We start from the raw sequence: 139,040 nt of genomic DNA on the forward strand, positions 1-139,040 counted from the left end.
TTAAAAAGGTACAATCATGGCTTTTGTGTAATCTTACGTGAAAGACATTACATCACAGGACCCATACCTGTAACACTGTGATTTCAGAGTTCATCATCTCATTCTGCCCATGTACTGTGACCCTTAAGGCCAATCGTCCCATCCTACCCATGGCCATCTGTTTCCAAATTGTATTGAGTACCTATGAGAGGAATTCAATAGGGAATCTGAAGCATCATTGATTGTGCGCTTCATCATGGATTCCAAGAGCTCTCACGAAACCTCTGTGCAAAGGTCCACAAGATGCTGTTGACCAGATGGAACAAGTGTGTCAAGCTGTGGGGATTATTAAAAAGACTGACGAGTAGGTAGCCTCTCAAAAACAGCATTATTCATTTATGAGTTGTTATTTTTGGTATGCCCTTGAACCAATTTATTGCATTAGTTACAAAGTGAGTGTTGGCCAACAAAAAACTTTTCTAAGTTATTTAGTTCCTTCTTTCTTTTAGATATTTATTTTAAAGCTTTTTAAAACAGTGTATGTACATGGATGTGGCTGCTGATCACTCTGTTTCTTAAAGCAATTTAGAAGGTACTGATACAAATGCTTTTAAAAAAAAAAAAGAATCTGCATTGGGATTATTATTAGTATTATTATTATTATTATTATTATTATTATTATTATTACACGTAGATTTGACTTTAGATTTCAGGTTACCTGTTTCCTGCATATAAAGTATTTATTAAGGTCTTAACTTTCTAACAGTTCTCAAAAGTTCCTCCTCTTTTTGTTTGTTTTTTATTGTACATGTAGAACACCATGTCGGAAGCTGTGTAAGAGTATTTTAAGTATTTCTTTTTGCACACAGGCAAACATTTTAGGTTTAGGTTTAAAAAATGTTTTTTATTTGATTTGTTTTTTCTTTCTACATGACCATGCCAAAATAATATTCTGCAGGCTGGTGGAAAACAAAGGACTGTTCTTGGGACTGAAACTTGATTGCGCTTGTAGTATAAAAATAAACTCACAGAGACATTGTTTCGTAAGTGTTATAAGCACTGGATATAAATGGTATTTTTTATCACTTCTGACTAATGTGAAGCTGTTGTACGAAAAAACGACATGAACAAAAGTCATCAGTTTCGACTCGCGTGGGCTTGTCTCACAGTTGCCAGATTTGAGTCATTTTTCTGTCTAGTTATTTCGTTTATTTATGCAAAATACATTGTATGTATGAACACTTTGTTTTAGCTCCAGCCCTGCTTAGGTGTTGAAGTTCTGTGACTCAGCCACATGCTCACATAGTGATTGGCTACCTGAGACTCACCAGACTCCAAAAGCCCTTTTTCTAGGTCACATACGTTTGTATTGTATATTGTATTTGAAGCTATAGCGTGCATATAGACATTCTATTGTATTTATTAGCCAATATTGGCTCTAAAAAAAAAAAGTGTCAGTGCAAAATAATAAAAGGACAATCAGATTAATAGTAAAAAAAAAAAGATGAAATCATTTGAACCCTAATTGGAGCTCAAAACAAAGTTTTTATTAAATTCACCATCTCATTTTCTTTTTTTTTTTTAATTGTAAATATAACATAGGAAAATAGAATTCTATTTTTGTTCATGAATACTTAGTGAAGTATAAGTTATGTATTTTACTGTTTTTATGTTTATATCAGTGTATGTTGGTCCACATTAAAACAAAAAGCTGACAAGTCACTGTACCTCATGTAGATGCTGAATGAGAGCAGTATTGGGTCTGCAGCTGAGACAGCAAGGCACCTCACTTGTTTGCATTTCAATGAGTTATTCATTCAGGGATCCAACCAACCCATATAATATCATATATGTCTTTCTAATACCTGCATTACTGAGGTATGTATAGGGTTACAAAAATGTATTCCTCTTGATCAAATCATGAAGTTGGCCTATATAGAAAAACAAGGTATTTGGAAAACAGCTGTGAAGTTCAAACTAGAACAAATTATATAATGAACTGTTAACACATTTTTTTTTTTTTTTTTTTAACGCTGTGCATTCGGTGTGTTTTACAAATTCAGTACATTTAGGTTTGAGCTTATCATGTAATACATCAAATGTTATTATTATTAATGTTAATGTATAACATATAACAGTATAACATCGTAGTTATTTTGCCAGGAATACTGGCGTGGAGTTTGTCTGATTCTCACAGCATATTTTAATTAGTATGGAAACAATGATGGTACTGTATCGTAGTGTGGGTTTCCCCAAGAAAGACACCAAGTGTATATAACAACTTACCAGATGTAATGAAAAAGACTGGTACAAGGTACAAAATATTGTATTAAAAGAAAATCATACAGGAAGTATGAAGATGATAGCCATTGGTCTGGCCAGTGTTTAAGGTTGTTAATAGGAACATGCAGTTATAGTTTATTTTTTATTCAGTCAATGGGGTCTATTTTATTTCTCTAGACAATGGCATATCTAAATACATCTGCTGTTTAATTTAATAATCCTTAATAATCCCCCCTTTGAAAATTACAACCCCCCCCCCCCCCCCCCTTGAAAATTACGACGTAACATCAAAATATGGTCAATTGAGGTATGTCAAAAATCAGGTCTAAACATTTTAGAGCGCCAGTATTAAGATCCTCCACTGTTTGGATCATTAAAAATAGACCTCTATGTTTACTATTACTTTTTTAATGAAAAAAGAATTTACATAAATACAGCATTTTAAACAGTAAATATATAACCCATTGATATAAATGTGTGTGCCAAATCAGGTGGGGAGCCACAAACGGGGAAAAAGGACACAAATATCCAACTTGTGTATAAAATGTGGCATTTTTAAATCGTGTAATTACAAGCAAAGGAAACAAAACTGGTGAATGGGTTGTTTATGGATATTTTGTTGAGAAACACAAGTGAGGGCCCTGGTGCTCTTAGAGTATGGGAAACGTGCAAATATTTAATAGTTTGAATGCTGCACATTGCAGAGGCGCTAGTGTGCATTGTTTGTCTGCCCTTTGTCCTTGTGTTTCGCTTTTTAAAAAGCAATGTCTAAAAGTTAGTCTGTCCAGCTTGTGACAAATTTAGTACGCTTTGCATTTTTTTTTTATCTTAACTCATTATTGTCTTTGCCATGTAAAAGCAAGTTTATTAACTACAAGACAAGCTTAGAAGCTGGTATTGCATAACGTATCTTACTGTAACTCTTTTCTGACATTGGAATTTGTTTGTGATGTACATTGTGAGACTATTCTCTATGTTAATTTAATCAGCACAATTCACTGACATGCTGGACTGACATGCTAGCTGCTGTTCTGTAAAGTGTAAAGTTTGCTGTTGGGGACAACCGAGACTGTTGTTATGGTACTTTGCTTTTTTTTGTTTCTATAGCAACTTGGTGGATGTGGCTCTTGGTACGCTAGGGCTGCTATTTTGACACCCGCTAGCAAACTCTTACTTGCAAGTTCTTTGCATGGAGCATTCAGTGCAGGTACCTTGGCCAGGGACAGGTATTGTTTGGGCGTTTATAGAAAAAATAATAGTGTCTGTTGCTGCTTTGAAAAAATGTTATAAGTCTGAAAATGTAAATAGTTTATCAAAATATCTTGTACAGTCCAGTGTAAAGTTTTTAATTGAACTTAAGGTTGCCATCACATTTGTCTTCACGCTCTCTTCTTTATACAGTACAAAAGACAGCTATTTACTAAGGATATTATTGTAAAAAAAAAAAAAAAAAAAAAGAAAAAAAAACATAAAGAAAAAAATCTTTTTTTGCTTGGCTTCATGATGTAAACCTGCCTTTCATCGGTTTTCATGTGCAGTATTGACGTGAGGTAAACTAAAGGTTAAATAATCTTACAGTGGTACATTAAGGAGTCTCGCCTCCTCTGTCTTGGTAGTAATTAATTAATTAATATTAAAACAGTGGTAATATACCAGCCAAGAGACACATCCTGGTGTGTATAGGCACCTTGGGTATGTGTACAAAACTTTTCAATCTGTTTATTTTGTTCGTTGTTTTTTGTTTTGCACAAAGCATTTTTGGCATATTGTAATGTAACACCATCTTTAGATATATTTAATCAGTCGTTGCAACTTGACAGGGGTTTGGGATCCCTCCTGGGGAGTGACTGCCTGTTTTAAGCTCATTTACCTCAAGAGTGTCCTCCTTTTCCTAAAAAAAAGTTTCACCATCACTCCATCTTTTGTACTGCTGTTGACACTTACAAATTAAAGAGAATTTTTGTTTTAAGATATTCCTGTTTTTTGGTTGTTTCTGTTCCGTTACTGTTCACAGAACACAAGATGGTGGGTCTCAGACACTCAGTTTGTCTGCCATTGAACCACCAGTAGATGCAGACTAATGTTTGAACATCACTGTAACTGTTTTAATTCCAAATAGTATGACATGGATGCATTACATAGATAAATGGACCTGGAGGCGACATGGATTGACAATTACTGACCTGAATTCCCAAATAACAATCATTGGAAAATACTTGCCAAAAGAAGGCCAACACTAATGATTGTTTATCTTTTTCTGATAACCCTTAGAAAAAAAAAAAATCAATATTCATTACATTTGGGCAAAGTTATATACAGCGGGGGTTCTCTCACATATAACAACATGTTTTACAACTATCATCAGACAGTAGCGTAGCCTATTTAATGTGTATAGTGCAGGATAAAAAAAAAATATGGTCGCACTGGAATGGACTACATCTAGATTATGCATATAAAATGGTGTAATTGAATGTCCAAAAGTTGCCTCTCCATGTGTTGGCGGCATTTTGTATAAATCAACACATTTTACTCTGCTTCAAGAATTTATAAACAGCCAACAGTCAATGGACTCAAAGTCTGGGTTTTCTGAAAACATAGGACAGCTAACCTTTAATTGTTTCTGCACAAAGATGGTGTGGAGCATTGTCTTGATTTGCTATACCCTCAGGGTTTGTTCATTTGTTCTGCTTTAGAAACAGGAGAAAAATTAGTTAATTAGTGGTCACATTTAAATTTAAATCTTCAACCAACTATAAATATCTTTACTCTTTTGGTACCGTCTACACTCTTCCTAAAATAAAACAAAACACTTTCAATACTAGTATCAACAATACTGGTGCAGTGTTTGGAACCAAATCATGCGTTTAATGCTACAAATTCCTAACGTTGAACTTCGAGTTAATTGCGCAAAAATCTTCACCTGATGTCGAATTGGGTCTGAAAAAAGAAACAGGACCAGGGGTCACAAATGGAGATTAGATAAAGGGGCATTCAGAATGGAAAATAGGAGGCACTTTTTTACAGAATTGTGAGGGTCTGGAACCAACTCCCCAGCAATATTGCTGAAGCCGACACACTGGGATCCTTCAAGAAGCTGCTTTTTGAGATTCTGGGATCAATAAGCTACTAACAACCAAACGAGGAAGATGGGCTGAATGGCCTCTTCTTGTTTGTAAACTTTCTTATGTACTTCAATCTGTGCACTTTAGCTTTGGTTTTCCGTTGTTTTTGAAGAAGGCAGGTTTAAAAAGTCAAAAACGTTGGGATGTGTGGAAAAAGGAAAATTAATATGTACTGGTAAGCAAAATCATTAAAAAAAAAAAAAAATGATCCGACTATGAAAAAGGAATAGAAAATTATTATATTAATCTTAGATTTTTATTTTTTTTTTGGTTTAAATACGTAATGTTTGTAAAATAAACATACACTATTACTTGGTGTTATATGTTGTTACATTGTTACATGCGCTTAGCAAATAATATTGTCATCATGTCACAACTGCAACATTATTCTGTAGCAATATATTTTGAATTACATCATTTTTACGTATTGTACAGTCTGTTGCAGTCTATTTCAGTGCTGCACTGACACATATTTTTGAACATTAGATATTAAGTCCTGTTGATATGCATGAATATATATTTTGCATTTGTGCAGGAAATTGTATCTATTATGGTCATAGTGTACTGTGAAGCTGTGCTTTCGCCAGTACATTTCAAAAATAGTGTGTAGTTTTATGGGAGAGTTAAACTGTAACTGTAGTGGTATCTATATATATATATATATATATATATATATATATATATATATATATATATATATATATATATATATATATATATTTTTACTTTTCAGGTATACAAGTGGGATGCTAATCTGGAAACCGAAGGCTATTTTATGGGCCCATGCAGATTCATTTTCACGTGTCACAGGTAAGAAGGGATGTTTAGTACATGAAATTACTTTGTGCCAAAACTTTTCAATGGGATAACTTTTTGCTAACTGAACTTATATAGTTTAGTGTGGAATTAAATATGCAGTGATTCCATTTAGTACAGTATATCAGTATTAAACTGTCCTTGTCAAAGGTTTACAAGACTGATAGAACTTTGTACCTATTTGTTTATTAGGGTCCCAACTTGGAGTGAACTGGTCTCATATTTTAATATATGGTACACATACTGTACATTGTGTTGGATGATGGATAGGGTATATAGATAACCACAACAATTTTAATGATCAGAGTTAAACTATAGGCACGTTTCATTCATTCCAATACCACATTGATTCACTGCCTATCTTGTAGGTGACATGAAATAAGCATTCTGATTTTGTGTGTTTCCTATTGGGGTTGCACATTTCAAGGTTAGCAATACCATTTTTGTGGTTTCCTTCAAACAATACATTATTATTAGTATTATTATTTATTCGTTTATTTATTTGGCAAACGCCTTTGTCCAAGTCGACTTACAGGTGGTAAAGGGCACTACAGTGTTTCATGCAAGATTAATATTTAAGTACAGTAATTGACAGTAAGTGCAAATAATACTACTAAAATACAATATCAGCTAGGATGCAGCAAGGCTATATCTACAATGACATATTAGTTGTGCAATAGTGCAAGTATAGTGCATTAGCTGAGAATTCAGTAACGTGGTGCTTAGGTTAGGCAAGTCCCGTGCATAGTAGGAGGGGCAGATCAAGAGATCTTTATTAATAAATCAGTCTATTAATAAGGGAAGCTATCTCTATTCAATGCTAGTAGGTATTGCTAGCAAGATTTTAAATTCTGTATGCAAAAGAAGTTTAAATAATCCAGTTTTATGTAAAGGGCGATACAAATATTATGCACACAGCTATGAAAATTTCAATCATGATTTTCTTGAAAACGGTTAGTCCTACACAAAAATTGTAAATATCGTAAAATATTAAACTTTACAAGATCTTCAACTTTTGTTCATAGCATTTTCTGGTGATTTAGGTGTTAGAAAAGCGTGTTGATTTTATTTTTTGGTCATAAAAATAAAAACTATTAAAGGTTTATTATACTAGTCGTTAACTTTTAACATAAAGATTCAAAAATCTTAAAATAAACATAATAAAAACATGGGAATTTACCTTGCTTTCCGAAGAATCGATTCATCTGGCCACAAGGTTCCAAAATTATGATTACAAATATGGTTAAATAAAATCTTTAGAATGTAAAATGTCTATAGCACTATGTATAACGAAGCAAGCAAATGTGATCGCTAAAATAAAGGAAATAAAAACACAGACATTGAAACTCAAGATTGAAACAGCTTGAAAAATGTGTTGCTGCCGCAGAGTGTTCAACTAGTGAAGGCTGAAGACTAAGTGAGTAGTTTGCTACAATTCGGGTCACTAATGTCGTCAATTTGTACAAGGCAATATCTAATGAGACAAAAAAATTCAGATGGCCGCGCTATCGTCCCTCAGCTGTTACTTCAATGAAATGGAGGGCCTAAAGAAGGCCTACAAATATGAGGGCCTAAGGCTATAGCCTTATTAGCCTATTGGGTTAATCTGGCCCTGGCGGTAGGCAAGAAGTCTTGAATTGAATGTGAGCCGAGATAGATAGCCAATGGAGGGTGCAAAGCAGAGGGGTAGCATGAAAGTAGTGAGGTTGGGAGAATACAAGACGAGCAGCAAAATTTTGCATGAGCAGAAGAGGGCGGATAGCTGCAGCAGGGAGCTCAGCAAGGAGAGCGTTACAGTGGTCTAATCTGGAGAGTACAAGAGCTTGGGCCAGGAGTTGGGTGGAATAAGTGTTGAGAAAAGGACGGATTTGGTAGATGTTGCTAAGAAATGTGCATGTCAGGGAAGAGATGTGTTGAGAAAGGGAGGTGTCAAGAATATCACCTTGGTTTTTAGCAAAAGGAGATGGAGAGAGTGATACTGAGATGGAGAGGTCAGAGGAGGGAGAGGAAGCAGAAGGAAAGTAGAGGAGGTCAGCTTTGGAGAGGTTGTTTGAGGTGGTGAGAATGCTTGCAGTGGAAGAGAAAAGAGAGGAAGATCTTGGCATCATCTGCGTAAAGGTGGTAGGAGAAGCCAAAATAGGAGATGAGAGTACCTAATGAGTGGGTGTAGAGTGAGAAGAGGAGGGCTCCCAGGACATATCCTCAAGGAACACCTGTAGAGAGGGGACAAGGAGAAAAGAGAGAGCCACGCCAGGAAACCTGGAAAGAACAGTTGGAAAGATAGAAAGAAAAACCAGACAAGAGCAGTGCCTTAGATCCCCAGGTCAGAGAGAGAGGAGCGGAGAATAGCATGATCGACAGTTGCGAAGGCAGAGGAGAGGTAAAGGAGAATTAGAATGGAGCAGAGGGGAGGCAGAGAGAGTCAGTTACAGAGAGAAGTGTGGTTTATGTGGAATGTGCAGGACGGAACCCTTATTAAAGAGGGTCAAGCAGAGAGTGCTCAGTGAGAAAGGATGCCAGCTGTTGGTGGACAGCTTGCTGAAGAATTTTAGAGATTAACGAGAGGAGAGAGACAGGGTGATAGTTCTGGGCAGAAGAAGGGTCAATAGAAGGTTTCTTAAGAATGGGTGTGGCGCGAGCAGTTTTGAAGGCTGAGGGAGAAGAGCCAGAGAGTAGAAAGGTGTTAATGAGGGAGGAGATAAAAAGAAGAGCGGCGGGCAATGGATTGTAAGAAACGAGTAGGAAAGGGATCCAGGGCACAAGTAATTGTCCTGGAGTCCAGGAGTAAGGAGCTAAGGTCTGAGTCAGGTAGAGATGTGGAACTTGAGAATGGGAGGGGGGCAGGAAAGGGGGATGCATTCAGGTGGGGAGGAGGAAGGAGAAGATGGTCTGCATAATAGCTTTATACATTACTAATAGGCATTTCAGTGTTACAGTAAGTTCAGTCTTTTGGACTTCATTCAGTCCCAATGTGTCTGTAACTGCTCTAATAAAAAAGTCTGGTTTTATGTATGATGAAGGTATTAGATGGAACATTTGTCTTTGTGCATATTTTTGTTTTTATGTATCTTATACATACAATTGTGAAACTTACCCAGAAGTTATGTGATAGTAATTAGCTTGCAGATCTTATGGGCCAACTAGTTAACTTTGACTCTGATAATGCACACTTGGTCCTTACATGGCTGCAGAATTGAAATGTCAGTGAAAAGAACTGGCATCCTTGGCAGTGAACAGCCTGATGGTGATTCCCTGCTTATAATTGCAATAAGGGTTCAGTTTGGCTGATAATGACATGACAACCGCTGTTGAAATGTTATTGATTAAAACCACACATTTTCATTTGATTACTGTAGTTGTTTGACTGTGACATTGTAATGCAACAGGTGTAAAGTAGTTTTTGTAAACGTACTGTAAACAAAATCAGAAAGAACAAAAAGGTCAGTGAATTTTCTGTTTGGTTGGAGCAATGTGTGGATACCTGCTACTTTAGAACTGACAGAAATGGAGTAAAGCTTAGCATGGGGAGGCGTGGTGCCAAAGAATTTCCTGCTGCTCTGCCAGTTTGCCTTGAACCTGACTGGGAAGGACTTCTCTCTAGGTCATGCTTACTGAAGTATAAAGAACTATAGAACTAACGCTGCTAATTATGATGAATACATGCCAATTCTGAGGTTTTGTGACATGAACTGATGAACTTCATGTTGTGTGCTTAACAATAACTGTACATTATTTTTGTATTTTTTAAAGATGGTAAAGATATGGATTGCCCCTAAAATAATGAGAGTTTGGTAGATATTCCTTAGAGACAGTCTACCTTAGTATTTAAAAAATAGTGGCATTTGGCTTATTATATTATAAAAAAAACTCTACTATACTACTACTACTACTACTAATACTAATAATAATAATAATAAAAATAATAAATATATATATATATATATATATATATATATATATATATATATATATATATATATATTATGGAACATTGATCGACCCTACTAAAAAAGGTCAGTCATCAGATGATTTAAAATAGATGAAAACAGCCCAAAGTTGACAGGCATTCTATTTTGACTTCAAACTTCTGTTTACCACACAAAAGCTTTCTGGAACAGGATCCCTGAAACATTTTGGAAAGCCATTTAAATGTGCCTTTTGTTCTTTTCATCAATCATTTTCCTTTTCTTGCCAGCATGTGCAATAAGTTCCTTCCCCGAAGAGCGTGCACAAAAACCACATTGTAACTGTGGTGTGTATAATAGGCGCCTATGTTAGCTCCATCCAGCTGAAGCTCCCAGCAGTAAATGGAAAACTAGACATACACCACTGCACAATAAATCTTATTGTAATTCACCAAGCTCCCATTGCCACTATAAGGGCCTGAGAAACGTGTCGTGTATATGTGTGCTTGGAATCATACTTGTGCTGTTGCCATTTTTTTTTTTTGTTAGAAATTACTTTCTGCTGTTGCCAGCTGGAAAGGAAAAGATCTAGTAAGATCTTCAAATTATGAGGTAACTTTAAGTGGTCTGTTTGGGTTAACTGCCACAATGTTAGTACAAAGGGGTAGGTGTTTGTGCTGCAGATAATAACTAATGTTCAGTTGGTCAAGAAAGGCTGCTGCACTGTTGTTATTGTACCGACCTTATGACTTAACACTGGAGTGAGGCGCGGTGGAACCATATTTTACTGTGCTGGAATACTAGACTGTCACAACTCAAACGCAGTGCCAGAATCTAATGAATCAGTCAGAGGGTGCTGTCTTCATGAGCGTCTATTTATCTGATTTTCTCATTATACTTCACAAAAGACTTTGCTGCTCCTGCCAAATGTGTTCATACACTTAAGAGCAGACCGTTGAGCAGCCCAAGCAAGCAGATAATGTTAGTATTATGTTCCTGAGGCATGTCAAACAATGTACTAATCTCATATTCATTGTGGTGTGACTGTAATCACTTGTTTAATGCAAGGTGTACAGTATATAGGTGCAGATACATGTAACATATAGTGTGTCAGTAAATCTTTACTGAACTGCAGCTGTTCAGTTTCACATTTACAGCAGTTAAACTGGCCATAATTTAATAGGACCATGTGAATGTATTATGTTTTGTTATGTCCTATGTCCCTTGATGTTAGCATGATGCTATGTGTCTGTCTTCGGGGGGGGAAACAAGTCTTAATCTGTTAGTATCCTATGTTATACTTGCTAGTAAATAAATAAATAAAACCGTACATACTTTATGTTAATGGTGTATACTATGAGAAATGTTAAGAATATGAAGAAATGGGTGCAATGCAGGTAAAGGACTTAAGATATATTGCTACTTAAACAGATGGCTTAAAATAATTAGTGAGGAGTAGTGGAAGATCTGTTGGCACAACAGGCAAACCTCTTAACCTGCCAAACATATCCATTTCAGGGATCCTGGCCCACAGAAACCACAGTGTGGACCTTGAGGGCTCCTTCATTTATTAAGGGATTTATTCAGAAGCACCTCATTCACATGATACGCCTGGATCAACCATGTGGGGGCGCTGTGCAGGACTATGGCAAATGTGATCACCCCACAAACCATCCATACTTGATACATAACATGTCAAACTGAGGCACGGAACATCACTGGGGGAATGCCTGCAACCAGATGCAGAAAGAGGTCCTTGATTGGTAGGTGCTGACTGATAGACTCAGGCCCGTATTCAGAGACTTCACTCACACTCACCCTACACTCTCTGAGGGGCCACTTGCTGAGCGAAGGTTGTGTTTCTGTTTCAAAGACATACACCCGTACTCGGAGATGTGAGTCACACATGTGGCCTTAAAGGCTAGTAGAACGATCCAGTCACATACAATGGTATGGGTATCAGAAGTTGCAGTTCAGCAGGTTCTGTATTTAATTACTTTGATCCAAATCAGATGGAATCATTGCTAACATTTCTGGACAGTCTGTAGGGGCCCTCCACTGCTCTTTGCCATACCTGTTGTAGTTGAAATAACCATATCTCTTGCATGTAGTAGGCCTGGACTGGATATTCAATTAATACGTACATGTATAGAAAACTGGGTATAATTAAGCTCAATGGGGCAACTTTGTCCCATTTTGAAAAAAATAAATAAAAATCTTTGCAATAAGTTATAATCATATTGTTATTTTTACTGTGTATACTTAAGTCTCTGAAATATTGCTCTATTAATATTTTTTTAATCTTAGTAGCATAACTGGAATGTGTCCATATTTGACAGCGCCTGGAGAAAAGTTAAAAATTTTTTTTTCTTTTTCACTGAACAATATAATATTCTGAACAAATAAAACCCATATTGGTAGAAGCTGGAACAAAGACAGCACTGCATTCATATTATTTAAAGAGCTGTGGATTCATAATAAAAATTCTTAGCAAATGATTCCATTTGTGGTTTTGTTTCAGAATCCTGTAAGAAACGTAACTACTAATGTCAGGGAAAATGGCTCAGTTGTTTCCTGTGTTAGATTTTGTTCTTTTTCTTCGTCTTCTCTATATTAAACACTTTCCCAGTAACTTAAATATGAACTTATTGTAAGCGTAATAGTCAGGTAGAAGATATGCAATTTACAATTTGTAGTGGAGTTACGCTAAACCTTAAGCCATTATCTGATAAAAAAATATATCCTGCATTAAAGGATTACAGTACATCTCATAAAAAGTTACAGTGTGTACCTGTTGATAACTAGTACAGTAATAACTGGAATCAACAAGTCTGTTTATTGCAATTAGTATTTTGGGTATTTAAGACGCAGTCACAGTTGGTTTCCTGGATCAGTAACTTTTCTCTGTGTTTTATTGATATACACTGCCAATTAAATTGAACTTCATATGCAATTAGTATTTTGGACACTTGCTTATGATTGTGGAGTTGTACCAAAAGACACATCCCAGTGAACATCCAGTTAACACGTTGTCTGTTCAAGTCATGCATATGCTGTTTTAAATACAAATTCAACCTTTTAAGGACCTGGTAACTCCACAAACCATTATACGATTGTGCACCCTGTAAATTGTTTCAGCACTGTGTAAAGCCACTTTTTAATCCTTCTGGAACACCCAGCAGTAATGACCTTGGTGGAGCTCTATTCTAGCTCCTCAGGCTCTGGCACATTGTCCTGATCGGAACCCTTTTGCCTCTCTGATACCAGAACATTACTTAACATTATAAACAGTATTAGACAGTATTATAGTAACAGGCTACGGTGTTATACAAACGTGTAACTAAGCCATTTATAACAAACTTTATAACATGACAACAAGGGCCCTGGTAATCTGACCCCTGTGTGTTGGTGGAGAGAGCTGGGCAGGGACATTAAGAGAGAAACATCTAGGCATAATAGAGACTGGTTTTAGCTCTGAGCACATCAGCAAAGGAATTGTAGGGAATCTGGCCTGTGCTGAGTTTTTTATCCTGTAATAAAATGAATGGACTGGACTTGAATGGGGAAAATGAATTGTGTTTTGGTGTGCACAACCCCCCTCTCTAAGCCTATAGGGTGGACAGCTGTAACTGTACTTGTGATGGCAAGACTGTAGGTTGTGTGAATCAGTATTATTGTTTCTATTAATAGATCAGTTTAGGCTAGATCTCTGTCTTATTTAATCCTTTATGAACTCTTCAGCTTGTAACATTGCTCCTTAAATATCAAAGCTTTAAACCAAATTTTTTCAGTGCCACACACACATACACCTCATTTTACACGATGTTGCACGACAGTGACCCTTCCACTAAGCACTACTGACAGCATATTAATATTGTCTTGATTTTGAAATAAAATGTACATTAAAACAAACCAGATGCACATATGAGTTAGCTTAAATAAAATGTATATGCAAGGAACCAAAGGTCCTCGCTAAGTTCATTTTTACACGCCGTTCTGTAATCGGATTAGTTTCACTAGTTTTCTTGCTTTTAATATTAAAGTGTCTGATACTGTGGCTCCTGCTGACTTTTTAAATCTGAAACAAGTTATAAAGCCTTAGGTTATCTTAATGTGTTGAGGTGGTGTTGTCAAACCCTGAAGAAGTGAATGGCATCTTATTTTGGCAGAACACATTTGTTCCCAGTCTTGGAAGTTCCTTGCTAATTTATAGTAACTTTTATTACTTTGAAAACATTAACTAGATATACAGTAGCTACAGTTACAGTTACAGATTGATACATCTCAAGCACTTTTTTACAGAGATCTTTTTTTTCGTTTTTTTCAGGTAGCAGCTCGAAATATTATTAGAAGATCCAGTGATCAAACCCAGCGTTCCCTCTCCTATGCCATTTTCAAACATTACGATATGAAAGCGTGTTCATGTGACAAAGAAGTTGCATTGTTGAAGCACTTTCTGATTTCTTCATTTGCCATAGTCCTTTCTTTTGAAAATGTAACTAAAAGTAAAAATATATATATTTCACATCAAATGTAATCCATTGCCACATTTTGTTACCAGTCTGAGAAAAAGAAACGGAGAAAAGTAATGCGTTTCTACCTTTCGCTGTTTGTTCCTGTAGGTAATGAATGTAATCCTTTAAAACATTTTGTTGCCAACCTAAACAGTGCACTAGTGCTGCTGTGTCACAGTAAAATTAGCTGTTTTACACTATTCTGTAAATATCTTTGTTTAGGCATTTTACAACCACATAAAATGAAAGAAAAAAAATCTGTATCTCAGAAACAGTAGTGTTTGATAACTTTTATCTTCAGTTTCAAAAACATCAATTTTAAAACCGCAATCACTTACAAATAAGCCTATAACAAACTACATTGTAAAAAAGTTATGAACTGGGCTTCATATATTTTATACATGTATACCAGATGGTGGAGTGGGGCCTGGGAGCTGCTACAGAGCTTATCCACTCATCTGGCACTTCAGGCATTTGCACATACCAACCATATTCCAACAGTTTGAGGAGCCTCTTGTCAGTCATGTCCTGCCTGAGATGCTCAACCTGGACAGCTGAGCCAGTAAATGACAGTACATAACAGCTGGTTCGTGCATTTGTATTTCCACCACAAAGGATGAAACTGTATCACATGTGGGACCTCCCGTGCTGATATTTATAACATACATACTTGCATATCATTTATCTTTTACAGTTCCATTAATGAAACATTTTGGGTTAACAACATGAATGCCAATTTTTTTTCAGTAAGCTAAGATCTACCTAAAAAAGCGTTAAAGTTAAAAGGATTTCCTTGTTGGCGAGCGTTTCTCATGTCTGTAAAACTCATGTGTAGCAAAGTACTGTATGGATTTTTAATTCTTGCTATTAAATCAAAAGTATTTCCAGGATCAGAACTCTGTAAGATGTCTGCTTCAGAGAATGTGGCGTACTGGGTGCTGCACATGCCAGAACCATGAATTTAACATGAAAATCGATGCAGACAAGTGCATTTGGGATGTCATCCTTCCCAGGGGGGTGAGCACATTCCCTTCTGGATGAAACCACTTTGTTACTGCTGTCCTATTTGCTTAGGAATATATTCATGTCAATTGTACTGGGATGCTTTTGATAATCATGAGTGTCCTCCGAGGAGCAGCAGTCTGGGGCTCAGGGAGATGTAAATATAAGAGAAGAAACAGAGAGTCATAATAATAGAAAACTACTTTATAATTCAAAAATGACAACGAACATTAAATCATTCAGCTAAAAGATTTTAGTTTTAAATAAAGGACCGCAGATTCAGTTTATTTATTTAAATAAATACATTAGAAATTCAGGAAAACTAGAACACCTTAAAAGAAATGCCATTATATTGTACACGGTATTAGTAAGGCACATATATTTCAAATGGGAGGGAGTTTCATATAGGGATTCTTGTGCCAAGATAGGTATAGCTAATTATAATTGTTTTTTTAGAACAGCGCTGTAGTAATTTGATCGATGATCTCTATAGATTAAGTGTCATCTGGGTGTAGAGATTGTTTCTGTTATAAATGTAAAGGATCATGGAATTGCTCGCCAATTATATTGTGTGTAAGCCTTTCAACTCTAGTATTGTTGACCCAGGTGGTACGTATGTAACATTATGTTCTTACCTGTAAAGTTGTACTCTGTTTAAGAATAAATGATGGTCAAGGATGGATTATCTTGGACAGTGCAATGCTGCAGGCTATACAGAATTCATGCTATCCTCACCAACATTTTACGCAACATTTCCACATAAATGCCTTACCTAGTTGCATACCTTGTTGTTTTTACTTGTTTTTAGTTTTAGATTTTATGTTCATCTATTCCTGTAATTTATCAAACGTGGCCTAAAAATGTAAGGCAGGTTACATTTTGCTATGGGAAAAGAATAAACATGTATACAGTAGTTATGTCCTTCTTGTTATATACTTTCATTACTCTTTCATTAGAATATAGTTTTCCTAGTTCCTTTAAAATCCTTGAGCTGAGGATGACTCAAACTACAGCATTCATTATTAGCAAGCAGAAAAAAGTGTGGTGAAGCGTCCCAGGCTAGGCAGGTCTGCATCCTTTGAAATATGAAACCCAGACACAGAACTGCAGTTTACACATATTTTTGCGCACTTTTAATAAATCACAAATAATAAAACAAACAAAACACAGGATCAAAAGGTTTGAACAAAAAGTTACAAATAAAACTCTTCAAAATAAACACCATACCACACCAAAGCTATGGCTCTCTGATACACTATTTCTTGCTTCATTTTTTCCACTTTTTATCTCCACTTTGCACTCACACTCTTACACACCCTCTCCTCTCTCATACCCGCTCTTCACAAACAAACCTCTTGTTCCCTTTTATACCATGTGGCCAGGGGCTGGCTTGATTAAATCAATCATCCATTCACCACCTGGCCACATTCCACACTTTTCCATTCACTTTCAATCAAACAATTAATCTAAATGGTTATTTTAAAATATTGTAAAAAAAAAAAAAAAAAAAAAAAATGCTTGAATTACAAATCAACCCAACCTTCTGTGTGTTGGTACACAGAATAGACTATCCAAGGTACTGGGCAGATACAGGATCAGGGTATAGTGGCCAAGCTATACGGGTGCCATTTACATGTAGATGACACCCACACATTTATAAATACCATGACCTAAATATAACCGCAAGAAGGATGTCAGGAACATGCATCCCCTTGCCTTGGCTGTACATTTGAAATGAGAACTATCAGTATGATGAAAAACGAGATGACCATGATTAGTATGAATAGCTTCATTAAAATTAGAGATGATTAGATAAGCAAATAGGAAGGTAGTTATCATTGTACTTCAGAAATTCTTGAGTCATTATTTGTATTAACAGCCATGTTTGTTTAAATAGGAAAACTGAGTCACCAGCATCCTTATCAAACCTTTTCTGTACCGTACTTATTCCTGTGCATATTCACACGTGATCGTTATGAAATTGATCAGACATGCTTGCCAGTTAACAGACAGATTTTGGTAATCACAACTTAATGATACAGTATTATTTAATTTATCTTTAATTTTTTTTTTCACTGAGCCCAAAATAAACCATTTACTTTATATTTTCTGTTTTTTTTAATTGAAGATACATGTCAAAAAGGCTTTGTGTGTTAGAAAAGACTTAAGAACAGGATGCCTTTGTGTCACATTTGCACCATGACTTGTTTCGTAACTAAAGGATATAAAGGCAGTATTTCACTTTTTTCTTTTTTAAATCAGTTAAAAAGATTGACATACTAATAAACTGATGTTAATTAGCCACACTTTGAAATTCTGAATTCCGTGCTCTCTATCTCCACATCCTGGAACTAGTGGCTTATTAAATCATTTGCTGCTCCTGGGTGATCTGCTTTTGAAACAGAATCTGACCCTCCAGGCACAATTTATTTTTATTTCAAAAATGATTTTTACCAGCAAATTTTGCTTTAGTTCAAGAGAATTATAAATCATTATTACACAGGCACACTTCAAACATTTTGTAAAAAGCTTTCTGCTCGATGAAGCTTCAAAGGAAATGCGCAGCTTCATGATTGTAACACTGGCACACATCCATTCATTAATACATTAAAGTTTGGGATGGTAATATTATTAACATGCCCCTTTGTTACAACCAAAAGGAGGTACACTATTTGTATCATATCACAGGAAACACCAAAGGCTTTTTGTGAACAGAATTACAGCTATGATACTAAAGATCAAAAGCAAGTTTCTTTAGCTTATGTGACATAAAAGTAATTGTAAAGATGTACTGTAGTTCCCCACTAATAAAACTGTTGCACACATAAAACAGGTGCAACTATTTACCTGTTGTATTCATATGTATTACCTGAATGTCTTTTCATGGTAGTAACCACAAATAATACCTGGATATTACCAGTATTCAATAAATAATTTGTGTCCAATGCAATACTTTTAAAATGTTTTAAATTAAGTAATTATGAGTGTCTTCTCTGATGGTATTTCAACATATATGGCATATAAATATATAAATCATACATACCAGCCTTATCCAGTTCCTTCGAAATGGACTCCCGTATATTGTCTTTCAAATCTGTATCTTTACAATTGCGATGATCTTTGTCATAAAACTCTGGGTATTTTTCCACTGCAAGTATTATTTTTTCCTCTGTTATTTTGGATACTGCTTCATACTGCTTTTTATGATGTCTATACAAGATGTAGTTTGATACATGTGTAAAAAGTGCCCAGTGAAGATGTGGTGTTCTAGAGCAGTGGTACTCAACTCTGGCCCTTGAGATCTATTCCAGTCCTGGTCTTTATTCCAACCAGGTCCTAAATTAGTTAACTGCCTCTTAGCAGCTTCAATTAACTACATTAAAGCCTGCTTGGATAAAAACCAGGAATGGATTAGATCTCGAGGGCCAGAGCGGCATACCACTGTTCTAGAGGCATAGACTCATGTCTAGGTAGCTTTATTTGAATACACTTCCATCCAACAGAAACTTGAATAACAGCAGAGTCAGTTTCATGTATAGGAATATAGTTTGCATTTATTTAATATTTCTTAAATATAATTTAATTTCAGAGGAAGACACAGGCACATCAATGGTTAAATGCAAATAAACCCTTTTAAAGTCTATTGGCTTTGCAGTTAATGCACTTAAAGAAAAATTGGAAACTGTACAATTTGTGGGTTTTTCAGATTAGACACAAGGGCTTCTGTAAATCAAAAACAAAAGCAACTATTTGCAGATGTAAATTGCATCATGTAGTGTAAAATGAATGCCTATCATAATAATTAAAATCAGATAATTTACTCCAATAAATGTAACCATCTGTTATTAATATTATTAAATATAGATTAATAATAAAAAAAAAAAAAAAAAAAAAAACACTAACACATAATCTTGAATCAAGTTATTAGATGTTTTGCTTCTGGAAGTTACACTAGTAAAACAAACAGTATAATCTGCGCTTTTGACTTAAAAGCTTTCAAGTATTCCATTAAGCAGTAATGCAATTTTTCCAAAGTCTTTTTTTTCCAGCTTGTGCTAAATCCCACTTTCGTTGATGTTTATATGGTCTGATATGTGAAAAAACTTGCATTAGCTCCTTCACTAACGTTTTGGAAGCAATATTCCATAACGGTAGGGCTTCCGGGTAACGAGTAGCATTGTCAACAATTACTAATATGTACTCATGGCCCCTGGCCGGTTTTATTAAAGGTCCCACCAAGTCCATGGCGATTCGTTCGAATGGAACGTCAATGATTGGCATTGGTTCTAGAGGGGCTTGTAAATGAGGACGGGGACTAGCCAATTGACAAGTTGGACAATACTTGCAAAATTGTTCCACCCTTTTCCTAACCCCTATCCAGTAAAATTGTTGTAAGATCCTACTAAGTGTTTTCTCCACCCCTAAATGGGCCCCAAGCAAATGGCTATGTGCCAGTTTTAGCACATGATTCTGGAAAGAAGGGGGTACTAATAATTGTTCAACGGGGTTACCGTTTATTACTGTTGTTCTATACACCAAATCATTTTTTTACCAAAAAGTGCTTGTGAGGGTTAACTACTGTGTTTTCGACTGGTACATTAATCGAAACTACTCTTTGACGAACGTTCACGAATGAGGGATCTTGTTCCTGTTTCCTTGCAAAGTGTTCATTTACAGGGAGGAACCCTTCACACCATTCTCTCATTGTTCGTTTCTATTTCGGTCGGACACTCCCCTGTCTCAGGTTCCCCTTTTCTTATCCATTTGTCATTGCCAACAAGTTTGTTTTTTTTATTTTCTTTAAACCAGAATTTAAAAACAAATCAGGATCAGTAAAGGGACATAACGTGACAAGGCTCTCTGGTGGCCCCACTCAGGCCTTACTTTGAATTCAGGGTTTGTCCAATTCCCCTTCAATTTGTACCAGGTTCGAAAACTCTGTATAGTCTCAGCCGAGAATTACCCGGTGAGGTAATCTGGAGACAACGCCCACTTTCATTTCATGTTCCGCTCCTTATATGTTTTTTTAACTGATTTGAGCGGTGGGGTAGTATTTTACGTCTATATGAATACAGGTAATTCCCATCTTCAAGCTATAATCCAATATGCTGGTGGTACAATATTCTGGCGTCACCAAAGTAATAGCACTACCTGAATCTATGAGAGCCTCTGTCTGTATTCCATTTACTTGTTTTTTTTAACAAATTTGAGGTAATAAAGTCAAACATCTGTGACCGAGGAGCCAATGATGGGTTGAAAGTCCAGGCATGATATTTCTGTGCCCGGACAGCTGTGGTAACTTCTGCCTGAGCTTTTTGTGCATCCCCTTTTAAGAAAGGGGCTAGGATCCCAGCCCACTTGTCCTTGGACAATGCCCCCTGGCTTGCCGTCCTTTCAGAGGTTATCAATATCATCAGAGCTAGTCATTTTGTTCAAGACTTGGGTTGAACGGACCGCACTCGGAGCAGGAGTCCTGATACTCACTTGCTCCAGACGCTTCATGATTGCCAGGCATTCCTCTCTGACTTCCTGGAGTAATGCTTCCTGTTGCCGGTTGGTTTCTTGTTGCACTGGTGACTGAGCTGCCATAGCATTCACCAGTGCACTTGCGATCTCTGGTTGTATGACTCACCCTGCACGATGCGAGGCAGTGCTTTTACCAGGTGAGCCATTCAGGGACCCAGAAGGCCTCCTTGTTTGTACAAATAATGAAAAATGGCCAGGCTTTGGTGGAAGGAAACTAAGACACACTCATGTTCAAGATCATCCACTTGGCGACAGTTGGATCCTTAAGGGATAGCTGCATTGTTCTGAAGTGCGCCACCCAAAAAGCCTAGTTCTGCATGTGCACACACCTCTTCTACCAAGCTGGTGTCCAAATACAACACAAAAGGCAGAAAGAAATTGCCTTAATATCCCACCAGTAGATACTCCTAAGCTTAGAATCTTGAAAGTGAACACAAACTACAACTGCATACACCTTGTATCAGAATACAGTACAGTTGTTTGAAAGTATTGCCGCTTCGCTTCATGTACAGTAACTTTAAAACAGGAGGATGAACTATAATTAACTATAATAAGCACCCCAGTAATTCTGCCTGTCTGCCTCCCCACATTACTGGAAACTCTCGATATTGCATGCTGAAAAGTATCCTGAAAAAAACAATGTAGCTAACATTATCCCCCCCCCAAAAAAAAAACTTGGAAGAAATCAAGTAATGGATTTACCTTCTGTTCATGAAAAACTTAATTGCGGGTTATTTTAAAATGAATACAAAGCTAAACTCAATAGATTTTTCCATTGACTTTAATTCTGTGCTCATTTGAAAATAACCCTCTTAACTTTTTATGATAGCTCTTTATTATTGCGGCTTTGAGCTGCCAGGCCAAAATAAGGAAACAATTACAGGATGTTGGCTTAAAAAGCGGTTGAATTTGCCAAATAAGTTTATCTTTTTTATTTATTTTTTTTTTATTGTGGCTAAAAACATTCTAAACATTTAGCCAAGCCATTAAGCAAAAACGTATGTCAAATTCAACTTTGCATTCATACAACTGATATGATTTCCATTGAAAAATGCAAAATTATAATGATGTTTATTTATTTATTTATTTATTTATTTATAACACATAAAAGCTTGGGAATATATATAAAAGAAGACGTACAACTTACCATTAAGAAATGTATCTTATTAGGTTGAACAATTGAACATTTCCTCCATTACCACCCAGTTTTGTAGGAAACATAGTAATTGTCATGCACTTCAATTTTGTATTGGTAGATATTATATCTGGTAATGCATGGTTAAAGAACTTTCACCTGTAAAGTGCAGTTCTCCTGCAAATTCAACGCCTTCTTACTGGATAATGTGTAGTGTAGTGTAGTGTAGTGTTTCACTTCCTTGGTCATTTTACTGGGTGATTTGAGTTTCCCCACGCATTCCAAGCCTTTTCTATCATTAAAGAAACAGCAACTTCCCCTAATGACTGACATGCTCTGCAGCCAGTGAAAGACTGACCCTAAAGAAAGGGGAAATGAGGTGAAGTGAAACAGTACCAGAGTGCTTTCTTTTACCTAGCTGGGTACCAAATATAATTTGTTATAATGTGTTACTCTCAAAGTAGAACTTACAAAACCTACATAGAGAATGGAATGCAAAATGGGTATGATTTATGTAACCATTTAATTTGCTATACCCCTCTTGAATAGGGCAAGCCAGGTCATTTACAGTGGTGAACTAATCAGTCATGTTATTGCTGATGATGCTTAACCCTTCTACCTGGTCTGCACGCTTCATTTATGACAAACCACACCAGCGAGCCAACAAGCACATTAAATTTGGCTTTGGTAAATTCTTATTAAAAGTTTTAAACACATCTACACAAATACTTGTCTTTTGGACTTGAAAGTTTTACCTTAATTCAGACATTAAAAAGGAATGTTTCATTAACCTTCATTTTCCTTATGAATATAATACAGAAGTGTGCACTGCTTTGTGAAATAGCAAGAAAATACTACCAGAAATAAAAAAAAAACAGCAGGATAAAACAGGTGCATGTTTCGTAATAGAGGAAATATGATATTTATGAAACACATTTGGATATTACCATATACACATTGAATAATAATAGTTAGTAATATTAAGTGCACCTCCTCATTTAAAGGAACCATTCTTTGTGATTTCAAATTAATTGCTTTTCATCTGAAGTTACATCTGATTTACTTACATTACTTTGATAATGTAAATGTTATGCCTGCTGAAAACCTCCTGGGAAAGTTTGATTTAGAAAAGATTATTTATATCCTTCTCAAAACATCTAAATATACATGTATTCGCTTGTTTTCCTGTGGGTACTCAGGGTATAGCAATGGAATTTTAAGGTGGTGGGGTGTAAGGCCAAATAATATTGAGCATGGTAGCACCTACATGGAAATAAAATACAAATAAATCAAATAATTAAATAAGAAAACACTTTCTACCAAATGCGTGTTGGGTTTATTGTTGGCATTTATTAAAATGTGTAAACTCTAAATTTAATAAAGAATAGTTCTTGCATTAAGTGAATAATGCTAACTGTGTACAATCGGATGGACTGTTAGGAGTCTGGAAATCTTTGGAGACCAAAACTTTGACTCCGGGCTATCTCTTCTAGCTTGAGCTTTAAAACCTTGATCTCATTTGACAACTCCTCCTTTTTAGAAATAGATAAATCAAGGGCTGATGGCTCGGGCTTCGAACAATAATCGTGACACTGCACTGCAGAAGTACATGTTGTATTTAATTATATCTTGATGTAACTATCACTGACACTGTTATCTACTCCGATATTGAATCGTATTTTGTCATATACTTGTACTTGCTAGAACCAAAGTCATCGTATTTTATCTTGCTCTTAATTGTATTGATACTTGTACTGTGATTCTTGAAATGTATTTTTGTTTACGACTGTAAGTCGCCCTGGATAAGGGAGTCTGCTAATAAATAAATAATAATAATTAAAAACATGACTTAATTTGATCCATTAACACAGTTATATCTTTTATCCTCCTGTAATATGAAGGAGGATGTATTCAGCGTTGCAGCCATTGATCAGGGCAGGGACTCCTAAGTCTCTTGAACTGTCACAATAGATAGAAATTAAATGACTTAGATGAGGCTTTTAAACTCAGCCAGACATGTCTTTGAATATTTTGTGCAGCTGAACTGTAGCTTTGGCTGATTTTAAAAGTTTCTCATTACCAGAGATTTGGCACCACTGTAACACTGAAAAAGAAAAGGAAGTGAAAGATTAAGGTAGGATTAGGTAAAATGTCAGTAATGAAAGAGAAGATAAGACTTAGCACGAGTAGAAAGATTAAACCAAAAGATGAGAAAAGCCTAGAGGAAACAGATGGTTATACAACAAACATTTAAAAACATCAGCATGTGTATTTTCTTAAACATATATACTTGTGAAAAACACATTTAAAAAGTTAATAAAAGACATAGGTAAGAAAAAAGCTTGTAGCTTGCAGCAAAATGTTGAAATCGCCCTAAATAAAGCCAACTGTGCTGTTGAATATCAAAATTGTCAGAAACTATATATATATATATATATATATATATATATATATATATATATATATATATACAGTATATATATATATATATATATATATATATATATATATATATATATATATATATATATATATATATATATTACCCAGATTGCCTGGGCGATTCCTGAATTGCCCACTGACTTTGGGCAAAGCTCGAAATAAAAATGAAAATAACTAGTTTCGGGCTTTTCGCGGTCTGCCTACTGCTTCTCGGGTAGTCTGAATCACTCCCTCTGTTCTTTCATTCGTGTTCTGAGTACCAGGCAGACCTTCCCTCTGTTCTTGCCGATGGTACTACGCATGTGTCAATGGGGTTTCTCATGTACATTTTTGTTCCGACCGCAACTTTAAATGCAAGTATAACATCGGAAACAAAAATTAACATGAGAAACCCCATTGACACTTGCGTATTAATAACACACTAACAACCAATAATAATAAGGAGTTGTATTGAACCGTCCAATCAGAGATGGATGCAGTTAAAACCCAGAATAAAAGATCTTTGTGATTCATTTTGGACTTTGACCGGGCAATTCGTGGTTTGCCTACACCTGGTTTGCCTACACGCACACACACACGCACGCACGCACGCACGCACGCACGCACGCACACATACACACTCAAGTCCTGCATTTATTTATTTATATATAAAGTGCTAGTGCAAGAGTTCCTATCATTAAGCTTCCCTCTGAGCTTGTATATTTTTTTAATAAAGCTACTCTCGGAACTGCTTCAACTTCTATTATCTCAAAAACTTCTTGATTTCTGGAAGCTAACACTTTGAGCTATATTGCCTTCATACTTGGTACAAACCTGCGATTCTCTTGATCAAGTAAAAAATCTTCAAAACATGTCTCATTAATTGCAAAAGGCTTATAACCTACAACGAATGAGCTAATCATACTATGAACTCGTTTTTTCCACACCTAAAATATATTTACTATTTAGCAGTTTGTTAGAGTTTGTGATAGAAATAATCTAAATAATGAATGCATAGACCACACTGCAATCCATGATAACTACATTGCAATGTCCAAGTACGTTAAAAGTGATGTGGACATCTGTTCAATAGGAATTGGGCTACAGCCACCAGACTAAAATGATTTTCTATCACAGCCGACCTTGACTGGTACTGACCCAATTACTGAGAGGTCAAGAGGCTTCTGATCTCATTGTCAGTTCACTGAACCTTCTTAAACTTATTTAGCTTTTGCCAGGATCTGGCTTCTGTTTAGGAACTCCTGAGGCGTACTTCACATTTGTATTTTATGGTGTGTATTGACTTGTTGATTGCATTGTTTTAGAGTTTGTTTTTCAAGGAATATAGCTCTATGTGTATGTATGACATTGCTGTGAAGTGAAATGCCCTTTTTAATTACTCAATCACAATCTTATTCTACTTGATTTAAATGTAGATGTTTTAAATGCATAAGTAGCCAAGAGGGAAAGCTACACTGATCCTCTAGAAAGTGAGAATGGTTTCCATAAATACAACGTGCACATTTGAGGAAATTCCTATTTTTCACCTCCTAGTGGGGGTGGATTCAATCTGTCAGTGACCATTTCAATTTTCGGTCAGTCATCAATGGGCAAAAAAAAAACAGGCACTCATGAGTGAAAATGTTAGACCACTTTGTGCTTTAATTAGGCATCTTAAACAACTTTGTCTCATGAATTTTCCCATGTGTGGCTATCTTATCTCTTACTGTTTTTTAATTAACTGAAAGTGTGGCCTATTAAAAAATCATCAATTCAATTAGACAATTACTAATTTGCCTATTGACAATTTTTCCAAGATTTTCTGTAACAGTGGTTTGATTTCATATGCACAACAAATCAAAACTACAGAAGCAATGGGGTGTTCTAATACATTTGCATGCTGCTATATATCTGGGAAATTAATTGAATGACACCAATACAAACCAGTGCAATATGTTTTGGTTGAATCCACCCGCAGGTTCTAGCTGAAATGTTTGTTTTAGAAAATGGTTTTTGAAATGATGTGCATGTCTGGTGGGGATGTAATATACTGTATAGCTGAACAGGTACTGTATCTGCAGTGTCCATATTTAAGTATTTTTTATTTCCCATTAGCAGTCTTCTCTTCAGGAGCCTGATTTTAATCTAAAACTAATTAAGTGACTTGGTAGAAAAAAGTGTTTTGTATACAATAGTTCTAAATTAACTTGTAAAACTGCTTAAGAACTAAACTGTATTGCATATTTAAATTTCTTTAACTACATAAATAAATAAGCTTTAATTCAATTAAAATGATTATTTAATTGTACGTATATATTTATTTATGTATTTATTTGGTGTTTGAATAAGTAATAATATTATTAAAAGCAAAAACATTTACATTTACTGAAATTCATGTTTAGAAAGATGACGTTAATCTTGTAAAGTCAAGACAATAAAGACTGTCTGATCATCAGTTGTGGCATTCCATTGATCGCATCAGACTGTTCCGACTGTTTCCAAGCATTAATGCAAAAACATTAATTATCCCAATTACAGCCATAATCCAATATAGATGATGAATGTGTAATACAATAATTAATTTATTTGTCATGTTTTAAGGTTCAGTCACTCATTCAATTGGCTTTGTCATAATTCAATCCTTTTTAATAGAATTATATGTGTGCACAGTGTTCCAACGGCAAAAATAGATGTACTTTCCTTATGAGAGACATTGAAGATCATCAATAAAATTCATGAGATAAGTACTATGTGTTAATACATTTTACTGACTACAGTATGTTGCTCTATAAAGTATTGATCTATTATATATGAGCAATAATGAATTGTTTGTTGGGTGTGTTGATATACCAAAACAGATTAAAACAAATCTGTTGACATACACTGAATGGAAAATGATGTTATTCAGAATAAATGTACTGCTGAACTAAAGGTTTTCATCAGGGAAAATACAAGGGGTACTGCTGCTGGTTAAAGAAGGTTTAGAAATCTGACATTAGCAACATATTGGAAACAAAGTGATGTTTTTTATTTATTTTTTCCTGCACCAAAATATGATCTAGTACAATATTCTGACACTACAGCATTACAAGCCATATGTCAGATTTTAGTACTGTATGTTTTTTTTAAATATATTATTTTTTCTTTTTTACTTGTAAAAACATGACGTCATGTCACGTATACATTTTAAATAATAAAAAAAAGGTTTTACTTTATTTTATTTTTTTTGGACACTTCTCGTGCCCCCCCCCAGTTGAGAACCACTGGGTACATGTAATGGATTAGCTACTACAACACTTCATATTAGCTGCTCATGTACAGTTTAATTTGAGTTGTTGTGATCACAAGCTTTTGAAGATTCTGATCAATGTGAACTAAAGATCGTGTTTAACTAACCTGCTTGATGTTTTTGAGGATGCAACATCGACAATGGATAATTGCAAAGCATATGACATGGTTTATTTAGATTTCCAGAAAGCTTTTGACAAAGTCCAGCATAAAAGATTAATTCTCAAACTGATCAGTACTAGGTCCTCTGCTTTTCCTAATCTACATTAATGACTTAGATTCTGGTATAGTAAGCAAACTTGTTAAATTTGCAGACAACACAAAAATAGGAGGAGTGGCAAACACTGTTGCAGCAGTAAAGGTCATTCAAAATGATCTAGACAGCATTCAGAACTGGGCAGACAAATGGCAAATTACATTTAAGTTGAAGCTGACACCCTGGGATTCTTCAAGAAGCTGCTTGATGAGATTCTGGGATCAATAAGCTACTAGCAACCAAATGAGCAAGATGGTCCGAATGGCCTGTCATTTGTAAACTCATGTTCGTATGTTCTTATTTATTTTCATTTTGGAGATAGTGACATATGTATGGAAAGTGCATGTGCTTATATGTAGTATACAAGGAAAGACTATTCTACAGTGAAAGGCTTTCATATGGCCTTGCCATGCAGTTGTTTAGCTCATGGTAGCAGCACCATATGTACAGGGAGATGGATACAGATACCACAGCGGCTTTTGGAGCGGACAGAGGCAGCCACTTGTTGCAGTTTTATTTTGCAACACAGTTGGATAGGATTAGAACACACTGACTGGTTAAACTGGTTATGCAAAAACATAGCAGATATATTAGTAAGATATGTACAAAAGTTGCAATAACAATAAAGTTAACAGAACTGTAAGCCACCACACACCTCAAAACACGCCCAGACCAATCTTGAGTGGCTGCTTCTGTTTGAAGGGCGGTGACCAACTCCTCTTATCTTGATTGATGGGGTGAGACACTGGTACATCAGACAAATAACTATAACCTTGCAATTGAAACGAATGTATTTTACGGCAGATGGGCTAAGAATTGTGGTTGTATTTTGGTAACGTATATCACTGTCTTTTTTTCTTTTTTAAATTAATTTATTCTTCTTATTATTTTTATGAAAATTCCCCGCGTATATAACACAGAGTACACTTTAAACATGACTTCTGTAAATGCTTCTACTAGAAAAGTCCAGAATCTTGCAAACACAGGGTATAAATGCAATACTAGATGGGTGTGTTACATTAAAAGAATGCATTTTGAAACTTGATTTCCAAATTGTAGTTTAGCTGGAAAAAAATTGATTAAATGAAATGTATCATGCTTTAGAGGAGTTGACAAAAGGCTGCATTTTAACAATGTTCTTTTGTTTCTTAAAAATTGAGAATAACCGTATGCTGGATTTTATGACCTCATTGACCATATTTCATGTTCCTAATTGAACTGTGGTTCTGGTAATCTTTTACTCAACTTATTCCAAACCTTCAAACAGTAAAAAAATAAAATAAATTGCAAAGCAGTTAAAGAGCCAGTATCACTTTATATCAGATCCATTACCAGGGCTCATGAACACCACAAATTCAATGCTATTTGCAGATTACAGAGAATTTCCTTTTAGTTTAAAAAGGCTTAAAATACCAAGGGAAACAATTAAGTCACTTTCCTAGACAAATGTACAAAACTATTTTAGTATAACTTCTAAACAGCTTTCAATGTCAGATAATGTTTCCTGCGGGACTGACGGCAACATTTCAGATTACAAATGAAGCTTATGTTACTATAATGTCATATTCTAATTGACATGTGCATTATACAAATTAATCCAGTGCTAGTCACGAAGCATTTTATTTCAGTATTTCAGTATTACTGTAGATTTTTTGGGCTCCAAAAAAGTACACATACTTTTATGCTGCCGGGAAACAGTGCTTTCTAAATGCAAAGTAATTGGACATTTAACTGAATAAGGATGAGCATAAAGAGTTTTGAAAAGGCCAGTCATAGTTGATAGTTTGTGCACACTGTGCATTACATTTCTAATATTTATCTTGTGTGTTGAACATCCCAAATTGGAACCTTTTTAAAAGTTTTTGATTATAGGCAAACAAAATAAGCAGTCATAATATTCAAACATGAATATAGCTGACGAGTGCATATTCCCCACATTTTAATTCAGAAATATTTAACATGGCTTAAGATATCTGATAGTCTTCCCATATAATTCTGTTAAAATAATGGGTTTGTCACACAAGTCTGGAACTGTAAAATAATGATTGCCTTGCCAAATAGATTATATTATACTTTTTCTATTTTATTTTCGTTTTTTATAAATCAAATGAAATACTGTAGGAATCCTCTATTCCTCGATCCCACTATTGTCACTCACATTTGGCTTCCATTACGTGCTTGCCCTAGGCGCCTCCAGTCCTGTAACGGAGCCAGCAGTAATTTGGTTTATATAGATCATATGGCAGGGAAACAGGGCTTGAAAGACAGAACTCCAACAACCATATTTGATGAATTGCCTATGATTTGAGCCTGGCTTTATTCTTTCCTGTTGTGGAACAGACACCCTACAGCACACGCGCCGGGTTGGGGATGAGCAACAGTGAGGGCCAATTAAACTACAATATACACACTGTTTTCACACATCTCGGATTGCATTTCCTATCAGGGAAAAGGCTCTGTAAACGATCCAGATGTGTGCAGGAAACCACACAGAATGAAGGTTCCCATTGTCATGAACAATTAATGTAACCACTAAGGCTGGAAACTGCTAGTGGTGGAGTGCAGTTTCATTAGCCTGTTAGCACAGAAAAAAAGAGGAAGAGTAATGGCTGGGGCGGAACGCAGACATGGTTTTACATAAGACAACATACAACCCTTATGCTTGAAGAAAAAGCTGTCTGAAATGGTTTTGATGGAATGCTGCGGTGATAAAAGTTGCCTAGAGCTTTAGGTATACCTTAACTGGCTAAACAAAATCAGCACAATAACCATTTCTTGACATTTTTCTTTAGATTGATTTCCCCTTTTTGTTAGCTTATATGCCAGTCTTCATTATTTTGTGACCAAAATGTCATCAAGTTGTTTAATGCCCCTTAATATTGTTGTATCGTTTACATTCTTGAGCGGAGTGGAAATGAATCCCATCTGTGGGTTTTGGAAACACACAAAACAAAACTTGACAGGATTTAGACGTGCTACTTCACTTTGCATTAGCGTGTACAATATCAGTAACAATGAGCCAAAGTGAGGCCTGATTTAAGTTCCCGCTCACTTATCCAGGAGCGACGGATTACTTACCTCAGGAAATCAAAGTCAATTGGAGTATCTGGCCTGGAGAAGAGCCCAGAGGCCCCAGGAAAAGTGTGAAACCTGTACAAAGAAAGAGGAGTCATTAAGAAAATCCGTCACAACACGGGTGCCATTTTACAGTACGAGAGCTTTCTTTGTAAATGAGGTAGCTCCAATCTTGCTAGCCAAATTAATTACTTGACGCTCAACAATGTAGGAGCCGCATTGGAACAGGTTTGGAGAGTTAAAAAAAAACACACGAGTATTGAAAACCCCCAGCGATATTATAACTCACCCGACTTGTTGAATTATTAAGGTGTGTTGATATCAACATTATTTTTTCAATGTATAGTCAACATCTTTGAGCCAATAAATAAATTAAATTGTAAGCTGTTATATAGAATATGGTTGTCCTTTTATATGAGGCATGTAATGAGACCAAGATCTTTTTGTTAAAAATGGATACAATCTGTGTCAATTACCAAGAATAGAACAGATACAATACACTACACCAGTCTATATTTTTCTGTGACAGAGAATTCTAATTAAACGGCATCCCGGTACTGCTTCAGCATATCTTTTAAGGTAATGCTTATTTACTCTGCTGTGTTGTTAAAAATAGAGCAATTAAAAACCTTAACAGTAAATATGCATATGCCTCGATGAACAGATTAATAATCATGTGCAGGAGAACAGAAAACAGAAAGAGTACTTTGGAATTTCTCTTCCCTGTTACCTCAATGCCAGACTCAGACTCAGAAGACTCAGTTTCACTTACAAGTCATCCAGAGAACACTGTAATAACTACACGCTGAAGGGGGATGTTCACTAGACACCCTGTAGTGTTTACAACAAAACACATTACTGTTCTTGTATACTATGTTGTACGTATCACATTCATAGATTTTTCAACATAATCATGAGTGTTTGGATATTTGTATTCACAAGTCCTAGGCCAATCAGTTTGGGAGTGAAACTGAACACATTATCACAAATTATTCTCAGCTCGTAAAGAGACAAAGAAATCACCCTCTGACCGTTGACTGTCTCCATACAGCAAACAACCTTGATTATGTTGAAAAACGTATCACTGCGATACTTACAACACCCTGAATGATTCAAAACAAAGCAACAAAGCATTAAACGTGTGTTTGAAAGCTTGTATTGCGACATGAGGCAAGCACATAGTTTTAATATATTTTTATGTTTATAGAATTTGAAAAATGACACTCCATTCATGATTGGTTGCTGGATACTGTAGAATTGCAACAGGAGACACACAAGCCCTAAAACATCAAATTCAGGTTGGTCTTGCAGATCTACAGTACCTGTGTGTTGCATTTTGCACAACGGAAATTCTCAATTAGCACACAATTAATTACTATTGATTGTGTGATTCTTTGTGCTACATTAAGTCTTGCATCAATGGAAATGTGGAACTATACAATATTTAAACATATTAAAGATAATCTTTACAATTACTTTTCCAAGGGCAAAACATAAAAATATTAGAATTTAAAACTCTTCAAAAGCCAAGGCTGTGGGAGTTCATTTTAATTCTAAATAACCATGAATGGCAGTATGATTTGAATTAAGTTACAGTGTACTTTGGCGTAAATTGGATATGAAACACCAAGTTAGCTAATATGAAAAAAAAATGCATCCCAAGATCAACACAAAAAATAGGCACAGTACTGTGTGTCTTTTTAAGCATTAAAAGACAGGACATTGTAAATCAGAACTTAAAAAAAAAAAATTTGGATAATAAAATCTTTAAAGAAATATCTATTTTAATTTTAAACTTTGTTAAACCTAGGGCACTGTTTAAAAAGAATAATATGACGAGATGCTACTGATATCATACATGTGTTCCACCGCTTTCCTGAAGCTAAAACCAAAAGAATCAGCTGATGATTTCTCTCATTTTTCTCGGCTATAAAGTTGAGCATTTGTTTGCATGTGGCACGAAGGGTTCAAAATACAGCAATGCTGAGTTAAGGTTCAGCATGCTCAAATCACCTTGATAAATACGCACTCGTGTACTAAGGGAGAATAATCCCTTAAGTAACTGTAGTATTCCTTCATCCAAACACATAATGACCGCCGTCTATCTAATAATAAAGAGAACACAGAAGTATTGGATATATTTAGATATTACTGCAAAAAGAAATGGATACATACAATATATGAGACTTGTAACTGCATTAGTTGTTTTCAATATCTACTTTTACAGATCTTGCACAAATAACTGGGACGTGACTTGGCATCAACCTGTAATAGCCGAGTCCTTTGGCTGACTGAACAACGCTGGAGCAGCTAAGATGTTTTTTATTACTATGGAAGCAACAGCTTCCTTTCTGACTCTGGAAGCTGTCTGACTTTTAGGAGACACCACAAATTCCTTTATTTTATTATTATTTTTTTTTTAGTTTTTAAAGCTTACAAAGACTGAAGTAAATATTTTGCTGCAATATATTTAAGTGTTCCATTACCGTTTCAAATTAGACCTCCAATAGTTCGAATATTACGCTTGATGAAAGTGTATTTAGCTAGTGTACTTCATTAATTAGGCAGCATCGTGCAATTTGCCGCAACGGTAGATACACAGATATTTTATAGACTAGGTGCCCGATATCAGTTGCTAAAGTTCCTCAGAGGGATGTTACATACCATTCTGCCTTAGTAACAGACTGTATGCTTTTAATGGGATGTACGCTTGTATCGTTGGGCCTTGATTTATATTGACCATTCAACTGTATGTATCTTAGTATCTACTTAGTATCTACATCTAAACCTTCACTATCAGTCATAAATTTAAAATATATAGCATTTTATTCTTATCTAGGTCATATAAATATTAATTATTTGTGAGATCTTTCCAACTTTTTTCCCCCTTTTTATGAGCACTGATTTAGAACCATGATTGGACTGTTGGAAGCAGACTTGTAACTTTTGACCGAAGCCTCCAGAAGCTTGCTACTTCAATGGATTTCACAAACAAACCTGTACCATCTTTTACTACAGCTGTATTGTGCATCTTGACAAAAATAAAATGTGCCTGCTCTATCATCTCGCACACTTTTACAGTCTTGCATATAGTGTCAGGTCTTTCACAGTGGGATTGAAATTCTGCCCAATAGGACTTTATACTTTTTGAGGATTACACATTGACATACATACAATCAATACATAGGTAGGTAGTTAAACAGTTTTATACCAATTACAGATATAGAAGTTGGGTAACATACAGACACATATTTTGATGGGCAGTCTTTATCAGTGTATGTGACATTATAACATATAGATAAAATATATATTACACATGATAAACATTTGTTTAAATGTATTCCTACATTTTTAGAACTAATATACTGTATATATGTGAGGCTTGAACAATTGTGCCATGAATGCAGTTTCCTTAACGGAAATTCCACAAAAACAATGAATTTATTGACATAATAGCAATTAATAGAAACAATTACTACTTAATGGAAATATTTTATAGTGAACTTCCTAAAGGTAAATACTTTCCCATTCTAGGATAATTGCAGTTAATTTGAGGCAAGTTGATACTTACTGTGTCATGAGTTATGCTTCCTAATAAAGCTGTCAATCAGCTGGCCTTCTGCTATATTAAGCAGTCCCTTATCTCAGTGAAATCAGTCCAGTTAGATCCCTGTCTGTATTTCCTTCATAGGAGAACAGCTGTAGTAGTCCTAAGTATTGTAGATTTAAAAGTCTTGGAATACAGCAATAGATGATGAAATTAAACAAACCAGACATAACACGTAAACATTCTGACATTCTAACAGTAGAATCAACTTACAAGAAATATGACTCTGCATGATGAAAAGTGGAATAATAATGTATAGTAAATACTATACTGACCATCTTAACAGCAGCACTTGGTGTATGTTAGTCAGTTCATGGTGTACAAACATTTTGACTTGATCAATTGTATTAGTTGAAAAAACTTTGAAAATTGTATAATGAACACAATTTAACAATACCAATAGAATGTCAAAGCCATCCTTTATTTGAAATATAGGATTACATTTCTTATTTTGATGACAAAACAAAAATGCTTACAAAGATATCAAAAAATAACATCATTGCCCAGTTGCAAAAAGCTATGGAAATATGTCTTCATTATCTAGTAGGGTCAATGTTCGCCTGCATTGGAGGATAGAGTACTTTATATAATTTACTAGATTGGGAGTTAACTAACAGGTTTTATATAGGGCATGCAAGCTTTAGAAAATTCAAATAACACCCTTATACCTGAGTTGAAACCGAAATTGTAATTAAAATATTGTCAGCATGGGACCTATGTAAACAAATTATTGCTATTTGGTTTCTGCTTATCTGTTTAATTGGATTACTCTTAACACAGCTGAACCTCATTCCCCCCCCCCAAATAATGAAATGAATTTCATAACCGCTAAACTTTCTTTTCCAGACTTTAGGTCATCAGAATAAGAATGTTCAAGGACCTCAACAATAGTGCCTCTCTGACTCCCACCTTTCCATTGGGAAACATTGCACTAATGTAGCTTTTTATCATTACTTTAAAGCCATATTATAAATAACTTTGACTAGATCGTAAAATCAAATAATGACTCCTAAATCTACCATTACGAATAGTATGTTCTGGCGCATGCACTCGTAACAGTGAATCAGTGAAATATAAAACTCTTCTCGGTTAAAGTGTGATACACAATTTGGAACTAACTTTCAACATTTTATTTAGCCTGATCCATGCTGTACTACAGTGAGGGTTTTGTTCAAGCACAAACCCTACACTGTAAGCCTTGAGCTGGCAAGAAAAGGCTAAATACACTCGACCAAATAAAATACTGATGAACTTCTTGAAAACCTGTGTTTCTAATTAAGGAGAACTTCTTTACCAGTCTACAACGGGTATAGCCATATGCACTACCATTATGATCCCTGTGTTTTCGTTAACTGTAAATCATTTGATAACATTTTAAGGCAGACCTGTGTCTCCCCCTTTCATCTGCAACAGCTTAACAAACAGACCACTCGGTGGATCTTAGTTCAGATATCAGCTGGATATTTCATAATGTTGGTGTAATTTCTGCAGCTTTGAAACCATAAACAGTGCCAACCAATTCTTTAACGCTCATACATTTCTTGAGATAAACTAGTAACAATGCTGCATCACTTTTAAGATGCAGTCTGTTGAACTTGCAAGTAGGCTCTGGCACAGTAAAGCAATGTACTGTAAGCAAGAGGTCCCTTAGCTCATCTGAAACAATGGTCTTTAACCAAAAAGAATCAGGATTTTTTTTGTTGCGATAGTCACCAAAATGCATCTGGGCCCTGGTGTTTTTATCTCCAGGATGCTTTGAAGTGTAATAGAGGATGAATGTTTTCTTTTTTCCTGGGGTTGGGGGGAGGTTAGAATGTTGTCATCAAGTCTTTTAACTCATTGGGCCAGATTTTATTTTGATTTATTTGATCTATTTTTGTTCCTGGAGCAAATGCACAAATCACAAAACAAATCAATATTTGCTCTTCACAAATTGACCTTCTCTAGCAAAAGTATTTGACTTTTAAATAGAGTATTAAAAAAATTATATATATATATATATATATATATATATATATATATATATATATACAGTATATAGCATAAAAATATGCCTGCAACTATTATTAAAAACACAGTATGGTATGTAAGTATGGGGAGTCGGTGGCAGCCATCTACACCAGTGGTTTAAGAGTTTGAATCTCAGCCCAGCTCAGTTGCCTGTTGTGGTTGAAACACCTCCTGAAACTGTAACACAAAAAATGAGCTGAGATGCAAAGACAAGGGATTATCCAAGACATTCAGAGCTGGGAGATGATTTGGACACCGATTTTAAAGAGCATCTCCTAAATGTGATTTAGGCAAATTAAACTTATTTGCTTGTGTTTCAGAAGTCCCTCCACAGTATAAATCTGCAAGATATTACTGGCTTCCTTTTCAGAGACTGTTCCTGGGTTTTGGCTGCAGCTGGGTTCTTTCAAAAGAAAACACTTTATCATCATTTATTTGTAATTCAGAGACACTGCCACACCACTCTAAAATCTCTTAGACAATTCAATTCATTGTGTACTGGGTAATAAAAGCACTTTTGGAATGGACCAACATGACATAGGCTTTCAAGGAATGAAAATTGTTCTTCAAACCACATGAAAACTTGGCAGGTAACCATAGCTTCTCTTGCAAGGGTTTCCAAATCACTTTACATCAAAACTTGATTCCCCCCCTCAAAAGTATATACTGTATACAAAAAATATATAGCAGTAAATGAAATCAGCACATATTATTTATAGAAATGGAATTCAAAGAGAAATAAAACAAATTTATGTTGCTCAATAGTTTATGGATGCACTGCTGTCAATATATCTGTTTCTACTTACCTCCATGTCTTTAGAATACTTATTGTACAACCACAACCCCTTTGGCTATACATGCTTGTATATTTGACTGGCACCAAAAGTGTGAATTTGCAGCCCCCAAATAAAGTATTAATAGAAACAAATGCAATGTTTAGTAATTAGTGTGGTCATGCTTAGAGGATGCAATAACTTAAAAGCTGCAGCGCCATCCATTAGTATGAATCATGCCAATATTGCATATCGCAGAATGCACCGGAAATATTCCACTGCACCACACTCCACAATGATGTCATGTGTGCACAACCAGCAGCGTTTTAATTAGTAAAACAACTTTTCAAGAAACCTGAAGAATGGACAAAAAAGGCCTGTTAGCCTGAAATGTATTGAAATACATTTTCAAAATGAGGACTAAACTTTTTATGGAGCGTGACCTTTTTATTTCGTAGAATAAATATCCAATTATGTCTCTGCAAGAAATTCTAATTTGTGTCTCTGGTTTCTGATGATTGTGTTTGTGAGTTTAATATACAGTGATGCCTACTGGAGAAATCTGAGCAAAGCTATAATTTGTAAGCAACCCAAATATGAAGCCAAAAATCTGAATTTTTGAAGCAGATGGCATCCATATTTACAAAGCCATCCCAAAAACACTAAAGAAAGCCACAACTCCAGTTTTATGGCAACGCCTGAAAGAAATGGTTTCCTACATATTATTTTCACAGTAATATATATATATATATATATATATATATATATATATATATATATATATATATATACTGTTCCTTCAATTTTATATGTCATGAATACAAGTGCTACAGTTAAAATAATTTAACAATTCAATTACCAGTTTTAAACCATTGCATTACTGCATTGGTCTGTATGTTAAAACCATGCAAGAAAGTTGTCAAACTGTGACACTACACACATGCTTTCTATGCATTGAATAATACGGTTTGGATATTTGCTTGTGTTTGATAACAAAAACAAAGCATCCCCTGTGTGCATAATCAAAGAGGAATGCCACATATAGATTTTGCCTGAAGCATTTCCGTAACACTAGAAATATGAAGTTGCTCGCTGAAATGGTATATGAAATTAGTGGTGGCAAAAACTTTCCTCAGTGGAAAAGTTTAATAACATTAATTGCATGCTATACATAGACAAAATGGCAAAGTTACGGTTATGTCATCACTGGAATACTAGGTGTAATTCATGGAAATTGTAGCAGAATTGTATGGAATCTGTCAATTAAGCCCTCCCACAGGGAGTGGATGGCTTTGAGTGGTATCCCTAACAACAGCATACAGGCAATAGGATTGGCATTCGGGGGTCACTGAAGAGACTTTACTTCAGTCAGTAGAAGGTGGCTGCAAGGAAAAAATGGGGAAGCTAATGTATACTAGGATAGGAGGGAGCTTGTAACTGGGAATTCATGAACTATTCAATTACAACTGTGACAGAGCCAGAAGCTGGAGGGTGCCAGGGCTGTGTACTGCACTGTGTTCAGAAATCTTCAATAACTATACTTGCTGCTCCTTGTGTTTAAGATACACTAGCCTCCAGTGTTTTTCTTGGAATCCGCTATCTGTAAATTCATTATAGTGTTTAAGCAATCCGCAAATAGTGTATTAAGTTAATGGTTCTTGAAGAGGACGTCTACAATAATTTCATTATTTTATTAATAAAATTGTGAAAACATTTCTAAGGCAGCACCTGTATTAAAAAAGGGAACGTTTAGGGAAAACACACAAAAAAGGCATTGTCGTTGTGTTCAGTCGATCTGTGCCAGCCTGCAGCCACAGTGCATTCCGTGGTGTCACATAATACCATGTCAGCTTCCTGTTAAAAATGCCAGCCCAGAAAGAGTGAGCCGTCTTAGAGAGGGGGGTTGCTTTGCTGCTTAACCTGAACAGAACTCTGTTTGAAATGTTAAATATTATTCAGTAGTTAACTAAAAAAAACAGAAGTTAGGCAATAAACTAAATGTGTGAAAAACATGTTTGTTGTAAAACCAGTTATTATTATTATTTATTTCTTAGCAGACGCCCTTATCCAGGACAACTTACAATTGTTACAAGATATCACATTATACATTGTTTCACATTATACAGATATCACATTATTTTACATACAATTACCCACATATATACAGTTGGATTTTTACTGGAGCAATCTAGGTAAAGTACCTTGCTCAAGGGTACAACAGCAGTGTCCCCCACTGGGGATTGAACCCACAACCCTCTGGTCCAAAGTCCAGAGCCCTAACCACTACTCCACACTGCTTAATGTGATCTTATTTTCTATGAAATATTTCAAGCAAAAATCTGTCGATTAACACCGGTGTCATATAGTATTCTATTAAATAGAATTAGACTTTTATTGTGAGAACAGTTACCAATGAAATAACCCACCTATCCTCGGCATGGGGGGTTTATATTAAATGCTACTGAGAAGGCTGGCGGGCAGTTCATAAAATGGGAGAAATCCAACTTGGAAATTATCGCCTTGGGGTTAGATATTAATGAGCAGATTTATTAAGGCTTTACGCTTAAGTGCAATTTGCACTGTTTAATGTAAAAGAAAATACAAACAATTTTTGACCCCGTGATGGCTGTTGCTCAATAGGGGGCACTCTCCTATCTGGGCTAGAACTCAAGACACTGTTGTTGGGTAATTTGAAACTTGAATTAAGAACTTATCAATGAATGGAGTGCACTTACAATCATCTGCTGATAATGACAAACTTCAGTTTTTGACATTACTCAAACAGTTTAGTCCACTTTCTACATTCATATGCTTATTCAGACTCTCGTCTTGTGCTGCACACTGAGGCCGGGAACCAGCCAAGATTGACCTTAAATTGAATCTGACATATAAGTTTTATTTACATTTTCTGTCGTGGGTCTGCAGGTTTTAATGTCAATTTGCGGGTCTGACCCACACAATGCGGGCCACTTGGGTGGTTTCAAAAGCAGTATTAAAGGCAAGAAATTAATTGACAATTAAAGTCTTGAATTTCATAATCCCAACAAATAAAATCAGCATCTCCACAGATCTGACCGTTTTTAAATAACTTCAAATAATACACATTACCAAAGTTGTTTGTAACCATGTTTACTGGAGCACTGGCCATGTTTGAGAGAGGTGAAACTTGGAAAAACTGAATTTGTTTAATCTTGTGTAAACTTCCTGAGAGGTGCCACAGTATGTTTATGTACTCCATGTTCACAAAACGTTTTTTTTTTTTTCAAGTTGTTGCAGTATAAACAGGATAATACATCATTGTCAAACGCTTTCAGGGTTTGCTAAAAGTAGACCAGTGTTGTCTAGCTTCTGGATGCCAACAAGACCCTCCCATGGTTTTACTGGCAATTGTAAGCTCCTATATATATACAAATACTACAATGTACCTGTATTAATCAGTTACTACAAATGGGTACTAAAGAAACTCTGTTTCTTATTTTAAATGTTTACGTCACAGCAGCTTCAAATTGGAAACAGGATGACTATCATCATTTATCCCAGTATTGAATTCCCTTTTCTAATACCATACAGTCCCTAAGCTTTTCAAACAGGGACCTAGTTTAACATTTCCACCTCAATATTTCTAAAGTCCAGGTTTTCTTAAAATGCCTGTACAGTATATGTGGTGTGCTGGTTTAGGATGAGGTTGTGAAAGTTGTACATTACAAATATGCACCACTAAAGTGGTCATTTTGATGCTTGCTTTTAGAGCCCTGAAAGTTGTACTGTCAATTGCTGTCTTTGAGAAAATAGCTTTTATTAAAAATCTGTCCCTTATCAATGTGTAATCTGTTGTGGAAGGGTATATCAATAGGACTTTTTTCCTGTGCTGTTTCAAAGAGCAGATCTGAGTTATCTCAAAAATAACTTAAAGCCAATTTGCAAAAAATAATCCTCTCGTGTGTCATATTGCAGCTATAGGGGAGATCACAGAGTCTTGGAATCTATTACCTTTTGCAATTTGCAGAGGCTTAACTTTGTTTAAGGTATTGCTGAGGTGGGCAGATAAAGATGAATACCTTTTAATTAGCAGGTTAAGGCTGCTAACATGCATTTCCTGAGAAGCACTGGATTGATTGCTGTTCTCAGTTGACACTCAAATTGTACTGGGTTGAATTCTAGCTGTCTCGCAGTCACCTACACTTCAAATTGGAGAGTGATAGCCAGGGGAGGAGTGCAGATATCTTATTTTCTTTTGTCTTTCTTTCTCAAAAGAAAGGGCTGCTTGGAGTGTTAAATACTGTAGTCTGACATGGCAAGGTAAACAGTTATTCTAGAATAATATTGCAGGTGTGATAACCACAGTTTGACTAAGGTGAAGTCAGTGTATCACAACTGCCACAACACAATATATTTACATCCTGTGCAGCAGATTTTAGAACCCCACTGGTAGGTGAACTGGTGACACATAACACCTCAGATCAACCAGCTCTTTCTGTACCATCAAGCCATGGGTTGGTTTTTGAATGGGACAATCTACATTTTTCTGTTGATTATAAAAATTAAATACATGTACCACATTTGAATCTTGGGTTAACCTGCATTGTGAAAAGTCTTTTGCAACAGTCTCATACTGTAAATTATTACCTATGAACTTATTAAAAACCACCTTATGTTGAATTTTGTTTAGAGTGAGGATAATGGTATTTAAAAAGGAAAAGAAGCACTCCTGCTGTCTTTCTGCTAGAAGTACAGTATTTACCTTCACAACCTGCTATAAGTCAAATTGAAACTGAAGAAAAAACTAAGTTGACCCCTGGAAAAAAAACACTGAATCCATTTAACACCAGAGTTCATTGTTGCCCTGTCAGCACTTTAATTTCTGCTGGAAAAATCATAAAACAACATAAACCTGCACCTGTTCTTTATTAAGAGGGTAAACTTTCCAAGTCCCTGCACGAGGCTGAGCAAAGGGAGCGATTTATCTTGAGAATAGAAGCTCTGAAAAAAGCATTCTCTTGCAGTGGAAGTGTGCCAGGCTCTAAGCAAATCTTACAATAACAAATCAATTATAAAGGAGAAAAACAGACTGTTTCAATACAATCCCATTCATGTACTTAGACAAGAAACATATTGCTGGTTATGTTAATAAACAGGAATCTATATACCACTTAAATATTATGCCTAAAGGTACAATCGTGTGAATTGAATTTCTAGAATGTGGTGTGAAGTTGTGAAAGTGTTGTTTTAAGGATTTGTAATGAAATGCATTGTTTTAGGGGGGGTGTGACAGGGGATTGTATGAAATAACTACTTTTTAGTTCCTTGGGGCAGAAGCAGATTTTAAAGGTTAAACCAAAGTCGCCATAAATATTTTAGTTTTCTTTACATGATCAACATCTGACTCAAGATTAGCCCCCCCCCCCCCCCCCTTATATTTCTTTCTCCTTTACGTCTTTTATAAAATAATTAGTGAGGAACGGACCTCTCTAACATTTACTGTGGTGTAAATTTGAAAATGTGCTTGGCACCATACCAACACCCTGCCTGTGTGTAAACCCGACATTAATGATCTCTAAGAGATTACATGATTTTGAAGAAAAGCACTCGGTGCGACAAAATCAAATAATAGATCTCTAGGCTATAATTAAGAGAATTGGGATTCAACAATGAAGTCATAATAATGTAATTTAGCTATAACTAACACAGCCACAGAGCCACATTAAGAGGTGCGATCACATCTTTCAGTACAGCTCCCCATAAAGCCTTATTACTGCTCAGTTAAGTCTGGTTAGCAGCAACCTGTTGTCACCAATGAATAGCCTGACAGCCTCTTGTTCTCCGCTGACTGCATGGCACGGTGCCACCAGTGCCAGAGGGTCTGTTGAACACGCCACAGACTTCACCTTTCCTAATTGCACACCTGAGATTTATTAGTCAGTGTAATACAATTACAGTCATTGTGTCACAGCTCATTTTGGTAACAAAATAAATAAAACCTAACACAGTGTGGCATTGATAACTACATATTCATTAGGAACAACTAGAGGTTTCAACTGCATTCAAATAAAATTAAAAAATGACAGTGTTATAGTTTTGCTGGGATTGAAATATGGCTCAGACAATCCATGTTGTGTGATCACACTTTTAAAATGAATATGCATCTGTGACAGGGTGGACGAGTGGTCTGACGTCACGGCAGAAGCAGGAAGGCTAACTGACACCAGGCAAGTACTGCAGTTCAAAAGAATCGGCTGGCTGCCGTCTTTATTAACAAAAACAAAAATAAAAAAAATAAATGTTTTTAACCAAAATAAACTGCGCTCACAGAGCAAAATAAAAGGGTTGACAAAAACAAATCTCGCACACAAGTAATAACAAACCTCAGGTCAGGCTGGGCAGTCGCCGTCACTGTTCCTGTATGGTTTTTTAAATAAAGTTTTTTTTTTTTGTCTCTCTGTCTCTCTGTCTCTGTTCTCGTTCACTCTCTCCTTCCAACACCACCCCGAGTGCCGAGAGCTGCAGGCTTTTTATATCATGGCCGAGGGGTTTAACTAATTAGTAAATCATCCTATTACCCCTCAGCCACAATCTGCACAGGTTTATTAATTATGTTGTGGATGGGGCTACCCATCCACACTAAACAAAACAATCGGCTACGTCGTCATTTCAACAAAAGAATAACAAAACATACGGCGCTTCGCCGACATAAAAATAAACAAACACAAAACAATCTGCACAGAGGCGGTGGGGGAGACCCCGATCTAAAAATAAATAAACAAAATAATGTACAGGGCACCTCGCCCTGTTACAGCATCTTAGCCTTTTCGTACTTGCTGATGTGCTGTAACATTTTGATTTGATTTGTCCACTCGACCAGGTGAAACTGTTCACTGGTATTTATGGCTTGCTTTTCTACATACAACCTAGCCATTTATATATATATATATATATATATATATATATATATATATATATATATATATATATATATATATATATATATATATATACCCAAATGCATTTACATATACATTAGGTAGTTTGGCTGTATATATAATATACAGCATTAACAGAAATTACCACTTTTCCTCGAAGAAGCTTTTTTCTTAGTAATATTACTTCCACTGAAATAATCTAATGCAAATCACCTACATCACAATCGGCACAATTCACTATTATTGGCACCAACATATTGAGTCATAACAGAGGATGTGTTTATATTTAGAGCCCATTTATATGAGTTGTGCCTACAAAACTTTGAAAAAGGTGGATGTCATAATATGAATGCAACAAATACAAAACAACAAAGAACCAGATTATCAGTATGATATAACATTCTGCCACATTTAACCTTTTAAAGAGTGTTTTTTTTTACATCTGTAATGTATGGAATTCATTATATAGTTGTGCAATGAAATTATCACACTGCTGCTGGAACATCTGCACCCTGTCATACATCATCCAATTCATTTCTACCTAATTTGATCCCAATATCTGCTTACATGATAAGCCAGATGTTCAATTAGACTAGCATCTAAAGTTTTGTTTTAAGAGTTTGCAGTTTGTAGAATTGTCACCCAGTGCTAATTATCTGTTTGGGTTTAATGTCAGTCATTAATATGTATGATAGTGTCATAATTTTCCTTTTTTTTTTTTTCTTTACTCACAAAATCATCTATAGTCATCACATTTTGACAAGTCTCTGTGGACGTCCCTAACGATATTTTAATTTATCCCTTGTTAACATAATGATCTCATCCTGCATACTACAGAATATATGCTCACATAAAGAGTTTTGCAGGACTACAAAAAGTACAGGTATTTAAAATATGTATTTCTACATTTACATTCAAGATCCCTAACTGTCTTGCACACCCAATAGGTCATTCTAAGGTAGACTCTAAAAGATAACGGAGGACCCGAGTTATCAACGACTAACACTACCAAAGCATTGGGTGGTTTGTGACACTGTTTGAATAAATGCTGGTCACATTTAAATGTGTATCTAGTTTCAGTTCATATTGGATACTTGAAATCTTTTATCAGCTTTTTAACTCACCAAAGCATATTTGCACACTTGCACATAGAGTTTATTCACTTCTAGGTCAGTCACGGTAAGTTCCATGCTATTGCATTGCTTGTAGGTCTCTAAGTAGGTAGCCAGCCAGTCTCTCTGCAGGTCATGACTTGCATAAAGGTTGTAGTTTACATCACTCACACCTAGGGACAGAGATACAGTATATGTAAATCAGATTGTATTTGTACTGCAGTTATTTCTTAATTCATACGTTGGTTGCTGTAGCTAAATTCTTGCAGTAATTTAATAAACAGATGGTAAGTTTTAAAGCATATTTTTATATTCAGTTTCTGATCATCTCTACAATATTTTTTTAAAGCATTTGTGTTATGTCAATTAACACAATATCAATACATGTTAAAGTACAGTAAGTGATAATGAGTACTTTACATTTTCCAGTGCTGCAATGTGAGTGATTTGATATTTCTTTTGGCTTGATATGCGATAGAATACCATATTTGTGACAGAAATGCTGAGGTAAAATAGCAAGAGAAATAGGATGAAAGACTAAACAGAAATATTTGCAATAATGGTGAAACACTTTGTCAGTCACATCCATTCCTTGTTAACAACAGTGGAGATGTCATGTATTGGATGCCAAACATTAAAAAGAGTCTTCTGCGTTCAGGTGGAGGTCAGTTTTCTTACAGGGCAAAATCTTTTCATGATCTGCTCCATATGCCCAGGAAAAGGCCATATCAAAGGGTGCTTAAACATGTGTCTTGTGACATGCACTAGATCAGATAACCTAACCTGAACTAATTAGAAAAGTGTCTAAAGGTAAAAGTAACGTTCACAATGGGAAACGAAATGTTATAGTCAGATTAAGACACATGACATGTGTCCCGGGCACACGGCCTTTCAACCTGTCATCACATCACAGGATTTGAGATGCAAGAGTACTGGGTTAGAAGCTAATGCTCCATAAGACTGTCTGCTGTAAAATATATATGGCATTGACATCTTGAAAAAGAACAGGGATAACATACAAATAAAAACCTACAGAATACTTATATGTATTATAAAAACAAACTTGAACCTATATTTTATTTGTTAAAAAACAAAAATGTTTTATCCAGTTAGCTACCACATCTGCATAATTAAGGTTATACAGCCCTTCAGAGCTTTACAGTTTTACTACTGTATATTGAAAATAGGGTCTATGGGGAAGCAGTTTAATTTGTTTTTAAACATACTGTCATCTTTAGTTGCAAACTACAAAATATGAAGAATATTGGAACCTATTTTCTACTGCGCTGAAATGATAAGACATAACTTGTTAATTTAGTAAGTTCCAAAAATGAACAACTTACAAAGGAAAGTGGAAAACCCAGCCTATTATTCCCAAGGTGTGGTTCAGCAGCAGGTTCAAGGTATGTACATTTGCTAAATGGGTAAAAACTAAAGTGGTGGAGAAAACAGGATGTAAATAAATTATCACCGACTAGAATATTTCAGATACGAGTAGTGACAGTGATCAGAGGTTTAAGTAAACAGCTGCTTGCTTCCAGGGGGAAAGTAAGACGAGTGTTTGATGTTTGTTTGAAATCTTGGCTGCATATAGGCTTCAATCATTAAGTGTTCAGTAGGTGATATTAGGGGGTCACCATTCAACTGATGTTATCACTAGTTTTTAATAACACAGTCTGATTCTAGCAATTTGTTTTAATGCCTCCTAATTGGAGTATATTCCCTGTTACTAAACCCAACATACAAAAGGAATTCTTCCAAAACAGAACGTTATTGTTCCAATCTTCTCAACAGACACCCACCTGCAAATTCATTGAAGTGATTGCCAATGTCGTAAGCCTGGTAGTTACATCCAGAGTATTCATAGTCAATGCACTTTACAAAAGCTGAAAAGCAGACAAACATCATGGTTTACCATTTATACAGTAAATGCAACACACAGATTCAGAATTAGTTCAATAATACATTCTATATTGTATACTGATTTTAAAGTAGAACAAGACCAGTGTATTCATTCTTAGAAACCATTACACAGAATTTTGTGTAATTTATTAATTTTTTTGTAGTTTATATAAGCTTCTTTGGTAAATGTGTTATGCCTTTTATCTCTACTTTTACCACCCTTCCTTTGTTCTGGATGATCATTGTTATATGATGATACAGTTCAGCTGGCCTTTAGCACAATATAAAGTCTGTGATAGTGGACCTAAAATGTACCAGAAATGTGTCCAAACTCCTCCACCACAGCAACTGAACCTTACTACTGTGTGTAATGCCAGGTATCTTAGTGCCTGAAGCTGGCTATTGTATCAATTGAGCAAAACCCATTTGTTATCTCATGAATAGGAAATGCAGTATGTGAATGAAGGTTTACTGCACTTCTTCATAGTTTACACAGATGTTTTGTTAACGGAACTGTAATTGGATCATCTACATTCCTGTCATTGCTAATGCAAATTGATGTGGTATACAGTAGAAGCCTTTTATTTATTTATTTATTTATTTTTAATTTACAGCCTGCACACATTTGTATCAGTCTTTTCTAAATCCATGTTATTTAAAGCATCTTTTTGTACCACAAAAAGGAAATCACTTATTTTCTTTGATCTAGAAAATATTTGTGGAAAAAAATAATGCATGTAGTACGTTATTTTCTGCATGTATAATGGTTAATTAATGCTGTACATTAAACATGTATACATTAATTTCTAGTACAGCAAATTAAGTCAATTAAATAATATTCTGAAGAAAATGAATATTGCAGCTTTTTACTTGGTTCCTTCAGTGCATCTAATTGTATGTCCATACGTTTAATTTAGATATGTATTTTTTTTTTTTTTAAACCAGGTAATACAATTTGATTTTGTACTGTAGAATCTGCAATAGACTTAAATAAGATGGCAGCATTGGGGTACATTGACAACATTTAAACGCTGAAAGTAACATTTCCATGTCTGAAGTCCAGACAGACATATATATATATATATATATATATATATATATATATATATATATATATATATATATACTGAAGCTTATAGTCATTTTAAAGTCATTTAAATGACTATTAGTTTCAGTATTTTACACAGCAGCAGAAGTAGATAGAATGTCTGTTCTTTAGCAAGATGATTGTACAGTATTATACAAACTGCATGATTTAAAAAAAAAAATACATATATCAAATACATTTTAAATAATACCATCTGTAGTTACCTAACTTTCTATAATGAAAATCGTCCAATCAGCTGAAAGTAAAGTTACAACTTTATAAAAGTATATAGTACCATAATACTGTCATTATTTTGGAGATAACTGGTTTATATCTGGAATAGATTTGGTCAAGTTGTAGTTAGAGAATATCATTTTATTCTTTACCATTATTTAAAATCACTGATAATAATACTTATTACCCATCATTTTTGTCATCTGTAAAAATATCAAATGAAGACCCTGTTTCCATTTTACTGTTTCAGAATTTTTCCAGCATCACAATCATTCTCTACAAAACTGTACTTATGGGAACAACTGTCATTCTATTCAATAAAATATCTTTATAATGGATCTAGTTATATTTTCTGTCCAATAACATTGTACATTAATGATACACTCTGGCTACCTCTTGAAATAAATTATTCACATTAAAATCCAGTTTAATAAAACACCCTCACAAGAAACTGGTTATTGTCTAGGCTATATTCAATATGACTCCACACCAACCTTTAGCTTCATTGTAGATTATGTTTTTACACACAAGATCATTATGTCACAGGACCGCTGGGGATTTGATTTGAGAAAGTTGCTCTTCGAGCGCTTCAATTTCACTAGCAATGATGTCGAAGCGGAGAACTTCTGTCTGAAACCTGGAACAGGAGGAACAAATATTAAATGGAGAGACAGCAAGACACACAGCAATATGAATGTCTTAAATGTTCATATAAATGCCTTTTCTTTGCTTAATGTAAGCTGCAACACCAGTACTAGTGCTGTGTATGTCAGGGGAAAGCCAAGGGACCATAGATGATTTAATTGGAGGAAGAGAGCGTATGTTAAAACCACACATATGCAACAGCTAGCAGTAAACAGTAAATATGTGGTAAACTGTTGGCAGTACATTGCACTTTGTGGAGAACACTTGGCCAATTACTATAAAACCAAAAAAGGTTAGAGCTGGTTTTTTTTTTGTTTTGTTTTTTTTTCATTTCATTTACACTGCAGAGACTTGGGATTAAAAAAATCCTGTATGGTTTTTAGTTTCTGGTCTTTCAAAAAAAAAAAAAATAAAAAAAAAAGCAACAGAATATTAGTATGCAAAATATCTGTTTTACCTTTAATAAAAACACTGGAAAACAATATCGCTAAAGAGGAAATTCTAGAAATAAAACAAATAAGGAAAGTTTATTAGACAGATTGTATCCAATAATGAATCAGCTGCTGCTGCCAGGCGACTCCTATACAAACACCATTCATTTGAATCCCAGCTTTTCTGAGAGTGCAGAATTATGAGCAGTTCCAGCTCTAGTACAAATAGAGGTAGTCAGAACATTTCAATGTTTGGTTTTTAACCCGAATGTTGTTGCTCCCCCCCCCCAACACTATGTTAATTATTGTGTTCCACATGTGGTATTTTTAGGATTAAAACTACTAGAATTATTGCGATGCAGCCATAATTTAAGATTTCTGTTACTTTATTTTAATGTGAATGTATTTGTAAAATTACTCAAATTGCTATAAATATCTATGATTTAAAAAGTCTTCTAAGGAAAAACAAGAGCAGTATTTTCTTTTCTTTTTCTTCCTTATTTATAATCACCTCTAGAAGTGCTTGTAACGGCATGTTAGCAGCAATAGCTGTCAAGAATCACTGTAAAGTATGTATGACCTGTGATTGTCTTACAATAATACCTTAATAAGGTCTAGGGTGAAGTCAATTACCCTAAAATGTATTGGTAGCCATCTCTTTTAGGCAATTGTGTAGTTGCTCAAAGTTCATCCAATTGATACAGTAGTTTACTGGCTTAGGCTGTGCTTTTACCCTGAAATATTTTATTTTGGTATTTTTTTTAATACCAAATATATGCATCCATGATGTTGTCTGCTGATATCAATGCATTTGTGAACACAGTGTATGCTCCATGCACTGTAAGTTTCCATTGCATAAATAATATGAGAAATGTTAAAATAACTCACATAAATTAAATCAAGCCCTGTGTGTTTTTTGCATAAATAGTTTTGGCTTCTCTACCCAAACAGAGCTTGCAGGGACAGCTAAGGTCGAATACAGTCTAACAGTAGCACTTTAGAAAATAGCTGCAATTTGCTTTACATTACGCTGGTCAGTAATAGTAACCTACTGTACAGTACGTTTGAATCTGAGCCAGCCAGTTAGTGTTGTTTTGCAATGATGCCAAATATTTTAGATCCTAGGGCAAAATGCAGTAAACATGTTTCATACTGTTTCTCTATTCTGAGGCAGCAATGCTACTGGGGATTTTATTTTTATTTTCCTCGGCACAAATAAGATTTTAAAACATTACTATAATCCACACAGACATTCCACTATACTGTTTTTTAATGTCCTAGTCCTATAAAGAAATGACATGTCTAACAATTCATGCCCATTATGTTTCGCAGGTTTTAACAGTACTGTACCACTAGTGCCGTAACTGCAAATAACAGATCAGACCATGGCATCCAACACATGTGGGAAATACCAAAATGAGTATTTTTTGTATCCCGTTTCTCACTAGGAGGTAGAGGAACTCTACAGCATTCACAGCGTTTGGCTGAGTTGCATGTTGAGTTTTGTGGAGCTCTTCTGGCAATGCCATCTCCTCTCCAGCAGGGGAGCTGCAGGGCTGAGTAGTCATCTCCACATGCTGCAGTGGAGGGCTTTCTTTTTCCTATTAAAATGTACACATCTCCCTGTGGACCGGTGCCCTGCCTATCCCTCAGTAATTAAAGATTCTTTGTCTGTTTTAGCAGGTTTTTTGTTTTTTTTGGCTTCATTTGGAAATTATACAGTAATTGGATTTTATAAAAGTATTGTCATGTTGTCTAAATATATGGTTTACAAATTTCCATTTTTTTCTACCTCTCAGATAATGCCAATATGCAATAAATCACAGTGTTTATTTAATAGTGCCAAAATATGTAATTACAGCTTAACAGACATACTGTATCACACTTTAAAGAAATACAATTGAGGGGTTTTAGGCTTATGACATACACCCTGCTGTACTTTCCATGGAGTTTAAAACTAGTTTTCTCTGGATGCAGGGGAATATTTTGAGTGTTTCCTCCAGTCCTTAATGCAAAATGGGAAACAAACATCTTGAGTGAGCTTCAGAGACATTGGATTTTATAGCCTAGTTGTTTGGATCTAGTATTGTAAAATTAACAGGTTTTTCTCCTTTCAAAGAATGAGAGTAAACTACAGACTAGAGCAAAGGCACAAAAGTCTAGTTTGCAGTGTTTTTAACCTGTTACAGTATCTCTGCAATATTGTGTTTTTAATTCTACACATTTTGGCTAGTGCCATCAGTCTCTTGTTACGTTTGACCTTACAATTAATATATATATATATATATATATATATATATATATATATATATATATATATATATATATATATATACCATGTAAGGCCTTATAGGTAAAAAGAATAACATTTAAAATAATAACAATAATAATAATAGTTATAATAATTATAATAATAATAATAAAAATAATAATAGGATCAGTAATACAACAAACAAATTAGATGGATGCAGTAATTGTATCAAATAAATATGTAATTAAAACCGAGATTAACTAAGATTACAATTTTCGTGATTAATTTTTTTAATTGCTTGACAGCCCTATTTATTATATATGCAGGCTTTAAACACTTTATCTGCTACATTACACAAGACTTGGGCCAGCTACACGTTCTTGTTTGCTAACATTGCAGCAAAAGACAAAATAAATAAGTGTAGTGTTCTATGCACTGTATACAATATAGGTTCAGTTGGAATGCACAATGTAAAACATTATCACATGCACATGTACTGTACATTTACTAATTGGTAGGCTGCTTCTTCTTTTATTTAGAAAAAAAAACTAATGGCATTCTATTTGTCCTAAGAGAATGATTCTGATTCACTGGGTGTTGCCCTTGGATATTTATGTAGGTGTTTATTTATTAACCTGAGATGAACAGCAGCCATCTCGTGTGTATCTAAACTGAGCATTAATTACACTTGGACAATTTTAGTGCAAGAACCATATGTAAATAACCCATATATCTCCTATATACTGTATGACATGTGGTTTGGGGGTATTTGTTTTGAAAGAGTTAAATTGCTTCAGTCTGTTTTTACATTTTTCTTTTTTCTTTTTGTGAGACCCACAAATCCAGGAACTCTGGTGTTGACTTAGAAGACACAATAAAAACAGCTGAAATGCCGTGTAAGCACTGTTTCTGGCCCCAGCTATCCTAATTAATTTGTATGCCTTTCAACTAAAAAACAAACAAACAAACAAAAAAAAAAAAATAAGACAGCAATTTAAACACTGTATTACCTATTTACACTGTGGAATAAACAGTTCGACAAGTGTTATACACAGATGTCCAGATAATTTAAGAGTGCCTATTTAGAGCACAATAAAATTGACTAGATAGATTTCCTGTTTACAAGATACACACAGACAAGCAGCCTTACAAATACATTCGTTTGATAAAAACTAATTAAACGGTACCTGTAAGTGATGCCTGTGGTGTCTGTACCCTACATTTTACAGCTATTCTTTAGTATCTGTATCCACTAAGAATTGGAAGTTCAATTATGATTGACTGCAGTTAATTGTGGCAAACCTTCCGTTAGCACTGTTTTAATCTATTAGTTTTATTTACGTGTTCGGTCTAAAATTAATAAGGAGGCGAGTTGGAGTCATATTACATATTCCACTTGGGATTACTACTGATTGAAGCGTAGGTATGCATAAAAATAAACAGGAGGCTTACTCCTAGATTACTAGATGTCGAGCAGGTCTAACATTTATTAAGAGCAAAAACATCTATTTCAGATAAGTAACACGGTTAAACATTGTCACCATTTGACAACCATAAAACTAGTTTTCCCTTTTGAAATCTGAAATCACAGTTATGTGATTTCCAGGTGCAAAAGCAATCGTTTTGTGATCGATGTTGAAAAGAAACTCAGAAGGGCAAATTAAAGCCCTGGCATGTTGCCAGGATAGAGCACGAGAGGAAGCACATTTCTGGTTCAAGTGATTAGTGAGAGGAGGGAGAGTGAGGTGGAGGGGCTGCCACCCACTACTTGGCATCAACAAATAAAAGCAAAAATCCAAGGCCCCAGGAGGCATTCAAGATTTTTCTGGAAACCTTTCCTTTTCCTGATTGACTTTTCAGAGAGCGGTATTTGCTTCACAGTTGAAGGGTTTGATGTCTGTTGGTACAGCAAGCCTCTGTAACAGGTTGTATTATTTTAACCACAGTAGATGAGAAAGAGAAAGCACAGAGGATGTGATGATGTGTACTTATTTTACTCAAATCCAAAAAACAGATACAGAGACGTTAAACTAAAATCGACAGCATGTGTTAAGAAAGGGCTGACATTGACGTGAACTCTTATTGGCTTATTGGTTTCTGCCAGTCTGCAAGTCTTACCTGTCCTGATTCAAATAGGTTTCATTTTGTTCTGCTGCTGATGTAATCAAATGGGACTCTCTTTCAAATCAGTCCAGGTTTCAAACAAGACATTTCTTAATGTTACTTTTTGGTAGCATTTCTGTTTCCAAAACAGTAAAAATTAACTTAAAGGCACAATAGCAAAAAGGTCACTTTGACAAAACGATGAAATACTTTACATGACCAAATGCAGCACCTTGTTTTTGCTGGGCACAAAATAAGGTAACTTGGCCTTTTTAAGATTTTACCTTCTCAACAGTCAACAGTGAAAGACTATATATCTATACATATATGGTAAACTGTGAACAATTGTAAATACAAAATTAACAGCCACTTATTTTTAGGTAAGCTATATAATATCTATTGTCCTTGCCTACCATTACTATGAAAACCTGTAGTTCTTGAAAGTGTGAAGTGTATATTATTGATTTTTACTCCCATGTGAAAAAAAAAAAAAAAAATCTGCTTGACATTAAACTTAGTTATTTGATTTTATACCAGAAAATAGGACACAATGTTAAATTAATCATCTGATATTATTGAAAAATTTCTTACAAGGATTGTGCTTATAATTTTGTGTTCTATAGTAATTATTAATTTCAGCTTTTTGCTTCTCCCAAAGGAAATAACTTTCATTGAAAATGCAGTATAAGATGATACACATAGCACATTTTCTGTGCTACATACTAATGGCTTGTGTCCTTGGCTTACAGGAGATTAAAAAGGAAATCCCTTTGTTGAAACAAAAAAATAACGAAATGCAGTTCCCTTCAGTAGGTAAATATTTGATAAGTGAACATTTCTATTTACCAAATGAAGAAATTAAAACCACTTCTACCATTCATTGTGTTAAAGCAGTCTAGTTCTAGCTTGTGCAGTGCTGTTTAGCGCCAGATCACATATTTTACCATGCATGTAGCCAGACTTAGCAAGGATGAACTGTACAGTACAATATTTTCTGCATCAAAGCACACTGCATTAATATAGAAATGTTACTTGCATACTATGATTATTTGTCCACATTTTTTTTATTTGCAAAATAAAACTTCTCCTGTAGTAATCACTCTGCATATTTCATACAAAAATAATTTACCATGAAAACTTGAATGGCTGTTTTCATAGAACCAGATTGGCCCTAATAGTGGTTTAGCTTTATGCCTAAAAAAGGTAAATAGTCCAAGATTAATGTTAATCAGTGTCTTTTAAACCAGCTATACAGGTCCCTTTCTCTTTTACTAATTAAAATGTAAATGCTAGATTTAGTTACCTGTGAAAGTAATAAAATGCACCCATTTCATAAATACTCTATATAATACATCTGATGTCTACAATATATTACGTTTTTGCATCCAGTAGTGTCATTTTCATATAATACTGTACATGGTAATATGTGCTGTTTACTTATTTATGTTTGCCTTCATTATTAATGGATAAATAACTGATATGGTAACTACAATTATGGATAAATGTCAACTGCCTCCAGAGCCCACTCCTTCTCCACCCTCACTCCGCAGTGGTGGAACGACCTTCCTACAGATGTCAGGACTGCCCAGTCCCTGACCACCTTCCGGTGCCTCCTCAAGACACACCTCTTCAGACAACACCTGTAAAACTCAACTCTTCCCTTCTGGATAATATAGCACTCTGCCTTTAATGCACTTTAACTTGCACTTACCTGCTCCCTATTTTACTGTATTTAATCCTGCACTTAACCCAATATGTAGTATTTTGTATTTCATTTGCCCTCATATCTAACCCTGATGTAACTATCAACACTGTTATCTGCTCTTGAACTGCCCCGATATCAAATCATACTGTGTTTTGTATTTGCTCTTATTGGGACTGAAGTCATTATATTTTGTATTTTGCTTTTAATTGCACTGTAATTCTTGATATGTATTTTTTGTAATGTTTTTAATATACCATGCACCCTTTGCACATTTTTAAGAGCATCTATAAAGGCTGAGTTATGTGCAGAATACTTGGGTAAAGGCAGTCTATATATTATAAGTGGTGCATATTTTACAAGCGGTACATGTTAACCCAGGACCGCTCCATCATGCCTTTTATACACAGGATGCGCATTATACACATGTTCTGCATTATATACAGTGTGCATATTATATACTGACAATTAAGGTACATACAAATGTGTATATACATGCAGAAATATATATCAAGCCACTGAGTTTGTGATGTTTATTTTGCATGAAAATTTTACAGTTTACAATTATTTTGCATACATTTTCAATGCATTTTTTACCCCAGAACTTCTGTGATAATTGTGCTGAAAAGCTTAGACACATTCCACACAATACCATCATTTTGTGATTTAAAAACATTTTGTTTTAAGTTTCAGCTTGAGAAATCTGTTCTATTTCAAGAAGCTTTGTATCTGTATAATGTGAAATAATGTATAATGTGTATAATGTGAAATAATAATGTGATATCTTGTAACAATTGTAAGTCACCCTGGATAAGGGCGTCTGCTAAGAAATAAATAATAATAATAATAATAATAATAATAATAATAATAATAATAATAATAATAATAATAATAATAATAATTTAGTACAGTAGTGTACTCATGACTATAAAATGGTCTTGTTTTATAAAATCCTACTAAACACGCCTGCAGGGCTGTAGTGATATAGGCTTACCATAGACACACTAGGCCAAGCATAGTTTCTGTACTCTATCCCATTCACTGGAAGTCTGATTTATCAGAATAAACATTTGGGGGGGCAGACCATTCATAATATTGAGCAATTTACTATGTTTTTTGCCATTAGTTTGAAGTGGCCCACTGTAAGTGTGGCATTGTTCTAAAATAGCTAATAATCAAACATTTCCCAGAATGCACCAAAGCCACACACACACACACACACACACACGCACACTGCCAGTCTTCCTGCCAAACCCTTACTATCAAATCTTGCTGCAGTTCTTTGTTGTTCAACCAAATATAGTGTTGCATTGTCCATCTTTATGCACAATACAACTGCATATAGCCTCCGATTCCCTAGTCTGAATGCTAACTGTTCTCTGCCCTGGGCTTTGAATGCTATCTCGGTGCAACAGCACACACAGAATGCACGCTATTCCCACACCCACCAACACCGCTCTGGGGATAAGAACAACACAATTGATAGAAAGTGTATTATTTTCCATAGGTTCCCACCAGCATGTCGCTAACAATTTCCGGGGCCTTATCAAAGAACAAACGCCTTTGAAAACTGGAAACAAAGCACCAGGCTACATTGTTGCTGTACTTTGACTGAAATAATCTGTGTTTTCCATCACTCTACATGTGGAGCCTACAAACTCCACCTAATGCATACACTTTGGATCCAACAGTTTTCTGTAGCCGTTTTACTGTTCTGTATCTGCCCAGTATCGGAAAATGTTAATATTCTTTTCAAACAAATCTTTCATGTCTGACCAAAGATGATTTGCTCCATATGCACCCAGAGTTCAGATTTTCCATGCAACCTATTTAAACCTTTATGTGAGAGTGCTGAGTTAACTGCATAATTTTATTTTACTTACTGTCTGTCCTCACAGAAAAGCCTGATTCCAACTTTGACTGAAACTGACTTGCATTATTTAAGATTTATATAAGATATGCTAAATTTAAAATGCATTACTAAAATATATTTTTTGGGATAGCATTTGTTACAGTGGTAAATTATCTGTAAATAAAATACATGATGTAACAAAACAATGTGAGAACATTACACAATTTTACACAATTAATACATATTGCACCAGTATTATTAATATAGAAGTAAACTTATGCAAGTATAATATGTGTGTATATGCAAATCTAATATGGGAATAAGGGTGGATGTGAAATGCCACACTGACAATACAGGACCCATCATTAAGAATTAATATGGATTGATTGTCTTAAGGATTGATCTATAAAAGCACATGCTCCTTTTGTCTTTCTCAGCATATCCTTGTACATGTGTTTTAATGAGGATGAAAACTGCATCAATTTCGTTAGGAATATTTTTTCCACATCAGCAGTGCAGTGGCCCAGTAACTTTATAACTCACCCAGTAGAGTCTTAATTGTGAACCTGGATATCTCTTGTCAACAGGTACAACAAATATTGGATAACAGCAGGCATTGTATCATTTTCAAATTGTGTAAATCAGGTGTAAATGTATAACTTTGACCCATCCTAAATGTATTTATGTATTTACTCCGATAGATACTCTGCACACCTGCAACAAGCAGTGATTAGTCAGGATGCTTTCCCTGCTTTTTCTTCTGTTGCTGTTGTTTTGATAAAGAAAAAAGAAAATAAATGCATGCAACAGCTTAAACAGAGCATCCAGCAAGCTTTAGCTGTTACAGAGTAATTAGAGACATTTCCTACCCTGCAATTGCTTATTAATTTACGATTCATGACTTGTATGGTTTATTTGCATAGATTTGCAACTACAATAAAGCAACAATGATTTTCTAATAATGCTGAGTTGTCTCAGTTTAAATTGCAAATTAATATCCTTTCTATTCCTGAAGCCGTACCCATACACTGCACTCTTATAATAGGCTTATGTTTTAATTACATAACTTTTTTTAATGCTTTATTTCATTATTTTACTAGCAGTGTTAGAAAAAAAAGTCTGAGAACAGCTAGGTGATATGAAAAAGAACCATTTTTTTTAACCCATTTGCTTATTATGATTGTGAAATTCAACAAGCTTGTATTTTGGGTTGCATTTACACAACAAATTAATGACGTGAGATACTGTCCATTTACAAAAAGCATGTTATACAATGTCATGTTTTTTAAATGTTCATTTCTATCCCTGTATATATTCATTCCCACCCAGTTCTCAGAATTGTCACATTTTAATTTGTTTTATTTTTCCTACAGATTGGGTTATCTTTCTGTCTATACATGAGTGAAGGACTGCAGTATTTTTCAAGGTAACATCATTAAAACAGTATAAATCCATCTAATCGCCAAGAATGACAGGGTTATATTGGAGTGGGTCAAGGCGAAGCAAGTATTTTTAATATATTAAACAGCTATAGAAGTTATATTCCATCATATAGCTGGTTTATTAGTTAAACATATACTTTAATGTTTCTGTGGTTTTACATATTCATTTGTAAACTATAACATGAAACATACGTCAACCGGACAAAAGAAAATAGAGAATAGCCCTAACAGCTAATACTGTTTTGATAGAAAGGCTGGACATGGAGACATTTAAGATGATCCTAAATGGTCACTGAAGCCCCTCAACCTGGACAAACAACTATCGTAGACAACTTTAGAAGTTCAAGAGCATCTGGAGACCCAATGGTGCCAGGGAAACACTGGTGTTGGTATCTCTTGTTCTTGCTATGTTCTTGTGATCTTTGGAGTGTCACAAGAAGTAAGACAAATTAGCTTTTTGCTAAACGCCCCCCAGATCTTTTTTTTTTTTTTTTTTTTGCGATGGTCGCAGTTACAGGAGAAGTCTCTAACTGTTGCTGTAAAAAGTAGTTAAGACCTCTTGCTCTTCTTAATAGTCAGCTCAAAGCTTATTTTCATTAGTCTAGCATGGAATATGGCTTTGTTTTTATGGCGGTGCAAAGGGTTAATCTTTTGCTGCCTGTTTCCAAGAAAAACATGGAGCAAGAGTTTACATAAAGTCCTATCAAGTGCAAAGGCAGTATCACTAAAACCTATTTTGAAGATTTTGCTCTGAAGAAGTACCACAATCTAGTGCCATCTGCTGAACAATCTAGTTTACTGCAACACCACTGGTATACCATTCAAGCTACTGTAAATCGGAAAACATCAGTTAATGTCTTGTACATGGACAGTATTGATTAAGAATTCAATAACTGGCTTTGGGCAAGTACAATCCTGCCTCCTATAATTTAGACATATGTGTGAGGTGCAATTGTGACTATTCTTGAGCATTTAGTACTGAATGGAAGAGGGTTTTCATATTAAAACAGGGATCTAAGATAGATCACACTTAAGTACTTATTTTCAGTATATCTTTGTTGAGTACACATGCTTGTCTTAATGCCAATAGCTTGTCAGTTAGCATGTGTGTATTCTGCTTTGCCAAGTCTTGTTCACCTCTGTTGTACACTCAAGCACCACTTTGCAGAACTGCAAAATAATCTTTACATTTCACACCATCACAAACACGGAATTAAATGTACAATAACATTACATAACTTCGAGAATACCAGCTGTACCACACAGTTAACCGGCACAGGACTGACAATGACATTCAGGTTAATTGAATCCCTTGTCATATTTAATATATTTCCGTAAACGCTGTTAGACCAAATTGCATTAACTTCAGAAAATAAAAGGAATATTGCACACACACAAAAAATAAATAAATAAAACAATTGCCTTACCCTTAAAAACTATGCAGCAATTACATAGTTTGTTGCAAAGAAGCCTTTACAATATTATTATTATTATTTATTAGCAGACGCCCTTATCCAGGGCAACTTGTTACAAGATATCACATTATTTTTACATACAGTTACCCATTTATACAGTTGGGTTTTTACTGGAGCAATCTAGGTAAAGTACCTTGCTCAAGGGTACAGCAATGGGTAGCCACTATCTGTATTAGAGCACTGGCACGGCCAGTGGCACACAGAAGTTTAAAAATGTGATGCCCAAGATTTTGCCAAATATAGCGAGACAATTTATATTGCTTGCATTCACTCGTATTGCTTGAAGAGGTAGAAATCTAGCACACATGGTAGCAAGGGAAAACAAAATACGGATATGTACACAAAGCCACAAAGAAACTAACAAAAACAACATCAACAAAAACAATGCTGGTTTAGATCTGCAATCTTTTTAATGCAACTGTATAATATATACAATATAAATGGAAACTCAAGAGTGGTATACAAAGCACAATTTCAGAAAGTAGCCCTTTGACTGCTCTGCTGCCAGGTTTCTATGTGAATATAAACTGTAAAGTGATGCGAATCAAACACCGTCCTTTATATGAGTGGTTTTACTACTGAGGCATCATATTTACAAATTCATGTCAATAAAACTTTTTTTTTTTTTTATCTTGTCTTGTAAACAGCTCTATTTGATGCTATTGTTTGGCCATGCACTTTTACATGGTACATGGATTTGATTTTAAGGCATTTGGTTTGCCTATAGAACTATATCACTGAGTATTGTAATGTAAAATATTATAAGGAGCCAGCTTTATGTAGGAGACAAGTATAAAAACACTTCAGCTGGTGTCTTACACAGATGAAGGCAATGGCACTAGCTGAAACACCTCTCTAGTTAATATTATAGTTTATTATAGTGTGTTTTTTGAGGTTATGCAAAACACTCTCTTGCACTAATAAGTGATGTACAAGGTATGATTTGATAAAGCATCAATGCATTGTCAAAGAAATCTAAAAACTATAAAGTGTTACATCAATTCAAAGTGGTGATACTGTACTGTGATCACAGTAGAGGGAGGCACCAAAGGATCTATCCATAAGAGCCCATGTAAATAAAACATTTGTTATAACCCTCCACATTTTTCCCAGTGAAAAATCAAAACAATACTATGTTTGAATTTGTGGGGTGATTTCTTTGATCTAGATAAATAAGCAAGCCCAAATATTCTGCTGTGTGTGTCCTGAATATCCCAGGATGGTCTATTTGATCTGAGGCGCCACTGGCATTTTGTAGTCAGATCTTGAGTTGAGTCAGATTCTCATCTCTGAACTGGAAAATAATTTTGACAAAGTAAAGGTCAAGTGCAGCCTTTAAATATAAAATACAATTTTTTTATTTATTTATTTATTTTTTTTATTTGTTTCCAGGGCAACTTTGTAAATGAGACGGTACATCTCTGTATTCCAGTTAAAAAACTCACCCTTCATTCCAAAAGTAGAAATGTTACAATTCTGATAAATGTTTAACATATAAAAATAGAGACCAATTCCTATGTACGTCATAGCCCCAAATTAAACTATAAATATAGTTTTAAATCAAACAAACACATTAATAAATAAATACATCTGATGTCTATATATATATATATATATATATATATATATATATATATATATATATATATATATATATATATATATATTATTTTTATGGTTTTTTTTTTGTTTGCAGTAAAGCAAAAAAGACCCTATATGCAGCATGTAGTTATTTACATAGTATTAAACTATTGCACAGAACTAAATATTAAAACTGGTTTACATCCTGAAATGGTTAAAGCATTTTGAAATCAGTGGTACAATAAAAGCAGGAAAGAATCTTTGCTACAGGACTTCACTTAAATTAAAGCGATTATTTTAGTGTTATTCAATAAAGAATTTCCTTGCTACACCCAAAACCCACGTTTACTCCACATTTTTGTTGTTGTTGTTGTTTTTGGACAAAAAAGACAAGACAAAAAACCTTGTATTTAAAAACAAAAAAGAAACCTGACCATTGTGTTCTTGATGTCGTGATGGGATACAGGGCCCAGGGAGTATTATAAAGGGCTACTCTTATAAAGGGCATTCTTGCTGCCCTAAGGCTGTTTTGATAACATTTATGAGCATGGATGCAAGAAAATATGCTTCAGAAACATGTTTTAAGAAGAAGCAAACACAGTATTTACACTGTACCTATACTCCTCATGTGGCCTTGATCAAGGTACATAAACCCCAAGGCTGATATTGATCAGCCTTGAAACCCCGTTTTCAACTTTGTTACATACTCATTACAAGTTAGTTGTTATTAGAAAGCTTGTGCGGTTTCAGGCAGGAAATCTACAGTCTACACAAACACCTTCTATATTCATTAAACTAAGGGGTATATATACCTATTACACAAACACAGCCTAGCCGTGCTTTCGAATTACCACCTCCTCCCCAACCACCACCACCTCACTCCCCAACCACCACCACCTCACTCCCCAACCACCACCACCTCTTCCACAAGCACCACCACCTCACTGCCCAACCACCACCACCTCACTCCCCAACCACTACCACCTCACTCCCCAACCACCACCACCTCATTCCCCAACCACCACCACCTCACTCCCCAACCACCACCACCTCACTGCCCAACCACCACCACCTCATTCCCCAACCACCACCACCTCACTGCCCAACCACCACCACCTCATTCCCCAACCACCACCACCTCTCTCCCCAACCACCACCACCACCTCACTCCCCAACCACTACCACGTCTTCCCCAAGCACCACCACCTCTCTCCCCAAGCACCACCACCTCACTCCCCAACCACCACCACCTCACTGCCCAACCACCACCACCTCATTCCCCAACCACCACCACCTCTCTCCCCAACCACCACCACCTCTCTCCCCAACCACCACCACCTCACTCCCCAACCACTACCACGTCTTCCCCAAGCACCACCACCTCTCTCCCCAACCACCACCACCTCACTCCCCAACCACCACCACCTCACTCCCCAACCACCACCACCTCACTGCCCAACCACCACCACCTCATTCCCCAACCACCACCACCTCACTCCCCAACTACCACCTCCTCACTCCCCAACCACCACCACCTACCCTCCAACCACCACCACCTCACTCCCCAACCACCACCACCTCACTCCCCAACCACCACCACCTACCCTCCAACCACCACCACCTCACTCCCCAACCACCACCTCCTCACTGCCCAACCACCACCACCTCACTCCCCAACCACCACAGCCTCACTCCCCAACCACCACCACCTCCCCTCCAACCACCACCACCACCTCACTCCCCAACCACCACCTCTGCTTAATCATTTTTGTGCAACAGGATGAACACGTCGCATAGATTTTTATTTTATTTTATTGTTTGTTTTTTAGTAGGCGGCACTGGAAAACCACTTTTTCTTTTTATTTTTATACACCCATTGTTCGGGTTCAATGTTTTTGGAAATCTATTAGATTTTGTATTAAAATAAAGGTGGTTATGTAACGCAAGATTGTCCTGACTGAAACATCTTACAGTTGGTTCAATGAATTATTTCACCATTATTCATTTTTTTGTATTTTAAAACAAACTATTTACATTTACTGTACAAGGTGAAAAGCTAAACCACTTATTTCTGCCCTCTGGTGTGGTGATTTGCTTCTATACAGGCAAACACATGTTATGCAATGAAATCTGAATTAACCGGTTGCCAGAGGGACTTAATATTTAGAACAGCTAAAGACAGGTGGTTGCTTACTCAAGACACCTCTGCCATTTGGTTGTATTGGAAAAATGGCAAGAACTTGCGTATAAGAAAGTGTGACCGTGTAGTTGAGATGGCTGGTGGTTACAGTATTCAATATTATGTATATCTATGTCCTTGACATAATGGAGTCTAATTTTATAATCTAAATACTGTCACCCTTTAACTATATATTAATCCAGCTGGGACTTTTTAGATCCACTTATTAACATTATTACATACCATTACAAGTAATAAACTGTGAAAAAATCAGTTTTATCAATTATAAGGGAGACCATATATATTGTGAATGTTGAAGCCTAGTCTCAAGCCATAGAGACAACCGCACTGGCTGCATCTTAAACATAATTTAGGATCGAAGCCAGTGATGAATCTCCTCTTACAACTCAGGACCTTAATGAATGCATTTTGTTTTCGTGCAATATATTACTCAACTCAGTCAACTGCTGTAGTTCATTACAATTACATTAGATAACAGGCTTATGTGTGTGGAAGTCCAGTTAAGGTCCGGTATGGCTTTAAAGGATTGGTCCTTGGTCATTGATTTTCCAGTGACAGTGGGGTCTGTCAGTCTGCCTTCATGACAGATTGGGTAGATGTAAAGGTTTAAATTGGGTTACGATATTTCAAATGGTAAAGGTTAAAGTCACCATATTACAATGTTAAACATAATTACATTTTAATTAAAGATAATAATCCTTATAGGAGCCCATACAATTCCAGTATGTATCTTAGGCTTCTTTGAATTTTACAGCTGTAACCATTGTGACAACACACAGCCATGTTATTTTAATAGCAGTGCCGCTATATCAGTGCCACTGTTCCCTGGATCATACAATGCAAATTCATCACAGCTATGGGGACACTTACTAAGAACCTGCCTTTGGGCTAAAATTCAAAGAACCGTGGGGCTCCTAAGTGGCGCATCCAGTAAAGGCGCTCCACGTGGAGTGCAGGATGTGCTGTATAGTCTGGACGTTGCGAGTTCGAGTTCGAGTCCAGGCTATTCCACAGCCGACCGTAGATGGGAGCTCCCATGGGGCGGCGCACAATTGGCCGAGCGTCCCCCGGGGGGGGGGGGGGGTTAGGTCGGCCAGGGTGTCCTCGGCTCACTGCGCACCAGCGACCCCTGTAGTCTGGCCGGGCGCCTGCGGGCTTGCCTGTAAGCTGCCCGAGAGCTGCGTTGTCCTCCAACGCTGTAGCTCTTGGGTGGCTGCATGGTGAGTCCGCAGTGTGAAAAAAGCTGTCGGCTGATGGCACACGCTTTGGAGGACAGCATGTGTTTGTCTTCGCCCTCCCGAGTCAGCGCAGGGGTGGTAGCAGTGAGCTGAGCTTAAAAAAATAATAGGCCATTCTAAATTGGGAGAAAATAATAAAAAAATAATTGGCAACGACTACATTTATAAATTTTTTTTTTAAAAAATCAAAGAACCGCAGGGAAGCACCCTGAGCCACAATCTAAAATATTACCTGATAGACCAACTTTCTAAATGTTCTTTTGGAAGAAGATATAATAGGGACCACCAGATCACAATTCTACAGTCTGTTGTCATTAATGCATATTAAAGTTTTGTAAAGAAGTTTTTTTTTTGGTTAGAATTAGTAGTCTTTTGAAACAGAATAGTCCTAAAACTACTACTGTATCCCAATGTTTAATAGTGCCCAAGACTTGAAAACCTCCCTGGTCTGGTTTTCAGGTAATTGATGGCACTCTGTTAGTTAATTGCAACAGCTTTTTAGAACACAAAGAAAATATGAAATAGTTTTATGTCTCTGTTAGTTAATGAGCTAAAACAGAACTTTCTTCTGGTGCGACTTGACTTCAGATGCAGGCATTAATATTTTAGAGACGCAGCTAAAGTAAATAAAAGTGAACGTTTGACTGATAAGGCAATCATCTCAGCAAGCTTTGAAAACATTTTTCTTTGTACTGCCTAGAAGACCCCTTTAACTTGTGACCCTGCACATGGAAAGCAAGCTGTAATTACTCTTTATTCCATCAAGATGCCCACTGCTAATTTTCATATTTGTTTTCTGCTTTATTGAACATGTCATCGGATTTCAAAACATATGTTGACTTGAATCCAGCTTTCTTCTAAGTTCTGGTCCCAGAATATCCTTTGAGCAGCTACTTACAGTATTTGTTCAAAAAACATGCAAGCACTTCACTTCTGAAATTGTGCCTTTTATGCATCTTATTTTAAGAATAAAGTATTTTATTTAGTATTCTTTAAGATAAGAAATTATGCATATTTGTGAATTATATACTCAGATGAGAATCCATTATAATATTCAGTGTGCTTTTGATTTTCCATAAAGTTTAAGCATATATAATTCAAAAGGCTAAGTATTCTGTTTTTAAAATGTGGGAAAGAAAACTTCCAGTAAATATTAAAGTATCAGAAATTCCTTGCTCTCTTTTTAATAGCTTTTTTTTTTTACATTGAGCAGGAGAAATATTATTATTTTGTACTTACTGTGTTTATGAAATTATAAAGGATTTATTGGACCTCAATGTCAACCTGTAAAGAGGAATCAATTCTAGTCCCTTTACAGTGTACAGAACCTCTATTTCATTAGTTCATTCAGTCTTTACTTTTCAGACTCTGACTGGCAGGTCATTCCACTATTGCATACATTGAAATGTTATACAGTATTTATTATTATTTATGTCTTAGCAGACGCCCTTATCCAGGGCGACTGAGTCGTAAACAAAAATACATTTCAAGAATCACAGTACAAGTATTAATACAATTAAGAGCTAGATAAAATACAATGACTTCAGTTCTAGCAAGTACAGGTATGACAAAATACGATTCAATAACGGAGCATATAACAGTGTCAGTGATAGTTACATCATTTACAGGAGGCTCTGTCCAGTAAGCCCCAGGTGAAAGATCCATGCCAGATTTTAAAAAAGACAAAACAGGTAGCACATCAGAGGGAAAACTAACCTTTGTTTGCAAGCGTAGCTGGAAACCCTATAATTGTGTGCTGGAGTTCAGACTTACCAGAAGCTCAACATACAGCAATCCATTACATTGTGTGGACTCGACTGTCTTGATTAGATTTTTTTTATAAGCTACGACACCATTACTCTACATGTAGAGCTTATGGAAAAGCAAACTAACCTCTACCCACTTGCTGTATATTGGTTTTTGATAGTTCCTTCAGCTAACTAAATTGGTCACAGAGAATAATATGTTTCCAGATGCATGTTTTAGACCTGCAGCCTACTGTATATCATATTTGTGCTTCATGCCATCCTCTATAGAGTTAATGGCAAGCTTTTCAAAACCAGAAAACTGACTTCACTTTGACTGCACTTTCACTGGAAGCCTCTACCCACCACAGCCTATTTGAGATAGAAGACAACAGACCCTGCATTAGGAGGGTATGGCACCAGAAGCACAATGGAACATAATGTTGTTCAAGAAAGGCCAGGAGGTGTACTGTACAGCATTATTGTTTAATACAACATGTTAAAGGTATATTAATTGTTGTTGTCAAAAGTGACACTACGTTTAGGCCTAAATTAGCTTCGACAGGACATAAAACAAGCTTTGTCTGTTTTATATATTTTAATTGAACAAAATCATCAGTGTAAATAACTTTCTGTTCTCTGTTCATCCGTCCGCCCCTCCCCCCCAAGTCTCTAAATTAAATTTCTGATTTTTTTATTTATTTTTTCTGTTTAGGCACGTTTATTTGATCTGGCCCAATGACTAACATACACGCTGTCTTTGGTCATACAGCTTCATTATTTATTGCAGGACCTTAAGCTCAGCCTGGAGCTTTTTAAACCAGTCAGGTATGATGGACCACAAGTACAGCAAAGAAAGTTTCATTTGAGGGGAGTGGAACAATGACCATGGGTGTAGGTATCGATAATGGAAAGAATACACCGTCAGATTAAATATCCTGCCATTTAATTTGAGTACCAGACAAACTCCCCCCCCCTGCTATTGAAGATAAAAATTCGGAAACAGGCTGCATGATTGGTAAACCTGATCCCTGCCCGACAGGACTGACGTGACCTTTTAATGAAGAGGGTCAGCATACTAAAACATAGAAGTGTGGAGCCTAAACACTGGCTTCTGGCTTTTATTTTTAAACTATTCATTTCTGTTTATGGTCCCTTTTTTTTACATAAACCAAACTCAGGAGGATACATCTGAACCATTTTTTTTTTTGCCTGGTATTAAATAAATGTCTTTGGTATTTCCTATATAAACCAGATACTTTCTGTAATGAAACTAAACATCATTGAATCCTTTATATCACCCCAGGATAGTTAACAATTGAGCAGACAAATATATAATCAGCCTTTCTGTAAAGCGTGGTCATGCAGCAGAATTTAAGACTCCTGAACTAAACAGGGTATTCATGTGATAAATAAATTAAAAGAAAAAAGAAGGAACCTTTTTGTATGTATTTGGTTCATCATGGTTATCCAGAACTTATTTTTGACCTACTATATAATAGATTTAGTTAGCCATTTGAAGTTTTTATATTTCATGCAAGGCAGGTCTCCCAATAATGACCTATCAATTCTACCCATAGTTCTTGTATTGTTCCTCTGCAGATGTTTCTTTTATACTGCATGGATAGGGATAAGTCCCCCATTATTGTCTATAATGTATCTCCAGTATTTATTTATTTTTGTTATTTTACCCTTCCTGACCATTTTCATAGTTTCATCCTCTCGTTGTCATTGGAATGGATGACCACCTCACCGTTGTTTTGAGTGATCAAGAATGATAGTTAAAAATACCCCAAAAAGACAAAAACTAAATAGTTTACAATTACTTCATGATCGTCATGGCATTTCTGCTAGTGCCAATTGGTATCCTAATTGTTTTGCATTATTGCTGTGATAGAGGTCCAGAACAGTTTCTACTGGTCCAATGAACAATGTGCTTCAAGCAGAAGCCAGTCTTTGATGGAATCTCTTACAGTACATGTGAATGCAGCCCAGACCAGCTGGCCAGATGATGTCATAAATAAATTGCCTGTCCAAATACATTGGCACAGGTTCCCTGCAGTGTGCCAGTGAACACAGAGTAATTTAAACAAGGGTAGCAGAGAAGATGACACTATGTCATGGAGAGAATGCGTCAAACTGTGTAGCAAACCATTTCTCTGAGTCTTGTGTTGTCATCACCATTACACTTCTCTCTTGGGGAATTTTATTTATTCTGCTTATATCACTTTCTCACAGTTACATCATCAAACAACATAAGTCCTTTAACACTTAATTACCATTGCTATCAAATAAAAAGTGTTTCCTTGTTCCTTCCAATAGTTTTTTTTTTTTTTTTTTGTAATTGAGTAGATTTTATAAGGATTCTGGAACTATACAGTATTTCTTCTTGGGGAAACTGTGTAGCTGTGTAGATTTAGTTTATAATAACTTACCACTCACTTACTCTTGAATCAATCATACTGGCATTAATTAAACTCAGGTATGTGGAGAGCTTCTTCCATAGAACTGGTTTGACAGGATATCCATTTTCAGGTTTAATAGAATGGATTATTGCCATTTCCATTGCAACTAATCTACAAGGAACAAGAAAAAAGAGTGTTCATGTAAAACATTTAAATAAGATGGACGTGAGTTTAAAAAAAATGTTTTATTGGTTTATAAATGGACTGCACTTGCAACGTACCTTATCAGATGAAAAACACCCCTCACATACCTTATTTTGAGTACTGTAGACTGAAATAGCTGTTTGTTGTTATTATTATTATTATTATTATTTATTTCTTAGCAGACGCCCTTATCCAGGGCGACTTACAATCGTAAGCAAAAACATTTCAAGCGTTACAATACAAGTAATACAATAAGAGCAAGAAATACAATAACTTTTGTTCAAGTAAAGTACAAGTTTGACAAACCACAATTCAATAATACAGCAGGTAATAGTGATAGTTACATCAGGATATGATTAAATAGTGATAGTTACATCAGGATATGATTAAATGCAAAGTACTACAGGTTAAAAACTTAGCAGATTACAGTATTCTGAAGTACAGGATTAAATATTGTATATTTATATATTGGTTATATATTGTGTTATGCCACATGTGTGTATCATTGTATCCTACTCACACACATTGCATTGAAACTTGGATTCTGTCTAAAAATTGAGAAATTACATAGCTAAAAAAAAAAAAAAGAAAAAAACATCAGCTGCTGTAGGTCAGGATGTGTTGAGACAGAATGCTTGACAAGCTCTCTAGTCCCTGATGCACTGTTTTTATGCTCAGAGCTTGAAGACACTTCCAGATTTTGCTTGAAAACAGTATAATGTTGTTTCATCTCAAACATAAAAGCGCTGCCAGATCTTTTTAGTTTAAATATACATTTCTAAGCTTAATTCTAATGGGGAATTGTGGTATTATGTTCAACGTTTCATTGATGACATAACACATCCAAGTTATATTGTATTTATCCATTAGTCCCTTTTGAGCTTTAGCTATTAACTAGTGCCTGAAACGTGACAGGCTGTATACATTTCCTGTCCACTGAGATGCTGTAATAAAAGCTACACGGTGATCTGTAGATAGTATGTTACATGGTCTGTTTAAATGATAATACAGGTTTTAAATGCTGTGCTCAGGAATTATGCAGTATCTCTGTCTGTCACTTATATTGTAATTTCAATTCTGTCTTCATAAACGTCATACTCTGCAGCTCAGAAAGTAATACTTTTTGTTTTAATGGGATTTGATTAATGACCAGAGAAAGTCAATGGTTGACAATCATCACATAATGGTGTCTAAAAGTGTAATTGCAAAAGTTTAACCTTTTCAGTGCCAGGGACTGGAACTGTCATTTTATTCCAGTGACGAGATCTTCAAATATCTATACAAATATTATTAGAAATATAGCTTGTGTTACCTCAGGGACTCAACACATCTGAATGCGGTCAAGTGCCTTTATAGCAGTCTTGTGTTTTCATGGTAAGCCTCATAGAAATTTTATATCTAATAATTCAAAAGTGCAAATGTTCTAGGACACAGTTTGTTCTGTTAAAATAAAATGCTGCATAATGGTTACTGTCTTAGTCAAAGGCATTCAGTGAGGCAACAGGGATGTAATCTGTAGGTTGCCCTACACAGTCTGTAATTGGTTTTACATCCTTAAGAGTAATTGCATGTGAATGTATCCCTGTGCATGGCTAAAGGATAATGACCGGAAACAACCGCGACCTTGTCTGAAAAATAAGTCACCTCTTCTTGAGAACATTCTTTACTCAATGCTTTCACAGAGTTCTGTTCTATATCATACTACAAATCCACACACAATACAGAAATAGAAAAAGCAAATGAAATACTTTCGTAACACCAGACACCAAGGTTTTATTCCCATGGTCTTTGGTCACAGTGTACTTCATTATCATAAGTATCTTGGAATAATACCAACATCACTTATGTTAAATGTTCTTTTTATATATATATAAAAACAATTCCCTGCAAGAAGAATTGATTAGACTACAAAGCTTGTTAGATTTATTTATTTATTTATTTATTTATTTATTTATTTATTTATTGGGGGGAGGGGGGGGGGGGCACTGAGGTAATCAAATCATACTGGAAGATGAGGAGTAAATAGGGTCACTAAGCAAAGTACTGTAAACTATTAGGACTGTGTCTTTTCTGTTTTCCCATTTCTGGATGGCTCCTTACTGTATGTGTACATGTTGCCAACTACACTTCAGAAATCCTATTAAGCTTATGCTGACCTGATGCTACATAGTAAACGAATAAACATTTGGGAAAGAAAATGTCAGTCCCTTTCTATCTCTGATCTTTTTTAATTTGTCATTGTGAGATTGGATAATTGCCATTTAGGTGGAGTTATGATCAATTCAAAGGCTGTGCAAATTAAGCAGTATGGGTTCTTTCATTTTTTAAGCTTATCAACTAAGAATAGAAACAGCTTTGAACCAGGCCATCACATTTTGGAGTTCAATGACTAGATCTGCTGGTAACAACGCCAACCTTAAAAATTGTAAAAATAACCAGACCATTTTGAAAGAAGACACACTGCAGATATGTACTGTATGTTGTCCAGTTGGATTGCAGTCTTGGGGCTGTAATCGTATATTTTTATTATAAGATTAATTAGCCACTGTTGGTTTACTTATTAAATGCAGGTTGCAATTAGGAAGTGCTACAGTATATTGTCTGTTTTCTATATTGAATATACACTATCTGGTATAACAGAAAAGCAGTTGTACATTTTAAGTTATTTATACCATACTTTGTAGCTGCAGATAGATAAGGGTGGAAACATACTGTAGTACAAAATAAACACATACTGTACCGGTACCTGTATATGGTTGGCTCTCTCACCAGCCATTTGTCCAGGACAGTGCCCTTCACGAATTCATAGCAAATGCCATTCTGAAAAGTACAGTAGAGCTCTGGCCCACAGCTGTGTGAATGAAGAATTTGGAAACTTCTCACTTCATTTTCTCGATCTACAAAGAGTTCAGTCTTTTTGCCATACACCCGGACCAGGATAACGCCTTCCATTGATTCGTCTGTGTAGCAGCCTATGAGCATTTTTGTGATGCCTTCAGTAAAAAACTTTAGGAAATAAAACTAAAAAGTAAACCAGCATTTGAAAATAGTTTATTACTGTAGTTGATATCTTAGTAGTTTGACAAAAATTGAATTGAGAGAAATGAATAATATATAAATCAGATGACTCAATGACTTCCAACATAGTATCTGTTATACCTAACTGGAATTCATTATAAACACTGCCATTATTTTAACAACTAATTTGGGTCTTTTTGAATGTTCTAAGCAATGGCAGATCTTAATAATCCTGCCTTACACGATCACTGATCTCAATAATAAGGGTGTCAACTCCCCTAGAGGGAATATACACATGGTATTAATGTAGTCTATAAAATAGACACCATCAAAAGAATATAATTTATTTTCATTTTGAGTGTAAAAATCCAGTGTTGTGGAATATGAGCCTTTTTTCCACATGAGTCAAGCATGGGTTTGATTGCAGATTATCAGAGGACCCCCCCCCCCCCCCCCCCCCCCAGAACATCCCTGCATTAGGACAAATCTGAGACTCACATTAACATGCATTCAACTGTAGATTGAATGCAAACATACTACTTTACCTTAAAAGTTATATTACTGGCCAGTTTTAAAATGTGATGTGTGTTAGTGAGATTGAATCGCCTCCTGTGACTAATTTACCTTAAACCAGATTTACACATCCTTTGGGTTATCGGGAGCCTCTTTGAGGTGGCATATTTTAATACCCAAAAGTGACGGCCAGATATTTCCTACGTTCAAATAACTATCAAAGGATTTATCTGTATTGGATGTGAAAGCCTAAACTGGGTCATGAGTTCCATCTACTGTAATGTAACAGTAAATATTCACCAGTTTATGATTATTTAATCGTGTTTTAATGGAAAAGGTCCCCACCCCAAATATTGGCCTGAATTATTCTCTAATATGTTAATAGCTGTAATTGTACACAGTGTTTTGCATCTTGTGCAATTAATTAATTAATAATTATATAAACTAAAATTCCCAACAATAAATCTAGTTACTGTAAATTATGACCAAATTAAAATGTTTTATCTTAAAGCTGCTCAATCCTACAGACCAACAGAGTGGCATACAGTGCTGGACAAGTCTGGCAAAAATTATCTGTACTGTCTGTATTTTACCTATTATGGATGCGTGGCTAGGTATTCGAAAACCTATGTGAGGGTAGGGTGTTGTGGACACATTGTGGGTGATAAATGCATGGACAGGTGTAAAGTAGTAATACATTCGATTCCTTTAGATGGGGGCAAATGGTGTTCTAACAAGAAATGAACAGACTTGTGTTGTTTTCAAAATATGTTATATACTGTAGTCACCTGGACACTTTACGTTGACGGATATCACCTGTGAAGTGGTGTGTTCTTGTAGAATTCAGCATAATTCTGCCCAACTGCCCCCTCCCAGAGGTAGAGGAGGAAGAGGAACAGCTGCTGGCCCAGTAGAGGAAGAAGGGGAGAAGCGTTCATCCCCGGAGGTGAGCGAAAAAACTGGTGCCAGCTCCAGAGCCACAGGGAGAGGCCAGCGATGTCTCTAGTGCCAGCATTGCCACGGCTGCAGTATCCAGCACCGCTGTCAGCATTGCAGCTGCCAGTGTTGCCCCAGTGGAGCCAGTCTTTCCGCTGTCAGCATTGCCGTTTCCAGGGCTGGAGTGTGCCGTACCGCTGTCAGCATTGCCGCTGCCAGCGTTGGCACTGCTGGCCACAGGTCCGGAGGAGGCAGTATTTCCGCTGCTGGAGTGCCCCGCACAGCCTGGCAGAAGGATGAGGAGGAGAGTCCTCCACCACAGCCCCATTCACCAACCCACCCTCAAGGATCCACATGGGGAAAGACGGACATGAGAGGAGGGTGTGTGTTTTAGAGGGGAGGGGGCCGATGGCAGGTATGTATACTACGCACATAGGGGGGAGGTGTGTGGCAAGGTGAAAGCTGTGAGAATGTGGCAAGGTGAAAGCTGTGAGAATGTGGCTGGAGCCATGAATTTTATAAATGATAAATACAGGTGTATAAATGATCACGAGTGTGAGGATTAGTGTTGGAGTTAATGTCTGTGAAGGTGTTTCGTGTTGCTGTGTCTGTGTCCTGTGTGCTTACGTCCATGAGTTTTTTGTATAGAACTTTTGTCTCTTTCATTCTGTTTTCCCATATCTACATTTCATCGAAACTCAACCTTAAAAACGCAAACTGTCTTTAGACCAGCAACAAAATCCTTATCATAGACTTTTTTACCTTCTCATTGGAATATGAAATGAAACAAAACATGTTTTAGTTGCTATAACGTGGGTCGTTACTGAATAATAATGAGTCCGACACAGAGCATTGGGTGTTAACACGCTACACAGGTGCGTAGATTTAATAAACACACAAGTGCTGCTACTAGGGTAATGGTAGCGAATGCTCTCCTTCTCGATGTAAATAAAGCATCTGTCTGTGTTGAATTTTTGAAAATATAACTGAAAAAAAAGGTTTTGAAATACATTAAGCCTAACATTTATCCAGGATGTTTTGGTCTATCACTGCTATTCACCATTCGTAAAAACAAAAACAAACAAAAAAAACAACTGTACTGAGAACCTCTGTAGTAGACTGAAAAAAATATGTTTGGTTTACCCTCTGATTATTAACTACAACTACTAGATCACAGTAACAGTACACTTTCTATAAGGGGTTAAAACTGTCTAGAATGATGTACACATGAGGGCAATTTAATGTAATTTTCCATACATTTTACATGCACATAAGCACATTCCTCTAAATCCCCTGTAAGATATCTGTGAAATCAATTTTGTATGGCCATGCACAGGACAATCTTAATACAGTTAGGAGGGTGGAACAGCTACACTAGGAAAGCAACAAAACATTACAGCAGATGAGAGCCTACATTTTTACATGAGGGACACGAAAGGAACCTTTCAGGTGAGGCAAATCACATATGTAAATAATAATGATCAATAATTGGAGAAATAGCATATATACTCCATGGGTCCAATCAGTATATTTTAAATACATCAATAAACTTGCAAACTGGACCCCGTGAAGTCATAATAAAAAATACAAAATAAAGAAGGTCTAATGCACTATCTAACATGAGCCGCGCTTTTTGGCTTTTAGATATCTAGAGATCCCAGACATCAAAATGGCAATCTACAAGAGTACCATTTGGGTGTTGCATATCCTTCATATCTTTGCATTAAATACAGCCTTTCATTGTGATGTTTTCTACTGTACATTTACATCACATACAAAAAAATGGAGCAAGCATTGTTAGATTTTTTTTTTATGTAAAAACTGCATAGCCATTTCCGACTCTTACTGAGGAATGTAAGTTTTTTTTACCTTTAAAATCTATTGGGTATTAAAACATCATTTGTATCTGCTGAGTGCAGTGTAGCACTTTCTTACTTTGATTTTTGTTGTATTAACTTTACAAAGGAAGGGTTGGCAGACACCCATGAACATCCTGTACTGTAACATGTTGTTATAAATTACACGTTCCTTCCAATAACATCTGAAAAAAAGAGTATATAATTTATATTTCAAAACCACTTGGCATACCTACTGCACAGCTCTGTACTTAAAGTGAAGGGAGGATCTGGAGAGACTCGAACAAAGAGTAAAATTAAAAAGACATCCTTAGCTGAATGCTGCTGATGAAGACAATTCCTTTCCAGCTGGACAGGGATCAAGTGTTTGCTTGTCAAATCATCCAATGCCTGTTCAATCAGGGAGTTTTACTTTAAAGCAAACGGGAAGGACAACGTATACAGCTGATGCTTGCAGAACAACACTATATCTCACACACATTGCGGTGATTAATATCCACAAATATAACTTTCCTGGATGGTGCTACATTAAAGATAAAGAATGAATTTGCCATTTTTGGCATTTGACCAATAGCCTGTGTTCGTCTAATAAAGACACTAATTGTATTTTTTAACAGTATTGCACTTACAAAAAGTGTATTTTAACAGCAATTATTCTTTGTTATGACATGTTTATAATCTAGTACTAATATTTTAAGAAATACATTTGTATCCAATTCCCTTCAAAGCATTGGAAAAAAGTAATTGTCCATGTTTTAAAAACAAAAACCCACAACCTCAATAATTAGCAGGCAGGCCCATATATTTTATAAGCTGATTTTATGCTTGTATTTTTAGCCAAACGCAAAGCTAGCCAAGACACTAATAGTAGGGATATGTTCACGCATACAGATTAAGGACCATGTGTATGGTTCAGATTTCCACTTTTGGATAGGCAGTACTGAAGAAACATAACTGAAAATATTTCATGATCTTTCAGTACGTCATCTAGCAGTTCTTTACTGACCAAAGAAAAAGCTTTTATATGTAGTCCACTCAGCTATGAACTACTCAACTGTACACATGGTGTAATATTGGCTTTCATTTAATTAACTAATTACCAAAGATTGAATACTTAACACTCCACATACTTTTAAAATAAAGAGCTGCACATTTGCAACATCAGTATTTGGTACAGCATTTCTGGAAGTAAAGGCTTATTGTTGCTTGAATATCAGATGTTGAATGGTTTCAGCTGCAGGTAACATTATTTTACTCACAGTGCTTTCTTTGTGTATTAGCCATATATTTCAATAGGGCAGCTTCTTGTCTGCCTGTCTTTGCATAGTTTTACCTGTCTGGTTCAAGCAAACTGATTTTTCTTTTTCTTGTTGTTGTTATACGTCTCACTAACAAGTTCATTGCTTCCACTCTCACTGATGTGCTTCTGGGCCAAAGAAAACACTGCCTGAACCAACAAGCAGCCACGGGCAGCTGGACTGGGAATTGGTCTGCCCTGGTTGTTCTGCAAGGTTTTTCATTCGAACTCTGCGTAAGATTGAAAGATCTCCAGACTGCTCTCTGGGAGATTGCACCACTGTTTGCTGACATGAATAAAACGGTCACCTCCTCAGAACTACAGATTTGCCTGGGCACTACTGCCTACTGGTATTGCATGTCTCAACTTTAACGTACCATGATCTCTGCTGTTTTAAAAGACAAGTTACAAATATTCCTGGACACTGATTAAATCCAAACATATATATATATATATATATATATATATATATATATATATATATAAAGTTATTGCATAAGACTGTCACCAATGTCCTTTTTTTACGTAAAAATTCTAAGCAGGTGTTACATCAAGCATTTATCTAACAGTAAAAAGATCAATGTTTAGACACAAAGTTGGCAATCATATGGGGGGTGCTTAATTTCTATATCTAACACTGGAAAGAAGAACAGATCTAATTTATATACCTTATGTTAAATGTTTTACCTATATCCTGAATCTTTAGCCTACAGCTCTTCAGTTCTTTGTAACTATGCCAATACTAATATTTGTACAATACGGTTATAGTACACAGTCAGCGTGCTCACCAAAAACCTAATTTCAATATTTATATTCTTGTTGTTTAAAGAGCACAACGTATACCTGTTGTTGTATCTACGTTGGACTCAGGTGGTGTACCTATACGTTTACAGTACTGGTATGCCAAATTTAAGTAACAAAAAACATACTACTAAATAATTAAAATATACGTAGTTATGGTGTTACATTTCTCTGGAAGTATTCCAATTGGAACAACCTTGTGTACTGTACGCTTAAAAATTCCAGTCCAGTAAAGGGCAAAGTGTTCTCCCACGTGTCTCGCCTCTGAAACGCTATTTTCGTGTAAGTAACTTCTGATTGGTTATTTGACTGTCACGCCATCCCATTCACAGTCGTATTGAAAATCATTCCTAAATACAGTCCTCCTTGTTGTGGGCGTGCTTTGCTGTCAATTTTAACGAGAGAGAAAAGCAGCTGCACAATCCAGTGTAGCTATGACTATTAGAACTGACGTTTTCAAAAGGTAATTAATAAGTTATAGCAAAGCCGCGATAATCAATAGTTATTTTAAACTAATTGTTAATACCATTTTGTCAGTATCCCTGATAGTATTGTTTATAACTGGTGGTGTTTTAAAATAAACGTAATACGAAAACGTAAAAGTTGTTCAGGTATATTTTTTTAATAGGCCAAGTATTTTTGTAGTTATTTTGGCATGGTTGACTAATTTGCATTACATAAATAATTACATTGAAATATGTAGGCTATTTATATTTAACAGATTCTGTATCTTTCCCCCACCCAACAACTGTGTATTTTTTTTTTTTTTTTTTTATTACAGCAGAGGCCCTGGCTCACCCTGTGTGTTTTCACTGGATGGTTGTCAGTTTCATTCCCCGTTTCATTTAAACCCGTCGTTTCCTTTACTTGCCTTCAGTTTAATATCCGTATGTTTCCAATGGGGCCGCAGTTTCTTTAGCAAAGAAATAACACAGCTTTTCAGATCGCTTTCGTCTACAAATATGTCGATGTAGAGCACCGATCCTGCCTGGGTTTCCATGTTTTTTTTTTTTTTACTTCTGTATCTGAAGGTGAGGCGTACTGCAAAATAAAATTGTTTTCTCCATAGAACCCCGAAAAGGTGTCACTGGGAGGGGTGAATGGGCATGAATTTTATGACATGCTATATCAGCCTTAGAGAGCCATGCACCTTGGCCTGCTATTTTTATTAAGCAAATAGCACTGTCGATTCTGGCATAATGTAAGGAAAATTGGTCGGGGAATTAAAGCGTTGATGCTAGATATGGAACTGGAGTGCGGAGCTGACAGATCGATCATGAGCCTTTTCTTACCAGAATATTTGCGAATTGTGACCCCTAAAGGGCTAATGCGGTACAAAGGAAAAGGGGGATCGGAGAATGGGCCGATCATGAACTCTTTAGTGAGTTCTTTATGCAGCAGCATGTCTACGCTTTGGGGTCGTTTGCAGCAGATTTTAAATTACTGGAAGAAAAAGACGGGGGGGGGGGGGTGTTCCACAACTGTGGGGAATCCGTTGTGAAGACCTGATATGAGGTAGTCTATGAACACTCTGTCTGGGTGGTGAATTAGTGAAGCCCCAAGGGCTACTGGATTAATGGGAGTGGACGATACTCATTTTTTATTTGATTAAAAAATTCGAACTTGTACGGGCGCTGTGCCGAGGGCAAACACTTTAGCTATGTCTGTCTCCGCAGAAGCTGCTGATGTGATTGAACGGACAGGGCTGGAAAGTGCAGACATTCTCGTTAAAATTATTACATATTTGTTTCCCTCCGTCGAACGTTATTGGCCTTCCCCATCTGTTGTTTGTTTATTGAGGGCGACACTGAAGTGGGGGATTTGGAAGATATTGAAAAGGGTGGGATGGGTAGAATGCAGTCTGAGTTTGGAAAAGAGGGGTGGTTAAGTCAGATGATGGGGGGGGGGGGGGGTGGTGCGGTTTTGAGAGGATTGGGCTGATTGAGGACATAAAGGAGCTCTGTGGTTCACTGAGCCGCATCATCCCCCCCAATTTTTTAAAGCCAGTTTCTGACGAGAATCGAGCCAGGTAGAAGTAAGCTTGCCAGAGCTGAAGACTTTTGTCTGACAAAGGGGAGGGTCGTTTGGCAGAGTAGAATCCATAATGCCAGGAAAGATTAACCAAAGAAACGACAGGGAGGCATGGCCAAAGGCTCTTTATAGGACATCCTGATTGCGTGTGTGATTAGGGGTGGATCCACCTTTCAGAAACACAACATAGTTTCCATATATATATATAATTCATTACCCTTCTCCCACCCCATATTATTCTAAATAACCACTTAATCCAGTTCTCTATCAGAGCCCAGATTTACCATACAGACACCTGCAACAATGAGAAAAACAAAGCAAAAAAGGCCATCTGCAATGCATCCACATGAAGTAGTAACTAACATTGTAATACAATGGCACTAAACATAATTCGCTGTGGGTTGACAATTGTGACCAGAAATGTAACGTTTGCAATCCAATATACAGAGTGTAGGAAGAGGTTAATTCAGCTCGCCATTTAAGCCTGACAAATGTACTAAATATGTTTTAGGTTTTGTCTAATACATTTAAAATTAAGGCAAGTGTGTGACTGTGGCTGTGTTGGTAAAGGTGATATTTATCGGTATTGCTAGACAGGACTTTATACTGTTATTTTAGCTCAATATTTATTATATTTAACTATATATTGGTCTGCCAATAGTTTTTGTGTACAGTATACAGCATAATGTTTGGGTGCACCCTGCCCCCCCTGTGTTTATTTTGTATTTGTGTTGTATTATTATGATTTAAATGTATTGTTTAGTGTTTAAAAACACAAGGTTTGTTTATTATTGTTTACAGCATGGATGGGGTTAAAATGCCCCATCCAGCTAAACACATGCATAATGTGGCTATCTCCAGATTAATGAAGTGATTACCGATCTGGAAATGGCCACTTGTATATAAAGAACGGTCAGCCGCTCATCAGGGTTGGGTGTTCAGGGATTAAGAACGAGAGACGTGAGTGAAAAGATAGATAAAACAATTGCTAATTGTGCTGAATTCTCTCAGAACGATACTTGTTTGGTTCACTTTTTTGTTTGTTTGTTTTGGCCAACGTGCTGTTTTGTTTTTGTAAAGTGTTTTGTTTTGTGTTCAAACTTTTTTATTTTACAATAAATACGCGCAGCAGCGCTTCATCCCACAGTATTATAGTCTGTTTCTTCCTGGTCTGATGTCACCCACAAGTCATCCGGCCACAGCAATATCAAAAGAAAGGGAAGGAAACCCCGTAACTTGCATATCAAAAAATATTTTATTGGTTAAACACACATTAAAAAGGATGCGTTTCGGCTTGACATTACCTTCAGGATAACACATAATGTGTGGAGGCTTTTAAAATCCTAGCATAGTCTTTCCCTTAATAAATTAGTGCTAAAGGAAGCTCGGCTGAAAATTCAATATTAGCCAACTTTAACTTGGCTTCTTTGCCACGGCCACATGCTGCTTGATTTGGGGTTTTTTGTTTACCTGTACAAATCATTCCACTCCACTTTGTTTTCATCAGAGCAGACCTATTGTATAGAAAACAGCATTTAAACATCCAGTTCATTTTGTCTTTCAATTATTTCAACAAATGTGCTTCATCTTTCTGTGTGTTTGCCTGGGGGCTAGATTTAATTAACTCTTGTACAAACTGGGAGAATATTTAGAGTTACACATTAAAACAGCATGAGTTTATTTTGGAAGAGTGTTATATTATCAACACAAAATGCTACTATAGGGGGAACTTCTGTTTGTTTCTGTCTCAGCAAACACTCATAACCCACAGGGACATGATATTTAGTTCAGTATAGTATAAAATGTATTAGATAAAGGTAGGAGAAACAAAAAACATCAGCTAACCTTCCTAAACTTCAAGGAGTAGCTGGCAGCTGGCATTAAAAAAAATTCTGGCCCTATGGCCACCATAAGAGAACCCACGCAATGATAAAGATGTACAGTACAAAGGATCTCTTCTTCTTGTAGAACTGTCAGTTTCAATGGACAATGCAGTGGGTTTGTCAGGACTCTCCTTAAAAACAGCTGCATTCTTAAGCCTCCCTTGCTGGATAGCATGTTTCGTATGCGTGTGTATATGTGTTATTTCAAAGGCGGTAAAGGCAATAGCAGAACTACATTGTTCTGAAGTTATGCAAATGAATTCATAACCATCCCCACAGGCTTCACGAATATAAATATGAGACATCCGGAACAATGTCTCTTCAGTAATAATTAAGCTGATGGCCTATTATGCTGTATTGCAAATCAATAAGTACCTTATTTGGCAGGCACTTGAGGTATTGAGAATTGGCTGGAGGCCAGCCCCCCATTGCACCAAATAAGCAGATGCAGGTGCATGCAAAACTTGTCTTCCGTCTTTTTGATTGAAAGAAAGAATGGGTTGGTGTAACAATGGTGGCCAGCCTCTTCAGGGTAATTGTACGCAAGTGCTCATTTAGAAAGAGGCTCTTTTGTTCAGCAGGTGCTGTTATTCTGTTTTCTTTCAAAAAATGTCGGGCTGAACTACCGAGCAACTCCAGAAAGGACCCAGCTGTTGTAGAGAGCTTGGTACCTGGACCAGGCCATTTCCACGGCTGGGTACCATTCCAAAGGTTTTTACCCACTATTCTCTTCATTTTTCTTTATATTTTATTTGAGGTCGAATAGAGTAAAAGGGATATTTTTGCATTTTAATATTACATTGTTTACAACATTCTCCATTATTCTATCATTCTCTATTGTTGTTTCTGCTTTCGTTATCTATTGTGTTTTACGACTGGATTTCTGCAAAAGTATAATTTTTCTTAAAAAAATAAATAATCCATTTGTTTGCTTTTTTTTCCAAGATGTTGTACTAACTCACAGTTGCACGCCCCTAGTGGTCATTTCTAAACCACATTCCAGAAATCCACTTTTTTCTTAGTGGTAGGATTAGGACATTTGTTCTAATATCCAGCTTATTGCTAATCAAGCCCATTTTACTTTTTACAACACTTTATTATTACTATTTTTACTGATGGAGATATTAATGTGTTTTACTAACTCCTGCCATGATGAAACCCTACTTTGTATCACTGTGAAAGACCATACTTTATTTGACATTTTCTAGATTTCTTGGACCTGACAAATATCGTGTACAATCCTCACTAAATGGGTAAAAAGTGCAGTGCAGTAAAGGCATTAAAAGCTAATAGTTATAGTGCTGCTTTTTTTTATTAGTAGCTTCATGTAAAAAGTTGTCTTTGTTACTTTAAGATATTAGGTCTATATTAGGTCTACATTATTTGTTTTATGAATAAAGAAATGTGTCTGTAAACTATGGTAACACAGTACAGGTCACCATTCAGTGTTTATTTGTGCCATTACATCCTTGCATAATACAGAACAAATGATAGAATGGCTATAGTTTTTTCTTTTTTTTTTTTGCAAATGCCATTAACCTGGAACTTTACTGGTAATGCTGGTAATGCATTTTTTAATGCAAATTATAAAAATAACAGTTCCTAGGCTATCATATATACATGTATTTTGTTAGCAATCAAAGCTGATACCCTGTCACAGTTTCTGTTTTGAAAGAGAGCTGCATTAAAAATGTAGGGCATATTCCAAAAACATTACTGCACAGTATAAGCAAGTCTATGGGCACATTTTTCTGTAAATTAATGGAATTCTATATAAAGTCACCAAGTTTATTTTTAGTTATGCAAGAGGCTACACTGTTTGTTCAGAGTCAACTTCTGAAAATCATACACTGTTTTAACTATTAAAGACCATAGAGAAGACTGCAAAATAAATACAATTAATGATTCATAAAAAGATCAACAAAATATAGATCATCCACGAAAAACATGACAGAATAAGAGCAAAAGGGTTTTTTTTGAGGAGGGGGGGGGGGGGGGGGGGGCGGGGAGTGGGGTTTGGTAGGAAACAAATTGTGAGAAAATAGATTTACAGAGTTTGTAGCGCATGGTACATATTTAATGAAATTTATAACAATTGTTCTACAATCAGATTTAAGTGCTTGTTTAAAATGCAAATATGTTCTTTTCTTTGACATGCTGCAATTAAATAGAACAATGCACTATTTTTCAATCCCGTATTATATAGTCCTCATTAAGAGCTTTGAAAACTGAACAATGATTGACCACCTGGTCTTGTTACTGTAGTTCAATTTATTAAACTCCCTTTCTCTATAGAAAATCAATGTGTAATTGTACGGGTTGGACAGGGTCAGGCATGTTTTTCTCTGAAAAGATATAATTAGATCGACCTGTGTGCTTTTTTATTTTTTAATGACAATCCTACATGAGTTTTAATAGATCAGTTCTGTTAAACCTTAACGGCTGCTGAATCTGTTTTTTTAATAATTACTGTTATACAGATTTCATATATATATATATATATATATATATATATATATATATATATATATATATATATATATATACCCTGTGTTATTGATACACTGGGTTTAAACTTATGTCTGACCTGCTGTTCCGTGATTTAATTAGAAAAAAATGTGAATGGGATTGCAGAAGACCCTGCCCTGTTAACTGTTTGAACCATATGACATTCCACTCTTACTGTTTTTCCAAGACCTCTCCTATTGTGTAATAATAAGTGTCCTATGTAACCAGGCCTATGGAAAATACAAGCACTCTACAAAGGCATATCAAATTGCAATAATATTTTTTGATGTTTATTGCCAGCATTAAAAAAAAATTAAAAACATTAAAAATAAATACATATTGGGCATTTATAATAGTGTTTTTTTTTTTTTTTAATAGTTTTGTTATGAAAAATTTGACTTTTTAAATTTCTTCTGCTGTTGCTTAAGAGAGTCACCCCCAAACCGTGGCTGCCAAATAACGCCCTCTCCTACCTTGTGTTTCTGCTTGGCAATGGGTCACTCTGAGCTCATTGTACTTTCATACAGAGAATGGGGGGCAGGTTTTAACACTGAGCCGTTTTAGCATGTCCCTTGATCTTGGTTTGAGCCCTGTAAAGCAGCTTCATGGGAACATTAATGCCATGCACTGTGGAGCTGTTTTAAAGTGATTTATTTTTAATAATGATTTATACACACTTTTTGTAACATAAAAAAAAACAGTTTCTCAGAAGAATACCAGTGTGAGAAATGAAACGTCTTCTCCCCAGAGTCAACTTATAATTATTATTTTGTGTCTCAATTTAACTTAATCAGAACACACTCACTGTGCAGATTTATATCCAGTGATCTGAGACGGTGGATGAGAAATTTATTTCATTCTGTTGCACAGATAAATTAATTGGATTAAAATTTTGATCATCAGTTTCTTTGTGCGTCCAACCTTACATTTTTTTTCACCTCATCTCACTTTGCACATAACTGAATTCTTAATGTTTCCACAGTTCCCAAGAAGGTGTTGATCCTAAGCGTCGACTCATTTAACATAATCACTGTCTTCTAATGAAACAGTTAATATCAGACTGACAACCATCATTTTGCTGAGGGCGTCCAATAGCTGTTACTTCGAGGTGATGAATGTGTAATTACCAGGCCTGAAAGACCTTGTTCATTTTTCGCCACCTTTTTTGTGCAGATGATGCAGTGCCGCAAGATGTCAACAATCAGAATGAAAATGAAGCAGTGTGAAGACCCAGGTGAGTAATTACCCAGGGTTCAAGACCTGCCATGGCTCTTGGTGGCAGGGTTGACAGGGTGCCGATTGTTTTTTGGTTTCTGGCGTGAACCACGCTGACGTGTTGTGAATGGATCAAGTCAGTGATATTCATTAAAATACATACTATTACTGGCTACTTTTCTTTAAAAAGGGAAAACGTGATTGACATGTTTGTACTGTTTTCAAGCTCTTTATTGATACCCAGAAACCTTAACTTAATTTAATTATGTACAGGTGTTTGTACTGGTAGGTACCATTAAAAGAAACATTATGTGCCATGACCCGTGGGAGGGTGCCAGTCCATTCTTAACATCTGAAGTCTTTTCCCAAACCAATGCAAGATTATGGAACACATAGTGGTGCGACAGTACAAACTGACCAACTTGGACATCATCAATGTTACATTATTGTAGTTATCCATGGTCATGATATAGGAGGCTGTGTGGCTGTGTGGTCCAGTGGTTAAAGAAAAGGGCTTTTAACCAGGAGGTCCCCGGTTCAAATCCCACCTCAGTCACTGACTCATTGTGTGACCCTGAGCAAGTCACTTAACCTCCTTGTGCTCCGTCTTTCGGGTGAGACGTAATTGTAAGTGACTGTGCAACTGATGCATAGTTCACACACGCTAGTCTCTGTAAGTCGCCTTGGATAAAGTGTGCATATTAGTCAGATGTATGATTGTATCCAGAAAATCACAGTATAGAAAACGCTTCATTTCATCCACATAATGTATACAGCAGGATATAGCAAGTAAAGGATCACAACAAGATACCAAGCCATTGGTGTCAATCAGTCCAACATAATGAACAAACAGTACATCTCATTACCAGACTTGAAATTCATTGATCTTGGGGGAAAAATAAAAATATGTAGCTTTGCCTTATTCACAAAGCCTTAACACAGGAGTTATTTAAAGACTGTATACATTAAAAATAAAATTAAAAAGTTTCATAATCTTCATGAATGTTGCTGGCTTTTTTTATCCCATGGGTATCTTGCGCCAAGGATATTGAAATTATCTCCTTGTTAACATCACAACAGACAATTAGGCCTTGTTACTGTATATCATGTAAGGGAGTATCATTATTAATAATTAAAAACTTACATGTGACCTAATATGGCTGTAATAATTTAGTTATGTGACTCTTGTTTGCATAAAGACCAAACACCTTGAGATATTGGACAAGAAAATGGAAACACTTGGGTAAATGAGGGACACCAGGTATATTGAAAACAAGGGCTTCCACACAGGTGTGGCTCATGCGTTAATTAAGCAAATAACATCCCAGCTCCTGGACTGTCTTGGTTGCCTATAATTATAGGCTAGCATGGCTGCAAGAGGAGACCTCAATGACTTCGAAAGAGGGGTGATTGTTGGGGCGCGTTTGGCAGGAGATTCAGTGACCAAGACAGCTCAACTTGCTGATGTTTCACGAGCAACGGTGTCTAAGGTGATGTCGGCATGGAACTCTGAGGGAAAGACATCATCAGCAAAGGGCAACAGTGGGCGGAAGCGCATACTCCAGGATCATGATATCTGTGCATTAATTCGAAGTGCAAGGCAAAACAGGCGAGCAACTGCAGATCAATTGACTGCAAATTTCAACCTGGGTCGCGAGCAGCCAGTTTCATCAAAAACGGTCTGCCGAGAACTCCACAGAGCGGGATAGCATAGTGGCCCAAAGCCCTGTTAAGTGACTTTACATTGGTGTTTCCATTTTTTTGTCCACTACCTGTATATCGTGTGTGTTTTATTACGGCTTTATGTGTGTGTGTGTGTGTGTGTGTGTGTGTGTGTGTATATATATATATATATATATATATATATATATATATATATATAGAGAGAGAGAGAGAGAGAGAGAGAGAGAGAGAGAGAGAGAGAGAGAGAGAGTATTACATTTGTTATATGTTGTTAGTTTTATGTTTCAGTTGTGCTGTATAATTACATTAATTTAACTGACCTTTAATTAGAAGTACAATAGAGAAATATGGAAAACTTATTTCCAAATATTAAAAGAATAATGTAATACTACATTTTTAACGGAATTAAACCATTGTTACATTTTTATTTTGGTTCTAGGACATGAAAATGATGTATGTTATAGACTTTCTAAAGCTAATGGTAGATGATTTAAAGCTAATGGTAGATGATTTAGTGGCCCCTGCTAGGTTAAAGTTAACAATATTTTATATTATATTCACAGTATTTACTGAATTACTGTCTAGAGCTCTTATTTTTGATTGTTGCGTCAACAGCTGTCTTTAACAGTAGCAGTTTAAAATTCTACTTCTACTGCATATAAATCTGGAAAACAAACGGAAAGCTTGCTAAAACAAGATTGCACAGTTCAGTAGTACTGGTTTTTATCGTTCAAGAACATTAGAAGAAATGTGTATAAATGGGGATACATTATATAAACCACACAGCTATATAAGTTGCATCTGTGTTTAAGACGACTTAGATATACTGACCTGGATATTTGGTCTGTAAATTATTCCCAACTCATGTTCAGTGTTCAAAATGAAAATCAAACATCTATGTATGTGTAACTTTTTGCTTTCTATACACTTTACTTATTATTCATCTTTTATTAGGATTAGAAAAACTGTTCTGAAATGCCAAGGCTTTCTTTCTTTCCATTGTATAATGGACTGGGCTTTCTGCTGTTGTCTTGAGGTCTGCATTTGTCCCCATGACTACGACTCCACATTATGTCAGTAATACAAGCCTAAGCATGCTTTAATATGAAGCACATATTAGAACACATCTTATAACTGGTAGCAGTGCAGTAACATACAGCAACCTAACTTGCAAATGAAGGCTGAGAACTTTTGATTGATATGAAAGAGTGCCAGAGGAAATGCAAATAAAATCTGTGCAGGAGTGCAAAGAAAACTAAATAATTTTACACAGTCAGGCTATACTAACACCTGCAGACCTATGAACTCATGGCAGAAGTGTGGTGACAAGACTGTGCCTGACATGACTTGGATCCTCTGTGAATTACAGGTCTGCTAATAGGATGCAAATTAATTTTCTCTTGTCCCTATATAATATTATAAGCAGTAACACATTAGAAATGTGATGGATTTTCAAAAGGGATGATTTAATGGCAGTTTGCTTTGAACAAAGTTTAGTACTGAGGGTAATGTTATAGTTTGGATCTTGGACCATATACCTCCTGTAGTGCTGTTTTGGAAAAATATATCACTCAGTGATTATGTATTTGACATAGTGTCTTCTTTTTTCTTTAACCTCCTAATAAAATACCCCTTTATATTTGCAGAAGTCCCGACAGATGTTCAGTTTTCACCTGGCATATCTTTTATGTACAGGAGTGGAACTCTTTATGGAAAATTCCTGCTAATGTCTCTCTCTCTCTCTCTCTCTCTCTCTCTCTCTCTCTCTCTCTCTCTCTCTCAATATATATATATATATATATATATATATATATATATATATATATATTGCCTTTTTCACCTCCTATAAAATAAGTCTGAACAGCCTTAAGTTTAGATGTTAGTGTGAGGACCATACAGGAGTTATTTTAGCGATCCTACGGTATATTTATATTCAGTCCCAAATAGAATTCAGTGTGTCATCCCTAAGCATTTTCCTTGGAGAATTGCTGCTTTCACTATAATTTCCATAGACATTTTGTGTGCAAATGCAGTAACAGACACATTTATAACATCAAAAGGATTCAATTTTCTTTTCAATCATGCAACAGTATGAATAGCTTTTTCCATTGAATTTAACAATGAGAGACCATTACCACAGTCTAAAGGATGGATTTGCCTTCACTTGCTTATGAAAGTATGTCAAACAATTTACCGTATCTCACATTTGTTCTACCTTAACTGCTCTGTCACACAGGTTTGTTTCTAATTTGTGTCAGCAAAATGTCAGTTTTATGCCAATGATGCATATACTGTTTAATGGGGACTGTTATTTAAAGTTTATTCAATACATTATCCATTTTAACAGAACTTTTTTGTAAGCTTATGATGGTGGAGTTTTATATATATATAGAATATAATATGGGCTACAGTGCATTATGAGAAAATATTGTAATTAAATATTACATCATAAACTCCAAGAGCACAGCTCAAGTTTATAAAATGTTGTTGTTGAAGATATATATATTAATACTACTCAGAATAGAACGTAATGCATAAATGACAATAACAAGTGTTGAATTCAGAACAGTATTGTAGCAGACGGCACCTACTGGGTCTATAAAGAAAAGCCCAGGCACGTGGCTAAAGGAAATGTAGCCCTTCATTATTGCCAGCCTCACACAGTCTGACCAGAGCCTCTGGGGAAGGCCCTGCCCCTTCAAAGCAATGTTCCTAACAAGAAACAGCAATGCAAGGAGAGAGTGTAGGCTTCCAGAGCAGCAGACTGACAGAGCTCAGCCCCACTACACACAGTGCCATGTTTATACTCACTGCCGTCTTTTTTCATTACGCAGAAAATGAAAGTTGCCAGATGTGTGTCATGCTTGGACACAGGTATTTCTTTTAGATTTATGCGCTCTCTGATCTCAGTTACATTTTACCAGAGCCAAGTCAAATTTGTTTTTCTTTGCTGTGTTTACATTTTCTTGTTGACTAATAAAAGTTTTTTGAGCAGCGTTGTCGGTGTTGAAAACTGGACATCTTGAGTTTGTGTGAGACAAACGTATTTTGCTTAAGCTAATCTTGATTGACAGAGAAAGTCGTATTGCACGGGTAACAGTTTATACTGATGTGGATTGACAGTGCCCTGGGCCATGCATTTTCATGAATTAAGATACTTAGATCTGTTTTCCAGATGTAGTTTAGTGGACAAATTGCCAATGCTTGTGTTATCCCTGTTCTGTACAGTACATCACGAGCTGATCACTACTTGTTCCAAGTCTCGTACTTAGTAAAACTCAGCTTCAACAGATCAGCATTTTAAATTCAGTTGGATTTCAATCAGAGAAAAAGAAACCAAGATGATTATTAATTAGTTATCAGGTATTCATCATGCCAGAAAAATGGCTACATGTGCAATAAGGGTGCATATGAAATCATCAGAACATTTAGGTCCAAGGGACGTTTGACCATCTGCCATGAGCTAAATTCAGAAACAGCTGTACATACTCTTTCAACAGTTCACATGCCAGTGTCAGACAGCAAGGGAAGGGATTGAAATAATCTAGACATTATGATGACAAACCTGCTACATATTTTAAAGCTTTCACAATATTCCTTTTGTCTGTGCAAAACGAGAGGGGGGCCATTGATAGTTGTAGGTACCCTACTGGGTATTAAGCCAAAACCACTCTACAGAAAACCATTGCTTTTAAGTAAAATCACCAGTTATATTGGACCTTTAGTTTTATTTCTGTTTCATGATAAATGTCATACTGATCTTCTAAGGTAGTTATATAAAGTGAGATTAGGTGGTGTGAAGGAAAGTCAGAATGCCATATTATTACAGCCATTTGAAATAAAATATTGCTATTATTGTAGTGCTACCTTCTAGTTTGCAGAAGACTATTGTTACCACCTTGTTTTTTCTTTCTCACACTGTATAAATAAGTTGCCTTGAGGCATTTTGTACATATCTATCTAACTTTTAACACTCTGTCATAAGATATATAGTTCCAAAGCAGTAGTTAAGTTTCATTCTAGTACTACTTTGTACATATCTATGTAAATGTTTCTGTGAATTTTGTATTAATGACATAAAAATACATGAACTTGCTTTGAGCATCCTACTGGCAAAAACAAAAACAAAAACTAACCACAAGAAGTGCATTTAGATGCCCATGTACACAGCTATGGCCAAACGTTTTGCATCACCCTATAGATTTAACACATTTTGTTTCATAAAGTCGAATTAAATCTGCTGAATAATGTTACATTAACATATTGAATTACATACCGCTTTGTAGTTAACGAAAAACTGACAAAAATTGAAAAATGTGACATTTCAAAATCTAACATGAAATGCTGTACTACTATTATATATATATATATATATATATATATATATATACACACACACACACACACACACACACACACACACACACACACATATATACATATATATATATATATATATATATATATATATATATATATATTAGTATCTGCAACAAGCTGGCCTTGATGTACTGTGAAGGTACTACTCCAGTTGTTGCTTCAAAATAGAACAGTTTGTTCCTCTTCTAGAAGACATCTTTATCATCATAGAATATAAGTGTAGACTTCATATCCATTTTGCTCTGTTGCAACAGTATCAGTTCTACTGCATGTAAAATGTGAACAGCATTGCACCTGACAGCATTTTCATTTTTAAATACATTTCAGTGGCAGGTAATAGCCTTTGGGGCAGATTATTGTAGCCTGGGTCCACTACATAGCAGAATTAACTAATTCAAAATGTATAAAAATACATTACAAAGTCCATTCTTTTTCATTTAAATCACAGCTCTGTCTCCTTTTGTCACTCCAGCTCTGTTCACTGTCATCTTTGGTCTAAGTTTGACTGTTTTTTTTTAGTTTTTTTTTTAAGAGCAGCCAGAAACTGACATTAATGCAGTTGTGTCTTTGCTTTTTCCAACATAGTCTCCGCTGTGTAATGTTAAAATGAAATATATTCCATATGAGACTGTCGCCCATTAAACTTTTACAGCATACCTTTTCTGAAAGTCTTGTGCTCTTTTCACTTCACAGTGCAAGTGCTGTACTGTATTAATGCCCCTGAATTTGTGTGAAGAAGGTTATAGGTTAAAGTCCAAGGGGCTATAAGGATACTGGATCAGCCTGCTCACAGTTAATGCAGAGTCCATCTAAAGAGTGTGTAGGACTGCTGTAAAAAAAAGTGTGTCTCTGCAACAATTCGAATTGGAAATGATTTTACCTATATTTCAAAGGGGTATCCTACACTCAGCTCAAACAAGACCCACTGATAACACAGCACCTGGCATGTATGCTATTTTGAAGTTCTAAAAACGAGTTTTCTTAATGTCACATTGTATTGCCAACAGGAAACCTTTCCTCAATGCTTTGAATAAAATTGTCTGAATTAATCCAAAACAGTGTTGGCGTACATAATTGCCAAGTGGTATAACTGTGTAGTTCATTCTTGAGTTAAAAGAGGAGGCTATGTTCTCTGTATAAAAAAGGCCCAACACATTTTGGCAACAAATTATTCTAAGAACATTGTTTCCATGTGCTGTTCAGTTATGTGGGGCTACAATGACTCATGTGGCATTACATACTCCTGCAGAGCATTACCGTGCCCAAAAACCACTTTTTGTGATTAAGATCATGTGCATATTGGAGGAGAAACCGCACTTGCCGTTGAATATTAAAAAAGAAACAAGACTGAAAATAGAAACAGAGGGGATTAAGAATTGGGTACCCAAAGCACTAGGATCAGATCCATCGACATTCTTTTTTAACAAGTTTAAAATTACAAGACACTTTGACTGACATGTGCATGCTACCACTCCCTATAATTTTTGGTGGTGGCATTGTATATTGTTCAGCATTGTAAATACACCCCAAACCACACCATATGAGATCACCTCTAGTGGGTTTGGCAGTTTAATTATAACTCAGAGTTAAAAGAATATACCAAGTTTGGGATTGAAATTACTATTCTGCCAGACAGCTGCACCCTTCTAGATATACTTATCATGACACTCGTGAAAATGACAATATCCAAACCCCAGCTGGAAATATTTATGTAGGGTTACGTTAGTTTTCTGCTGTGAGTGAACAGCTCAGAATTGGTGCGTTTTTTTATTTGCTTGTAAAAATGTATAATTCTTGATTTGGCTTTCAAAGTTTCAAAGAATAATGATTTCAAACAGTAATTTCCTTTTGCTGTAAATGTTAATGCTGGACACAGAATAAGCAGTATGTTTCTGGAAACGATCTTTGCAACTGGGTCTGTAATGGGTGTTGAAATCATTTGTTTAGAAGCCAACAGCAAAATGTCAGGGCAGCTGGATGAAGTTAATTTGCCTTGAAATGTTACAAGCATTGGTGGTTTAACCTACAATATGCAGCTCACACTTTTGCATAAATGGTCAGTCTCGCATTTTTTAAGAAAAAAAAAAATACAGAAGCATCCCTGACATGTAAAAGCTACATTTCTTGTTGCAATTCAGTTTTTGCCACAGTGGGTTTCTACTTTTGGACTTCATGAAACAGTGGGGCCCAGTGGGTAGTGGTAAAAACCTGGCAGCATGTAGGGTGGGCTGTACAGAATTTTAACAGATGTTCGATGTGATTGCCCCTAGCTGCCAGCTTATCACTACAGGTACTCCCCATGTGCAGGTGTATTTTGCACTTGTTTTTTTCACCCAAAAAGAGGGCTGCAACTCTATATAAAATAAAAACAGGATTCCCTTTGGATTGATAATTAGATGATATATGTTGGCTATATTTACAATGTGCATATTATCAGCTAATTATATATACTATTTTTTATGTGAGATAAACAAAAGCATTCTGAAGAAAATACTTATTTTTCTATATTTTAGGTGGAGCACATTTCAACCTGGTACAGCCTAAGGCATGGGTTAAAAGCCCAAGGAGTTTAACAGTCATTAATCTGAATTTTTAAAATGTCAGGAGAATGGTGCCTTGGATGGTACGACTCATTGACACAAAGATCCCCATCGCAAGTGACTGATTCTTTTAGGGCTGTCCTGGTTTAACTTCTCACCTGTGGAAAAAATGCCTTACGGAACCCCTTTCTTCTTTCTCTTTAAGTTAAACTAAACATGATGGTCCGAATAATGAAAGCAATTCTGGGCTCTAGAGTACTCTGCAGCATCTGTGCATATCAAGCCATTGACATGATATACAGGGACAGGAGGACTATTAAATATCCATCACATCCCTCCACATCAGTCTTAATGCAATCAGAAACACATGACTACATCAGCTAATCCCTTTCGATCCGAAGTGATTAAGTAAGTCTTTAATTTCCAAGACAAATAAAAAATGCAAGCTCATTTTATCATAAATGTAAATGACCTGTCTTTCCATATGACATTCATTGGGGTTGAAATTGCTAATACGGGCTTCTGTATACTTCAGAGAGCGGTTGTTTTAAGAGTATTTATTTTAATTTTAATGAAATGCATTTGTATGGATGTCATCGTTCCTTTTTTTTTTCTATGCACTTGTTCAATTTCTGCTGTTGAGCAAATTCATGTACTGTATCAACTTGAGCAAGATAATTTCATTATGTCATTGTTACTGTTATGACTGGGACAATGAGTTGTTTAGAAGAATGCATTTACAGCAGATTGATTGAGGCACATTTTTAGTACTCAGGATGTAATAAAGCCCAATCATTTTGTATTTTTTATTTTATTTAATCTGTAGGCAGTGACCTTAGTTTTGATGAGAACTTTCAGCTATCTCATCTTCAAATAAAAATAATGTTTGCAAGCAATCACATGGGGTATCTTAATTGGATATTCACTTTGATCTTTTTAAGCCATTGAATCTATTAACCGTTTTCTTTTTTCTACTGAAAACTGATATTTACAGTATAGGCTGAGATATTTACTTATCTGCTGCATTTTCTATACAGTATGTTTGTTTTCCTCATTTCTTTGTATTTTTAAAGTGGTTTAGAAAGATACCAGTTCCTAATTGGCTTATGGTGAATCATTTTATTATATTGTACATGCTAAATTGTTGACTGCAGCCTTGTAGAATAAGAGCTAATGAAGATGAGGTAACCTTTATCTATTGGTCTGGCACCAAAAATGTTTACGCTGCCTCATCTACTTATTTCATAATGGCATTTACAATTCCCTTTGGGACTTGTATCTTTAACTGGTCTTCCAGTGTCCATTCTTGTGTAACTCTGATTTCCCTTCATGTTATGACATAAGATGTCACTGCTGTATGTAATGATGTTTATAGTTGCCTCCCACAGTTAACAAAAAAGCAAGCCACGTGTATAAATTGCATGTGAATATAAATGCTTCTGATTCTGTAATTCAAACATTTTGAAAATCGATGGCATCTCCAGTTGCATGGGTTTTGATAAGTAATCAATGCATTCCTAATTAAGATAGCTTAAATGTGTGTCCTTTACATTCAGAAACCTCCCTGTGGTCTCCGTGGTTCTCCAGCATTTGTGCTTTGCTTACATCCTCTGGTCTGACATACTTAACAGCCACTCTCTAAGGCCCTACCCAAAAACAGATTTCCCTAAGCAAAGCCTCAAACATGCTGCTGCGGTTTCTACCGTATTAACTGGTCACAGCTGTAAGGTTTATTTTAAGCTGAAAACGTTTTTTTAACCATTCTTTCTTTTTTTAAAATACATTTTATAGTGCCCAACTAGTTATTTATCCCCTTTTTCCTCCCCAATTTTAATGTCACATCACTGCTGTAGCCTAAATATTGGCCCAGGAGGTCTGTAGATCAATGTCCATCCTCTGTTCTCTCGGTATACTCTTCACCTGGCAGACCTAAGCAGCAGGAGGACCCAATGGAGGTCTCTGTTTGGCCTCATCTGTTGTCTGACCAGTAGGGGTCACTGTGGCTCAGTGAGGCAAAGCAAACCTGCGGTACCTCCAAGACCAAAGCAGTGCTTGGTCCGCGTGGGCCCTTAGCCGAGATCAGCAATCTACAGGCCACATGAATGAACCTGCCTTTACTAAGTGAGCCACATGGGATCCTTGTGAAGTTTTACCATTCTAATATTATAGTTTTAACAGCTGAACTGGTACTGATTATATTTAGTTATTATTAAGGATAACAAATTAAGTTATACAGCATTCTGTTCACCAATAGAAGCATTAACATATTTAAAAAAAAAAAAAAAAAATTGAATGCCAAACTCTTTGGCTTTGAGTTATTATCTGTTCCCACCCCTCACAAATGTTGGATGACAGTAGCACAGAAACTCAGCTGCCATCTTATTGCATAGATTAGCATGGTAATGCAGGTAACGTTATTAATCTAATGTCTCAATGCACTAGGCTGTGTGACACCAGCATGCCGCTCTAAGTAAATCACTCAAGTACTTATGCTGAGCAGGAGTGACACTCATAAAACACTGACATCAAACTTCATTCAGCTGAAGAGGGCTGTGTTTCACAAATGCGTTCTATGTTTCTTTTGCCATTGGATATACAGTATAATGGGCTTGTAAATATAGGACTTAAACAATAATAAGGTAATAACATGGAATGGAATGTGAATGAAAGGTATTTGTTATTATTATTATTATTAATAATAATAATAATAATAATAATAATAATAATAATAATAATAATAATAATAATAAATGAATAGGCACTTAATTTGACAGCACACATATTTGGGGAATGTTGTAAACATTATTTTCTGATTTTTATTTCATGAGACACTGCAACTTTTGACAAGCCTACGCAGTTTCTGGTAGTTCTGTGCTGTACCCAGACCAATGTGTTTGAACATTCATACTTTATTCATACGAATTTTAGGGTTATGTTTAGGTTTACCACATCAAGCAGAGACAGACCTGCTCTTTTTCTACCTTGTATTTAGTAGAAATAAACAGATTTCTTTTGATTTTGTGTTGAAGTAAGTGATGCAGAATTCAGTGAGCTGAATCTTTCTGGCAGCATTCTAATACTATTCTACAGGGTTAGGAATGTATTAATCACTTCTGAAAAGGGAATCACTGCACATTGCAAAATTCCTCTGTCCTTACACTAGATAGCAATATGTCTGTATCAGAGGATACAAAACTGTCAAAAGAATTACACATGGGTAACATTTACCAACAAAACACTGGTTTTGGTGATCACTTCCATTATATTTGAAATGGCAGGATAGACTACATACAGCAAAAACTACATACCGAGAGATATGTAGTTTTTGCAGTATTTTAATTCCTTTTTAACACCTTTACTACTTTGCTTTTCATGTTACTCAAGATTTGACATTTCTAAATAGACCGTGTTTCTTTGTAACTTTTTAACATTTTTAACTCATTAGGAACACCATGGGGCAGTGTGGAGTAGTGGTTAGGGCTCTGGACTCTTGATCGGAGGGTCGTGGGTTCAAATCCCGGTGGGGACACTGCTGCTGTACCCTTGAGCAAGGTACTTTACCTAGATTGCTCCAGTAAAAACCCAACTGTATAAAGGGGTAATTGTATGTAAAAATAATGTGATATCATGTAACAATTGTAAGTCGCCCTGGATAAGGGCGTCAGCTAAGAAATTAAAAAAAAATAGTAATATAATGATAATGTGGGGGACTATAGGAAGAAAATGACTTTCTTAAAACAAAATGTAGCCATTTTGCAAAGAAGATGAACAATGGCTGCAAAGCCTTTATTAGAATGATGATGTTTAAGGAAGGACATAGTGTTTCATGCCAATAATAATAATAATACAAACATACTGTGTACATTAGCTAAAAGTTCCTGAGTTAACAAATTAAAGTTACTTGTAAGTATCACAATTGGGCCCATCAGTCATTACAATAAGCTTGACTGGCCCTCGCAATCTGATATGATCTGCCAGGCCTGACATGTGCACTGAGAGCAGACAGTTAGCATGACGAGAGCGAGTCAGGAGAGAGATAGAGATAAATCGGAATTCATTCTGGGAGCAGTCACACTCAATGACATATTCACTGACTGCTTCAACAGCTCATTTGATAACGTTCTTTCTGCGCTATTCATTTCTCTGAAAGATGAAAGCTGGCTGAAGATCTCATCTGCTCACTGAGGCAGGGCAGAGAATTTGATATTAACACAAAATAAAAAAAGGAGGGGAAGTAGTTCCTGATTAATTAACAGTTTCTTGGCCCTGACACAGGAGGCGAAACTTCCCGCCTTTTCCAGGGCTCCTTCAATTAGACATGCGTCATAATTAAACTGCATGTCATGGGGCCTGCAGTGCCTGACAGAGCCGTGTGAAGGGAACGTGGGGTAGGATGGTTCCTGGAATACTAATATTTTTTTTTTTTGCTGCTATCCAAAATGATATATATTTTTTATTACTGCCATGGATCATACAAGAGCTATTTTTGATAGCCCAGTACGGTTGTTTGTGTACCTTGACAGTTGTTTTTTTTTGGGGGGGTGAGGGGGGGCAATTGGAGATGCCAGTTTTCAGTGGTTAAAGAAAGATTGTAGTTTAATTAAGAAATCATGTATTATTCCAAGAAATGCAAGTGAATACACTGATGGAAGCACTAAACAAAATGTCTACCCATATATATGCTTTACCTTAATAAGACATCAATGATATCTGCTGTGTTTATTGCATACATTAATTTATATTTCTTACACCATTTTCCCAATAAAAGTACACCGAATTGGTCCCTAACTACAGAGGGTGTTCAGATATATGCACAACATTTATGAACTGTTCCTGTAGTGCAAATTGTGTAGGTTTTGAAGCAACATTTAACTAAAATTTACTAATGTTCAGTTAAAATGCTAATTTTGTTTTTACTTAAAGTAGTGAGCAAAATGCCATTACTTCCTGAACCATTAAGTGCTTTAAATCAATATTTATATCTTTAATTATTTTTTTACATTTTATTTGAATATATTAGTAAAGCCTAATAGAGCTATTAGGGCTATTAGTGATTAACACAGCTGATTCAGGGATAGGTTGCAATTAAGAATGGAAATCATCTCATTCTGTAAGTCTGCTATTAAGATTAACATAATTTGCGCAATTGTCGATCTCTTTAAATACACTGTAAACTGAATTACGTACATGAGATTTAAAAAATAGTTTATTTTTGATCACATGTAGCATACACGCCCTTTTGAGTATGCAAATGCAATCATATACACTTTCTTTGCTGATTTGCCTAATAATGGCCCCAGAGAGTTTACCTCTGATCAGAAATAAGATATACCACTATATGTGAAATAAATACTGCTGCAAGGTAGGTAAAATCTGTACATTGGCCATGCAGAATTATTTTTAATAATAGGCATTCTTTTATATATATTTATCAGCACTTTGTGGGTTTTGGTAGGTGGTTTTTGAAACAGATGAAACCCTAGGATCTAAGTAGTCTCAATAGAGAGATGGCAGAAAGTGCATATGGTAAAAAGGTAGTTACAGTATAGTGAGTTAAAACATCACTCCAATGTATTGTTAAAACACAGCTGATAGCTTGAATTCTATCAGCTGAATTCTGAGTTTTTACCTTTCAGCTTTACTTCTGTCCCTCTTGGTGGGCTGAGAATACAGTAAAACCTCTATATGCTGTAATTGACTTGGGCATTTGGACCAGCGTACAATGAATGCTGTTGTAATTTCTGCTGTCACAAGGCAATGAATGTTCCATGTTATTTTGCTTGTTGCCTATGTGTAGGGAGCAATTTACATGGAGACATTAATGTAACTGTCATGTTCCATCTCAAAGCACTGATGCAGAACCGCTTAGAGACAGCAGTACTGCAGTATTGATGCTCATGGCAGAAGATATTGAGATACGATAGAAACTTAATGGAATTAAGTAAAGAATTCCCCAATTTACAACAGCAAAACACGAGCATTTAAATAAGCATTGGGTCGGAAATAAATGGCAAAATAAAACATGTAAAAACTATCTAAAAATTCAATTTGTTTCTCTTCAAGCTTCTATATTGAGAAAGATAAGTCAGTGTTTGGAAATAGTTTCACCCTCATTGTAAATGCTGGATTAGCCTTTAGTGTGCTGTTCCTGAGCTTGCTGCTTTTATATAGAATATACTGACGCCAATTAAGCATTAAAAAAGCTGCACACAGTACTCCTTTTATTTGACTAGTAGTTCAACCGTATTGTGTTTTGTTTGATGTGATATGATTTTTTTATATATATTGTTAATAATATATTAAATCTTAATGGATGCTTTTTTTAAAATCATAAAAAAAAAAAACATAGTTCTGGGAAATGTTTATTTTAATGTAAGAAGGGATTTTATTGTATCCTTCTTGAAATAACTTCCAAAAATTCATGAGTTATCTTTGTTGTAGTCCCCAGAGGCATGTTTTTCTTTCATGCAGCTGAATTGTACAGGGAATCTGTAGCAAATATGCATTAAGGTACAAGAAACTTGTACTGCTGATGTGGCCCATCTTGTCTTTAACCAGAGTGCATTGGGATTGCACTGTTAACTCAAGTCCCCAATGTGCTTTTGTTATCCTATTGATGTAAAAGAACACTTCTCCTACTGCACAGCCACTGCAGAGGCAGCCAGCCTCAGCCAGAATGTTCCCTTTTAAGTTGCTACAAAACCGTGGCAACTGCCCTGAATAGATAGACATCACAAAGCAAGCTCCCACTGCTTTGAGAAAGTACCCAGCCTCCCTTAGGAAGGTGCAGTATTGAACACTTGATCATATACCATTAGGGTTGCCACCTTGAAGGTACCAAACAAGCAGAACATCTGAACTGAATCAACAATGCTAAAGAGGGGCTTTTGCAGTTTTAAAAAAATATATATCTGTATTTATTTAATAATAATGTGTATAATTAAGTAATAACAACAGAGCACATTGAATGTAAAGGGCCTTTTGTCTCCAAGGACACTTGTTGTCTCCTCTAGTTTAGTTATTGTCTTTATATGACCAGTGCTTTGCTCTTTCTTTTAAGTCGTCTCCTCTCCCACCACGTAGTATGTACTGTACTGCATTATTCTAGTTTATCTATTTAGACAACAAAAATTGTGCTTCACTTACTGACATTGTGTTGTGCAGTAGCTGTGTCCATGGAAAGCATCTGAAACACTGGGTTACCAGAACAGAGATACAACCAGTTTTCTCTGCTTGCCTTTCTAAGTAAAGCATTGATATCATTACGATGTTTGCTTAGAGCCCCGACACCTACTAAGTTATTGATGTTTGTTTGCCTATACCCTAGAACACTAGAATTACATTCCCTTTGACCTTTCAGAGTCACTGGGGCAGAAGTTCAAGGCATGAAAGTGGATGGAGGTCATTTCATGACCATAAAAAAAATTATATTTAAATGTAATCTTTGGCTAATTGAGGATATGACAGATCACGCCAATGTGTGCTTGCAGATTATTATGGTCATAGATTTAGCTGTGGTGATGTATTGGGGGTTTTAGTAAAATATATTAGAGAGTCCTAGTCATCACTTCTGTTTGAAATTGTTAAGATTATTGAAGCCAATATTGGCTCACCTTTTGAGAGGGCACGGGAGGGTGTAAATATAAAGCACAAATGTATAGTGTTGTTCTTTAAGCATTGTAGTTGACTAGTGAGCCTTTTTTTTTTACTCCTCTCAGACATTTAAGTGAAAAAAAGGAATTCTGACCTTGCATTCTTACATTGAATGTCTAAAGCATTGGTGTTTTCAGGAGGGACAGTGGAACATGCACTAGCAGCAAATGGAATCCATGCTGTGGTAGTCTTTTAATGGTGATTAACTCAGAGGATGCTTTTCGAAGGAAAGTAGTGTTGTTAAAAGACTAAAAAAAAAAAAAATTGTAATGTGTTCATCAGAGAATGCATTTACAGCTTAAAAAAGCTCCTTCTCGTTTTTATTCAATAATGACACACAGTGGGACTTTTTATTTTATTTTGTATTAATCTTTAAATTTAACAACTATTGTTTTAAACCCAGCCTTTCTTGGGAATACAAGAGGAAATTGTCTTTAAATTAAAAACAACTACTGATGTGATGGATAATAAAGAAATAAACTAGCCCATGCATTGTGCTGGACACACATACTGTAGTTCTGTTTTAATCTTTAGGATGTGTCAGGGATGACAAACAATCTATATCAGTTTGCTGAGGTTGCTTAACCTCAATCACAACTGGTTCAGTAAATTGTATCCATTTTAATGCAAACAGCACAGTCAACTATGTTTCTACATTTTGTCAACTGTCCAATTATAATTTCTGGTATAATTTTAAAAAAGTATGCTTTGCAGAAAGTTGGGAACAAAGATCTACTAAAAAAAGGACATGTGAAAGGATTTTGGTTTTCATATTGAAGGACATCTACACACACTGCTTTACAATGGGAAAATGTAATCTGCAACAAACTGAAGATGGATGCATACAAATTGAAATTCAATGTTTTAGATCCTGCATCAGCACTTTGCTTGGAAAGAACAATTACAGTAGTCCACGGTGCCAGGTGTATTGTATTGTATTAGTCTACGTACATAACTAGTTAATAATAGTGTTTTTTTTGTTTTTATCGAGATAGGGGTTCGGCATTATTATAATCTTCTGTTGCACCCTTGGCCACCTTAGACTCCCCCCTCCCCCTTTGGATTCTGATCCAATCCAATATTAATACTTTGCATATTGATTTATTCTGCCATTTCTTTGTGCTTGTCAGCTGTTACAGTATTATTGCCTATCTGCTCTTCCCAAACCCTGTGTTCTTGTCAGCCCCACAATGTTGACCCAGTGTGTTAAAACTTGGTACTGTTACCCTAACCTAGATTACATTCAGAGATCACATAATGCACCCATAGGATAGCTTAGATATGAACACCAGGCATTAGAATAAATAAGACACGAGAGGAGAAACCCAGAATAAATGCAATCATAAACATCTCGTCCATCAGCGGGTGACAATAGGGCTGGAATAGGAGCTGGGAATCATAATGACCAGGGTACTTACTGGTTGTGATGTCCTAGGATAAAAAAGGAACACACGTGTAATTAAAAAGATATGGTTTTAGTGTCAGACTTGCCAATACGACACTCAATTGAATATGAAAATAGTTAATGTTGTCCTTGATGGAGAGAAAGAGGTAGGAAGCGTTACAGATATCCACGAGTCTGACAGACTTGCTCCCACCCACACCAAACCTGCCTGTTTGACTTGCTTTTTTCACACCTTGAGATGTTTCTTCATGAAAGGTGATGTACTACATTATAAGAACCCAGGTGTTATTCTGAATTTTACCACCCTTAATACAAAAATAAAGAAAAGGTGGCATGACTATACAAAATGAAAGGGCCGATTAATTTAATTTTTTTTTCTCGTGAGAATAAAATTGAAATTGGTAAACGTTGTGGATGCCATAAAGCAGCTTCGGTTATATACATACAAGCTGTCAACAGCTGAAATGGAAGGTAGTTATTTTGAACATTTGTTGTGACTGCCCTATCAGACATTTTCAACGTGCTGACTTTTTGTTGTTTATGTTTTGTGTTTCATCTTTAATTAATAGCATGATATGCACACGTGGGCACCAAAGTGTTTGTTCCATGGCTTGTGCTAGTTGGTGGGACATGTGTACACATATTTTTTCAGCAAATTAAGACTAACCCCTATAATACTTTCAATCTTATGTGGGCACAATTAATCTTTTTTTTTCCCGTTCAAACTAAACTAAACACAATCATGCTAGTTAAAGGTACAGTAAAGACTGTAACTAAACCTTATAAAGTCATTATATTATTTATCTTATTCCAACAGTATGCAAGTCATGTTTTACTCACTGATGAGAGAAATTGCATAGCCCTTCTTGTGAATGATGTGCAATAATTTCTCTCAACTCAATATACATCTCTGAATCCTATTTGTATAAATTGTTTCCATCATTTAAATGACTCCATGTGGTTTCCCATCTGTTTTGTAAAGGTAGGACACCTTTAGTTTAAAACAAGAAGAAGAAAAAAAACAGCACAACACTCTTTTAAGTATTTTACTTTGAAAACATCACTTAAATGTAATTCAGTGTTTTATATGATAATTATTCAGAATTAAGCATAATAAACCAAGCATACTTCGCTGTGCATTTCAATAAACCAAATACATGTCACATCTGGGTCTGACAGATTTGACTTCAAAAGCATAGTGTTGCAAAAATCTGATTATCGTGGAGGTGGGCTTATATCTTCTGAATATATGCATAACATAACAACCAACATCAAATGATCTAATTAACTATTTGCATACAATGTAACAAAGTAACAGTTCCATCCATGGTATAATGACACTGATGTCATGAAAACACGTATAATCAAAATTGATTTTGAAGGTACAGTAATGTAATATATTATTAACTTCCAATTTCAAAGCAACTCAGTATTTTACCTTTTGATTTAAAAAAACAGAATAAATGATGTACAGGATATACCTCTAATTCAAAAAACATGTTTATTTGATTGCATCTACGACTTAAAGATAAAAAACATTCTGTTTTCAATAATTTCAGTTTAATCCCTAAACCCTTTTAAACTGAAATTACACATACTAAAGTATATCTCTGAGCGGTGTTCCTGCATTTAATCTATTGATCTCATATCTAATTCATTGTTCTCCTTGTTACATACTGAATTAAGCTTCAATGTAATAATGAAAATAAAACCCCATGTATTTCCATAAAGAGGAAAGAAAACTACTTGCATTAATACTAAAAAGGCAGTTGGTAAATTCAACTTAATATATTCAAATTTACTATTAATTACGTTGCAGAACTGACATTAGATTAGTATGTTGTTGTTTTTTTTTCCTTTGGGGGCCCCTATAGGACAAAAACGAGTAACTACAGCTTGCATTCTTGATAACTGGCAGAACGGCCGTTTAAAATTACCTCTGAGCAGCACAGGATCACCAGAGGGCATCCGTTCTAACAAGAGGTGACAGCATCAAAGTAGTGCGGGCAGCCTTTACAACAGTGCCTAAAAAAACACGCAGGTGGGGATTGTTTGCTTTTGTCTTCAGGCTTAAATCTAGTCACAACCAGCTGCAGGTAAAGCTTCTGCAAATTATGGCCTAGAGGTATACTTTTTCTGATTTGTGTTCAATGCTGTTTGAAGCTGTCTGACTGGAATTTATAAAATTCCCAGTATCGCAGGAGGGGTTTGTTTTCCCTCCCCATTAACTCTTTGATACTATCTGCATTTTGAAAGCACGACCATGAAAAATATATTGTGACAAGACTGTGTTAGAAATAACACAGGCAGGGGAGTCCTTACAGTACACGTCCGGGTCCTGGTTACTTCAGTGTAATACTGGTGATATATTTTGTCTACATATACTTGATATTGTGTGCTGTATAAGTACACTTTATACCAATGTATCTGTCCCTGTTATTCAATACTGTTTGAGTCTGATATGTTACCTAAAATCTAGATGTTTATGCTTGAATGACTTTGTTTTAGAAATGTTTTGTTTTTTTCAGTGACAATACTGTCTTGCATTGTGTGAGGGCTATTATGGTTTGTACCTAATATGCTGCTATTTAGTTCTTGACATTGATAGTTATATTACAGGATGAATATTACAAGTTGGTTGACAAGAAAATTGTCTTTTTTTCTGTGTGTGCTGCTTCTTGCTGTAATTTAAAGTGTCCTGAAATGAGTTCATCTTTTTAGAAATAAATAATAGAATTAGAATTGCATTTTTAGTTTTTAATCCTATTAAAATCAATCACTTAATTTAAATGTAAATGAAAAATGCAGGAATTTTTAGTAGTTTGCTTCTTGCAACAATATGGCACTGTAAACAAAAGTGAAAAGCAAACTAACATCTTTAATGTGAATTACTTAAAGTAGAGAATGTTTGCAATTGACAGCTATGCAGGAGGAATAAGATGAGCATTGATCATTTGTAGCACTGTGTGATATGTCTACTTGGCATGCTCTGTAGCTCTCCCTTCACTGCTGTAGGCTCTGCTGGTTATAGCTTGTAGCAGTCCCAGCAGAATAAGCTCTTTCCACTAACAAAATGCAAAATACAAAATTAATAAAAAACACCCTTTGAAACTGACAAATATGCCTCAGGCAAACTATCTTCCTGTTGGCTGGTTAAAATTGAATCAGTATTTTTTTATTTATTTTTTTCCAGAGCCGTGCTCATCTTTTTCATAACGTGATACATGGATTTCATGTGCACAAAGTTTACATCAAACAAAAAATATTGTTAATGGGGCCTGACATTTCATGGGCTCTGCCCTCCTAGAGGGCATTTCGTAGCTATAATAAACTAATTTTGCATCTTTCAAAACCATGTTTCTCACCTGTTTGGAACACCTGGACAGCAGGTAATATATCCTGTTCTTTCTTTAATGTGTCTTTCATAAAATCATATCCTATGAGAAAATGGAAATATGACATTAAACTAAGTTTAAATCAATACCAGAACTCCTTTAGCACACCCTTACACTGTGACTAGATCTTAATCAGGATCATTTCTAAATTTTGTCACCGGAGGCAAGTCTAACCTCTATAATCTAGCCATTGGGTTTCGATTCACATTTTCATTGATTTTATAATTTGAAATACATATATAATAATTTATTGTAACTGTTGTTGCGCGTCCACTTGTGTGTTGACCACGCTGCACAACCTGGACTACATGTGACTGCATGTAGACCCGGCTAGACACCCTTGTCCAGTTGCTGGGAGTGAGCCTGTGTGAAACAGTTCTCTCTTGAGTTTTCTGGAGTTCCCCTGCAATTTCATTGCTGGAAGCCGGCTTGCCACTTCCCTGGAATCAGAAACTCTGTTTCTGTGAACTCAGCTATAAACGCTGCAAAACTGCTGTGTTTACTCTTTTTCTCTTCAACAGCCTACATTGCTTTACGATTGTAGTCTGCTTTTCTAACCTTACTGCGCTCGCTCTTTTGTCTTTTCCTTTGCTATTGCAGCTAAAAAAAAAAGGAAAACAAGACGCATGATCGTCCACCGGACCCCGGCTCTGCCGCACCCCGCTGTGGTATTGACTCTCCAGAATTGTCTTAGCCCGCCCACTCTGTGCGCTTAAAAATTCAGTTCACCTGCGTTGCCGTGGTGTCTGTTCTATTTATCCTCACAGCTTTGCTGTTGTGTGCGTATATGTGTTGTTTTCTTTTACTGCCTCACTGTTGAGTTGAATCAGCTGGCTTGTTTCAGCCCGCCTACTCGGCGCGCTTGGTAATAACAAGAATAATACAAATTTACGCCTGGTGTGGTGACTGTGTTTCTCCCACAGATGAATTGCTGTGTGTGTAAGCCTATATTTTTTTCCTATTACTGCCTTTGGAGTTAAAACAAAAAAAAAGCAGTAAACTTTTTCTTCCTGTCTAACACGCAGCAGCTCCTTGAGCCTGTGCTCCACTCTGGTATACGCTACGCTCTGCCCCGTTGTGTGACTGCATGCGGTCCAGAAACAGATTATCGCTGCGCTGCTCCCTGGTGCAACAAAGTGCACTTCCCTGTACTGCTCTCCTGATTACCTACCACAGCCACTCGAGCCTGTGTATCCACCCTGGTGTATGCTGTGCACTACCCCAGGTTGTGTTGACTACACAAGGTTAAGGCTAGGCGCCTCTCGGTGCTTCGGTGCTCTCGGTGCTTAGACGCTCCATGCCTCGGTGCTTAGCTCCTCAGCATGTCAATAACACCTGCAGTCGGTGCTCCGATTCTTCGGTGCACCAGTACTGTACTCTCCCTCACTCAGTGTCCTCGGTGCTTCTGCAACCGTGGTGCCTGAGTGCTTCAATACACAGGTCTACACCTTCCGATGTTTAAACAACACCCTTGGGGCCATACAGACATCAAACATGCACAATGTCCCCTGCTAGCATGGCTGAGCCAATTAATACCGGTGCAAAGTACGGTCTACTTGGGTCTCCGCCTGGATTCCCTTACAATGCAACCTACCTGTCGGATTACAGAGTAGCTGCCATTTGCAACTGTCTGGCCCTGTTCAACAATGGTTCACTGTATAATTGGTGTTGTGTTAAAAACTATTGGGTCTGGGGTTACTCCACGTGTGTCCGATCCAAGTGTGGCTCAGTGCCTTTCGGCTACACCCCAAGCGCGAGAGACACCGTCGGCTGACCGTGTCTCGTCTATGCTGGGAAGCCCTACGCTGTTGGAGGCAAGCCTCTCACCTGAGTGAAGGCGTAAGGATGGGAGTGATACACAACCGTCAATTGGTGACGACAGACGCTTCCAACTCTGATTCGGGGGTCGATCTGGGTAGGCAGAGGAGTCTGCGGACCCTGGCCTGGTCGCTGGACATCCCTGCACATAAATGCGCAGGAGCTGAGAGCAGCCCACGAATGTCCCAAAGCATTTTTGTACGCTTTCCGCCAATACCGCTGCTCCCTGCCTTCTATGAGAAGGTCAGGAGAGACAAGGTGACAGTTCTCTTGGTGGCCCCTAGATGGCCCAGGAGATGCTGGTTTTCAAAACTCTGCCAGCTGCTGCAGGGCCAACCCTGGGTTATGCGATTCTGATGCATCCCTCGTATGCTGCCATTCCTTCTCCCTCGAGACGGCTCTGGTATACTTTCCCATAAGTAATGTTATGGTGGTCGTCTTTGAATTGAAAAGGAATGATAGGTTACTTACCGTAACCCTGGTTCCCTGAAAGAGAAGACGACCACCAACCAGCGAGGTCGCATCGGTCACCCTCACGGGTTAAATGCAAAAAGAGAAATGGCTTCTGTGGGCTGACTGGTTTAACCCCTCGGTAGCCGGGACAGGGAAGGGGCCTATCGGCAGCTCTGATATAAAGAGCTCAGTAAATACCTACCAACAGGCAGGCATATCTCATAAGTAATGTTTTGGTGGTCGTCTTTTCTTTCAGGGAACCAGGGTTACGGTAAGTAACCTAACAGTCTCACTGCTTCAGCTGCTAAACAGGACACAAACCATGCACAATTTGTTCATAATTCTACAGGTATAGTCTTCATTGAACAGAACCTCTTTTGACATTTAAAAAGTCTCTACATTTGAGCTAAGTTTCTCAATTCTTAATTGAGCTCTTGAAAGTCAAAGCTTTCAATAGCAGTGTAGCCTGGGAAAAGGATTATTTCAAGTTCCAGGATTATAAATATTAATAGACAATATATTATACATATCATTCTTTAAATACCACATAAAATGTATTTTTTGTGACTATATGCTTTTAAGTAGTATACATTAAATAATAATTGCCATTAAAATGACAGCAGGAACATCTTTAGTTTTGTCAATCACATTCTCACAAACCTTCTGTGACATTTTCTTTTTTCGCATCACTTAGTTTTGGAGGATCATTGTTTCTAAACCATGTTTTTCACATTTCATCCTATGACTTTTAGAAATACTGTACTTTTCAGCTTAGAACACTACTGTGTACTGTCACCATCGTGGCCTTTAGAGATTTAAAACAAACCATCAGCTGTAATTACTTTAAAAGATTTAGAATTAGCATTATGAGATTAAATAACTAATTATAAATATGTTTAATATTTAACAAAAACAAATGTGAACATTTTTATTAAATACAGTTAGTCATTTAGGTCTACAAAAAGTACTCTACAGTATTTGATGGGAGGTGGATTTTACAAGGAAGCCATGTCCAATAACTCTCAAAGTCCCTCCTTTGGTTATATTTTAAATACCGTAGATGCCTGATTTTATTCTGCACGTCTTTGTGAGTTACAGTTGGGAACAATGCATGAAAAGACATTGATTGAATTGAACACATTATTAAAAAAACAGGATAGAATATGGCATGGTGTAGCAAACTCCACAGAGAATAAGATATTACAGCCAGGGTTAGAAGCTCTGTGTTTCCTCTGCTTGTCTGCTTTTCTATTGGCTAAGCGTTACTTGAAGCCTTCCAAAATGGCTTTCAGGAGGTCTAATCTAAATGTATTAATGCTGTTGTCAGATTTTACATCATTAGGAAACAAAATCAAAACATTTATGACTAAGTGACGAGTCAACTGGTCTTGATCAAAGGTGTTTTTTAATGCAGTTGAATGCATGCAGCATTTAATTTTTAGTTATTTTAACTGTATTTTAATCCCCCCCCCCCCCCCCCCCCCGCCCTGCTCAGTGTATGCAGCATATATTTGCATTATGTTTGAAGAGTTTTATGCTTTTTTGTTTTATTTATATAAAGGTGAACGAATGTGTTGGTTTGCAGCCTTATTATATTTTATACGCCAAGCATGTGGCAAATACACAAAAATTGATGTAATTAAAATTAATTCAGGCCCAGCAGGAGGTATCAATCATTTGTGCTATCAAATTAATTAGGCTTAATTAATTATTAGTATTTTTTTTTTGCCTTTCAAACCATTGTCAAGAAGACAAAAGCATCAGTGTCATTTCAAAAGTAAAGACACTTCTCCACTTTTAATCTTTCATGTAAAACAAACCTTTTCTTTTGTAGACAAAGAAAGAATAACTGAAATGATTCCATGGGCATGATTACTGAAAGAGGATTTCACATCATGCATTAGTACTGCATTCATTTTTGGAATCACGGCACCATTCGAGTTCAAATAATGAGGACTTAATTATTGACAGCATATTAATTTTTAACAAAGTCACATAGATTTTACTTTTTCCGACTCAGATAGAAAAGCATTAAAAAAAGACTTTGGACACATATGACCCAAAAGCTCCTACATCATTTTCAAACCACCCACTTAAATACATTTTCAATCCGATTCAGAAAGCATAGGTACATAATGGGAGATGTCGTGCTTCTGTCAAACCGCACAGTGAGATACGGCTGCTGTTTTGTGAAAATGCTCCCCAGAAGTGGCCACAGTTCTTTCTTAATCATGCACTTAAGTTGAATAATACATTGAATATGTCATCACCAGAAGGACAGTCTTGATAGAATGTGATTTAACCCTCCCTTTTACTCGGAAGATAACACTTTCTTTTATATCTTGGGACTACTTGTCATTTATAATTTCTGAACCAGAGGAATATAATGGATTTACAATGAAACCCTGAAGCTTTGTGAAGTAGAACAGGAATGCATTGCTGCTGTCAAACAAACTGTACTGTATTGGAGGTACTGAGCTATCATGTTAGGGTAAGCCTGGGAGGTCCTTGGCAAGGCTTGATGATTTCTGGTGGTGGGAAAATCTTGCTGATTTAATGTAAAATATGTTATTGATTTATACTGAACTAAATGTCTGTGAGGTCTAATACAGAGACCTGGTTACAATCAGAGGCTACTGTCCGGAGGAGAGGGCTTTAACCACCAAGGATTCTGCAGTGAAGAGGAACCTGTTGCTCTGTCTTCAACCTGCCACCAGTGGGTTACCTGCTTGTAACTTGCTGAAAAATATATTACAGCACTTTAGGAGAACAGTCCCCTGAGAACTAATATGAAATTCCCAAACAAAGTCAGATAACAAGATAAAAAATAATAGAAGGGAAATAACATTGTCCATATGGTAATACGATATATGATTTTGTCTTTGTATTCCCATCCTTCTTTGACAAAACAATAGGAGTCAAAAGGGTTAGGAAAGATGAAAAATGAATATCATGCAAATGACCTTTGTTATTGCATGATTCTTAATTAAATGTTAAGTGAACATTCTGCCATTTAGTACCACATGTCATACCACATTAATGGGATAGGTTCATGCAGAGCTACATATATGATTTAGCCCTGTAGTTATGTAGATTTGAAAGCACATGGCTGGTAGCATAGAATATGCTGCTTTAATGGGGGAAGGGAGATTTTGGTTGTCAGTTTTGCTTTCCAGATTTAAAATCAGTTTAACTACAAGATTTCTTACATGGGAAAAAAAAAGTTTCAAATTTTTGTAGCTTAAATAGTTTCACCAAGACTGTCTACTGTATAAATGGAAGTGTTTAAAATGCATAAAGCTAAATGTCTCATGTTTCTTCTAGATTTTAGCTTAAATTCCATTAAGTAATCTTGAGTTAGTGTATAGGGTCAGGTTTGTTGTCTTGGTCTAGGAGCTCTACACATGTCTGATGAATGGGTTCAGGGGTCCCAGTCTCATTCCTAATGAATTGGAAATGCTAGACTCCTAATTACTGCCATTTTAAGTCTAATTACAAGACACTGTAATAGACAGTTTATCTGTCTCAACGTCTGTTTGTGCTCTTGCAAAAAATTCTATGGAATATGTATGAGATAAGATTTACTGGAGTTGATATATGTTAACTGTATGTACTTGAAATGAAAATATGTTGTCTCAGCCTACACATGTTGTATGTTTGGTCAGATACAATTCCGGATTTTTTTTTGTTTGTTTTTTTTCTTTCTTTTGGGCCACCCAGTAATTCTAGTACATAAAGTAGTTTACAATGGAAAATACTGGTACCAATACTGTGCTAGGGCTGTGGTTGAATACAACATTAAAATAAAATGAAATGCATTTTGGCAAGTTACCTACAGACATAGAACGTAGACATTACAATTACTGAAAACAAACCAAACGTATAGTGTTTAATCCATTTAGTATCTAATGTTTCTGCTGCTGAGGAAATGAAATACGACCAAGATTTACAGTTCTGCCTGGGACCACATGGAACAGTGTTTGTTTTAAAGTAATAAAGTCTTCCATTAACATTCTGAATGTAAACTTAACCAGCCTCCTCTCAAGTCATATGTGTCTCTTTCAAGGAAATGTTACCAGTCAGTGTAATGGACAAATTAGATGAGGTTACTCACCTACAATTGTAGAAGTAACCTCTCTGGTTTCAAAATCTGCTTTTAGACAGTGGCAGATATCAAGGGTGAATGGTGTGTTGTAGATGCTGTATTTACAAAGCAGCTTTGTGAACTGTTATGTGATGTAGTGTAGTTCTGCCATAGTAATCACTGCTATCTAATAGAATTACAGGGTAAGAACGTTACAAGATGGATAAGCAGAGATAATGGGGAGAGCAGAGATAACTTTGGAAAATATATTGAATGCAGTATTCAATGTTTTAGCTTTTGCCAAAAAGAAAGGTGAAGAAAACAGACAGTGTACAGTAGATAGTTGAAAAAAAATATGTGTGTTAGAGGCTATGGTGAAGGTGAAGAAACAGCATTGTAAGATACAGATATACCATTGATACAGCGCATAGTCACCACTACCTAATTTATTGTTTTATATAAAATCGAAGCTGTTGAAAATAGTGGCATGTTTGTTTCCTTAATATTGTGCTTTGTTTGTTTTCAACCTGGCCTGATAGCCATGCATAGCCACAACAGAGCCCTGTTTCCACAAAGCCCATATTTTGCCCTTTTATAAGACATTTAGTCATTGTGATTATCACAATTGAGTGGTACAATAGCTGATAAAACTAATGCCTGTTTTTTGTGCTTCATCCTTTCTGTGATGTTAAATAGGAACCTGTGGATGTGCTTTTAAGTGCTAGAGTGCACCAAAGAAAGAGATGTTTTCAGCTAACATCAAGCTGCTAATGATTTTAATGAGAGTGCCTTCTGGATTCATATTTTTTTCATAAAATACATCACACTAAAACAAAATCAATGAGCAACATTAATTAGGGTCTTTTTAGATGCCTTCTGTGGTGTTTTTTGTTGAGCAGTGCCAGATGAAGAACGCTGTGCTTTATTTAAACGAAGTTATTTGACATTTAGATGTAAGAGGAAAAAAGGAAGAAAAATACTAACAAACACAGGAACAATTTTTGACAGTTCTTTGTCATGCCAGAGAGAAGAAAGGGGCTGACTGTGAGATGCTACTTTGAAGCCCTGGAAATTTGTAATGAAAAATTTAAGATACAAGAGAGAAAAAAAAGATGAGCCATTCACTTGGCTCTGCATACATTAGCACTTGTAATTCAAAGGTTTGCTATGTGTTTTTGTAATTTTGACTCTAATAAATATCTCAGAGAATTGCTTTGATATTCCAAGATTGTCTCTGTAGCTTGCATCCATTAAGAAAAAAGGGAAAAATAATCATCAGCCTCCTGGCTCTAATGAGAAGGTCATTGCACTCTAATTATCACAGGCAGTTAAGCTGGGACATTTCAAAGGCTCCCCTGTCTGTAGACAATACAGTTTATGTAGTTGCCTTTACCTGCCTACCAGTTTGCAATGGAAAAATATACTTTCCTTTCCACAGCTTTCCTTTCTTCAAGCTTTCTGCATGGCTGTACACTGATGTGAAATTGACCGAACAGGATTCACCTTAACTACTAATTTGCATATGGTAATCAGGTGCAAATATCTGTTGATGACGTACTAGAATTTATCAATTAAAAAAAGAAAAATCTGTTGGATAAAGATAGTATTTTTTGATAAAATGTATGTTCTTTTTTTTTTTCAGCTACCTAAATATAACTGATACAGTATTTATGTATATACTTATCTTAAAGTTTCTATCTGTTTTCAAAGGTGTTTAGCAGTTCAGCAACCCACTCAAATCTTTTTTTTTTAATATAAGAAAGCTGGCATTTTTAAAGTTCTAGGCCTTGAAAAAATATTCCTGACTCTGGAATATAGAGAGCAGGAAGTTTATGTGTTCAAGGAGCTAACCCAAAGAATATCCATGCCCTATTTGTTTATATAATAAAAAGTTTGTGTGAGGGATGACAACCCAAGATTTTGTGATCTACTAAAGGGGCAGATTCTGTCAAGAAATACAGCACATGGGGCTTCCGAGTGGAGCATCCAGTAAAGGCACTCTGCCCGGAGTGCAGATTGTGCCCTATAGTTTGGAGATCACCAGTTCAAATCCAAGCTATGGTACTGCTGACCATGGATGGGAGTTCCCAGGGGGTGGCGCACAATTGGCCAAGCACTGCCCGGACGGGGTAGGGGTTAGGTCGACTGGGGAGTCCTTGGCTCACCGCATACCAGCGACCCCTGTGGCTGGCCGAGCACCTGCAGGCTGGCCTGTACGCAATGCAGAACTGCGTGGTCCTCTGACGCTGTAAGTTCTGAATATGGCTGCATGGTGGGCTTGCAGAATGAAAAAAAGCTGACGGCACTCATTTCGAAGGACGCAAGTGCTCGTCTTCGTCTCTATCGAGTTAGTTCGGGGGTTGCAGCGGTGAGCCAGGCTGAATAATAATTGGACAATGAATAAAAATAATTGTTAAAAAAGAAATACAGCACATGCATTATTGCATTAATTCTATGACAACCTGCAAGTCAAATTTTCCAGAGGAACAGTGCGTACAATGTGCTTTCCGTCAAGGGCTTATCAAATGTTAACACAAGGAGTTTCCTCCAATGTTGGAAAAGTTTAGTTACTATAATAACAATAACACAATGAGCAAGTGTATTTTTTTTATTTTTTATTGAATCTTCCTTCTCTTAAGATAACCTGAGATGTATTTATGTTGGGAGAAAAAATACAGACCATTTTTTGTCCTGAAACATTTTATTATGTTTAATGTTGTTGACCATTAATAGGGATGCTGGAAATTGTTTTGGATCTTAATGTAGGCAAGCAAGTGCCATACTAAGATAGGTGGGATTTCTTTACAGATAGGTGAAGCTATTAGTGATGTAAATCATATTAGCAAGTGATAAATATGTCCTGTAAAATGTTGTTTACATGTTAAAATAAAATAAAATATCTTAACCTCTTTGACTGCTAATGTAAAGTTTGGGCCTGGAGACCCAGATTATACAGATTTTTCATTCTAGTAATTTCACCAATTCACAAATACTTTACAGGCCATTGACCAGCCTTGCATTAACGCAATGCAGTTAGAGATACATTTCACACTTTTCCCTTTTCTGAGAAATGTTTCGTGTCGTTTGTAAATTAAAAAGGACTTGTTACATTTATTTAAAATAATTAAATGTGTGAAAACTGTCTGAACCCTTTGTGCAATGATGCCGAGAAACAAATGATCATTTATTTATAAGGAGGAAACAAGATTAAAAAATAGCACACACAATGTTTCATTATTAATGGCATTCTTTAGGCGGTTTTAATTTATACATTCCCATTTTTTTTATATAAATAAGTGGGATAAAATTAAAGGAAAATAAGTGCTGAAACAAACAAAAAAAAAAAAACAACTTTACACTTGTAAAATGTGGGTTAATTTTATACCATAAAAGTTACAACATTTAACTGCTTGGGTAAATGCAGCTGTGTTGCTTTACTATGGGTTTTGTACTCAAGTCACTATATGGGTATAGTAACCAGGATTGGTGAAGGAAACAGAGCTGTAGTTGATTTGGCTGAAACTTCCATTTGCACAATACTTGAATATGATGACTCCACTATTTTGTTGGTTGCACAGAGTTACTACCCATAAATCAGTCCTGGTAGGAGGCTGCAATAAACTGCCCTTTGAGTGTGTAGAGTTAGTTGGTCTCAATTAAACCCTCAATGGATAGTAGTCAGCATTACAAAACCAATGCACATTTTGTCACTATTTGCACTGGGAGTGGCCTGTGATTGGATGGGAAGGTGGACTGATTTGCCCCTAGAGGATGGTCCCTCCCAGACCTCGACATGCTTGTGGGCCAATTTGTAAAAGCTCAATGAAGGATTTCAGCCAGTGGCTTACCCAATAAAGGCACTGTAAATGAATACAAGTTATAGTTCAGTAATAGTAATTGTACTAGACTACCTGAGGTTGGGTTTACAGTCATATGAGTGACAGAAACAAGGTTGGAGAGTTACTGCTTTTAGTCATTGTTACATAAAAGCATGCAGACTGCATCTTCTTTGTTGTCTATATCCCTATTGAAGTAGCTGTTACACTAAAGGACCATGGTGATTTTACTGTAGTATTTTAGTATCCGTTCACTTTAATCCTTAAAAAAAATGAACCACGCTATGAATGGGTCTTAACGGAGACCGGTTTCATGGTATTATGTTCTGTTTTAAAATAACATCGATTTGAATAACTTGTGGCAGTATTTAATTTAAATCAATTGAATATACTGCAGCATGTTATTATTTATTTATTGTAATCATTTATTTATTATGACTCGAGTCCTTCCTTCTAAAAATGCTCCAGATAAAACGTGTTTATGATGTTTCTGTACACACCCTCTGTAAACTGACATGTATGTATTTTGGATATTGAATTCTTGCCAATAAACAACCTCTCAGTTCCCCTCTGTCTTTTCTAACATGAGTTATCTTGAAAATGTGTTTCCAGTTGATTTCAGTTAACTGAAATGGACTCTGAAGGATATTGTTAAATAACATCTTGTGACAAGCACTGAAAGAGCTACATCCCTTGTAAAGTAGTCCTGCTTTTGCTTCACTTCCTCTACTACCTCATCAGTTGACTCTGTCTTGCTCAGAGGATCTCAGACTCATCCATGTACAAGATGGATTGAAAATGGCATTGGTCTTAAACCTGAGACCTTTCTGTAACCTTGTTTAATTATTATAGCTTTTAGCAATTGCACGGTAACCAGTTATGATTGGAATAGGGGGAGGGGGAAAAAGTTTAGAATCTGGTTCTTTTATTTCAGTGACTTCTGTGCTTCTGATTTCTCAGGGGCCATTACTGATGTGTTTACTCAGATGGAAGAGGCACAGCGACTGCCGGTTTCTATCCCAATGAGCCTATTATCATGAGGTCCTGTGAATGTTATGCATTTTGAAATGGTATGTACAACAACGATCAGGGAAAGCTTTCAGATGGAATCAGCTGTGAAGACTTGCTGTTTGTTGAACAAATCGGAAATGTACCAGTAAAAGTTCACCTGTTGAGACGTTTTGGGACAGATAAAATCTCACTTGCACGGCATCACAGACATTACTGGTACAATTTAATATTATTTATTGTAGCATGCAAACATTGCATACAAAAACACAACACCAAAAAACTACTATAGTTACGCTGTAAGGCAACATTTTGCTGGTTTTCTTGTAAAAACATGTAAGTTGATCCACAGAAATTCAATAACATTGTGATTGTCTGGGACGTTCTTTGTTCATTGTGTCCTTGGGAATATGGTAAAATGTCATTAGGGTCTGACGGAGATCTACAGTAATTTTATTTTTTCTAAAAGAAAACTTGTGGGGTTCAATTAATCTCAAAAGTACCAGATATTTAAATAATTTAAATTACTATGACAACAACATCACAGATGGTATAGTCCAATAAAGTGGCAGGTTTTGTTTTAGTTTTTTTTTTTTCTAAATTATGTCCTGAATTTTTGGCAGACTCGGGTTTCGGTAGTAGGCTACTGTGGGTGGATTCTGTTTTTCTTTTTGCAACAGCTACCGACGCCATCCAGGGAACATTAATAATGCTGATGATGTCATCAAAAAGAGGCAGATTTTCGTTCTTGAACGACTATATACCCATTCATCAAGTGCTTTGCGACAGTCGCCCGTTTGCTCAGATCATTTTATGAATAGCAATATGGATGACTTGTTAGTTTTAAACGAAATTAGTTTTTTTACGGCAGTCGGCAAGTACTTTTATTAATAGGGCCCTTAGAGACTTCTAAATCCCTGATCAAAACCCTCACCCTGGATTTTGTGTAACGCTTTATATTATTATACATCAGGTACAGGATTGCTAATACATACCATAATCTGTCCTGAGTAACACAAGCCTGGCAGAGGCTTTGGCCAAATACATTTTTTTTTTTCAAAGCTTTATCCCCTTCGAAATGAATTGAAACTTGAAATGTAGACATGGTATGACAAGTGGAACATAAAACGAAAGGGTTAAACGTGTTGTTCATTCAGCTGGAGCTAGTGCCATTCTTTATGCCAGAATAACTCCTGATTAAAGGGTGAGTTTTAATGGAAACTAATTAGCCAACCTCTTTAGCCTGGGCATAATGATCAAATGAGCTGTCACATGGTACCTGATACAATGATCCGCTCTCACTTGATATGGTATTTTATTCCTTGGCAATTACACTCCCCCGTTGCACTGCATGTGTTTATTGCCTCAAGCACACATGTCAAATTAAAGAGCAGCTTATGCACCTGATATTTAATTATTGCCTAACTACTGTGCACAATAGGAAAATGTCAAAGCGAGCAATCTAGTACAACAGCAACTAAAACTGTTATATTGCCGAATGCACACACAAATAAAATATACATGTAGAAAGTGGATTACTTGAGTGGTAGGGCCCCTTAACCCAGTCATTATATTTTTCCACAGTGCTGCTTAACTGCAGTCATATCATAGCCAAAGGAGGTTTTAACATGTATAGAATATGTTTACAGACCGGGTTTAAAAAGAAGACCACTTTAGAATTAATTTTAATGTGTTTTTATTATTGAATGTAGTCTTGTATATTTAGACATGCAAGGATTTACATATAAAAGGTTTAACCAATATAACATTTCATTGTGATATAATTAATGCTGTATTGTATCTTGGCAACTGTTTCCTGCAAATATATGAGTCATTCCACATACTTTAAATGTAGGAGTTCTTGAAGGCTATATCTTGGGAAACACTTGTCAAACTTGTATTCCTTTTATTATACAGTATACTATTCTACTTGCAGCCTATTTTATTTTTTATTTTTTCACTGACTGGCTGGGTGTATTTATTTTGTTTTAGGACACGTGTTGTCAGTTTTATAAACAGAGAAAAGGGTTTTATCTGCCCACAGATACAGAGTGGTAGATCTCAGAGGGTTTCGTATCATTGCTTTACTCAAGCCACTTGTACAGTAGGTGTTTAGTTTGGGTTGCAAATCTCTAAAAAGGATGCAGGGGAATTCAAAACCTGTCTCCATTATGTTGTTAAGATCTGTCATTGTCCTTGAATACATGTACTATTATCTTTTCATCCATGGGACCAGTTGTCATTTAAAAAAAATAGAAATACTAGCAACTGCAATTTGATATTGGATTGCAATTAAAATGAAATAAACCTTTGTATGTACAGTTTTCTTGACAAGCAAAGCCTGTGACAGAGCCCTCAACACATTTGGCAGCACTCCCAGCTGAGGTATCAATGGAACCTCTAATGACTTTAATGTTTAAACAAGTGTTTTGTTTCGACTGATAATTATTAACATCCAGTGTCAGGTTTCGTCTCCTAGGTTTTTGTTTTTTTGCTGCGCCATCCTGCCGTACAGGGTCATCTTCTGTTGGGGGGAAATTACAGAGTGGCGCTCAGCATTGTCACTCTTAAACTAAAGTGGCAATATGCAAATAAAAAAGGGTCATGAAGAAAATGATTCGAACAAAGAGCAAGCTGCTGTGACAGTTCCCACTATTCTTTGATGGGCCCTCGTACTGTGTGCCAGAATCACACTTTGACATAATGTGACAGACCTCCTGCCTATTTTTGAACTGGAGAAAGGTAATTTGACACTGGAATTCTCTTCAGATGATTGCCTGGGTACCCTGTTAGTTTTCTAAATGGAAAGCAAGAGAGCTGTTTATTTCCCCTTAAAGCAACAGACCAACCACTGTCTTCGTGGCTGCTGGACACACTGTAGAATTTAAATTGTTCTGCTGGAAAATTGTAGCAGAGCCACTGTCAGCTTTTCCTTACTGTTGGATTTAAAAAAATATTGTTGCGATTTAAACCATGTCCCTTAATAACTGGTAATAATTAAGTTTATTGAGGGTTGTGTGCAAATGGAGAGCTTTTACCTTTTTGTTACTGCAGTGGCATACAAAACCAATGCAACTTGGAGAGAACCAACAAAGGAAGAAACATGATAGAACATTGTTGTTTGAGTACCAGGGGCACCATCTACCGTGCTTGGTACTACCAGGACCCCATAACAAACAAGGTGCTGCATCACTGGGCTACTTTAAGTAAATAAATAATGGTAAACAAAAGCAGTCGGTTTTCCTGGCTATTTGATACCATCTACTGTTTGCCAAGAATTTCTAGCAATTGATTTTACAGGTGAAAGGGAACTTCCAGTAATGTGCCATTAAATGCCTATAAATAAGCCTACAGAATGTCATCCTATTAGAAATCTGAAAGATGCTACAGTTTTATACATTATATCCTCCACATTTTATTGTTAGTCCTTGCTTTTTACAGAATGCATACATGGTGAATATGTATTTATATATATATATATATATATATATATATATATATATATATATATATATATATATATATATATATTTTTTTTTATTCTGTTATACAGAATTATACAAGCAATTATGTCAATATGCATACAGAATACATTTAGCATAGATTGTTGCCACAACTTCAAGTCCAGCAGTACAAAAAAAAAAAAAAAAGATAGTGGGGGTGAGTTAGAATCTAAGTATCTAGCATCTAACCGAAAAAGTAAACAAACAAAAAATACAAAATAAGGGCATATCCATAATCTAATCATAGCTGGAGCCAAGAGAATGGAGGTCGGAGACAGATAGGTGTCTAATGCAAAGCAAATTAGGACTGGTACAGTTTTGGAAACCATTGCTGCAGAACATGTGTTTTTGTTTGTGTGTGCAGGACCCCAAATAGAAGTTATTATAAAGAGACACTTTGGATTGTGTTGTTCGGTCATACAGTATGAATGTGGTGGAAGTAAAGAACACCTGTATAATGTATGTATGCTATTTAACAAGAACAAGAAGTTGTGCCCAAGATGCCAAAGTAACACAGATGTCAGTATGTTAATCCAAAACCACAAACTTATGGGAATTGCTGCAAAATTATTTTCTGGCTCACCTTAACTGTACTAATAAAATACCAGTCAGCTAATGTAAATGTCTGCCAAATCTAACTGTATAAAATGTCAGTTCCATCAATGAAGTGGAAGCAGGTAAAAACATTATCAATGGTGATAGCCATAGCAACCTTTGCTGGAAAGAGTGAATTATTCCACAGATGTACTTTTAAAGATGTTAGACCCTTTAAAATAAAAGGTTGACTGTCTGTCTGTAACATTCAAAATGAATCCATTTGAAAACCCTGGACTTTAAAAAAACAGTATACATCCTTAAGTATCGAATGTATATTTCAAATACTCCCTTTACTAACTTTTTTGTGGGAGCAGTTTTTGCTGTAATTACTTGTTTGCCATTGTAGACTAATAGACACATTTTGCAGATACTAATGGATTTGCACCAGCCTGTTCCATTAGCTGGTAGGTCAAACAGTGAATAAACAAACCCGCCTGCCCTAGAGGGAAATGAATATTGCAACTAAGATCTGTGTACTGCAGCTGCCCCTACCTCCCCCTGCATCCATTCATTATACATATTTTCTAAAAAGACCTTCTACTGTATGTAATAATAAGAGTGATCTGCTCTCGTCAACAACAGGCAAGGAAGAGGATAAGGGTTAATACTGATGTAATACATATTTCTAATAGAATACCTAGACTACACATTCCAGAACTTTTCTGCTGGGCTTTCCCAAGCAAAAATATGACCCCATGCGCTTGGGGTTCATTGTGGATGATACGAATATTATTACACATGCTACTATAATGTCTACCTGATACCTGGGAAGTTTCAAACTAAACTCTAATGCTTAATCCTAATTCATTAGGATACTGTTTATCTGAAGTGTCGCCCAAAGAGATCATCTGTTCAGAGGACCTTGTACAGCAAGTGTGTTGACTATTGCATCACTGGGCCAAGATTGGTCTAAGAGAAAGCTGCCCACTTTTTGGTTTAGTCCATTATTGGTTGTATAACGGTGGTTATCACATTTCATTTAACCCACTTTTGTTCCCTATAGTGTGTTGGGAAAACATGTTCTCTTAAAATTGACCATCTAATCCAATCTGTTGTAGTACTGCTGTGTTAGCTGTACATAGAGCAAGGTGATTTCAACATACTCTATAGATAATAATTTGACCATACTTACAATGCAGTTTCACTGAATAATTTGATATTCCATTTTGATATGTGCAGTTAGTACACTGTGTGCCTTTGTTCAGGTGTTACATAATTGCTAATAATGGAGGATTTCTAAGAGAAAAAATACTTTTTAAAGATCTTCGATACATTAATTAAAATGCTGCCAGTGGAACTCAATAAAGCATATAATGTGTGGCTTGTTATAATATTTTACCCCTTCATTGATGTATGCTTTATAATAAAGCAATATAAAACTTTTTTTTTTTTTTTACTGTACAATAACTATACTCTTTTTTTACTTGCTGTAACACTACACTTCCAATTCCTCTGCTGATTTATTGGCGCCACCATCTGCTCATATATGAAATTACAGTTAAAACATTTTAATAGTCAAAAGCAGCAGATGCAAACCTTGGTTAATAATAATAATAATAACACAATACAAGTAACACAAGTAACATTATTGAATGGATCTTTAGAAACTGGATCCTTTATGAATAACTTCTGCCCTGATAAATATTTTTGCATGTGTTTTAAGCTGTACATTGTTTATAGTTTTAGTAAAAAAAATTATAATCTAAAAATGGGATGAAATAGTTATTGTGTGGACTCAAAGCCCCAATGAAATTATTTAGCTATATAAAACACCCTACAGTAGGTATTTAGCAGTTACATCAGGTGTAAAAAAAAAAAAAAAAAAAAGAAAAAGAAAACTAATAGCTGCTCATCCGTCCAAAGTAAATTTCGTTCAAAGTAAGACACATTTACAGAACAGTTTCCTCAGTCATGAAATTTTAGCACTTGATGTGCTTTGAGAAGTTTTATTTTCAGGTATTATGGCATTTGAACCAAGAAAAAACATTATAGACCTTTAAAGGCAGCTTTAGAATCATTCAGTAAAATCAGGTTAATAATGTTGTTTAAAGAAACTATTTCATCTCTGAAATCTTGATTCAAGACTCTCTATATCTTCCCAACATTAAGATACTGTACTTTTGTATAGTTAAGAATCTCCATTGCTATGTACCGGGTGTGTAGCATTAAGTATAAGTTTATGGATTGTCAAAGTGAACATTAATTTAGCTGGTGTTAATGTCCCTGCATTAAAATAAGTATTTTATTTTTGTTCAGAAAGTTACTCAAGAACTGCCATGTATTTTACTTTCTGTGTATGCCTGCTAGGGTGGCACGGTGGCGTAGTGGTTAGCGCTGCTGCCTCACAGCGCCAGGGTCCTAGGTTCAAATCCAGCCTGGGGTACTGTCTGTGTGGAGTTTGCATGTTCTCCCTGTGTTTGCGTGGGTTTTCTCTGGGTACTCTGGTTTCCTCCCACAGTCCAAAGACATGCTGTCCAGGTTGATTGGTCACTCTAAATTGCTCTCTGAGTGAGTGTGTGTGGTGCCCTGAAATGGACTGGCATCCTGTCCAGGGTGTAGTCCTGCCTTGCACACTGCATATGCCAGGTTAGGCTCTGGCTCACTGCAACTCTGTAAAGGAGTAAGCAGTTAATGATAATGGATGGATATATGCCTGATACGCTCACAACACAATATACAGTTTGTTACTGAGTCTTATTGGTTTTTAAAGTTCTAAATAAAATCCTCATGTTGTTTTAAAGTAGTTCAGCATGTCATGTGTAAATTCCCAGGTTACAGTAACAGCAGTGTGGCCTCCAAACAAAACCAGTGTAATCTCTAAACTCAGTGTCAATCCTTCAATAGACACAACAAATAGATCACTAGACAGACAAGAGCTGCTCACACAAGAAAAGGAATCGCATTAGAAATGCAAAGATAAAGTTATCTGAACACATTTATTTAAATCTCTCAAGAATATATATATATATATATATATATATATATATATATATATATATATATATATAACATATGGAAGCACCATTTAAACATACAACATCTAAATATATGAGAGTCCATTGAAGCATTAAAGTTTCTTCAGAAAGCATTTTATAGAGTTATTTTAAAAAATAAAGGAGGACTGTTGGATCTCCCCCATTATATTTCTAAAGATATAATGTAAGTGTCGAGGTACAGTAGTTTATTTGTTCTGGGGAGGGAGTGTTTTGTGGGTTTAAAACATGAAAAATGACTGAAATTAATGGAACATGTTTTGCAATGTTTCTAAGAACCGAGCACTCTGTTTTCCAGGAATGGCACGGTAGTTAATGACACATTTTATTTTGTTTGCATTTGTGGTTTAGAGCTGTGCTCAACAGTTTAAAAGTAGTGAGGCAGCATTTGTTCTTTGTACACATTTAACCAGCCTTGCTGTGTCCCATATATGTTTTTGTTTGATGCCTTAAAATAGTGTTGTCGCTTTCATGTTAGTTTTATCAATAACAGCATTTAAAAATCTTGGAAAATCCCAATTTGTTGTGCATTTGATTGTGCAATTTAAGAAATTAATGTTTCTGTCTTCATAACAAAGGTATTTCTCTTTGCCTTGTTTTTAACTCTATGGACATCCAAGCTCAAATCTGATTATCGCTTAAAATAATGTAAACAGAGGTTTGGTCATTGCACATTGAAACAAGGTAGCAAATATACACCTTGTAAACATTTTATATGTGACCAAGAATTTCCTCTAGTTTTAATCAGATTTTATGGTTGAGCGTTGTAGATTAATTACCAACACCATCAAAAGATCCACTTGGAACAAGAAAAAATGTACACTTTGATATTCTGTTTTATGTTTTAAAATAAATAAATAGACAAATAAAAGGGAGAAAACTATTTTTTGTGTAATTTACTCTGGTCATTAAAGACTAAGTAGCGGGGTTCTGAAAAATATAGCATTATATGTCCCCACGTGTTGCTACAACTGTTTAAATAATGTACCTGGAATTTTTCTTTTCATTGTTAACATCCTGGTAACTTTAAAGTCTGTTTCAAAGCTTTTTTCAAAATGGCCTCTCTAGTGCACTGCAGTTTTAGATCTGTCCTCTAAATAATCGCAGGAAGAGCTATAAAAAAAAAAAAAGTGCTCTGGCTTTTCTGTTACCACATCATGGATTGTTATTGCTGTGTTACCTGTTTGACAGTGTGGTCAATAATCCTTACACTATTAGTGCACTAGAGCGGCCATTTTGAAAAAAGCTTTGAAACAGACTTTAAAGTTATAAGTGTAAAAAGTTGTCAGGATCTTAACAATCAAAATAAAAATTGCAGGTACGTTATTTAAACAGCAGTAGCAACACATGGGGCTGTACAACACTAAATTTTTCAGAACCCCTCTACTTACTCTTAAAGTGTGGACACGATTGGGCAAGAAAGAGAGAGGCCTCAACATAAATAATAATTATGAGGTGCTTGTTTCCACAAGCCTGTCCTAACTTCTATAAGTCACATGATTATAGTGCATTTTAAACATCTGCTCAATATTTATTTGTCAGTACGTTTTCATTTGTAAACATCAGCTGATATCTTACAACTTTTTGTGAAAGAAAGTCTTACAGGTTATGGGCAAATTCTGTGTTAACAAGAAGCACGTGCAACCTAATGAGAAACAGTGGAAAGGTATTAGGTGTTTCTGACAGTTCTTGTTGTTTTGGAGAACCCCTGTAGTTCAGCATGATCTTATATAATATACAGTGCTCTTCATATTATTATTATTATTATTATTATTATTATTATTATTATTATTATTATTATTATTATTATTATTAACAAAGCAACAGCAGTATCCCTCTTACATAGAGCAGTCAGTGTAGTGTTTCTTTGGGCAATACTGTAAAATAAATCTTTGCAACACCCCTCATTTTGTCCTGTAATGCTGAATAACCTCATCTCTTTTCACAAGCATGATGCAGTTTTATTTATAACTTCACCTTTTCTCTAAATATACAGTTACCACAAAAAGAATGCAGTGTTTTAACCAAATCATCCTGTTTCTATATGGTACCACACTCCAAGGTTTCCATGCAGTTCTAATAGATTTGCACACTATTGTGTGTGTGTGTGTATGTGCGTGCATATATATATATATATATATATATATATATATATATATATATATATATATATATATATATATATATATATATAAATCAATCATTATTATTGAACTTTAGTCTTTATAACGGTGGATTGACTTGACATTCCCAAGGGATGCATACATCTGTGCTACTCAGACTGCTGGTTATATATCTCACCAGACAACTGTATGTCATTTATTCCTGTAAAGCATCAAGGTGAATGCTCCTGCCTTTTCTTCTCAGGTGCTTTCCTCCCGGTTATCAGGTTTATGTAAACAGCTTCTCAACAGCTGACAGCACTAAGTGGAATTTAATAGTGAACGTCATAAATGATAACTGTAAAATTCCAGTTTCTCCCCTACAGCTGTCCAAAACACTTCAGTCTTACACGGCAAACAAAAATGAGCTCCTTTGCCGTTTCATCATATCCACCTTGTTTATTTGACACCATTCCATTTGACCCCATTCAATAAGTAACAATACTGAATCTCTTACAGTGTTTTATAAATATTTTATCTGTGTTGGAAAAAGTGTTAAGAGTACAACCTAGTTTGAGGTATTCACCAGCACCCCAGGAATGTGCTCTGTAATGAGCTTTAGAACACGGATGACATACAAGAGTAAGGAAATCACGGTTGTGATGCATGAAATAGAAAATTGAGATAAAGAGGTCTTGCCCCAGTTCTCATCCCAAGTACTGCAGCATTTTTGTTTGCTCAGCTGTAAATAAAAGCTGTTTGTTTTTCCGCCATATGTTACCACCTCTTTCACAAGTAAAACGAGTCTATATTCTTTAAAGCATCCTCCGTGAAGTTGTTCTTTTAAAATGGATGAACAATAAATGCTTACTTTTGTTGTAATTGCTTTCTCACGACTAAAACTACACAGTAAGTAAAGATGAGACCCTTCAAACGGTGGGTTTTTGCCAAGCTATGTCTGTGTTCTGTTACAAATGAATTAACTACAATTCCTGTAAGGAAACAACCTGTATTGTAGATAGTTTTCTTTTACAAGTGAAACCTCCTTTAAGTAACCTGAGTTAATGCACATTGTGAAGTTTACTGTTCTGTTGTTATAGTATGGAGAGTCCAGGTTTACCCAGTGGAGGTGGGTTGTCGAGGATTTGTGGCACACTCCGCAACCCAGTTTGTCAAAGACATTGGATTCAGTGGTCAAGAGTTGCGACGCACAGTGAAGAACTTATGTGAAGCAGCAGAGAGGAGCAGCAACTGGCTCTGGTTTAGACAAAAAGATTCTGGTTGGGGACGTCAAGCACAGTAGAAAGAAAGCAACGTCGATGTAAAGGAAGGTAAGTAAGCTGGGCTTAGCTGAGTGGGGGATGGAGGGGGGTGATGCTGGGATGCCAGAATCACTGTCAGTCCCTCTTAAGGTGTCGTGGGCTAGTCGACAAAACAGCAAGGATGGAAGGTGCACACTTGAAGAACCTAGTACCCTACTCAGCTCAGTCCAGATGGTTGTCATGTTGATGCACCAGGGAGGCAAAATAGACTGATCCCTGGAGCCAGCATTACACTTCAGCCATCAACACCAGGCAAGCAGATGGAAGGAAACACAGATGGATCACATTAGTTTACAGTAAAAGAAGCTATATCTTAGTTGGTGCTTATCTTGGTAAGAGATGAGTCCAATATCAGCATGAATTTTTAACACCTACTCGCATGTAATGGAAATCATAAATGATTATCATTGAATTACCAAAATATACTGCATATTATTATTTGAGATCAAAAACTTGGTATGTTTAAGTTATATTGGATTTCTATTACTTTAAAACTATTTTTAGTAGTACAGTAGTATGTAATTTGTGTCAGATCTCTGGTGTCTACATTTTAAAAATATATTAAACATTGGTAACTAATGAAATACGTAGTGGGATGGAGGAATGATCTATAAATCTAGATGTAGAAGACCTCATAAATGGTAGGATCTGAAGGCAATTGGTAGTGTAACTGCCAGTGTTGCCGTTTCAGATTCAGTCCCTTGTTAGTGAGATGAGGTGAGGTTAAAAGTTCTAAAACCACGAATGCAGACGAGCCCGGCTCTTTTGCATAGATGCTCACTGGTTCACTGCTAGATGTGTTTTGAGTCTTATGTTTAACATTTAGGACCTTGGACTTGACACATCTGGTCGAAAGGGTGCAATCAATGTGTCACAATGTATCGCTTGCCATGCTGCTCCTGCCTCAATCACCCTGTCAAAACAAAGAGAAAGACCTGCACATGATTCATTCCACAAGAGTTCTGGTCCAAGGCACAAATAGCAGGTAGATGTTTCACAAATACGTTTGTATAAATGCAACCCTTAAACTAGATGATTTGAATTGTATGATTTTAGTTTACTCCATGGCCATGGTTGATCAACCCTCCCTTATATAAAGCTGTAGGTAAGTGTAATTGTATTAGAACAGATTCTGGGGTTTATCTTTGTTTTTCCTACACCAGCTCAGTGAAACACAGTTATCTTAAATATGACTCTAGCAATTAAATGACTCAATCAAATAAGTATTGCATTGTCAGTAATAGCTGCTTTTTATTAGGAGACAGAAATACTTCAAGATGTACTGTGCATTGCATTTCATTGGGACTTTCTCATGTTGCATTATGAATTTCTATCAGATTAATCATAGTACTTGTTTTCATGTATTTCCCATTTACCATAAACATCTATAGATTTGTCAATAATATCATCAGTGGTGTAGTCCTACATGAAGGTAGTGGAACGCCATTAAAATATACATTTTCTTAAACAAGTGTCATAATACAAAATCTAATTTTATTTGTATACTTAACTTCTAGTAACACATATATAATAGGTAATGCATTGATCTAAATTCTACAACTATTTCTATTATCAGTGTCTTTCTCCATCTTTTCAGAATGCTTTACTTTAGGTGTCAGTGTGTCAGTGGCAGAACGAGGATGTACAGGTAGGATAAGGGGTATTTTCCTTGAGATCCAGCTGATTCAAACTGTTTCAAACTGTGTGAATTTGCCTTTCTGCAGATGGAATACAGCATGTACCCTTTTATATGGGATTTCAGGTCATAATTTCTCTTTGTATTGGGAATGCAGAATTGATCAGGGCTACAGTAAAAATAGGACACACATATTTGGAAAGAAATAGAAGGAAAAAAGGAAATAGAAGAAAAGCTGGAACGAGATAGTTCTTCATAATAGACAAGCTTTTCAATGAAACACTGAAGGAGAGAGCAGGGAGACAGACAGATTAAATAATTATAGCCGTACAACAAGATTTGTGTGAGGAGGGAGAAATGAAACTGTCACCTCCTGCTGTCTCTGCTTTAATATGCATGCAGCATCGGTGACAATCTCTGTGGGGAAAAAAAAGCTGTCCTATAAAATGAGGACTTTTTCACATCAAACAACGATGACAAAAATTGGTATGAACAAAAATAGGGAGATCAGGGCCTGCATTGAAAACGACTCTTCATTTAAGCTATATATCCCAGTTTAAGGGACATGCAATATGAAATACATAACTTAAGAAAATGAAAATATGAAACGGGTGTATTCACAGAAATTGTGATTTTACTGGCCTTTTCTTCCCTTGCTAAGTTAAATAAGTGTTGCCTTAACAAAAAGCACAGTGGCTAATAGAAATGGGCAATTATACACATTTTTATCACAGTTTTATAAGTCTGATGTAAATGATGTTATTTTATTTTGAATTCCTAGCATTAGCAGATAATGAAATACTCTGCATTGGATTCCTGTTGAATGCAGTGCCTGTTTCTCTACAGTTTTATAGAGTTACCCTTACTATGTAATTATCAGAAGCAGATCATGTGCATTTTCATCGGAAACCTGCTTCAGAATCCCTTGCAGTTAGTAGAATATGCAATTATCTGGAGTGCAATTAAGTTGAATACACTGTAATTAATTAATGTTTTAAAATCAAATTACATCTGTTCTCATGGTTGTATCTTATTTTGAAGTCTGCCCATTTAAGTGAGTATAAATCATTATGCAAATATTGGTTTGGCTGACTTGGTTTTTGGAACCTGAGACTAATTTACCCTATTATACCCATGAAAGCTGTGACTCAGATTCTTGCGGATCGGCTTCATCTGATCGCCATTGTCTTAAGGGGTAAAGAGTGTAGTGCCACATATCCATCTACTAATGGAACAGAGCTGAAAACGATTTTTAATCAGTCTGGTTTCCATCAGCAGCAGACCAAGATATAGTCAGGAGATGATTTATTTATTGTGCTGCTAGAAACGTGATGTAAGACACACTGCTTTGTGTCTGCAGCTCCTGGTTTGTGTCTGCGGCTGGAGCAAGGTGACAACGGTCAGGGGTTTGAAGATTCATCAAGGGAGAATGAAATGCTTGAGAGAGAAAGGACAAGGGCCTTGCATTGATCAGTACTTCTTACGAAGTCAGTCAAGTCAGTCGAATGAAATCTAGAGACAGGAAGCAAACCACAGTTCGCAGCATATCAGCACCCCTGTCATAGACGTGAGGAGGACTTGCATGGATACATCTAGTGATGAACCTAATGATCCTTGTGAACCCGGTCAGATGAACCAGCGTAATATAGAAAAGAACCTCAACGGGCACAAGCCTGGAGTTAAATGGCCAAGAGCTTGTGAGAAAACTGCATGGGACACAGTAAACACGGATCTCTGTTTTGCGTTGGAAAGGTTAAGTGGAACAGTTGAAAAGAAGTTGGATAAATTTGGGGACATTATCTACGCATATGGAAGCGAGAGGTTTGGAGTTGAAAAAGGAAGGAAAAAATACAAACTATTCCTGGAAAGTCTAGACGGCAGCAGGAGATTGAACGCTTACTTAGAGAAAGGGGGCAGCTGAGGAAGCAATGGAGAAGAGCACAACAAAGTCAGAAGGAGGGATTCAATCTGTTACAAAGAGTCATAAAAGATAAGCTTGCAACATTGCACAGAGCTGAGCGCCTACAGAAACGCTACAAAAAGAAGGACTGTGTGAGAACTAACTTTTATAAAGACCCTTTCAAATTTGTAAAGCAGTTATGCATCAGTGAGAAAAATGGCAAACTAAAATCATCTCAGTTTGAGCTGGAGAGATATTTGGAGGAAACACATACAGATTCAAAAAGACAGGAGCCTATGTCAATTCCTTCAGACAACCCACTTACCAATCCACCAGAATATCAAATGGAGGACTGTGCACCTAAGTGGAAAGAAGTAAGAATTTGGAACAATTGTAAGTCACCCTGGATAAGGGTGTCTGCTAATAAATAAATAAATAAATAAATAAATAAATAAATAAATAATAATAAAGTAGAGCACGCTGTGAAAAAAGCAAGGGTGTCATCATCTCCAGGGCCTAATGGAGTTCCGTACAGAGTGTACAAGAGTGCTTCTGGACTTCTTCGAATCCTGTGGAAACTGATGAAAGTGGCATGGGAAAAACAGGTTGTAGCAAGAGCATGGTATCAAGCAGGTGGAGTCTTTATACCAAAAGAAAAAGATTCTACAAGCATCAGTCAGTTTCGCCCTATCTCCCTATTAAACATAGAAGGCAAGATTTTCTTCAGCATTATTGCTCAGAGATTGTCAACTTACCTATTAAAGAAATGCTTCATTGACACTTCAGTACAAAAAGCGGACATTCCAGGTTTCCCAGGATGCTTAGAACACATCAGCGTGATCTGGATACAAATTCAATCAGCTAAAAAGGAGACGAAGGAGCTCCATTTGACATTATTGGATTTGGCAAATATATATGGTTCAGTGCCACATGAACTTCTTTGGGCAGCATTTGATTTTTTCAGTGTACCGATAACAATAACAAATTTAGTGAAAGCCAACTTTGGAGATTTGCATTTTAGTTTTTCAACTTCAGAATTCAGAAGTTGGAATGATGGCAGGATGCACCATTTCCCCACTGACTTTTACTATGGCAGTGGAAGTAATTATTAGGTCATCAATGGGTAGTGGGAGGAGAGAGCTTGGCTTCTGGAATGCGACTGCCACCAATTCGAGCATAGATGGATGACATGATAACCATGACTACATCAGTAGCCTGCACTAATCGGTTATTGGGCAAATTAACCAATAACAAATCAAGAAGCATCTCTATAATTAAAGGTAAAGTAGTAGATAAAATGTTCTACATTAATGGTGAGGCAATACCAACAGTGTCTGAGAAGCTGCTGAACAGTCTTGGGAGATGGTACAACGGGGATCTAAAGGACACAGTTCATGTGGGAGAAGTCAGACAACAAGAGCATAGACAGCAGACTCTCCCCACACTTTATGTACAATGTACACTTTCACCTTTGCACGTTTGTATGCATATCAAATGTTCTTATAATACTGTAAGTGTTCGGTGGCTACTTCTAATCATGCTGAGTTTATTTATCGTGGAGGCGAGCAGAATAACAGAGAAACTGCATGATTAGAAGAATTCATCAAACAATTAATTGTAAACAAATTGTGCATTGGGTTAGGGTTCTATCGTAATTTTAAAAGCTTAATAAATATACAATGAAGTGTTACATACATGGTATACATGTATAATAACTAACAACTACGAACACAAATGGATTTCAAACGTAATTATTTATAGCCTACAGTCGTTTAAGTTTTTTTTTTTTAATCCGTGACGTCCGATTTTTACCAACATGCCAGATAATTGTAAATCAGCATTTTATATGTGAAGTATTCTAAATAAATGTACATTCTGCATGACAAAATGCACAATGTTAAATTAAGTTTACAAATTATACACAAAATATATATTCCCATTGTTTTTTTCATGTGTCCAATATGGGTACATATTAAAGTCTGAACTCTCTTTTATTCATTAGAAATCAGCAAAATGAAGTTGGGTAAATAGTCTGTATGTGTTAGCTCTTGAAATGACATGCTGAAGTTCTACCATATTAAAATGGTGTCCAGATTTTTTTTTTTTATTAATCATTTAATGTAAGTGCTTCCAAAATACTGCATGCTTTGTGATAGTATATTGAATCCCTCATGTCTATTTGTGTTCATTTCTTTTTTTTTTTTTTTTGCAAACAAATCAGCTTTATAGAAGTGTTTAATTTGTCTACTTTTCCCATAAGTACATAGTGTAATCAATTGTGTCTAATTATAACATAAAATGATAATCACAAATGCCTTTGTTGTCCATTGGATTGCTGTAAATTATATGCATTCTTATGGCAAAATGTAATTAAATCTAATGAAAATCAGAAGGTTTTAGCTCTTTGGGTAAAAAAAAATGAACAATACCACCCACTATCCATTTCAGTTATCATACCATAATTAATAATTTTAAATGGATCCCTTTGAAGGCAGGGATGCATTTTAACACTGACTTTAAAATTTAAGTTTTTGATTCCTTTAAAGAGATTTTTGCAAATAAAAATTTTAAAAAATGAATACTATTGTAATGTATGTAGGTTATCCTGCCTTTCTATTAGGGAAAAATAGAATGCACCAGTTAAAAATATGTGTGACTTTGTAGAAAATTAGCAAACACATCCCTGTATGTTACTGTCATTTCCAACTCTTGTTTGATCAGTCTGACATTACTCTATGGCAAGTAGATATCCCACAGTGCAAAAGGCTTGTACTTGCTTTATCAAGCCATGTAGAAGCTGTAATGAAGATATACTGATTGGCAGTATTGTTTTTTTGTTTACTTATTAATTTTTAGCAGTTATTATGTGCTTATGGTATTAGATATTGTCATTGAAGTTGTGTTTAGAAATGTATGTACAGCAATTAATTAGCTACACTTTCAGCCAACCAAATGGGTGATGGATTAACTAAAACCACAGGGTCTACCACAGGGTTTCAATACTAATGGACACCACTGTGTGCTAAAATTAATTTATGAGCTAAGAAGTATACATGTGGCAGGATGTGCATGAAAGATGAATTCTAGCAAACATCTGATTTTAATAAATTATTAATACAATTGTCTACAGTCTTTTACGTCAACGTTGACATAAAAGCACAATGAAGCCCAATTAAAATAGTTCTAGGAAAGCTAATTTGTCAAACCCAGAAGCGTAGTTCATGTGTAAATGCTAATATTTGAAAGTCAAATTAAAGAAAAGGCCTGTAATAACTGTTAATTAACTCTGTTTCCCCCCAACAACTTGAACTGACTGAAATATTGCTCGGCGCATCGTTAACATTTCGGACCACAAAGATACATTTCAAAGCTTTGAGATAAGCCTTTGATGTTGGTATTCTCTGCAGATTAGATATTATTTTAAGATCCCTTTGTTTAAAAATTCATTTTATTATCCCTGCATGAAATGCATGGCAATTCCCCAAATAACCAACCATCAGGGCAATTAACATCTTCGATCGAGACCATATTCCTGATAATTAATACAGACTTTGTACCTCCCCTGTGTGTTTGCTGCAATGGTTTGATTTTTTTTCAGAGCAACTGTTCATTTTCAGAATCAGTTTCATCCTAATGAAAATGGATGGTGAAACTTTAATGAACAAGACTTTGCTGTCATAATAATAAAGACTTTGAAACAACACCAAGGCCAACTTAACGAGCATCTGACTAAACTCATGTAGCGACATCAAACCAATTAAGCTTGATGATGAATATTTACACTAGTGGGTGTTCAAAGAACACAACTTAAAATCATAGCTGTAAACAAGTGTTTTTGAACAGATCATGATTAAAAATATGTTCTGTGTAAGAGTACAAAACACTATTTCAGAACTGTAAGAGCTGCCAGACAGAAAGCAATTGTTTTTTATTTTATTGTATTTCTGGGTTAAATTATTATTATTATTATTATTATTATTATTATTATTATTATTATTATTATTATTATTATTACTACGACTACTACTACTACCACCTCGTATTATGCAAAGGCAATGAGCTACAAGCAAAGGTGAAGATGTTTATGACTGTGCTGAGTTTTAATAGTTACATTATACCAGAGCTAGGTACATTCATTGCTAGATTTATCAGCATTTTTAGCTATTACTAAATAAGCAGTAGTTTAATCTCTGAGCATCAATGAAAAGATGAAAAGATCTACCAACAATGCCAGATCAAGAGAAAGATGGATATTAACACTAGATATTTGGTTAATATAAAAGAAAACATCTGACCACAATCTAAACAATCCAACTTCTTAAAAGTAATGCTATGCCCAATATAGACATATGGCAATTGCAAATGCATCTTGCAAGCAGCATCTTTGGGTTTGGGGTCTCTATTTACATCAGTGGTATGCTCTAATTAAAATAACAGATTTATACTACTGTTTCAAAAACAGATCTGGTTTCATGAAATCTTTTTTAATGGCTAACTGAAGCATGTGTTGATGTAACCTATGGAAATGTCATTCACAGCATAAAGCTTGGTGAGGACTTATTTAAGATGTTTAATCACTTTTTTCCAGGCAGGACTGAAGTCCTGAAGGTTTTTGCATTGACATACCTCAGATGTCAGTACAGCTGGCAATGGGAAGCTTGTGTAAAGACAGGAAGATTTTTGGGAATAGCACAGGTTACAGTTGTAGGCTATATAACTGGTCGCTTGTAATAGTTTGTGCTGTATGATTAAGATTAGAAAGGTGCTCCAAATGCATACAAACTCTTGATACTATTGACACAGCTAATTATATTCACTTCATCTGTTCAAAGACCATTTTAATGGTTGTTAGGTAACACCTTGATGGCAGAAGGTACAATATCTGGAACAAATAAGAAAATAAATAAAGAAAAACATTGCTTTCCTTGTTAAAATGATGCTAATTTATATGCACGTTTAGAAAATGAATAAATAACAACACAGTATACTCAATTTCACTTTTTGTTAATTCTTGAAGATATTTGTACACATTCAAATAGATCCTGGCTTTAGCTTGTAGACCTGCAGCAAAGACCTAATTCTGGATCCTCTGAGTAATCATGCAGTACATGTATATCAATGGAAAGCATTTTTTAAATTCTGTTTTCTGCATATTAATTACCTTTACAGTCCACTAGCCTTTGCTTGTTTTAATTACTGTAACTGTTACAATTAAGTTCTGATGATCCACCCTCTGAGTAAACAGTTGCTTACTAAACATATGTGGTGTGTGTGGGTTCCTCTCTAAGGTGACCCTTCCAAAGAGTTTTCAAGATACACCACCTCCAAGCCATCTTTAAACAACAAATAATTGGGTTAGGATCCAAGCAAGTTCTGGAGCTCTGTAAAAAAAAGTATTTGAACATTCTACTACAGCTGCGGTTCTGATCCAAAAGAGCTGGGTTAGTCAAGCAAGTTCTACAAAAGGAAACTGAACTCTTGTCTTTGGAGGATAAGCTGTTAAATTTTAGTTTTCTGTGATAAAAAGAACAGCAGACTTTTATAGTTTAGGTTTAATGTATAGATCTACTGGGAAGATCCAGAAGAGGGAGACTTCATAGTGTGTTCTTTCTCCATAAGGGTATTCATGTAACGATTCGTTAAAAAGATCAATCGGAGTCAGGTTCACAATGTACAAATTGTATAAAAAAAATATTCTTCAAACTGCATACCTCAAACAACTTGTCAGCTCCAATAACAGTTCACATCAGCTAACCAGATAGCCCTTTGACACCAGTGAATGGTGTTGTTCATTGTGTAGCAGTCTGTGGATTTGTGTTCAATCAGTAACCTCAGGTTTTGGTGTGAAATAAGTGGTGCTCTCATGATGCTTGTATCATTCAAAGCTCTGGGACTTATCTGGTATCCAGTTTTTGTTGTTGTTGTTGTTGTTTTTTTGATGTGGAAGATGATAGCTCTATGCATTGCAAACTGAAGGTTAGTTAGAACTCGCAGTGATTAGAAGGCTCAGTGTTTGATTGAAGTCCTGTATTCACAGATACAAAGAAGGTTTTTAGGGGATACAATGGAGAGAGTATTGTTAATTACTTTGGGTCACACAGTAAGAAATTAAGGTTGAAACTGTGCCTTCTAAGATAGTTGTTATTGAATAAGCATAGAGTACAATGCATATTTTAATATGTGTATACTCACTGCTCTTTAATTTGCAAAGATGTTTAATAAGTAAGCTTGAAGAAGAGGAAAGAGGTAACAATTTTACATTTTAGAGCAGGAAGAATGATGTTTTATAGAAACTGAAATGATGGGTCTTCATGAAGCCAGAATATCAGTCAACACTGTGGCAGCTGAATGTGGTCCAGAAAATGAGAGACACCTGTTTTCCTCTTTTTACATGAAAAAAATGTTATGAGTTTTAACAAATGACATTAAGTTAATG

The 139,040-nt window shown here is 35.9% G+C and overlaps 1 pseudogene; it reads right to left on the minus strand.

Annotated features, from left to right (window-relative positions):
• Positions 1-31,340: 31,340 nt before the first annotated feature.
• On the minus strand, positions 31,341-79,659 carry LOC117434518 (ethanolamine kinase 1-like; annotated as a pseudogene).
• Positions 79,660-139,040: the final 59,381 nt, after the last annotated feature.

The sequence above is a fragment of the Acipenser ruthenus genome, chromosome 28 (assembly GCF_902713425.1).
Source record: "Acipenser ruthenus chromosome 28, fAciRut3.2 maternal haplotype, whole genome shotgun sequence".
NCBI lineage: Eukaryota > Metazoa > Chordata > Actinopteri > Acipenseriformes > Acipenseridae > Acipenser > Acipenser ruthenus.